This window comes from Malaclemys terrapin (assembly GCF_027887155.1).
Source record: "Malaclemys terrapin pileata isolate rMalTer1 chromosome 20 unlocalized genomic scaffold, rMalTer1.hap1 SUPER_20_unloc_1, whole genome shotgun sequence".
Classification (NCBI taxonomy): domain Eukaryota; kingdom Metazoa; phylum Chordata; order Testudines; family Emydidae; genus Malaclemys; species Malaclemys terrapin.
In genome coordinates, this window is record NW_026530188.1 from 326,932 (window position 1) to 464,375 (window position 137,444).

The 137,444-nt window shown below is 64.3% G+C and overlaps 7 protein-coding genes across 13 annotated transcripts in view; 1 reads left to right on the forward strand and 6 right to left on the reverse strand.

Moving 5' to 3' along the window:
* ATP2B3 (ATPase plasma membrane Ca2+ transporting 3) overlaps nt 1-3,242 on the reverse strand; it is a 51,348-nt gene extending 48,106 nt beyond the window's left edge. For all 4 annotated transcript variants that reach the window (XM_054014867.1, XM_054014865.1, XM_054014870.1 and 1 more), the window contains exon 1: nt 3,196-3,242. The gene's annotated coding sequence lies outside the window, so the exon portion shown is untranslated. The remainder of the gene's footprint in view (nt 1-3,195) is intronic.
* Nucleotides 3,243-14,554: 11,312 nt separating this feature from the next.
* Nucleotides 14,555-53,320, reverse strand: BGN (biglycan). 4 transcript variants are annotated; one of them, XM_054014873.1, is made up of 15 exons: nt 53,065-53,320; nt 50,174-50,395; nt 44,752-44,867; nt 44,244-44,376; nt 43,270-43,427; nt 42,818-42,957; nt 41,783-42,109; nt 35,103-35,258; nt 28,204-28,451; nt 27,473-27,585; nt 22,292-22,505; nt 20,797-20,907; nt 16,422-16,515; nt 15,414-15,552; nt 14,555-14,756 (listed from the first exon to the last, which is right to left on the reverse strand). In XM_054014873.1, exons 1-15 carry the CDS (start codon nt 53,288-53,290, stop codon nt 14,559-14,561), a joined length of 2,595 nt encoding a protein of 864 aa, XP_053870848.1. In that variant the 5' UTR covers nt 53,291-53,320; the 3' UTR covers nt 14,555-14,558. The 4 variants fall into 4 exon arrangements, with proteins under 4 accessions (XP_053870848.1, XP_053870847.1, XP_053870849.1 ...); XM_054014872.1 differs by having other exon boundaries at nt 43,270-43,445; XM_054014874.1 differs by lacking the exons at nt 44,244-44,376; nt 53,065-53,320 and having other exon boundaries at nt 50,174-50,494.
* A 3,302-nt stretch (nt 53,321-56,622) lies between these two features.
* On the reverse strand, nt 56,623-65,725 carry LOC128829437 (protein bicaudal D homolog 2-like). Its single transcript, XM_054014853.1, has 9 exons — nt 65,676-65,725; nt 63,933-64,196; nt 63,167-63,379; nt 61,316-61,468; nt 60,315-60,725; nt 58,535-59,227; nt 58,000-58,151; nt 57,630-57,819; nt 56,623-57,152 (listed from the first exon to the last, which is right to left on the reverse strand). Exons 2-9 carry the CDS (start codon nt 64,143-64,145, stop codon nt 57,147-57,149), a joined length of 2,031 nt encoding a protein of 676 aa, XP_053870828.1. The 5' UTR covers nt 64,146-64,196; nt 65,676-65,725; the 3' UTR covers nt 56,623-57,146.
* A 1,649-nt stretch (nt 65,726-67,374) lies between these two features.
* Nucleotides 67,375-77,253, reverse strand: TKTL1 (transketolase like 1). Its single transcript, XM_054014949.1, has 14 exons — nt 77,110-77,253; nt 75,439-75,556; nt 74,979-75,092; nt 74,638-74,735; nt 74,039-74,230; nt 73,836-73,963; nt 73,328-73,521; nt 72,652-72,816; nt 72,425-72,581; nt 72,055-72,185; nt 71,285-71,368; nt 69,086-69,182; nt 68,881-69,000; nt 67,375-68,267 (listed from the first exon to the last, which is right to left on the reverse strand). Exons 1-14 carry the CDS (start codon nt 77,217-77,219, stop codon nt 68,095-68,097), a joined length of 1,881 nt encoding a protein of 626 aa, XP_053870924.1. The 5' UTR covers nt 77,220-77,253; the 3' UTR covers nt 67,375-68,094.
* A 25,852-nt stretch (nt 77,254-103,105) lies between these two features.
* On the reverse strand, nt 103,106-117,461 carry LOC128829501 (red-sensitive opsin). Its single transcript, XM_054014960.1, has 6 exons — nt 117,353-117,461; nt 115,825-116,121; nt 114,522-114,690; nt 113,251-113,416; nt 111,814-112,053; nt 103,106-104,135 (listed from the first exon to the last, which is right to left on the reverse strand). The coding sequence occupies exons 1-6, from the start codon at nt 117,459-117,461 to the stop codon at nt 104,019-104,021; spliced, it is 1,098 nt and encodes a 365-aa protein (XP_053870935.1). The 3' UTR covers nt 103,106-104,018.
* A 7,610-nt stretch (nt 117,462-125,071) lies between these two features.
* Nucleotides 125,072-130,192, reverse strand: LOC128829493 (blue-sensitive opsin-like). The gene is made up of 5 exons (XM_054014945.1): nt 129,540-130,192; nt 129,162-129,330; nt 127,219-127,384; nt 125,407-125,646; nt 125,072-125,207 (listed from the first exon to the last, which is right to left on the reverse strand). The coding sequence occupies exons 1-5, from the start codon at nt 129,922-129,924 to the stop codon at nt 125,079-125,081; spliced, it is 1,089 nt and encodes a 362-aa protein (XP_053870920.1). The 5' UTR covers nt 129,925-130,192; the 3' UTR covers nt 125,072-125,078.
* Nucleotides 130,193-136,299: 6,107 nt separating this feature from the next.
* The window catches only part of MECP2 (methyl-CpG binding protein 2), a 28,283-nt gene continuing 27,138 nt past the window's right edge, over nt 136,300-137,444 (forward strand). Inside the window, 1 exon segment of the mRNA XM_054014890.1 lies at nt 136,300-136,354. Coding sequence (XP_053870865.1) covers nt 136,320-136,354 — 35 coding nt within the window. The 5' untranslated portion in view covers nt 136,300-136,319.

The window sequence follows — 137,444 nt, forward strand, 5'->3', positions numbered from 1 at the left end:
ATCCATCCATCCATCTACCCCATACCTCTCTATCCCTCCCTCCATCCACCCCATACCTCTCTATTCCTCCCTCCATCCATCCATCCACCCCCATACCTCTCTATCCCTCCATCCAGCCAGCCAGCCACCCCCATACCTCTCTATCCATCCATCCAACCCTATACCTCTCTATCCCTCCAGCCAGCCAGCCAGCCACCCCCATACCTCTCTATCCATCCATCCAACCCTATACCTCTCTATCCCACCCTCCATCCATCCATCCATCCAGCCACCACCATACCTCTCTATCCCTCCATCCATCCAGTCACCCCCATACCTCTCTATCCCTCCATCCATCCATCCAGCCACCCCCATACCTCTCTATCCATCCATCCAACCCTATACCTCTCTATCCCACCCTCCATCCATCCATCCATCCAGCCACCACCATACCTCTCTATCCCTCCATCCATCCAGTCACCCCCATACCTCTCTATCCATCCATCCATTCACCCCATACCTCTCCATCCATCCACCCCCCCATACCTCTATCCATTAATAAATCCCAATATACCATATTTCCCCTCCCTCCCTTCCTCCCTCCCTCCCTCCCTCCCTCCATCCATCATCTGTGTACCCTCATACTTAACTCCACATCCATCCATCCCCCCATACCTCTATCCATCCATCCCCCCATCCCCCATCCATCCATCCATCCATCCACCCCCATGCCTCTCTATCCCTCTATCCCTCCATCCATCCATCCATCCATCCCCATACCTCTCTATCCATCCATCCATCCACCCCCATACCTCTCCATCCATCCATCCATCCCCATACCTCTCCATCCATCCATCCATCCATCCATCCACTTCCATGCCTCTCCATCCATCCATCCATCCATCCATCCACCCCCATGCCTCTCTATTCCTCTATCCCTCCCTCCATCCATCCATCCCCATACCTCTCTATCCATCCATCCATCCATCCATCCACCCCCATACCTCTCTATCCATCCATCCATCCATCACCCCCATACCTCTCTATCCATCCATCCATCCACCCCCATACCTCTCCATCCATCCATCCATCCATCCATCCAAGCCCATAAATTCCTATCTATTCATCCACTCATCCATCTTTTCCCATCTACCCTCCTGCATCCATCCATCCATCCATCTACCCCCATATCCATCCATCCATCAACTATGGATCTAACCGCTAAGTCCTGCTCCCTCCATCCACTGCCACCAAGCTTACCCATCCATCCCGCCAAAGCACACCCTATTTACCCATCCGTCCCGCCATCTCCACCTCTCTCCCCACCCAATATACCACTCTGTATTCATTCCTCCAGCCATCCCAGCCCACAGTTCCCAACTCATCCATCCACCCCCACACCTCTATCCATCCATCAATCTAAATATACCATATTTACCCCTCCCTCCCTCTCTCCCTCCCTCATCTGTGTACCCTCATACTTAACTCCCCATCCATCCACCCGCCATACCTCTATCCATCCATCCATCAATCCCCCATACCTCTATCCATCCATCCCCCCATTCCCCCATCCATCCATCCATCCATCCCCCATACCTCTATCCATCCATCCCCCCATTCCCCCATCCATCCATCCATCCATCCATCCCCCCACACCTATATCTAACCATCCATTAATCAATCCCCCCACACCTCTATGCATCCATCAATCCATCCATCCCCATTCCCCCATCCATCCATCCCCCCATACCTCTATCCATCCATAAATCCCAATATACCATATTTCCCCTCCCTCCCTCCCTTCCTCCATCATCTGTGTACCCTCATACTTAACTCCACATCCATCCATCCTCCCATACCTCTATCCATCCATCCCCCATCCCCCATCCATCCATCCATCCATCCATCCATCCATCCATCCACCCCCATGCCTCTCTATCCCTCCATCCATCCATCCCCATACCTCTCTATCCATCCATCCATCCACCCCCATGCCTCTCTATCCCTCCATCCATCCATCCATCCATCCATCCACCCCCATGCCTCTCTATCCCTCTATCCCTCCATCCCTCCATCCATCCATCCCCATACCTCTCTATCCATCCATCCCCCATACCTCTATCCATCCATCCCCCCATTCCTCCATCCATCCATCCATCCCCCCATTCCCCCATACCTCTATCTATCCATTCATCCATCCATCCCCCATACCTCTATCCATCCATCCCCCCATTCCCCCATTCCCCCATCCATCCATCCATCCCCCCACACCTATATCTAACCATCCATTAATCAATCCCCCCACACCTCTATGCATCCATCAATCCATCCATCCCCATTCCCCCATCCATCCATTCCCCCATACCTCTATCTATCCATTCATCCATCCACCCACTACACCATATTCAGCCCTCCCTCCATCTAGTCCAGGGATTCTCTGAGCCCATTGGCCAGAAAACGGGGGGTCTCGCTTTGTGGCAGCTTCCAGAGCCCTCTCCCCGCTCAGTGCCTTGCACCGGGGGTGTCGGGATGAAGCCAGAGCCCAGCCCCCCCCCGCACTGACTGCAGGAGCGATTGTGCTGCAGTGGGGGGGGGGGGGGCTCGCTGGCTATGAAACACCGCTGCCCCCCCCCCCCAGGTCTCAGCAGCCCCCCCACCGCACGGGCCAGGTACGCCAGCTCCCCCCCACCCCCCCGGCGGGTGGCTCTGTCCCCTTGACAGCCCGGCCGGCTTTGCACGGGCTTTGCCAATAATGATCCGGTAACGACCCCACTGCGATGGGGGGAGGGGGGCGCTGGCAGACCGGGTGCTGCGGGAGGGTGCGTGACAGACCCGCCATGCCGGGGGGGGGAGAATGACATGCAATGGGAGGGGCAGGTTTGGAGAATTATGAACTGCGGGGGGGGGGGGTCGTTGCAACCTGCCGACCCTCGCAACAGGGGATTTTTGTCCGCCCCCCCCGCGCCTCCCCACTTTAATAATCGCCCCCCCCGCCCTGCCCCCCAGCCCCCTCCTTCAGGCAGCTCTGCAGTGAACAACCCATCCCCCCCCAGCATCTCTGCACCGGACACGGAATATGGGCGCTGCGTGGGGGGGGGTCTGCACCGGCCCCCCCAGCCCCTGCAGAGCCACCATCCTGCCGGGGGGGTCCCCAATCCGGGAGCCCCCCCCCCCCGAATTCGCCTCCCAGAGCGCAGTGCCGAGGCGGCGACTTACCAGGCCATGGTGCAGCCGGCGCGGGGCTGGGAGGGGCGGGGGGGCGGGGGAGACGCTCCCGGCTTCCCCACGGCCGTGGGGCGGGGAGGGGGCGGGGCGGGGGGGCTGTGTGGGGCTGAGGGCGCTGCGGGCTCCGGGATCCCCGCCTGGCTTCACATGCTGCATGGACGGTGCGTCCTCGGGCTGGTCCTGATGCTGAGGGGGGGGGGGGAGGAGCAGGTGACAGCGGCAGCGGAGGCCGAGGACAGGCCCGATGCTTCCGGCTCCCCCCGCCCCACCGCCAGGGGGTTCCCGTCGCACCCCCCCGGACCCCCCCCGGCACAGCCGGCGTGTGGGGGGGCAGCATGGGAGGATGGATGCTGAAGGAGGATGCATCGCCCCCCCCCCCGCCAGCAAAATAGCGTCCCCTAGTGTCAGGCAATGACCGCAAGGGCAGCCCCCCACCAGCCATGGACCCAGGGGCAGCCCCCCACCAGCCATGGGCCCAGGGGACCCCCCACCAGCCTGCGACCCAGGGGACCCCCCACCAGCCATGGGCCCAGGGGCAGCCCCCCACCAGCCATGGACCCAGGGGCAGCCCCCCACCAGCCATGGGCCCAGGGGACCCCCCACCAGCCTGGGACCCAGGGGCCGCCCCCCACCAGCCATGGACCCAGGGGACCGCCCACCAGCCATGGGCCCAGGGGCAGCCCCCCACCAGCCTGGGACCCAGGGGCAGCCCCCCACCAGCCTGGGACCCAGGGGACCCCCCACCAGCCATGGACCCAGGGGATGCCCCAGTAGACATGGACCCAGGGGATGCCCCCCACCAGCCTGGGACCCAGGGGACCCCCCACCAGCCATGGACCCAGGGGCCGCCCCCTAGCAGACATGGACCCAGGGGCAGCCCCCCACCAGCCATGGACCCAGGGGACCCCCCATCCCCATGTGAATTGCTGAAACTCCCCGCTCTGGAGGGGGAACTGGGCTGGGAGGGAGCAGAGGGGGTTGATCCCCGAAAGGGGGGACGGAGGGGAATGAAGGTGGGAGGAGGATAGAAACCGTGATGGGGAGCTATGGAGCGGGACAGATGTCGACGGACACACGGACCGACAGAGGGGGTCTTGGGGCGGGGATGGGGGGATGGATACAGGGCTGTGGGGGATGGGGAGAAGGATACAGGGCAGTGGGGGGGATGGGGGATGGATACAGGGCTGTGGGGGGGATGGGGGAAGGATACAGGGCAGTGTGGGGGATGGGGAGAAGGATACAGGGCAGTGGGGGGGATGGGGGATGGATACAGGGCTGTGGGGGGGATGGGGGAAGGATACAGGGCTGTGGGGGTGATGGGGGATGGATACGGGTCTGGGGCGGGGAGGGATGGATACAGGGCTCTAGGGGGGATGGAGGGAAGGATACAGGGCTCTGGGGGAGATGGGGGATGGATACAGGGCTGTGGAGGATGGGGGAAGGATACAGGGCTGTAGGGGGGATGGGGGGATGGATACAGGGCTGTGGGGAGATGGAGGGAAGGATACAGGGCTGTGTGGGGATGGGGAGAAGGATACAGGTCTGTGGGGGGTGGGGGATGGATACAGGGCTGTGGGGAGATGGAGGGAAGGATACAGGGCTGTGTGGGGATGGGGAGAAGGATACAGGGCTGTGGGGGATAGGGGATGGATATAGGGCTGTGGGGGAGATGGAGGGAAGGATACAGGGCTGTGTGGGGATGGGGAGAAGGATACAGGTCTGTGGGGGGTGGGGGATGGATACAGGGCTGTGGGGAGATGGAGGGAAGGATACAGGGCTGTGTGGGGATGGGGAGAAGGATACAGGGCTGTGGGGGGATAGGGGATGGATATAGGGCTGTGGGGGAGATGGAGGGAAGGATACAGGGTTCTGGGGGGATGGGGGAAGGATACAGGGCTGTAGGGGGATGGGGGAAGGGTACAGGGCTGTGGGGGGATGGGGGAAGGGTACAGGGCTGCGGGAGGATGGATACAGGGCTGTGTGGGGGTGGGGGATGGATACAGGGCTGTGGGGATGAATACAGGGCAGTGGGGGATGGGGGAAGGATACAGGGCTGTGGGGGGGATGGGGGATGGATACAGGGCTCTGGGGGTATGGGGGAAGGATGGATGGGGGATGGATACAGGGCTGGGGCGGGGTGGATGTATACAGGGCTGTTGGGGGATGGGGGAAGGATACAGGGCTGTGCGGGGATGGATACAGGGCTGTGCGGGGATGGGGGATGGATACAGGGCTGTGGGGGGATGGGGGAAGGATACAGGTCTGTGGGGGGGATGGAGGGATGGATACAGGGCTCTGGGGGGAATGGGGGATGGATACAGGGCTCTGGGGGGATGGGAGATGGATACAGGGCTCTGGGTGGGATGGGGGATGGATACAGGGCTCTGGGGGGATGGGAGATGGATACAGGGCTCTGGGTGGGATGGGGGATGGATACAGGGCTCTGGGTGGGATGGGGGATGGGAAAAGGATACACAGGGGATGGGGAATGGATACAGGGCTGTAGGGGGATGGGGAGAAGGATACAGGGCTGTGGGGGGATGGATACAGGGCTGTGGGGGGATAGGGGAAGGATACAGGGCTGTGGGGGGATGGGGATGGATACAGGGGGGATGGGGGATGGATACAGGGCTGTGGGGGGATGGGGAGAAGGATACAGGTCTGTGGGGGGGATGGAGGGATGGATACAGGGCTCTGGGGGAATGGGGGATGGATACAGGGCTCTGGGGGATGGGGGATGATACAGGGCTCTGGGTGGGATGGGGGATGGATACAGGGCTGTAGGGGGATGGGGAAAAGGATACAGGGCTGTGGGGGGATGGATACAGGGCTGTGGGGGGATGGGGAAGGATACAGGGCTGTGGGGGGATAGGGGAAGGATACAGGGCTGTGCGGGGGATGCATACAGGGTTCTGGGTGGGATGGGGGATGGATACAGGGCTGTGGGGGAATGGGGGATGGATACAGGGCTCTGGGTGGGATGGGGGATGGGAAAAGGATACACAGGGGATGGGGGATGGATACAGGGCTGTAGGGGGATGGGGAGAAGGATACAGGGCTGTGGGGGGATGGATACAGGGCTATGGGGGGATGGATACAGGGCTGTGTGGGGATGGGGAGAAGGATACAGGTCTGTGGGGGGTGGGGGATGGATACAGGGCTGTGGGGGGATGGGGGGATGGATACAGGGCTGTGGGGAGATGGAGGGAAGGATACAGGGCTGTGTGGGGATGGGGAGAAGGATACAGGGCTGTGGGGGGATAGGGGATGGATATAGGGCTGTGGGGGAGATGGAGGGAAGGATACAGGGCTGTGTGGGGATGGGGGATGGATACAGGGCTCTGGGTGGGATGGGGGATGGATACAGGGCTGTGCGGGGGATGGGGGATGGATACAGGGCTCTGGGTGGGATGGGGGATGGGAAAAGAATACACAGGGGATGGGGGATGGATACAGGGCTGTAGGGGGATGGGGAGAAGGATACAGGGCTGTGGGGGGATGGATACAGGGCTGTGGGGGGATGGGGAGAAGGATACAGGTCTGTGGGGGGGATGGAGGGATGGATACAGGGCTCTGGGGGAATGGGGGATGGATACAGGGCTCTGGGTGGGATGGGGGATGGATACAGGGCTGTGCGGGGGATGGGGGATGGGAAAAGGATACACAGGGGATGGGGGATGGATACAGGGCTGTGGGGGGATAGGGGAAGGATACAGGGCTGTGCGGGGGATGGGGGATGCATACAGAGCTCTGGGTGGGATGGGGGATGGATACAGGGCTCTGGGTGGGATGGGGGAAGGATACAGGGCTGTGGGGGAATGGGGGATGGATACAGGGCTCTGGGTGGGATGGGGGATGGGAAAAGGATACACAGGGGATGGGGGATGGATACAGGGCTGTAGGGGGATGGGGAGAAGGATACAGGGCTGTGGGGGATGGAAACAGGGCTGTGGGGGGATGGGGGAAGGATACAGGGCTCTGGGGGGATAGGAGATGGATACAGGGGGGATGGGGGATGGATACAAGGCTGTAGGGGGATGGGGAGAAGGATACAGGGCTGTGGGGAGATGGAGGGAAGGATACAGGGCTGTGTGGGGATGGGGAGAAGGATACAGGGCTGTGGGGGATAGGGGATGGATATAGGGCTGTGGGGGAGATGGAGGGAAGGATACAGGGCTGTGTGGGGATGGGGAGAAGGATACAGGTCTGTGGGGGGTGGGGGATGGATACAGGGCTGTGGGGAGATGGAGGGAAGGATACAGGGCTGTGTGGGGATGGGGAGAAGGATACAGGGCTGTGGGGGGATAGGGGATGGATATAGGGCTGTGGGGGAGATGGAGGGAAGGATACAGGGCTGTGTGGGGATGGGGGATGGATACAGGGCTGTGGGGGGGATGGAGGGAAGGATACAGGGTTCTGGGGGGATGGGGGAAGGATACAGGGCTGTAGGGGGATGGGGGAAGGGTACAGGGCTGTGGGGGGAGGGGGGAAGGGTACAGGGCTGCGGGAGGATGGATACAGGGCTGTGTGGGGGTGGGGGATGGATACAGGGCTGTGGGGATGAATACAGGGCAGTGGGGGGATGGGGGAAGGATACAGGGCTGTGGGGGGGATGGGGGATGGATACAGGGCTCTGGGGGTATGGGGGAAGGATGGATGGGGGATGGATACAGGGCTGGGGCGGGGTGGATGTATACAGGGCTGTTGGGGGATGGGGGAAGGATACAGGGCTGTGCGGGGATGGATACAGGGCTGTGCGGGGATGGGGGATGGATACAGGGCTGTGGGGGGATGGGGGAAGGATACAGGTCTGTGGGGGGGATGGAGGGATGGATACAGGGCTCTGGGGGGAATGGGGGATGGATACAGGGCTCTGGGGGGATGGGAGATGGATACAGGGCTCTGGGTGGGATGGGGGATGGATACAGGGCTCTGGGGGGATGGGAGATGGATACAGGGCTCTGGGTGGGATGGGGGATGGATACAGGGCTCTGGGTGGGATGGGGGATGGGAAAAGGATACACAGGGGATGGGGAATGGATACAGGGCTGTAGGGGGATGGGGAGAAGGATACAGGGCTGTGGGGGGATGGATACAGGGCTGTGGGGGGATAGGGGAAGGATACAGGGCTGTGGGGGGATGGCGATGGATACAGGGGGGATGGGGGATGGATACAGGGCTGTGGGGGGATGGGGAGAAGGATACAGGTCTGTGGGGGGGATGGAGGGATGGATACAGGGCTCTGGGGGAATGGGGGATGGATACAGGGCTCTGGGGGATGGGGGATGATACAGGGCTCTGGGTGGGATGGGGGATGGATACAGGGCTGTAGGGGGATGGGGAAAAGGATACAGGGCTGTGGGGGGATGGATACAGGGCTGTGGGGGGATGGGGAAGGATACAGGGCTGTGGGGGGATAGGGGAAGGATACAGGGCTGTGCGGGGGATGCATACAGGGTTCTGGGTGGGATGGGGGATGGATACAGGGCTGTGGGGGAATGGGGGATGGATACAGGGCTCTGGGTGGGATGGGGGATGGGAAAAGGATACACAGGGGATGGGGGATGGATACAGGGCTGTAGGGGGATGGGGAGAAGGATACAGGGCTGTGGGGGGATGGATACAGGGCTATGGGGGGATGGATACAGGGCTGTGTGGGGATGGGGAGAAGGATACAGGTCTGTGGGGGGTGGGGGATGGATACAGGGCTGTGGGGGGATGGGGGGATGGATACAGGGCTGTGGGGAGATGGAGGGAAGGATACAGGGCTGTGTGGGGATGGGGAGAAGGATACAGGGCTGTGGGGGGATAGGGGATGGATATAGGGCTGTGGGGGAGATGGAGGAAAGGATACAGGGCTGTGTGGGGATGGGGGATGGATACAGGGCTCTGGGTGGGATGGGGGATGGATACAGGGCTGTGCGGGGGATGGGGGATGGATACAGGGCTCTGGGTGGGATGGGGGATGGGAAAAGAATACACAGGGGATGGGGGATGGATACAGGGCTGTAGGGGGATGGGGAGAAGGATACAGGGCTGTGGGGGGATGGATACAGGGCTGTGGGGGGATGGGGAGAAGGATACAGGTCTGTGGGGGGATGGAGGGATGGATACAGGGCTCTGGGGGAATGGGGGATGGATACAGGGCTCTGGGTGGGATGGGGGATGGATACAGGGCTGTGCGGGGGATGGGGGATGGGAAAAGGATACACAGGGGATGGGGGATGGATACAGGGCTGTGGGGGGATAGGGGAAGGATACAGGGCTGTGCGGGGGATGGGGGATGCATACAGAGCTCTGGGTGGGATGGGGGATGGATACAGGGCTCTGGGTGGGATGGGGGAAGGATACAGGGCTGTGGGGGAATGGGGGATGGATACAGGGCTCTGGGTGGGATGGGGGATGGGAAAAGGATACACAGGGGATGGGGGATGGATACAGGGCTGTAGGGGGATGGGGAGAAGGATACAGGGCTGTGGGGGATGGAAACAGGGCTGTGGGGGGATGGGGGAAGGATACAGGGCTCTGGGGGGATAGGAGATGGATACAGGGGGGATGGGGGATGGATACAAGGCTGTAGGGGGATGGGGAGAAGGATACAGGGCTGTGGGGAGATGGAGGGAAGGATACAGGGCTGTGGGGGGATGGGGGATAGATACAGGGGGGATGGATACAGGGTTGGGGGTGGAGGGGATGGATACAGGGCTGTAGGGGGGATAGGGGAAGGATACAGGGCTGTGGGGGATGGGGGATGGATACAGGGGGGCTGGGGGATGGATACAGGGCTGGGGGTGGGGGGATGGATACAGGGCTGTAGGGGGGATGGGGAGAAGGATACAGGGCTGTGGGGGGATGGGGGATGGATACAGGGCTGTGGGGGGATGGATACAGGGCTGTGGGGGGATGGGGGATGGATACAGGGGACATGGGGGATGGATACAGGGGACATGGGGGATGGATACAGGGCTGGGGGCGGGGTGGATGGATACAAGGCTGTAGGGGGGATGGGGAGAAGGATACAGGGCTGTGGGGGATAGTAGATGGATACAGGGGGGATGGGGGATGGATACAGGGCCAGGGGGGATGGATACAGGGCTGTAGGGGGGATGGGGAGAAGGATACAGGGCTGTGGGGGGATAGGGGAAGGATACAGGAGGGATGGGGGATGGATACAGGGCTGTGGGGGGATAGGGGATGGATACAGGAGGGATGGGGGATGGATATAGGGCTGGGGGGGATGGATACAGGGCTGTGAGGGGGATGGAGGGAAGGATACAGGTCTGGGGCCGGGTGGAAGGATACAGGTCTGGGGCTGGGGGGATGGATACAAGGCTGTAGGGGGATGGGGAGAAGGATACAGGGCTGTGGGGAGATGGAGGGAAGGATACAGGGCTGTGGGGGGATGGGGGATGGATACAGGGCTGTGGGGGGATGGGGGATGGATACAGGGGGGATGGGGGATGGATACAGGGCTGGGGGCGGGGGGATGGATACAGGGCTGTAGGGGGGATAGGGGAAGGATACAGGGCTGTGGGGGGATAGGGGAAGGATACAGGGCTGTGGGGGGATGGGGGATGGATACAGGGGGGATGGGGGATGGATACAGGGCTGGGGGCGGGGGGATGGATACAGGGCTGTAGGGGGGATGGGGAGAAGGATACAGGGCTGTGGGGGGATAGGGGATGGATATAGGGCTGTGGGGGGGATGGAGGAAAGGATACAGGGCTGTGGGGGGATGGGGGATGGATACAGGGCTGTGGGGGATGGATACAGGGCTGTGGGGGGATGGGGGATGGATACAGGGGGGATGGGGGATGGATACAGGGCTGGGGGCGGGGGGGATGGATACAGGGCTTTAGGGGGTATGGGGAGAAGGATACAGGGCTGTGGGGGGATGGATACAGGGCTGTGGGGGGATGGGGGATGGATACAGGGGGGATGGGGGATGGATACAGGGCTGGGGGCGGGGGGGATGGATACAGGGCTGTGGGGGGATGGGGAGAAGGATACAGGGCTGTGGGGGGATGGATACAGGGCTGTGGGGGGATGGGGGATGGATACAGGGGGCATGGGGGATGGATACAGGGCTGGGGGCGGGGGAGATGGATACAAGGCTGTAGGGGGGATGGGGAGAAGGATACAGGGCTGTGGGGGATAGGGGAAGGATACAGGGCTGTGGGGGGATGGATACAGGGCTGTGGGAGGATGGGGGATGGATACAGGGCTGGGGGCGGGACGGAGGGATGGACGGAGGGAGGGATGGATACCGGAATCGGGTAGAGCTGTCCATGGCTCCTGGCCGTCTCCTGGCACCGGGCTGGGTCCGGGCCGGGTGCCAGGGGCCCGAGGAGCCGAACCAGCTGACGGTATTGAGGGGGCCGCCGGCTAATGGGGGCTGGGGCCCGGCTCGGCTGGCGCCGGCCACGCAGCCTAGAAATGGAGCCTGGTTTTGCCAGGCTGGGAGCGCAGGGCGGGGCCCGGGGCCCTAGAGACGTCTGGCTGGGCAGCTGGGGGGCTGGGCAGGGAGGGCTGGGGGGCTCAATGGGGGCACTGTGGAGCGGAGGGCTGTGGCGATTTCTCTGTCTCTCTTCTGGGCCAGAGCCCCTGCCCCCGGCTCCGTCTGCCCTTCGTGCTGGTTCCCACATCCCAGCACCCCGGGGCCCCCATACTGGAAAAGCTGGGGACTGGATGCCATCCACGGAGATGTGCCCCAGCCAGCCAGTCCCTGCCCTGGGGCCCGATGGGAGCTGGCGCCCCCCAGAGGGGACAGGCCCCTGCCCCATTCCCTGCCCCCCTGAGCCAGCCAGTCCCCGCCCTGGGGGGAGCTGGCGCCCCTGAGAGGCGACAGGCCCCTGCCCCCCTCCCACAGCCCCACACACACCATGCAGGGGACGCAGCTGAACCCGACGCTAACTTTTATTAGCCGCCATTCTCGGCGTTTCTATTGCACACGACGTTACACAGTCACACCCGCGGGGGGGCGGGGGGGGTCGGCTCGCAGCTCGGGTTGCCTGGGGGTCCTGTTCCCAGGCCCACCTGCCCAGCCCCGGGGCGCGGTGGAAATCCAGGGCTTGGGGGTTGGGCACTAAGGGGATGGGGTGAACTCTGAGGGTGGTGGGGAGCCTCTGGGCACCCCATCCTACACGTACCCAGCAGGATTGTCCCTGGCCCTCTAGCCCCCCGCCCTGGAGGGTGCACTCTCCCCATTGCCTGGCAGGGTCCTGGCCCACCTGTGCCCTCGTCCCACCAAATCGTGGCTGCCGCGGGAGAGAATCGGGCCTTCAAGCACCGGCTCATGTCAAGGAGCAGGGCTGGAGCAGGCCGCGCCCATGCATTTTGGGAACAAGAAGAAGGAAAAACCCATGAGGCAGCAAATGTGTGCAAAGCGGGAAATTTCACACCCACGCCCCCCGAGGGTCTTCAAAGCAGCAGGGTTGCAAACCCTGCCCCCCACAGGCACCAGCGAGTCCCACTCCGAGTTCTTGGCCCTACCGCTGAGCGCTACCTTCCCTTCGCCCGGGCTGCGGGCACCAGGACCGGGCGGCTCACACGCGTGTGGGGAGCAGAAACCGTCAGCTGGTGCTTTGGTTTCCCGGGGGAGATGTCCAGTGGCTTGAGAGATTGGTACATTGCCAGGGAGTTGTGCACACGCGTGTCGGAGAATTTAGCAGGAAATATTGGCACTAATTAGTGAAGAATGGAGCGTGCTTTGTATGCAAAATGTTTGCCACTTGGGGGTGGGATATTTCTGCAACAGTTTTGCACGATTTCGTCATGTCTTTTCCACGTTTTTGCCTTTGCAAAATTTTCACAAGTCGTTATGCACATTTTGCACGATCTTCGGCCACATGTTTTGCAATGTTTTCAGCGACTGTTGGCAAATTTTGTCCAGAATTTTCATGATGACTTTCTCGTAAATTGTTACAGATTGTGTTTTATATTTCTTTTTCAAAATGTTTTCAGTTTTCTTCTTGACTTTTGGGGAGTGCCATTTTGTGCATATCTTTGAGTTTTCATGCAAATTTCCAAATATATTTAAAATAATGTTTGCAATTTTCTCTGTGACTTTCTTGCGTTTTATCGCCAATTTAATAACTGTTTTTGCAAAAGTGTCATGCATTTTCATACAAATGTATTAAAGATTTTTTCAAAATATTTGCCATTTTCTGCATGACAGCATTAGCAATTTTTTCCTTTCTCATGCAAATTTATACATTTTCTTTTGCAATTTTCCCAATGACTTTTTTGCAAAATACTTTTGTACTTGAATGCAAAATTAAATTTTTTGGGGATAAAATACTCTTGGATTTTCATTCAAAATTATGGGGTGATTTTGTTGTTGTTGTTGTTGCAAAGCTCATGCATGTGTATGCAAATGTATTACAAATTGCCTTGCAACATTTTTTGCACTTTTCTTCATGACTTCCCTTTTTTTCAATCTTTTCTTACATTTTCATGCAAATGTGGCAAGAACTTTCTTGCAAAATTTTTACAATTTTTCCATGACGCTTTTAGGGCAAAACATTCATGCAAATGTGTTTAAAAAAAATGTTCAATATTCTCCATGGCTTTGGGCTGCCAATCTCCATGGCTTTGAGTTCCAATCTCCATGGCTTTGGGCTGCCAATCTCCATGGCTTTGGGCTGCCAATCTCCATGGCTTTGAGTTCCAATCTCCATGGCTTTGGGCTGCCAATCTCTATGGCTTTGGGTTCTAATCTCTTTGCCGTTTCTCGCCAATTTGCAAAGAAGTCAGCCAGCAAAATTCTCCTGCACACTCATGCAAGCTTGCGAAGATTTTTTGGGTTTTGTTGCCACAATTGTTACAAATTTTCTCCATTTCCCCGCCCCCCAACATTTTCTCCCTGATGGTTTCAAGATTTTCTTTGTCAATTTGTTTGCAATTCTCTTGTGAGATTTTGTCACCTTTGGGGGCCTTCCCCCCCCCAAGTTGCAAAATTCTAACCTGTTTGGGGCCGAGCCCTCAACCTTTCCACCCTGTTTTCATGATTTGGGGGGCAAACGGTCCCGGGGGTAGTTGTGGGGGGAGGGTTGGTAAACTTTCCAAGGATTGGCAGTAAGATCCCAGTGGCCCCGATCCTGCTGACACTGGCACATGTGCTTTGAAGCTACATGGCACGGCCCCCATCTGCCCCCCGACCCTCTGTGGGTTACCGAGTCGATGCTAGAGCTGCCCCCCGGCCTGGCAGGTAATGGGGCCTCAGCGCTGGACCCAATGGGCCTCTGGTTTCCCCACTCCCTGCACTCCCAGACCCCCTGCTGCCCCCTTCTAGTCCCCCTACACTTCCCCCAGCTCCCCACCCACTGCACCCCCTCCCCCCCTCCCCGGCCCCCTTATTTCTTGTAGTTGCCGAACTGGATGGCCAGGCGGTCGGTGACGCAGCGGAAGGTGGCCGGCTGCACCTCCCAGTAGGGGACCGGGTTCCCGAAGAGACTGATTCCGTTGTAATAGGCTCGCTTCACCCCGAACCCCACGGGGCAGAAATCGTTCACTCCCACCTGCGTGATGTCATTGGCGTGGAGGTACACCACCTGGGGGGAGGGGGAGGTCAGCTAGCACCCCCAGGCCCCCCACCCATCGCATCCCCTCATCACAGTCCCCCAGCACACCCAACCCAACTCCCCAGAACCCCCCAGCCCCCTCAACCCCTCAGATTCCCCCAAAAGCACAGATCCCCCCATTAACCCCCTAATGCCCACCTGGGGGAAGGGAGAGTGGGGGCTGAACAGGAGAGTTTAGACAGCCCCCCACAGAGCCCCCAAGCCCCCCCATCAGAGGGAGGCAAGAAAGGGGTTCATGGGGGGGCTCCCCCAGTCTTGTGGGAAGGGAGGGGGCGATTTTCCAATAAGCCCCTCTGCCCAGGGCTGCCCAGAGGGGGGTGAAAGAGGGGCAATTTGCCCCAGGCCCCACAGGGGCCCTGCGAGCCATGGCCGAGAATCCCTTTCCTGGCTAGAGACGCCTTTTTACTCACCGGGCGGCGCTCCGGGTCTCCGGCAGCATTTCGGCGGCGGGTCCTTCAGTGCTGCCGAGGACGCGGAGCGGCTGAAGGGCCCCCCACCACTGAAATGCCGCAGCTCGCCCGCTTTGCCCCAGGCCCCCTGAATCCTCTGGGCGGCCCAGAGAGGAGATCCCGCCACCGGGGGGCGCCCCAGCCCTGGGGCGGGAGGGCCCAGGCCCCCCTGCCTCACCTGCAGGAAGCGGAGGCCGGGCAGCCCGGAGGGCACGCGGGAGAGCCGGTTGTGGTCGAGGTGCAGCTCCCGGAGCGCTGGGACGAAGGCCAAGCTCCCGTTCTCGATCATCCGGATGGCGTTGTGCCCCAGCCCCAGCCTGCGCGGAGAGCGGGGGATGGATGGACGGATGGACGGAGGGGTGGGGTAGCTATGGGGGCTGGGCAGCGGGGGTGGGGTACCTGGGATGTTTGGAGGATGGGTGGACGCAGGCGAGTCACCCCACTTCACGCCGTGGGGCTCTGTGGTTCCCTCCAGTGGCTGGACCATGTGAAGCTATTTATGGGGGCCTGGTGGCGGGGGGGGGGGGAGCTGTTACCTGGACAACTTCCTGTAACGGATTGGGGGGGCTGGGGGGCAGTTGGGGGGCCGGGGGCAGTCAGGGGGCAGTCGGGGGGCCGGGGGCAGCTGGGGGGCAGGTGGGGGGCAGTTGGGGGGCAGCTGGGGGCAGGCGGGGGGCAGTTGGGGGGCAGTTGGGGGCAGGCGGGGGGCAGGCGGGGGGCCGGGGGCAGTCGGGGGGCAGGTGGGGGGCAGGCGGGGGGCAGTTGGGGGGCAGTTGGGGGGCCGGGGGCAGTCGGGGGGCAGTCGGGGGGCCGGGGGCAGTCGGGGGGCAGGTGGGGGACAGCTGGGGGCAGGTGGGGGGCAGCTGGGGGCAGGCGGGGGGCAGTTGGGGGGCGGGGGGCAGGCGGGGGGCAGGCGGGGGGCCGGGGGCAGTTGGGGGGCAGGTGGGGGGCAGCTGGGGGCAGGCGGGGGGCAGGCGGGGGGCCGGGGGTAGTTGGGGGGCAGCTGGGGGCAGTTGGGGGGTAGGTGGGGGGCAGTTGGGGGGCCAGGGGCAGGCGGGGGGCAGTCGGGGGGCCGGGGGCAGTTGGGGGGCAGCTGGGGTCAGGCGGGGGGCAGGCGGGGGGCCAGGGGCAGTTGGGGGGCAGCTGGGGGCAGGTGGGGGGCAGGCGGGGGGCCGCGCACACTCACCTGGCCAGCTTGCCGTAGCGGATCAGATCTTCCAGTTCAATGGCTTGGATTTTGTTGTGATCCAGGTGCAGCTCGTTCAGGGTCTCAGGCAGGTCTGGGGGGCAGAGAAGGGGGGTCAGGGGGCCCCCCAGGGGGCTGGGAGCCGGGGGCAGGTTACATGCAGGAGGATCCCAGGGGTGGGGTTGGGGGAGCTGGGTTTGATCGGGGGCGGGTATTGTGTGGGGGGAGCGGGGTGCAGTAGGGGCTCTGATGCCCTGACTTGAGTGCTGGGGGTCCCAGCCAGAGGGGGCAGGATCTGGGGGGACCTGAGGAGCAGGGTGGGGAGGGGTCCCAGACACGGGAGGGGGGCAGTACTGGGGGTCCCAGGACACCACAGGGTCAGCCAGCGGGCTGGGGTGGGCAACAGCGGGGGGGTTAGGGGGCAGGCCAGGGGGGCGGGAGGGGGTTGGGGGAATAGCAGGGGGGCAGGCCGGGGCGCTGGGGGAGGTTGGGGGGCAGGCCGGGGGGGGCTGGGGAAGGTTGGGGGAATAGCTGGGGGGCAGGTTGGGGCACTGGGGGAAGAGCAGGGGGGCGGGGGGGTTGGGGGCAGGCTGGGGCGCTGGGGGAAGAGCAGGGGCGCTGGGGCGGGTTGGGGGGCAGGCCGGGGGGGTAAGAGGGGGTTGGGGGAATAGCAGGGGGGCAGGCCGGGGCGCTGGGGGAAGAGCAGGGGGGCTGGGGGAGGTTGGGGGAATAGCAGGGGGGGGCAGGTCGGGGCGCTGGGGGAAGAGCAGGGGCGCTGGGGGAGGTTGGGGGGCAGGCCGGGGGCGGGAGGGGGTTGGGGGAATAGCAGGGGGGCAGGCCGGGGCGCTGGGGGAGGTTGGGGGGCAGGCCGGGGGGCGGGAGGGGGTTGGGGGAATAGCAGGGTGTGACGAAGTGGGACTGTTCTTAATGTTTCCTCTAAATACTGTGTGGGTGCCTCAGTTTCCCCTATGCATTTCTTAAGTCTCTACGTGGTGGGGAAAGGCCAGTGCGCATAAATCACTGACACTCTGTCTCCCTGGCAACAAATGGCCGGGGCCCCTTCGCCCCCTGCAAGGAAACAGCTAAAGGTGAACAAAGAGATCAGGTGACCTCCTGGCCCAGGAAAGAGACAAAGCCGGGAGAAGGAGGGGCTGGAGAGGGTTTCAGAGTTGGAGCTACCTGGGGACTAGTATCAGGGGGTAGCCGTGTTAGTCTGTATCTACAAAAACAACAAGGAGTCTGGTGGCACCTTAAAGACTAACAGAACTGGGGACTAGGAGTGAGGGCAGACGCGGGTGTCTGGCTCTCTGAACCCCATAATGGACCCGGCCGAGGGGTCCCGTTCGCCGCTGTACCTACAAGCTCTGTGTTAGACTGTGTTCCTGTCATCTAATAAAGCTCTGTTTTACTGGCTGGCTGAGAGTCACGTCTGACTGCGAAGTGGGGGTGCAGGACCCTCTGGCTTCCCCAGGACCCCGCCTGGGCGGACTCGCTGTGGGAAGCGCACGGAGGGGCATATGCTGAATGCTCCCAGGAGAGACCCAGGAGGTGAAGCCGTGTGAGCTTCTTGCACTGGAGACAGTCTGTTCCGAGGGAGAGGAGGCTCCCCAAAGTCCTGACTGGCTTTGTGGGGAGCAGTTCCAGAGCATCGCCTGGGGACTCCGTGACAACTGGTGGCAGCGGTGGGATGTACGGCACCCCGTGAATGGCGCTTCTTGCAGTAAGTGACTGGGGAGCAGTAAAACAGAGGGGGGGGGCTGTGACCCCAGGCCCAGCCAGCGAGAGGGAGCAGGTCCCACTCCCTTCCCCAGCAGCTGATTTCCAGACCGAGCTGCAGAGGGATCCCTCCTTGGAGAAGCTGAGGGAATTTGCTGGCCACAGCGCTGCAAACCCCCTTGGGGACGGCTGCAGGGACAGAGTCCGGTGGGAGAAGGGATTCCTGTACCGGGAATGGGCTCCCCAAGGGGAAGTAGAACTGGGGGGAATCGGGAGGCAGCTGGTGATGCCCCAGGAATCCACAGGGTTCTTCCCGTTCGAGCTGCTGTAGGGAGGAGAGTGAGGGGACCCCCGGACCCGGAAGGGGAGGATTGGGAGGAGAAGGGGGAAGACCCCTGGGTGGATCTCTTCCCTGAGGTGGGAGCCAATCTCCCCATCAGGTGTTTCCCGTTCAGAGTCACTGGGAAAGGAGCCCAGAACCTGGAGAGAGAGGTCAAGGACATACTGGCTTTAGATGTGATCCAGCCGTTCAACAGCCCCTGGGCCTCACCCGTGGGGCTGGTCCCCAAGGGAGACAGGATGATCTGGTTCTGCAGGGACTATCGGAAGCTTAAAGCCATCACCGTGTCCGATGCCAACCCCACGCCTAGGCCTGGGGAGATTCTAGACAAGCTGAGGGGGATGGAGAACTTGGCCCTGGCGTACGTCGATGACGTGTGTCTTTAGCCAGACCGGGGAGGAACAGGTGTCCCAGGTGAAGAGGGGGCTGGGCTGCCTCAAGGAGGCAGGACTGACGGTAAAAGCTGAAAAGTGCAAGGTGGAGATGATCAGAGATTGGCCCGTTCCCCAGACCAAGAAACAAGTCCAGGCCTTTATCAGGATGGCGGGGTGCTACCGGAGGTTTGTACTTCACATTAGCCCCCTAGCTGCCCCCATCCCTGAGCTAGGTGAGAGGGGTAAGCCAGACGAGGGGGTCTGGACCGACCAGGGCCAGAGGGCTCTCTGTGCACTGAAGGAGGCTCTAATCCAGGGCCCGGTAGATCTGGTAAACCCAGACTTTGCCAAGCCTTTTGCAGTGTTCACCGACGCCTCAGACGCAGGGCTGGGCACGGTGCTAATGCAAGCCGATGCTAAGGGCGGGAGACACCCCACCGGGTACCTGAGCAAGAAACTGCTGCCCTGGGAGCAGAACTATGCGGCCTCAGAGAGGAAATGCCCGGCCATGGGGCAGGCCCTTAGAAAGCTGCAGCTGTATTGTTTTGGGCGGCGTCACATGCAAGGGGCTGAGGCCGAGCTGCTGGGGACAGAGACACCTGGTCAGAGGGTGGCAAAGGTCCAGATGGGGGCTCTTAACCGAGAGCTCGAATTGCAGCCCTCCAAACTGGAGCGCTGTGAAAAGACCCAATCTCAGTTTAGACCCCAGGGGTATTGGGCTGGCAAAAGGGTACAGGCCGCATAAACCTTCCCACATGCAGCCTGCAAGCGCCATCAACCACAACAGACCCACGGGAGGATGTGAATCTGGAAGGGCCTGGTGTAACTCCCACCAAGGAATGGGAGATGATGGGGCATCCATGGGAATGTTGGTGGGTTCGAACTTCCCTGGGTCACTGGCTAAAGTGACCTCGCTCAGTTCGGTCTCGAAGGGGGGAGAGATGTGACGAAGTGGGACTGTTCTTAATGTTTCCTCTAAATACTGTGTGGGTGCCTCAGTTTCCCCTATGCATTTCTTAAGTCTCTACGTGGTGGGGAAAGGCCAGTGCGCATAAATCACTGACACTCTGTCTCCCTGGCAACAAATGGCCAGGGCCCCTTCGCCCCCTGCAAGGAAATAGCTAAAGGTGAACAAAGTGATCAGGTGACCTCCTGGCCCAGGAAAGAGACAAAGCCGAGAGAAGGAGGGGCTGGAGGGGGTTTCAGAGTTGGAGCTACCTGGGGACTAGGAGTGAGGGCAGAAGTGGGTGTCTGGCTCTCTGAACCCCAGAATGGACCCGGCCGAGGGGTCCAGTTTGCTGGACCTACAAGCTCTGTTTTAGACCGTGTTCCTGTCATCTAATAAACCTCTGTGTTACCGGCTGGCTGAGAGTCACGTCTGACTGCAAAGTGGGGGTGCAGGACCCTCTGGCTTCCCCAGGACCCCGCCTGGGCGGACTCGCTGTGGGAAGCGCACGGAGGGGCATATGCTGAATGCTCCCAGGAGAGACCCAGGAGGTGAAGCCGTGTGAGCTTCTTGCCCTGAAGACAGTCTGCTCCGAGGGAGAGGAGGCTCCCCAAAGTCCTGACTGGCTTTGTGGGGAGCAGTTCCAGAGCATCGCCCGGCGACTCCGTGACACAGGGGGGCAGGCCGGGGAGGTTGGGGGAATAGCAGGGGGGCAGGTCGGGGCGCTGGGGGAAGAGCATGGGGGCTGGGGGGGGTTGGGGGGCAGGCCGGGGGGTGGGAGGGGGTTGGGGGAATTGCAGGGGGGCAGGCCGGGGCGCTGGGGGAGGTTGGGGGGCAAGCCGGGGGGCGGCAGGGGGTTGGGGGAATATCAGGGGGGCAGGCGGGGGGGCGGGGGGGTTGGGGGGCAGGCCGGGGGGCAGCAGAGGCTTGGGGGAATAGCAGGGGGGCAGGCCGGGGGGCGGGGGGGTTGGGGGGCAGGCCGGGGGGCAGGGCGCTTACCTTTGGGGACACCTGTCAGTTTGGCCTCTGAGATGCGCAGATAATTCAGCTTCAGGCCGTCAAAGGCGCCGGGTTCGAATCCGCTGTTCTCCAAGGGGTTGCCCCCCATCTCTGGGGGCAGAGAGACCAGAGTGACCCACAGCTCATCCACCCCAGAACTCTCCCCAGTGCTCAGGGCCAGGTGCTGGGGAGCACCGAGGGATGGGCAGCGGGGCAGGGGGCAGGGGGCGCTGGTGATCAGGGTTGGGTCCCTGGGGGAATGCCGGGGTAGATGGGCTGGTAGGCGGGATACCGGGGCGATGGGCCCCTGGCAGGCGGGAGGCCGGGGCGATGGGCCCCTGGCAGGCGGGAGGCCGGGGCGATGGGCTGGCAGGCGAGATGCCGGGGTAGATGGGCTGGCAGGCGGGAGGCCGGGGCGATGGGCCCCTGGCAGGCGAGATGCCGGGGTAGATGGGCTGGCAGGCGGGAGGCCGGGGCGATGGGCCCCTGGCAGGCGGGAGGCCAGGGCGATGGGCTGGCAGGCGAGATGCCGGGGTAGATGGGCCCCTGGCAGGTGGGAGGCCGGGGCGATGGGCTGGCAGGCGGGAGGCTGGGGTGATGGGCTGGCAGGCGATGGGCCCCTGGCAGGTGGGATGCCGGGGTAGATGGGCTGGCAGGCGGGAGGCCGGGGCGATGGGCCCCTGGCAGGCGGGAGGCCGGGGCGATGGGCCTCTGGCAGGCGGGAGGCTGGGGCGATGGGCCTCTGGCAGGCGGGATGCCGGGGCGATGGGCCTCTGGCAGGCGGGAGGCTGGGGCGATGGGCCTCTGGCAGGCGGGATGCCGGGGCGATGGCCTGGCAGGCGGGAGGCCGGGGCGATGGGCCCCTGGCAGGCGGGATGCCAGGGCGATGGGCTGGCAGGCGGGAGGCCGGGGCGATGGGTCCCTGGCAGGCGGGATGCTGGGGCGATGGGCTGGCAGGCGGGAGGCCGGGGTGATGGGCTGGCAGGTGGGAGGCCGGGGCGATGGGCCCCTGGCAGGCAGGATGCCGGGGTAGATGGGCTGGCAGGCGGGAGGCCGGGGCGATGGGCTGGCAGGCGGGAGGCCGGGCCGATGGGCCCCTGGCAGGCGGGAGGCCGGGCCGATGGGCCTCTGGCAGGCGGGAGGCCGGGGCGATGGGCTGGCAGGCAGGAGGCCGGGGCGATGGGCCCCTGGCAGGCGGGATGCCAGGGCGATGGGCTGGCAGGCGGGATGCCGGGGCGATGGGCCTCTGGCAGGCGGGAGGCCGGGGCGATGGGCCTCTGGCAGGCGGGATGCTGGGGTGATGGGCTGGCAGGCGGGAGGCCGGGGCGATGGGCTGGCAGGCGGGAGGCCGGGGCGATGGGCTGGCAGGTGGGAGGCCGGGGCGATGGGCCCCTGGCAGGCGGGAGGCTGGGGCGATGGGCTGGCAGGCGGGAGGCCGGGGCAATGGGCTGGCAGGCGGGAGGCCGGGGCAATAGTCCCGGCGTCCCTGTCTCACCGATGCAGTTCATGTTGGCGAGCCCCTTGAAGACGTCCTTGGGCACCTTGCGGATCTTGTTGTCGTGGATGCGCAGCTCGACCAGGGAGGGCGGCAGGTTGGGCGGGATCTCGGCCAGCAGGTTCTTGGAGATGTAGAGTTTCTGCAGGCGGTGCAGGGGGCTGAAGGCCTTCTCGTGCACCCGCGAGATCTTGTTGTTCACCAGCACCAGGGCCTGCGGGCGGAGACGCACAGGGGTTACAAAGGCAGCAGGGGGCTGCAATACCGGCGTCTACCCGCAGGGGGCGCTGTGAGGGTCAGGGAGTGCTGCGGGGGGGCAGGGGACACTGTGGGGCATAGTGGAGGCAGGACAGGGATGCAGGGGGTTAGGGGGCACCGTGGATGGCAGGATGTGGGCACAGGGGGTGCTGTGGGGCTGGGCTGTGAGGAAGGCAAGGGGCGCTGTGGGGGGCAGGGCAGGGCCGTGGGGGAGGCAGGGGGCTCTGTCCATGGCAGGGGGCGCTGTGGGGCAGGGCCGTGGGGCAGGGCAGAGGGTGCTGTGGAGGCCAGGGGGCGCTGTGGGGCAGGGCCATGGGAGAGGCAGGGGGCGCTGTCCATGCCAGGGGGAACTGTGGGGCAGGGCCGTGGGGCAGGGCAGGGCTGTGGGAGAGGCAGGGGGTGCTGTGAGGCAGGGCCGTGGGGCAGGGCAGAGGGTGCTGTGATGCAGGGCCGTGGGAGAGGCAGGGAGCGCTGTGGGGCAGGGCCGTGGGGCAGGTCAGAGTGTGGCACTGTGGAGGCAGGGGGCGCTGTCCATGGCAGGAGGCGCTGTGGGGCAGGGCCGTGGGGCAGGGCAGAGGGTGCTGTGGGACAGGGTTGTGGGCGAGGCAGGGGGTGCTGTGGGGCAGGGTTGTGGGGGAGGCAGGGGCGCTGTGGGGCAGGGCCGTGGGAGAGGCAGGGGGCGCTGTGGGGCAGGGCCGTGGGGCAGGGCAGAGGGTGCTGTGGGGCAGGTTTGTGGGCGAGGCAGGGGGTGCTGTGGGGCAGGGCCGTGGGGCAGGTCAGAGGGTGCTGTGGGGCAGGGCTGTGGGAGAGGCAGGGGGCGCTGTGGGGCAGGGCCGTGGGGCAGGGCAGAGGGTGCTGTTGGGTAGGGCCATGGGAGAGGGGGGGCGCTGTGGGGCAGGGCCGTGGGGCAGGGCAGAGGGTGCTGTGGGGCAGGGCCGTGGAAGAGGCAGGGGGCGCCGTGGGGCAGGGCCGTGGGGCAGGTCAGAGGGTGCTGTGTTGCAGGGTTGTGGGGGAGGCAGGGGGCACTGTGGGGCAGGGCCGTGGGGCAGGTCAGAGGGTGCTGTGGGGCAGGGCCGTGGGGCAGGGTAGAGGGTGCTGTGGGGCAGGGTTGTGGAGGAGGCAGGGGGCACTGTGGAGGCAGGGGGCGCTGTCCATGGCAGGGGGTGCTGTGGGGCAGGGCAGAGGGCGCTGTGGAGGCCAGAGGGTGCTGTGGGGCAGGGCCGTGGGGCAGGGCGGAGGGTGCTGTGGGGCAGGGCCGTGGGAGAGGCAGGGGGCGCTGTGGGGCAGGGCCGTGGGGCAGGGCAGAGGGTGCTGTGGGGCAGGGCCATGGGAGAGGCAGGGGGCGCTGTGGGGCAGAGCCGTGGGGCAGGGCAGTGGGTGCTGTGGGGCAGGGTTGTGGAGCAGGGCAGAGGGTGCTGTGGGGCAGGGTTGTCGGGGAGGCAGGGGGCACTGTGGAGGCTGGGGGCGCTGTCCATGGCAGGGGGCGCTGTGGGGCAGGGCTGTGGGGCAGGGCCGTGGGGCAGGGCAGAGGGTGCTGTGGGGCAGGGTTGTAGGGGAGGCAGGGGGCGCTGTGGGGCAGGACCGTGGGAGAGGCTGAGGGCGCTGTGGGGCAGGGTTTAGGGGGAGGCAGGGGGCGCTGTGGGGCAGGGTTGTGGGGGAGGCAGGGGGCGCTGTGGGGCAGGGCCGTGGGGCAGTCAGGGGGCGCTGTGGGGCAGCATTGTGGGGGAGGCAGGGGGTGCTGTGGGGCAGGGTTGTGGGGGAGGCAGGGGCGCTGTGGGGCAGGGCCGTGGGAGAGGCAGGGGGCGCTGTGGGGCAGGGCCGTGGGGCAGGGCAGAGGGTGCTGTGGGGCAGAGTTGTGGGGAGACAGGGGGCGTTGTGAAGGCAGGGGGCGCTGTCCATGGCAGAGGGTGCTGTGGAGGCCAGAGGGTGCTGTGGGGCAGGGCCGTGGGAGAGGCAGGGGTCGCTGTGGGGCAGGGCCGTGGGGCAGGGCAGAGGGTGCTGTGGGGCAGGTTTGTGGGCGAGGCAGGGGGTGCTGTGGGGCAGGGCCGTGGGGCAGGTCAAAGGGTGCTGTGGGGCAGGGCCATGGGGCAGGTCAGAGGGTGCTGTGGGGCAGGGCTGTGGGAGAGGCAGGGGGCGCTGTGGGGCAGGGCCGTGGGGCAGGGCAGAGGGTGCTGTTGGGTAGGGCCATGGGAGAGGGGGGGCGCTGTGGGGCAGGGCCGTGGGGCAGGGCAGAGGGTGCTGTGGGGCAGGGCCGTGGAAGAGGCAGGGGGCGCCGTGGGGCAGGTCAGAGGGTGCTGTGTTGCAGGGTTGTGGGGGAGGCAGGGGGCACTGTGGGGCAGGGCCGTGGGGCAGGTCAGAGGGTGCTGTGGGGCAGGGCCGTGGGGCAGGGTAGAGGGTGCTGTGGGGCAGGGTTGTGGAGGAGGCAGGGGGCACTGTGGAGGCAGGGGGCGCTGTCCATGGCAGGGGGTGCTGTGGGGCAGGGCAGAGGGCGCTGTGGAGGCCAGAGGGTGCTGTGGGGCAGGGCCGTGGGGCAGGGCGGAGGGTGCTGTGGGGCAGGGCCGTGGGAGAGGCAGGGGGCGCTGTGGGGCAGGGCCGTGGGGCAGGGCAGAGGGTGCTGTGGGGCAGGGCCATGGGAGAGGCAGGGGGCGCTGTGGGGCAGAGCCGTGGGGCAGGGCAGTGGGTGCTGTGGGGCAGGGTTGTGGAGCAGGGCAGAGGGTGCTGTGGGGCAGGGTTGTCGGGGAGGCAGGGGGCACTGTGGAGGCTGGGGGCGCTGTCCATGGCAGGGGGCGCTGTGGGGCAGGGCTGTGGGGCAGGGCCGTGGGGCAGGGCAGAGGGTGCTGTGGGGCAGGGTTGTAGGGGAGGCAGGGGGCGCTGTGGGGCAGGACCGTGGGAGAGGCAGAGGGCGCTGTGGGGCAGGGTTTTGGGGGAGGCAGGGGGCGCTGTGGGGCAGGGTTGTGGGGGAGGCAGGGGGCGCTGTGGGGCAGGGCCGTGGGGCAGGGCAGGGGGCGCTGTGTTGCAGGGTTGTGGGGGAGGCAGGGGGCGCTGTGGGGCAGGGCCGTGGGGCAGTCAGGGGGCGCTGTGGGGCAGCATTGTGGGGGAGGCAGGGGGTGCTGTGGGGCAGGGCCGTGGGGCAGGGCAGAGGGTGCTGTGGGGCAGGGTTGTAGGGGAGGCAGGGGGCGCTGTGGGGCAGGACCGTGGGAGAGGCAGAGGGCGCTGTGGGGCAGGGTTTTGGGGGAGGCAGGGGGCGCTGTGGGGCAGGGCCGTGAGGCAGGGCAGAGGGTGCTGTGGGGTAGGGCCGTGGGAGAGGGGGGGCGCTGTGGGGCAGGGCCGTGGAAGAGGCAGGGGGCGCCGTGGGGCAGGGCCGTGGGGCAGGTCAGAGGGTGCTGTGGGGCAGGGCCGTGGGGCAGGGTAGAGGGTGCTGTGGGGCAGGGTTGTGGAGGAGGCAGGGGGCACTGTGGAGGCAGGGGCGCTCTCCATGGCAGGGGGTGCTGTGGGGCAGGGCAGAGGGCGCTGTGGAGGCCAGAGGGTGCTGTGGGGCAGGGCCGTGGGGCAGGGCAGAGGGTGCTGTGGGGCAGGGCCGTGGGAGAGGCAGGGGGCGCTGTGGGGCAGGGCCGTGGGGCAGGGCAGAGGGTGCTGTGGGGCAGGGCCGTGGGAGAGGCAGGGGGCGCTGTGGGGCAGGGCCGTGGGGCAGGGCAGAGGGTGCTGTGGGGCAGGGCCGTGGGGCAGGGCAGAGGGTGCTGTGGGGCAGGGCCATGGGAGAGGCAGGGGGCGCTGTGGGGCAGAGCCGTGAGGCAGGGCAGTGGGTGCTGTGGGGCAGGGTTGTGGAGCAGGGCAGAGGGTGCTGTGGGGCAGGGTTGTCGGGGAGGCAGGGGGCACTGTGGAGGCTGGGGGCGCTGTCCATGGCAGGGGGCGCTGTGGGGCAGGGCTGTGGGGCAGGGCCATGGGGCAGGGCAGAGGGTGCTGTGGGGCAGGGTTGTAGGGGAGGCAGGGGGCGCTGTGGGGCAAGACCGTGGGAGAGGCAGAGGGCGCTGTGGGGCAGGGTTTTGGGGCAGTCAGGGGGCGCTGTGGGGCAGGGTTGTGGGGGAGGCAGGGGGCGCTGTGGGGCAGGGCCGTGGGGCAGTCAGGGGGCGCTGTGGGGCAGCATTGTGGGGGAGGCAGGGGGTGCTGTGGGGCAGGGCCGTGGGGCAGGGCCGTGGGGCAGGGCAGAGGGTGCTGTGGGGCAGGGTTGTAGGGGAGGCAGGGGGCGCTGTGGGGCAGGTCCGTGGGGCAGTCAGGGGGCACTGTGGGGCAGGGTTTTGGGGCAGTCAGGGGGCGCTGTGGGGCAGGGTTGTGGGGGAGGCAGGGGGCGCTGTGGGGCAGGGCCGTGGGGCAGTCAGGGGGCGCTGTGGGGCAGCATTGTGGGGGAGGCAGGGGGTGCTGTGGGGCAGGGCCGTGGGGCAGGGCCGTGGGGCAGGGCAGAGGGTGCTGTGGGGCAGGGTTGTAGGGGAGGCAGGGGGCGCTGTGGGGCAGGACCGTGGGAGAGGCAGAGGGCGCTGTGGGGCAGGGTTTTGGGGGAGGCAGGGGGCGCTGTGGGGCAGGGCCGTGGGGCAGTCAGGGGGCGCTGTGGGGCAGGGTTGTGGGGGAGGCAGGGGGCGCTGTGGGGCAGGGCCGTGGGGCAGGGCAGGGGGCACTGTGTTGCAGGGTTGTGGGGGAGGCAGGGGGCGCTGTGGGGCAGGTCCGTGGGGCAGTCAGGGGGCACTGTGGGGCAGGGTTGTGGGGGAGGCAGGGGGTGCTGTGGGGCAGGGCCGTGGGGCAGGGCAGGGGGCGCTGTGTTGCAGGGTTGTGGGGGAGGCAGGGGGCGCTGTGTTGCAGGGTTGTGCGGGAGGCAGGGGGCGCTGTGGGGCAGGGCCGTGGGGCAGGCCAGGGGGCCCCCAGGGGACGCACGTAGAGGTGATGCAGCCCCTTGAAGTCGTCGCGCCGCAGCTCCGTGATCTGGTTGTTCTGCAGATCCAGCAGCTTCGTGTCAGGGGCGATTTCCTTGGGCACCGTCCTCAGGCCTGGGGGAGATATGGGGGGGGTGAGGGGGGGCGGTGAGACGGGGCATCGGGAAACCCAAATTCCCCCCCAAAACTGGGACTCAGAGACACCCCTGCATGGGAGAGACCCACAGTCCATATAATGACCCCACTCCCCTCCTGGAGCCAGGAGAGAACCCAGGAGTCCTGGCTCCCACCCCCACTGCTCTAACCCACCAGCCCCCACTCCCCTCCCAGAGCTGGGGAGAGAACCCAGGAGTCCTGGCTCCCAGCCCCACTGCTCTGACCCACCAGCCCCCACTCCCCTCCCAGAGCTGGGGAGAGAACCCAGGAGTCCTGGCTCCCAGCCTCCCCTGCTCTAACCCACCAGCCCCCACTCCCCTCCCAGAGCCAGGAGAGAACCCAGGAGTCCTGGCTCCCAGCCCCCCCTGTTCTAACCCACCAGCCCCCACTCCCCTCCTGGAGCCAGGAGAGAACCCAGGAGTCCTGGCTCCCGGCCCCCCCTGCTCTAACCACTAGCTCCCACTCCCCTCCCAGAGCCGGGGAGAGAACCCAGGAGTCCTGGCCCCCAGGACCCCCTGCTCTAACCACCAGACACCACCCCACTGCTGGGACAGGAACCCCGGCGTCCGGGCATACCCAGGTCAGAGCACTGCACCACCCGCAAGTGGCAGTGGCAGCCGAACGGGCACAGGCCCCCGTAGGTGGTGACGACGTCCTCGAAGTCAGGGACCCCCGAGGTGGGGAAGATGCCCGAGGCCTCTTCGTCGTTCTGCAGGGCCGGGCCGTCGTCCATGGAGAAATCCCAGAAGGCCGTCTGCTCGAAGGGCAGCGCCCCCGCCAGGCCCAGCAGGGCCACCAGGAGCAGCACACGCAGCATGGTGGGGCTGGGGGCCAAAGGGGAGAACGGGGTTAGGGGGAGCATGGGGGAGGGGCCGGTTATACGGGGACCCCTCGCCCGGGGCCGGGCTGCAGCTGGCTCTGGGGTGGGGCAGGGGGGCCGGTTATACGGGGACCCCTCGCCCGGGGCCGGGCTGCAGCTGGCTCTGGGGTGGGGCAGGGGGCCGGTTATACGGGGACCCCTCGCCCGGGGCCGGGCTGCAGCTGGCTCTGGGGTGGGGCAGGGGGCCGGTTATACGGGGACCCCTCGCCCGGGGCCGGGCTGCAGCTGGCTCTGGGGTGGGGCAGGGGGCCGGTTATACGGGGACCCCTCGCCCGGGGCCGGGCTGCAGCTGGCTCTGGGGTGGGGCAGGGGGCCGGTTATACGGGGACCCCTCGCCCGGGGCCGGGCTGCAGCTGGCTCTGGGGTGGGGCAGGGGGCCGGTTATACGGGGACCCCTCGCCCGGGGCCGGGCTGCAGCTGGCTCTGGGGTGGGGCAGGGGGGCCGGTTATACGGGGACCCCTCGCCCGGGGCCGGGCTGCAGCTGGCTCTGGGGTGGGGCAGGGGGCCGGTTATACGGGGACCCCTCGCCCGGGGCCGGGCTGCAGCTGGCTCTGGGGTGGGGCAGGGGGCCGGTTATACGGGGACCCCTCGCCCGGGGCCGGGCTGCAGCTGGCTCTGGGGTGGGGCAGGGGGGCCGGTTATACGGGGACCCCTCGCCCGGGGCCGGGCTGCAGCTGGCTCTGGGGTGGGGCAGGGGGCCGGTTATACGGGGACCCCTCGCCCGGGGCCGGGCTGCAGCTGGCTCTGGGGTGGGGCAGGGGGCCGGTTATACGGGGACCCCTCGCCCGGGGCCGGGCTGCAGCTGGCTCTGGAGTGGGGCAGGGGGCCGGTTATACGGGGACCCCTCGCCCGGGGCCGGGCTGCAGCTGGCTCTGGAGTGGGGCAGGGGGCCGGTTATATGGCGACCCCTTGCCCGGCGCCGGGCTGTGACCCCCTGAGGCGGGGGGGGCAGCTCCATGGGGCCCTGCGCCCGGCACGTGAAGGGTCTGTGGGGTGAGCCAGGGCTCAGGGCCGGGCCGTGACCCCACCACAGCGGCCAGGATAAAATAAGGTCAACAATGACAGGCTGGGCTGGGCCCACAATTAGAGACTCGAGCGCCTGAGCCGGGGGTGGGGGGGAGCGGGGTTTGGGATTGCTCTAAACAGCCAGGGGGAGGGGCAGGGGAGACAGCTGGCTAGAGGGGGTGCAGAGACCAGAGCCCCCCCCCAAAAAAATCTTTGCCAGCGTCTCCAGCGCAAGTCCCCCATCCCAGTAGCCCAGCCAGCTCTGGGAGGGGAGGGGGTCTGGTGGGTCAGAGCAGGGGGGTTGGGAGCCCGGACGCCTGGGTTCTGTCCTGAGGAGTGGGGCTCATTCCCCCACCATTCTGTGCCTCAGTTTCCCCCGTGACAAAGTGGGAAAGTTCTTAATGTTTTCTCTGAATACTGTGTGGGTGCCTCAGTTTCCCCTATGCCGTTCTTAAGGCTCCAGGTGGCGAGAGAAGGGAGAGAGGCAGAGGCCGGAGGAGGGGCTGGAGGCTTGGCCGGTCGGGGACTCAGGGCTCCAGGGTCCCCCCCAAGATGGGCTTTGCTGAAAGTCGCTGATTCCTGTGCTGTGTCCCCGTCGGCTGAGAAACCTTCTGTGTTACCGGCTGACTGAGGGGCAGGAAGTGGGGTGCAGGGCCCCGACTCCCCCACACTCCGTGACCCCCCCGTCTGGGAGCAAGCGGGGGCTGTGTCTGGGCCGAGGGGAGGGGGCCACCGGCCGGGCAGACGCCTGCGGGGAGCGGTTACCTTGGGCAGGGAGCTGGGCACGATGCCACCTGCCCATTACACTGCTTTTTCCATGCCCCCCCCCGGGCACCGGGCCCCCCTCCCCCCGCAGCACAGAGCCCCCCCCCGGACCCCCCGCCGAGCCCCCCCGCCCCCCGCAGCACAGAGCCCCCCCCGGACCCCCCGCCGAGCCCCCCGCCCCCCCGCAGCACAGAGCCCTCCCTGGACCCCCCCGCCGAGCCCCCCGCCCCCCGCAGCACAGAGCCCCCCCCCGGACCCCCCGCTGAGCCAACCGCCCCCCGCAGCACAGAGCCCCCCCCGGACCCCCCGCTGAGCCCCCCGCCCCCCCGCAGCACAGAGCCCTCCCTGGACCCCCCGCCGAGCCCCCCGCCCCCCGCAGCACAGAGCCCCCCCCTGGACCCCTCGCCGAGCCCCACGCAGCACAGAGCCCCCCCCGGACCCTCCGCCGAGCCCCCCACCCCCCTCAGCACAGAGCCCCCCCTGGACCCCCCGCCGAGCCCCCCGCCCCCCGCAGCACAGAGCCCCCCCCGGACCCCCCGCCGAGCCCCCCGCCCCCCGCAGCACAGAGCCCCCCCCGGACCCCCCGCCGAGCCCCCCGCCCCCCGCAGCACAGAGCCCCCCCCCGGACCCCCCGCCGAGTCCCCCGCCCCCCGCAGCACAGAGCCCCCCCCGGACCCCCCGCCGAGCCCCCCGCCCCCCGCAGCACAGAGCCCTCCCTGGACCCCCCGCCGAGCCCCCCCGCCCCCCGCAGCACAGAGCCCCCCCTGGACCCCCCGCCGAGCCCCCCCGCCCCCCCGCAGCACAGAGCCCCCCCCCGGACCCCCCGCTGAGCCCCCCGCAGCACAGAGCCCTCCCTGGACCCTCCGCCGAGCCCCCCGCAGCACAGAGCCCCCCCTGGACCCCCCGCCGAGCCCCCCCGCCCCCCGCAGCACAGAGCCCCCCCTGGACCCCCCGCCGAGGCCCCCGACCCCCGCAGCACAGAGCCCCCCCTGGACTCCCCGCCGAGCCCCCCGCCCCGCGCAGCACAGAGCCCCCCCCTGGACCCCCCGCCGAGCCCCCCGCAGCACAGAGCCCCCCCCGGACCCTCCGCCGAGCCCCCCACCCCCCTCAGCACAGAGCCCCCCCTGGACCCCCCGCCGAGCCCCCCGCCCCCCGCAGCACGGCGCCCCCCCAGTGCCCAGCCCTGGCTCCCTTCTTCCCGCTGAGCTCCCGGCGGCTCTGGGCTGTTTGTTTACTGGCTTTGACTCGGTGCCGGGGAGGGGGAGACTCAGCTCATGTTCCATGGGGCGCGGGGGGGGGGTGCAGCTGGAGGCACTATTCAGGCTCAGCCCCACAGCGCAGCCATGGGGGCAGGGCTGGGTTCTGAGCTCAGCTCCCCCAGAGTCAAACCGGAGTCACTCCTGATTGCAATGGGGGCAGGGCTGGGTTCTGAGCTCAGCTCCCCCAGAGTCAAACTGGAGTCACTCTTGATTGCAATGGGGGCAGGGTTGGGTTCTGAGCTCAGCTCCCCCAGAGTCAAACCGGAGTCACTCCTGATTGCAATGGGGGCAGGGCTGGGTTCTGAGCTCAGCTCCCCCAGAGTCAAACCGGAGTCACTCCTGATTGCAATGGGAGCAGGGTTGGGTTCTGATCTCAGCTCCCCCAGAGTCAAACTGGAGTCACTCCTGATTGCGCCGGGTCAGGGCGGTTCTGCTCCTCTGTACATCTAGATGATCCTATCCCAGTCCAGCAGCTCCAGCCAGGAGTCAGCCCCGGCCCCAGCTCCTGCTCCGGGGATGCAGCCAACAATTACAGCCGGCTGCTGTCCCCGGCCAAACCCACGCGGCCCCCCCCCTGCCCCAGCCCCATGGCCCCCCCGGTGCCCACAATAGAGTCTTTGTCCCCGCAGCCGGGCGTGTTTGCGCTCAGCGGCCGGGTCACGCCTTGGGGTTTGGAGCCGGCGTGGGGCTGGGGCCGGGCCAGGCGCTGGGCTGGGCCCGCGGGGCAGACCACAGAGTTACTGCCACATCCTCGCCGGGCTAACGGGGCCTGTGCCCACGAGGGGGGGACGGCTCCCATCTGGCCCCGGGGGGGGTCACTCAACTGACTGCAGGGGGTCAAGGGTGATCCTGATTTCAATAGCAGAACCCAGGAGCCCGGCCTCCCAGCCCCACCCCTGCTCTCACCCACCAGACCCCCCCCCCCCCCTCCCAGAGCCAGGGGAGAACCCAGGTGTCCTAGCTCCCAGCCTCACCCCCTCGCTTTAACCCACCAGCCCCGCCACCCCTCCCAGAGCCAGGGGAGAACCCAGGTGTCCTGGCTCCCAGCCTCACCCCCTCGCTTTAACCCACCAGCCCCCACTCCCCTCCCAGAGCCGGGGAGAGAACCCAGGAGTCCTGGCTCCCAGCCCCCCCTCGCTTTAACCCACCAGCCCCCACTCCCCTCCCAGAGCCGGGGAGAGAACCCAGGAGTCCTGGCTCCCAGCCCCCCCTCGCTTTAACCCACCAGACCCCCCACCCCTCCCAGAGCTGGGGAGAGAACCCAGGAGTCCTGAATGCAGAGCACTAGCCCTCCTCAGTCCCCTTCTCTTCCCCCACCCCCATATCCAGGGAACAGCTGGACCATTGAAAACCCCGTCTACGGTTCACCGCGTCGGGCGCTGCTCAGACCCACCCCCCCGCCTGAGATCAGGGCCCCGTCGAGAGCTGAACGGACAAACGAGGGGTCACTGTCCACAATTCCCAGCTGCAAGCACCATGTGACTGGGCCAAGGAGCCTGGGATGGTGCCGGCAAGGGAACCCAGGCGTCCCGAGAGCCAGAGAAAGACCCCATGAGTCCGGAGCGCTGGGACAGCCCTGGGAAGGGAACCCAGGCGTCCTGGGTCGGGAGCGGAGAGCTCCGGGCACAGGGCCAGGGCTGACGGCCCAACAGATGCCACCTCACCAGCCCTTCTTCCACGGGATGACCTATCCGCCCAGGGTGGGGGCGGGTCTCCTGGGGGTGTCCCCAGAGTGGGGCTCCGTAGGCTTGTCTATAGCAGTTGAGAAAGGGATGGAGCAGCAGGGAACCCAGGAATCCGGGAGTGCCCAGCACACGGGCTGCCTAGGAACACTCCTCAGCACAAGCCCGCCCGGACGCCTGGGTTCCCTCCCTGGCCCTGGGAGGAGAGTGGGGGCTGGTGGGTTAGAGCAGGGGGGGCTGGGAGCCAGGACTCCTGGGTTCTCTCCCCAGCCCTGGGAGGGGAGTGGGGACTGGTGGGTTAGAGCAGTCGGGACTGGGAGCCAGGACTCCTGGGTTCTCTCCCCGGCTCTGGGAGGGGCAGTAGAGTCTGGTGGGGTACAGCAGGGGGACTGGGAGCCAGGACTCCTGGGTTCTCTCCTCACCTCTAAGATCTGGGAAGGGGGCTGACTCAGACACACACTGAGATCCTGTGCCTGGATTTGTGGATCACTGTTTGAAGCCAACTAAAGGGCTGCAAATGGAACCCAGGAGTCCTGGCTCCCAGCCTCCCTGCTCTGACCCACCAGCCCCCCTCCCCTCCCAGAGCTGGGCAGAGAACCCAGGAATCCTGGCTCCCAGCCCCCCTGCTCTGACCCACCAGCCCCACTCCCCTCCCAGAGCTGGGCAGAGAACTCAGGAGTCCTGGCTCCCAGCCCCCCTGCTCTGACCCGCCAGCCCCCCTCCCCTTCCAGAGTTGGGCAGAGAACCCAGGAGTCCTGTGATTAAACCTTCCTTGCTGCCCCCCTGCAATGTCCCCTTGGGTGCCCCCCAGCTCCATGGGCCGCAGGGACACTTTCATCACAACCTGCACCATGCGTAGCCTCAGAACTCGCCGCTCGCGTCACCCGGACCAGCCCGACCCTCTCCGCTCCCCCTGGGCTCTGCCAGCCATGAGGGGGGAGTCCCACTTGGCACCATACCCTGATGCACTGGATGGTGGGTGGCCCAGACAGTCCCTCTCCCCAGTATTCAGGACTCCTGGGTTCTCTCCCGGTTCTGGGAGGGGAGTGGGGGCTGGTGGTTAGAGGGGGGGGACTGGGAGCCAGGACTCCTGGGTTCTCTCCCCGGCTCTGGGAGGGGAGTGGGGGCTGGTGGTTAGAGCAGGGGGGGCTGGGAGCCAGGACTCCTGGGTTCTCTCCCTGGCTCTGGGAGGGGAGTGGAGACTGGTGGTTAGAGCAGGGGGGGGCTGGGAGCCCGGACGCCTGGGTTCTGTGCTGCAGGGGGTGACTCTGGATGTACAGCGGTGCATCTGGGATGCTATCCACCCCGTGCGGTCCAGAAAGCATCAGTCCAAGACAGCTTGTTCGCCGGCTGGGAATCCATTCCCTGGAGCGCCAGGGACAGAGGAAAAACTGACAGATCCTGTTTTCCATCCCCGCAGCATCTGCCAAGCCGGGGGCGCAGAACATGGGGCGCAGAGGGGAACATACCACCCCAAGGCAACAGTGCAAGAACCCAGGAGTCCGGGGAGCTGCTATGTGAGGAAATCACCCCCCTGCACTGAGGCTACAGCCCCCCGCCCACCAAAAAAACCCAGAACCCAGGAAACCAACACCAGGGAATTTCCCCCCAGGAATGGGGGCTGACCCCCAGAAAAATAGAACCCAGGAGTCCTGGGTCCTGATGCTGGAAGAATCTTGCCCACTGGATTGAGGCTGCCCCCCCCCCCCAATAAAACAGAACCCAGGAGTCCTGGAAGCTGATGCAGGGGGAATTCCGCCCCCACCCCAGCATGGGAGATGTGCCCCCCCAGAACCCAGGAGTCCGGTGAGCTGATGGGGGGGGTCTATCTGCCTGGGGAGTGCTCAGTGCCCCGAAGTCCCCCCCCAGTGCCAGAGCCCTACCTGTGGGAGTTCGGGGGCAATGCGCACGCTGAAGCAGCACAGGTCCGTCCGGGCGGCGCTGTGGGTCTGGCTGGGTGGATTCCCTCGCTGGGAGCTGGATGCCGGACGCACACGCACACACACAAGCCAGGCCCACATCTGGATCCCATCAGACACCTGCCAAAAAGCCAGAGGCCGGGAAAGTCAAACCCGCCCGGAGATCGGGGGGGGGGGGGGGTGAGGAGCTTGGGGGGAAACCTGGTATAGATGTAGCTAGGGTGTGGGGGGGTGGATGGAGGGGGGTGGCGATGGACAGACAGATGGGGGGCAGGGGATGGACAGATGGATGGATGGAGGGGGGGATGGACAGACAGATGTGGGGGGTGGAGAGACGGATGGACAGATGGATGGAGGGGGGCATGGACCGACGGACAGAGGGGCGGGGGATGGACAGACAGATGGACAGTGGGGGATGGACAGACTGATGGAGGAGGGGGATGGAGAGACGGATGGACGGATGGATGGAGGGGCGGGGGATGGAGAGACGGATGGATGGAGGGGGGATGGACGGACGGATGGTCAGACAGATGGAGGGGGGATGGACAGATGGATGGAGGGGGGGATGGACAGACGGATGGCGGGGGGATGGTCGGAGGGATGGAGGGAGGGATGGGGTGGGTGTGAGGAAGTGGGGGGTTCTCTGGGGTTTGTCACTGGTTTGCACGCCGCGGGGGTGGGACTCAGTGTCCCTGGTTTAACGAGGGGAGGGGAGAGGGAGTTCGGCCGATGGCCTGGAGAACGGAGACCCCAGCGACTGGTGACCGGGTGACCCGGAGTCGCAGCCGGCTCTGGCCAGTGGGGGGACAATGGGCTGCGGGGAGAGGACCCCAGTGACCGGACCAGCCGGTTCCAGCCCGAGGGGCCAGAGGACAGAAGAGGGGAGAGGGGCCCAGGCGACCCTGTTTCCCTGGAGAGAAGACAATGGACAGAGGGGGGCTTGGGGCCGGGGGTATCAGATGCCCAGCTGGGGAGCAGGGGGGTCGGGGCTGGAGAGGGGGAGCAGGCAGAGCCCCCCTGAATGCAGAGAGACTGGGATGTGCTGGACTGAGGGGGGCCAGGCCTGAGGCCGGAGAGTTTCCTGTGCTGGGGTCAGACACTCGATAACCCTCCTGTGTGATGCTGGCTGAGAGACAAGGGGCTTCTCCCAGGGACTGCACGGGGCCAAGAGTGGCCCCGACCTGGGAGCCCGTGACAGTGGGGGATGGACAGACAGATGGAGGGGGTGGGCCCAGGAGCAGAGGGGGGTCTGCTGGGTTATAGCAGGGGGCTGGGAGCCAGGACTCCTGGGTTCTCTCCCCGGCTCTGGGGGGGGGGAGGGGGGCTGGTGGGTTAGAGCAGAGTGGGGCTGGGAGCCAGGACTCCTGGGTTCTCTCCTGGCTCGGGGAGGGGAGTGGGGGCTGGTGGTTAGAGCAGGGGGGGGGGCTGGGAGCCCGGACTCCTGGGTTCTCTCCCCGGCTCTGGAAGGGGAGGGGGGCTGGTGGTTAGAGCAGGGGGGGCTGGGAGCCCGGACTCCTGGGTTCTCTCCCTGGCGGGGGTTGAGGGCTGTTTTGCTCCTGCCTAGTCCCGTGTCTGGGCCCGTGTCGCGCTCTCCCATGTGCCGGGCCCGTCTTCGGCTCCGGTCGCTGGGGGGCCGCAGGCTCTGCTGGCAGGGGCAGGAATGCAGCGGGAGAGGATGTGAGGCCGGGGGAGAAAATTCCTGCGCTGATCTCTGGCCCGAGCCGGCGCCTGGCCTCAGGGGATGTGTCCAGCCCCAGAGCATCAGCCCCCGGCTCCAGGAGGGGAGTGGGGCCTAGTGGTTAGAGCGGGGGGGGGCGGGGCTGGCAGCCTGGACTCCTGGGTTCTTTCCCCAGCTCTGGGATGGGGCGGGGGGCAGTGATACGGGGACCCCTCCCCCGGCGCTGAGATGCGGCCCCTCTGGGGTGGGGCAGGGGTCAGTGATACGGGGACCCCTCCCCCGGCGCTGAGATGCGGCCCCTCTGGGGTGGGGCAGGGGTCAGTGATACGGGGACCCCTCCCCCGGCGCTGAGATGCGGCCCCTCTGGGGTGGGGTGGGGGCCGGTGATACAGGGACTCCCTGGAGTGCAGCCCCCTGCCGCTGATTGTGCCCCTTCCCAGGCCCCCAGTCCTCTGTGGGGAGCACGTTCCCCCTTCCCATGCTGCCCCCCCACTTTCTGCTGATGGGGCCAGAGCCGGGGGGGCCCTGGATCCCCCAGCCTTATGTAACTGCCATGGGGGGGGAGCTGAGCCCTGGACCCCCCCTCGATCTGGGGGGGTCCGGCCAAGGAGGGGGCGCAGAGGGGAGACCGCTCCTTGTGGGGCTCCCCCCACCTCTCCAGCAATCTGCTTTGCCCCTCCCCCCAGCCCTGGGCTCCCCCCCCCCCGCCCCCCCATCGGGACCCAGGCCGGCCGTGTTTTCACAGCTGCAGCCGGTACATGCCTTCGCCATCACATCAGCCCCCCACGCTCTCCCCCCTTCGTCCTCGCCCGGAGCGGGGGCTGGCAGCGCCCCCAGGCAGGACCCCTTTGTCTCAGCCCAGCTCCCGGCTTGACCCCAGAGGGGCCGCGTCTCCACACCCGCACCCCACAGAGCAGGCCCTGGCCCCCCAGCAGCCCGGCAGGGAGCTGATGTGTGCATGGGCCCAGAGCCCAGCCCGGCTATATATAGCCCTGGGCACGGCCTGCCAGGCAGCCGCCGCATAGCCCCACCCGCCTGCCGGGACGCTGACAGAGCTGGGGCCGGGCGGGGCCCATTACCGGGGTGGGACAGGGGGCCAGGACGTGGCCCTCTGGGGTGGGGCAGGGAGCTGGTTATCCGGAGACCCCTCGCCCCGTGTTAACATGCGGCTGGCTCTGGGGTGGGTCAGGGGCTGGTTATCCGGGGACCCCTTGCCCCGTGTTAACATGCGGCTGGCTCTAGGGTGGGGCAGGGGGCTGGTTATCCGGGGACCCCTCGCCCCGTGTCGATGTGGCTGGCTCTAGGGTGGGGCAGGAGCTGGTTATCCGGAGACCCCTCGCCCCGTGTTAACATGCGGCTGGCTCTGGGGTGGGTCAGGGGCTGGTTATCCGGGGACCCCTTGCCCCGTGTTAACATGCGGCTGGCTCTAGGGTGGGGCAGGGGGCTGGTTATCCGGGGACCCCTCGCCCCGTGTCGATGCGGCTGGCTCTGGGGTGGGTCAGGGGCTGGTTATCTGGAGACCCCTCGCCCCGTGTCGATGTGGCTGGCTCTAGGGTGGGGCAGGAGCTGGTTATCCGGAGACCCCTCGCCCCGTGTTAACATGCGGCTGGCTCTAGGGTGGGGCAGGGGGCTGGTTATCCGGGGACCCCTCGCCCCGTGTCGATGCGGCTGGCTCTGGGGTGGGTCAGGGGCTGGTTATCTGGAGACCCCTCGCCCCGTGTTAACATGCGGCTGGCTCTAGGGTGGGGCAGGGGGCTGGTTATCCGGGGACCCCTCGCCCCGTGTCGATGCGGCTGGCTCTAGGGTGGGGCAGGGGCTGGTTATCCGGAGACCCCTCGCCCCGTGTTAACATGCGGCTGGCTCTGGGGTGGGTCAGGGGCTGGTTATCCGGAGACCCCTCGCCCCGTGTTAACATGCGGCTGGCTCTAGGGTGGGGCAGGGGGCTGGTTATCCGGGGACCCCTCGCCCCGTGTCGATGCGGCTGGCTCTAGGGTGGGGCAGGGGCTGGTTATCCGGAGACCCCTCGCCCCGTGTTAACATGCGGCTGGCTCTAGGGTGGGGCAGGGGCTGGTTATCTGGGGACCCCTCGCCCCGTGTCGATGCGGCTGGCTCTGGGGTGGGTCAGGGGCTGGTTACTGGGGACCCCTCACCCTGTGCTGACATGGGGCTGGCTCTGGGGTGGGGGGCTGGTTATCCGGGACCCCTTGGCTGTCCCTGACTGCGAGGGGACAGCGCCCCCGCCCCCGCCCAACCCTGCTCCCCAGCACCTCCTGTGCCCCCGGGCAGGCAGTGGTGAGGGCACCAGCCATCCTGGCTCTAACTTGCCTTGACTAGTCCCAGCAGCTGGTGGTGCGGCCATCCCGGGGGGTCCTGGGGGCCAGGTGCAGGCGGGTGGTGCTAATGGGGGCGGACGGGGCGGGGCCCAGGGAGGGGGGATGTGAGAGCCCTGGCCATGGGGAGAGGTGGGCGAGACCCTCAGCAGTGGGGGTGGAAAGGGAGTGTAAGCCCCCCCTCCACCCCCACAGCTCCTCCCATCCCCCCTCCATCCCCCCTGCTCCACCCATCCCCCTGTCCACCCCCCAGCTCCACCCATCCCCCGTCCATCCAATGCTTCCCAGTTCCCATTATTGGGCCATGAGGAGCTGGGGGGCCTGGGAGGGGCCGGAGGGCTCAGGGGGGCCTGGCAGGGGACGGGGGGCGGAGGGGCCTGGCAGGAGCTAGGGGAGGGGACAGTGCTTAGGGGGCAGGACCCTGGATTCCGTCTTTGGAGCGCCGTGGGGCTGCGCAGGGTGGGGGGCACTCTCAGGCACTTCCTGCTGTGGGGCGGCGGGGCGGGGGGGGCAGCTGTTGTGCTTGGCCGGCCCAGGGGCCGCTGGAGCCGGACGCCGTGTTTATCTAACCCCGGCCGGCTGCAAATTGGAACCAGGCAGGACGCGGAGCGACACTGAGACGGGGGGCTGCTGAACACCACCGGCAGCTGGCTCTGGGGTGGGGCGGGGGCTGGTTACCTGGGGACCCCTCGCCCAGCACTGAGACGCAGCTGCCTCTGGAGGGGGGCGCAGGGGCTGTTGACCAGCCCCACAGCAACATTTGGACCCTCCCCATAGAGCTGCGCCCATCCCTCCAGGCCCCTGCCCCCCAGCTGCCCCCCAAGTGGCGGATAAAGCCGAGCATGCCCTCGGCCGCAGGTGGGGCAGACAGAAAACGGGGAGGGAGCCGGTGCCTTGTGCCTGGGCACACTCGAATGCCGGCTCACCCAGAGATGTGGCGGGCACAGCGGGGGGTAGGGGAGAGGGAGCCCCTGGCTGGCCGGCCAAGTCCCCAACTTGTAGGGAAAAGCCTGGTGCTCGACCGGGACACCCCCCCCAGCGGGATAACGGCAGCGCTGGCCGGACAAATCCCCCAGGCTGGGAAACTGAGTCCTGGTGCCGCACTCGGAACCCAGGCGTCCGGGGGCCCAGCCCAGCCTGCGAGCCCCCCCTCGCCCACACGGCACAAATCCACACATCGAGGCTTGGCTGCCGCGCCCGGCAGGCCCGTTTATCAGCCAAGGAGGGGACAGCACCAGGGGTCCCCCATTGTATTCCCAGCCCGAGCGGGGCGGGCCTGGGGAAGGGAGGCTCCAGAGACCCCCGCCTGAGTGACAGACAGACGGATGGCGGGGGGGCAGACAGCTGGACAAGGGGCATGGATGGGACAGCAGCAACTCGGCCAGCTCACCGAGCAGGGCCTTGTGGAGCCCCCAGCCCGGGGTCCCGGCGCCCCTAGGCCCAGCCGCGCTGTGACAGGCCCGGGGTCCTGGCGCCCCTAGGCCCAGCTGCCCTGTGACAGCCCCGGGGTCCCGGCACCCCTAGGCCCGGCTGCCCTGTGACAGCCCCGGGGTCCCGGCGCCCCTAGGCCCGGCCACGCTGCGGGTGCAGCACCACGCTGTGGTAGGCCCGGATGCAGGAGAAGGCTGTGGGCGGGATGCGCCGCGGGTCGATCAGGTTCTGCTCCAGGCGCATGGAGACCAGGCTGGAGTCCTCGGCCAGGCGCGTGTCACACAGCGCGTTCAGTGGCACCTGCCTGCAGGGGAGACGGGGTGAGGGGCTGGCTCCCAGCGCTGGGGCACGCGGCTACAGCGCCGGCTGGGCTCCAGGACGCCTGGGTTCCCTGCCCGGCTCTGGGTGCGCAGTGGGGCTGGTGGGTTAGAGCGCGGGTGGTGGGGGCCGGACGCCTGGGTTCTCTGCCCGGCTCTGGGTGCGCAGTGGGGCTGGTGGGTTAGAGCAGGGGTGGCGCGGGCCGGACGCCTGGGTTCTCTGCCCGGCTCTGGGTGCGCAGTGGGGCTGGTGGGTTAGAGCGGGGGTGGCGGGGACCGGACGCCGGGGTTCTCTGCCTGGCTCTGGGTGCGCAGTGGGGGCTGGTGGGTTAGAGCGGGGTTGGTGGGGCCCGGACGCCGGGGTTCTCTGCCCGGCTCTGGGTGCGCAGTGGGGCTGGTGGGTTAGAGCGGGGCTGGCGGATGCCGGACGCCGGGGTTCTCTGCCCGGCTCTGGGTGCGCAGTGGGGCTGGTGGGTTTGAGCGGGGGTGGCGCGGGCTGGACGCCGGGGTTCTCTGCCCGGCTCTGGGTGCGCAGTGGGGCTGGTGGGTTAGAGCGGGGGTGGCGCGGGCCGGACGCCGGGGTTCTCTGCCCGGCTCTGGGTGCGCAGTGGGGCTGGTGGGTTAGAACGGGGGTGGCGGGGACCGGACGCCGGGGTTCTGCCCGGCTCTGGGTACCCAGTGGGGGCTGGTGGGTTAGAACGGGGGTGGCGGGGGCCGGACGCCGGGGTTCTCTGCCCGGCTCTGGGTGCGCAGTGGGGGCTGGTGGGTTAGAACGGGGGTGGCGGGGCCCGGACGCCGGGGTTCTCTGCCCGGCTCTGGGTGCGCAGTGGGGGCTGGTGGGTTAGAACGGGGGTGGCGGGGCCCGGACGCCGGGGTTCTCTGCCCTACCTGATGAGGTTGTGACTCAGCCGCAGGACCTGCAGCCCCTTGAGGCCCAGCAGCCCGCGGGGCACGGCCTGCAGCCGGTTGTGGTCCAGGAGCAGCTCGGCCAGCGAGCGGCCCAGCCCGGCGAAGGAGGTGGCATGGACGCCCTCAGCCCGCAGGCGGTTGTGAGAGAGGTGCAGGAACTCCAGCCCCGGGCGCAGGTGGGCGAAGACATAGCCCGGGATGCGCTCGATGCGGTTGTGGTGCAGCGTCAGTTGGCGCAGCCGGCGCGGCAGGAAGGACGGCACGTGCACCAGTCGGTTGTAGGAGAGGTCCAGGGACTCCAGCTTCCTGCAGGGGAGGGGGGCTGGGATTAGGACGCCGGGGTTCTCTCCCAGGCTCTGGGAGGGGAGGGGGCTGGGAGCCCAGACGCCGGGGTTCTCTCCCCAGCTCTGGGAGGGGAGGGGGGCTGGGAGCCGGACGCCTGGGTTCTCTCCCCGGCTCGGGGAGGGGAGCGGGGCTGGAAGCCCAGACGCCGGGGTTCTCTCCCGTGCTCTGGGAGAGGAGGGGGGCTGGGAGCCGGACGCCTGGGTTCTCCCCCCGGCTCTGGGAGGGGAGGGGGGCTGGGAGCCAGACGCCGGGGTTCTCGCCCGTGCTAGGGGAGGGGGGCTGGGAGCTGGACGCCAGTGTTCTCTCCCGGCTCGGGGAGGGGGCTGGGAGCCCGGACGCCGGGGTTCTCTCCCGTGCTCTGGGAGGGGAGGGGGCTGGGAGCCCAGATGCCGGGGTTCTCTCCCCGGCTCAGGGAGGGGACGGGGGCTGGGAGCCGGACGCCGGGGTTCTCTCCCGGCTCGGGGAGGGGAGGGGGGCTGGGAGCCGGACGTCGGGGTTCTCTCCCATGCTCTGGGAGGGGAGGGGGGCTGGGAGCCGGACACCTGGGTTCTCTCCCTGGCTCGGGGAGGGGGCTGGGAGCCCAGACACCGAGGTTCTCTGCCCGGCTCTGGGAGGGGAGGGGGGTGGGAGCCGGAAGCCGGGGTTCTCCAGCACCGCAGGGTGACTCACGGGAGGTCGATCCAAGCCCGTGGCGCAATCCCATCCTCCTGGAGCCTGTTGTTGCTCAGAACCAGGACGCTGAGGTTCAGGGTCTTGTTGAGCAGCCCCTCCCGCACCTCCTCAATGTGATTGGAGTCGAGATGCAGCTCCTGGGGAAAGCTCGGGGTTACGGCCCCCCCTCTCTTCACCTTAACTCTGCCCGCCAGAAACTCCCAGCACTTTCACCTTGACTCTGCCTCTCAGAAAACCCCTGCAGCTTCACCTTGACTCTGTCCCACAGAGGCCCACAGTACCTTAAATCCACCCCAGAGACACCCCTTCCTGTCATCTTAACACTGCCCCATAAACACTCTGACACCTTCACTTTAACTCCACCCCAGAGAGCCCCCCAGCACTTGACGGCTGCCACATGGAGACCCGGGATGGGGCAGGGGGCCGTGGCCCTGGGTTCCCAGGCTGACCTGCAGGGTGGAGGGCAGGCCTGAGGGGATGGCCCGGAACCGGTTCCGATCCAGCCGCAGGTACATGAGTCCGTGCAAGGCTGCGAAGGACGTTGGGATCACGTTCCCGTCATGCAGGTCGTTTCCTTCCAGCTCCAGGGTCAACAGCCTATCGAGCCCTGCCGAGAGACGGGGGCCTTGGGGTGAACCCCCGAACACCCCCTGAGCTGGGAGAGAACCCAGGAGTCCTGGCTCCCACTCCCCCTGCTCTAACCACCAGCCCCCACTGCCCTCCCAGAGCCAGGAGAGAACCCAGGAGTCCTGGCTCCCAGCCCCCCAGCTCTAACCACCAGCCCCCACTGCCCTCCCAGAGCCAGGAGAGAACCCAGGAGTCCTGGCTCCCAGCCCCCCCTGCTCTAACCACCAGCCCCCACTCCCCTCCCAGAGCCAGGAGAGAACCCAGGAGTCCTGGCTCCCACTCCCCCTGCTCTAACCACCAGCCCCCACTGCCCTCCCAGAGCCAGGAGAGAACCCAGGAGTCCTGGCTCCCAGCCCCCCAGCTCTAACCACCAGCCCCCACTGCCCTCCCAGAGCCAGGAGAGAACCCAGGAGTCCTGGCTCCCAGACCCCTGCTCTAACCACCAGCCCCCCCTCCCCTCCCAGAGCTGGGGAGAGAACACAGGAGTCCTGACTCCCAGCCCCCCCTGCTCTAACCCACCAGCCCCCACTCCCCTCCCAGAGCTGGGGAGAGAACCCAGGAGTCCTGGCTCCCAGCCCCCCCTGCTCTAACCCACCAGCCCCCACTCCCCTCCCAGAGCCGGGGAGAGAACCCAGGAGTCCTGGTTCCCAGCCCCCCCCTGCTCTAACCTCCAGCCCCCACTCCCCTCCCAGAGCCGGGGAGAGAACCCAGGAGTCCTGGCTCCCAGACCCCCTTGCGCCGGGGAGACCCCAGGCATTGGCTTATTCCCAGGGAGGGTCCCCGGGGCCCGTCTCACCTCGGAAGGTGTCTCTCTGCAGGCCCTGGAGCCTGTTGTCGTTCACTTTGAGCTCCAGCAGGGACGGGGGCAGCACCGGGATCCTCCTGAGACGGTTCCCATCCAGATTCAGCCGCTTCAGCTGGGTCAGGTTCTGGTGTGTGTGGGGGGGGAGTGTATGGGGAGGGGGTCCGGTGGTTAGAGCAGGGGGGCTGGGAGCCCGGACTCCTGGGTTCTCTCCCCAGCTCTGGGCGGTGAGTGGGGGCTGGTGGCGTAGAGCGGGGGGGGCTGGGAGCCAGGACTCCTGGGTTCTCTCCCCGGCTAGGGGAGGGGAGTGGGGGCTGGTGGTTAGAGCAGGGGGGCTGGGAGCCAGGACTCCTGGGTTCTCTCCCCGACTCTGGGAGGGGAGTGGGGACTGGTGGCGTAGAGCGGGGGGGGCTGGGAGCCAGGACTCCTGGGTTCTCTCCCCAGGGTGCCGTGTGGGTGAGAAGCCATGGGGAGTGGGGGGCCAGTGCTGCTGTTCACCCACCTGGAAGGCCTTGGGGTGCAGGCCCTTGGAGTCCAGCTGGTTCTTGCTGAGATCCACCCACTGCAGGTTGGGGAGCCCCGCAAAGGCCCCGCGTGGCAGCCGGGAGATCTCGTTGTCTGGGGATGCGGATGGGCGATTAGCTTCCCGCCCAGCCCTGGAGCTGAGGGTGTCTGGGGATGGAGCCCGGATCCCATGGCCAGGCGGGAGTGTTGCCATGATCAGGCTTGACCCCAGTCCAGCAGGCCAGAGACCGCCCCCCCCCCCCCCGGATCCCTAGCACATCAGCTGGAGACGTGGCCACGCCCCTTGGGGAACTGTCTGGGGTGAATGCACCTCACTGCTACAAATGGACCCCTTGTCCCCGGCCCCTCGCCCCCAGCCCTCGTCCCTTGTCCCCAGCCCCGGCCCTGGAATCTCGCCCCCAGCCCTCGCCTCTCGCCACCAACCCTCGTCCCTTGTCCCTGGCCCCTCGCCCCCAGCCCTGGCCTCTCACCCCGGACCCTCGTCCCTTGTCCCCGGCCCCTCGCCCCCAGCACCAGCCCCTCGCCCCTTGCCCCCAACCCTCGCCCCCTGCCACAGCCCCGGCCTCTCGTCTCCAACCCTGGGGGACGTGTGGACGGGTTCATGAGGAGTGATGGATGGACGGACAGATGGACGGAGGCTGGACGTGGCTGGGGATGGACGGACGGAGGGTGGACGTGGCTGGGGATGGACGGACGGATGGACGGAAGGTGGACGTGGCTGGGGATGGATAGATGGACGGAGGCTGGACATGGCTGGGGATGGACGGACGGAAGCTGGACGTGGCTGGGGATGGACGGATAGATGGACGGAGGGTGGACGTGGCTGGGGATGGACAGAGGCTGGACGTGGCTGGGGATGGATGGACGGACGGAAGGTGGACGTGGCTGGGGACGGATGGAGGGGTTCATGGGGGGTGATGGATGGATGGATGGACGGACGGAAGCTGGACGTGGCTGGGGATGGACGGACGGATGGACGGAAGGTGGACGTGGCTGGGGATGGATAGATGGACGGAGGCTGGACATGGCTGGGGATGGACGGACGGAAGCTGGACGTGGCTGGGGATGGACGGATAGATGGATGGAGGATGGACGTGGCTGGGGATGGATGGATGGACGGAAGGTGGACGTGGCTGGGGACGGATGGAGGGGTTCATGGGGGTGATGGATGGATGGACGGATGGAGGCTGGACGTGGCTGGGGATGGACGGACGGATGGACGGAAGGTGGACGTGGCTGGGGACGGATGGAGGGGTTCATGGGGATGATGGATGGATGGACGGACGGAGGCTGGACGTGGCTGGGGATGGATGGAGGCTGGACATGGCTGGGGATGGATGGATGGACGGACGGAAGGTGGACGTGGCTGGGGACGGATGGAGGGGTTCATGGGGGTGATGGATGGATGGACGGATGGAGGCTGGACGTGGCTGGGGATGGACGGACGGATGGACGGAAGGTGGACGTGGCTGGGGACGGATGGAGGGGTTCATGGGGGTGATGGATGGATGGACAGACGGAGGCTGGACGTGGCTGGGGATGGATGGAAGGTGGACGTGGCTGGGGATGGACGGAGGCTGGACATGGCTGGGGATGGATGGACGGACGGAAGGTGGACGTGGCTGGGGACGGATGGAGGGGTTCATGGGGGTGATGGATGGATGGACGGATGGAGGCTGGACGTGGCTGGGGATGGACGGAAGGTGGACGTGGCTGGGGATGGACGGAGGCTGGACATGGCTGGGGATGGATGGACGGACGGACGGAAGGTGGACGTGGCTGGGGACGGATGGAGGGGTTCATGGGGGTGATGGATGGATGGACGGATGGAGGCTGGACGTGGCTGGGGATGGACGGATGGACGGAAGGTGGATGTGGCTGGGGATGGACGGAGGCTGGACATGGCTGGGGATGGATGGACGGACGGACGGAAGGTGGACGTGGCTGGGGACGGATGGAGGGGTTCATGGGGGTGATGGATGGATGGACGGATGGAGGCTGGACGTGGCTGGGGATGGACAGATGGACGGAAGGTGGACGTGGCTGGGGACGGATGGAGGGGTTCATGGGGGTGATGGATGGATGGACGGACGGAGGCTGGACATGGCCGGGGATGGACGGATGGATGGATGGACGGAGGGTGGACGTGGCTGGGGATGGACGGAGGCTGGACGTGGCTGGGGATGGATGGACGGACGGACGGAAGGTGGACGTGGCTGGGGACGGATGGAGGGGTTCATGGGGGTGATGGATGGATGGATGGACAGATGGAAGGTGGACGTGGCTGGGGATGGACGGACAGACGGAAGGTGGACGTGGCTGGGGACAGATGGAGGGGTTCATGGGGGTGATGGATGGATGGACGGACGGAGGCTGGACGTGGCTGGGGATGGACGGATGGATGGAAGGTGGACGTGGCTGTTGATGGACGGAGGGTGGACGTGGCTGGGGATGGACGGACAGACGGAAGGTGGACGTGGCTGGGGACGGATGGAGGGGTTCATGGGGGTGATGGATGGATGGACGGATGGAGGCTGGACGTGGCTGGGGATGGACGGATGGATGGATGGATGGAAGGTGGACGTGGCTGGGGATGGACGGAGGCTGGACATGGCTGGGGATGGATGGATGGACGGACGGAAGGTGGACGTGGCTGGGGACGGATGGAGGGGTTCATGGGGGTGATGGATGGATGGATGGACGGAGGCTGGACGTGGCTGGGGATGAACGGATGGATGGATGGAAGGTGGACGTGGCTGGGGATGGACGGAGGCTGGACATGGCTGGGGATGGATGGATGGACGGACGGACGGAAGGTGGACGTGGCTGGGGACGGATGGAGGGGTTCATGGGGGTGATGGATGGATGGATGGACGGAGGCTGGACGTGGCTGGGGATGAACGGATGGATGGATGGAAGGTGGACGTGGCTGGGGATGGACGGAGGCTGGACATGGCTGGGGATGGATGGATGGACGGACAGAAGGTGGACGTGGCTGGGGACGGATGGAGGGGTTCATGGGGGTGATGGATGGATGGACGGATGGAGGCTGGACGTGGCTGGGGATGGACGGACGGATGGACGGAAGGTGGACGTGGCTGGGGACGGATGGAGGGGTTAATGGGGATGATGGATGGATGGACGGACGGAGGCTGGACGTGGCTGGGGATGGATGGAGGCTGGACATGGCTGGGGATGGACGGATGGACGGAAGGTGGACGTGGCTGGGGACGGATGGAGGGGTTCATGGGGGTGATGGATGGATGGACGGACGGAGGCTGGACATGGCTGGGGATGGACGGATGGATGGATGGACGGAGGGTGGACGTGGCTGGGGATGGACGGAGGCTGGACGTGGCTGGGGATGGATGGACGGACGGAAGGTGGACGTGGCTGGAGACGGATGGAGGGGTTCATGGGGGTGATGGATGGATGGACAGATGGAAGGTGGACGTGGCTGGGGACAGATGGAGGGGTTCATGGGGGTGATGGATGGATGGACGGACGGAGGCTGGACGTGGCTGGGGATGGACGGATGGATGGATGGATGGAAGGTGGACGTGGCTGGGGATGGACGGAGGGTGGACGTGGCTGGGGATGGACGGACAGACGGAAGGTGGACGTGGCTGGGGACGGATGGAGGGGTTCATGGGGGTGATGGATGGATGGACGGATGGAGGCTGGACGTGGCTGGGGATGGACGGATGGATGGATGGATGGATGGAAGGTGGACGTGGCTGGGGATGGACGGAGGCTGGACATGGCTGGGGATGGATGGATGGACGGACGGAAGGTGGACGTGGCTGGGGACGGATGGAGGGGTTCATGGGGGTGATGGATGGATGGACGGACGGAGGCTGGACGTGGCTGGGCATGAACGGATGGGTGGATGGATGGATGGAAGGTGGACGTGGCTGGGGATGGACGGAGGCTGGACATAGCTGGGGATGGATGGATGGACGGACAGAAGGTGGACGTGGCTGGGGACGGATGGAAGGGTTCATGGGGGTGATGGATGGATGGACGGATGGAGGCTGGACGTGGCTGGGGATGGATGGATGGATGGATGGATGGATGGAAGGTGGACGTGGCTGGGGATGGATGGATGGACGGACAGAAGGTGGACGTGGCTGGGGACGGATGGAGGGGTTCATGGGGGTGATGGATGGATGGACGGATGGAGGCTGGACGTGGCTGGGGATGGACGGATGGATGGATGGATGGATGGAAGGTGGACGTGGCTGGGGATGGACGGAGGCTGGACATGGCTGGGGATGGATGGATGGACGGACGGAAGGTGGACATGGCTGGGGACGGATGGAGGGGTTCATGGGGGTGATGGATGGATGGACAGATGGAAGGTGGACGTGGCTGGGGACGGATGGAGGGGTTCATGGGGGTGATGGATGGATGGACGGACGGAGGCTGGACGTGGCTGGGCATGAACGGATGGGTGGATGGAAGGTGGACGTGGCTGGGGATGGACGGAGGCTGGACATGGCTGGGGATGGATGGATGGACGGACGGAAGGTGGACGTGGCTGGGGACGGATGGAGGGGTTCATGGGGGTGATGGATGGATGGACAGATGGAAGGTGGACGTGGCTGGGGACGGATGGAGGGGTTCATGGGGGTGATGGATGGATGGACGGACGGAGGCTGGACGTGGCTGGGCATGAACGGATGGGTGGATGGAAGGTGGACGTGGCTGGGGATGGACGGAGGCTGGACATGGCTGGGGATGGATGGATGGACGGACAGAAGGTGGACGTGGCTGGGGACGGATGGAAGGGTTCATGGGGGTGATGGATGGATGGACGGATGGAGGCTGGACGTGGCTGGGGATGGATGGATGGATGGATGGATGGATGGATGGAAGGTGGACGTGGCTGGGGATGGATGGACGGACGGAAGGTGGACGTGGCTGGGGACGGATGGAGGGGTTCATGGGGGTGATGGATGAATGGACGGACGGAGGCTGGACGTGGCTGGGGATGGATGGTGGCTGGACATGGCTGGGGATGGATGGATGGACGGACGGAAGGTGGACGTGGCTGGGGACGGATGGAGGGGTTCATGGGGGGTGATGGATGGACGGATGGAGGCTGGACGTGGCTGGGGATGGATGGACGGACGGAAGGTGGACGTGGCTGGGGACGGATGGAGGGGTTCATGGGGCTGATGGATGGATGGACGGATGGAGGCTGGACGTGGCTGGGGATGGACGGACGGAAGGTGGATGTGGCTGGGGACGGATGGAGGGGGGGACAGACATGGACGGGGGGATGGATCGAGGGGCGGGGTGAGCGTACAGGAGATGGACTGGCTCTGCCCCCCATACCCAGCTGCTCCCCACTCCCCGCCCGCCCAGTCCCCGTCCCCCCAGCCGTGGGGTCTCACCTGCCAGGTAGAGCATTTTCAGCCCAGGGTCGCTCAGCGCTGGCACCTGCTTCATGTGGACGTTGCTGCAGGCGATGGCCGACTCGGAGAGGAGGCAGGTGGTGGGCAGTGAGGGCATGATGGGTCCCCCCTCGAGCTGCGCGCCTGGCCGGGCTCTGCCCCTCTGCAGCCGGGGGGCATTGCTCCGCCAGGGGGGTGGCCCCTTCCCCAGCACCAGCTGCCCTGTGGAGCAAGACAGAGTCATCCATGGGGACAGGACCCCCGAGAGGCAGCACCCTGAGGGACGGGACCCCCAAGAGGGGGATATTCTGGGGGGACAGAACCCCAGAGAGGCGGTGTGACGAACTGGGCCTGTTCTGACTGTGGTCTGTGAATGCTGACAGGGGAGTGTGGCTGGGATAGTCTGCATCGGGGGATGGGAGTCTGCCCGAAGGCGAATACCTGAGCGTGTAACATGAGAACCCAGGAAGGGGTTGGAGGCCAGGTGACACCTTTGCCCGGGAACTGAACAAAGGCTGTGGGAGGGGTCGCTGAAGGGAGAGTTTTCCAGGGCTGGCTGGTGATATGGCTGGGAGGCAGACCGGGCTCTGACCTCCCGAGGGGGCTGGGGTGCCCTGGGACTACAAGATGGACCTAACTTGGGGGGGGATCCTGTTGTCTGTGCCTGCAAGACCTGTCTTGGACTGTGTTCTTGTCGTCTAAATAAACCTTCTGCTTTACTGGCTGGCTGAGAGTCATGGTGAATCGCAGGAAGCCGGGGGTGCAGGGCCCTGAGTCCCCCACACTCCGTGACAGGCGGCACCCTGGGGGATGGGAACCCCGAGAGGGGGTATTTTGTGGGGACAGAACCCCGGGGGGGGCACCCTGGGCAGAGCTGATTTTTGGGGTGGTGGCACTTCCAAAAAGTTGATTAAAATATCGTTTTGGCCGCCATCGGAAAGCTGGGGAATGTCAGGAAATGGGAGCATGGACGCATGGGGGGCTGAGGTCAGTGTTTCCGGTGCAGGGGGTGGGGGACTGGCCTGGCCCCTAGGGTTACCATATTATAATACAACAAAAAGAGGACACTCCACAGGGCCCCGGCCCCGCCCCAACTCTGCCCCCTCCCCTGAACGCCCCACCCCCTGCTCCTCCTAGGCAAGCAGCAGGTAAGCCGGGGCGGGGGGGGAGCGGTAGGAGGCGCTGCCCAGTCTGCCTCCCCCCCCGCCAAGCAGCTCCCTCCGGCGACCGGCCCTGGCCGAGCGGCTCCAGCCCGCCCCAGCCCCGGCGGCCCCGGCCCTAGCGACTCCAGCTCGGCTCAGGCCCCGGGGCACTGGCCCCCGGCCTTGGCCGAGCACCCCTAGCCCTGGTCCTAGCGGCTCCAGCCTGGCTCGGGCCCCGGTTCTGACCGAGCGGCTCCGGACGGGCCCCGACCCTGGGCGAGTGGCGCCGGCCGGCGGCCGAGCACCCCCAGCCCCGGTCCCAGTGGCTCCAGCCCAGACCCAAACCCCACGACCCCTCCCTATTTTCCCGGACATGTCCGGCTTTCTGGAATTTCCTCCCGGACGGGGATTTGAGGACCAAAAAGCCGGACATGTCCGGGAAAATCCGGACATATGGTAACCCTACTGGCCCCTGGCGAGGCGCATGGAAGGAAGTGAGAAGGTGGCTGGTGCGTGTGTTTGAACTGTTCTAACGCTTCCGCTTCTCCCCCACCCGCTTGACACCCCCGTTCTCCCCCCAAGAGTTGAAATCGGCAGCAGCCCCGATCTCCACGGGATGAAGCGGGACAGACCAAGGTACTAGTTCATTGTCAGCCATTTGAATGATGTCAATGCAGAGGGGAGGGGGGGTCCCACTCCGGTGTCGAACCCCCCCGAGCCGGCTCTGCCTGGCTGGCCATGTCCCCGCTCCACGGCGCCGGTCATGATCACAAACCAGCCTTCCCGGCCCGGGCCCTGCCCCGGCCATCCACCCAAAGGGGCTGCCCAGAAATGACTACCAGAGGTTTTGGGGAGATTTTCCAGCCACCCCCTTGTAACACAAATGCAGGAGCCGCGTCGAGGGCGGACCCCAGTGGGGCCGGGGGGGGGGGAGCAGTGGTTACCGCACACACACACCCCCAGCGGCCACTCTGGGTCTCTCTCCCCCTAGAACGGTGCCAGCCAGCAGCAGGGGGGTTCGAACCTGCACCCCAGCCAGAGTCCTCAGCGCCAGGCAGGGGGAGGCTGCGTTTTGCCCACCTCCAACTCCGGTCAACAGGGCCAGGGCCATTGTAGGTAGCAGGACCCCATCTCCCACCGATGCCAGCCTCCCTCCCTGCTTCCCCCCACCTTTCCCGGCTCTCCTGGGGACCCCGGTGTCCTGCCCCACGCCAGCACTGGGGCTGTTGTTCCTGGCAGTGGCAGGGAGCCCTGTCTCCTTGCCAGGCAGGGACCCCCCGCTGGGTCCCTAGGACCTTGGCCCCATCCTGCCGTGCCTCCAGGGCCACCTTCCCTCACTCCGGCGCCCCACAAGGCGCCTCCACCTTCCCCCGGCTGGGGCCTGGAAAGGGAAGGGGGTCAGTGAGGGGGGGACAGAGGTGGCTGGGGGGTGTCAAGTCCCTCAGCCCTCCCCCTGCGTCAAGGGGTGAGATATGGCATAGGGCAGGGACAGCCAACCGTCCCTCCCCACCCGCCTCTCCCCCTCCATCCCTCCCCATCTGCCTGCTCCCCTCCGACCCCCCCTATCTGCCCCCTCTGACCATCCCCACCCGCCTCTCCCCACCCACCTGCTCCCCTCCGTCCCTCTCCACCCACCTGCCCCCTCATCCCCACCCCGCCACATCCCCCTTCTATCCCTCCATCTACCCCTACCCCTTCTCTCTGCCTCCCTAACCCCCCCCATCTCCCCATTCCCACCCCCAGACTCACCCTCCATGGGGCTCAGTTGTGGGGCTGGATCCTGGGCGCTCAGCTTCTCTGGGGGGCCGCTTGTGAGGGCTGGGTCCTCAGGGAGGGGAGCAGATGGGGAGCTATGGTTTTTGGGACCCAGAGCAGATGGGGGGCTCAGCTCCTTGGAGGGCATCTTGGGGGCCCCCCTGCTAGCCCCCCCGGCCTGAACCCAGAGGATGAGGGCCAGCAACAGCACCAGTTTCATGGCTGCAGCCGGCCAACTCCCCTGCCAGCAGCTGACTGCTGGATGGCCCAGCCCAGGGGCCCCGTGTCCGGCCTCCCCCCATGCTCCCCCTTAGCCGCACGCCTTAGCCCATAAGCAAACACCCCCCAGCCGGATTCCCCCACGCCCGGTGTAAATTGGCCTTGGCTCCTCCCCAGGCCCAGCCGCCACGTGCGCTGCAGGCTGGCAGGGATCTGGCCCCGGAGAGACAGGGCCCTTTTGTCCAGAGCCTGGGAGCAGCCCACTAGCCTTGGCCAGGCCCAGGCGCTGGGGAATTGGGATGAATGGGCCCCTGTCTGTCCGCACACAGCCAGCTCCTGTCAGGGAACGGGGGGCTGGGCCGGAGGGAGCCCCCAATACACCCTGGCCCCCTCACGGCCAGGCCAGGAACAGATCCCGGACTGTGGTAAGCCGGCATTGGCCCCACAATCGGCTAGTCCGGAAATGCCACGGAGCGGGAAAGACCCCCACTTGGTTACAGACCAGCCCCTGCTCTAACCCACTAGGCCCCACTCCCCTCCTAGAGCCAGGGAGAGAACCCAGGAGTCCTGGCTCCCAGCCCCCCCTGTTCTAACCCACCAGCTCCCCACCCCCCTCCCAGAGCCGGGAGAGAACCCAGGAGTCCTGGCTCCCAGCCCCCCCTGCTCTAACCCACTAGGCCCCAGCCCCGTCCCAGAGCCAGGGAGAGAACCCAGGAGTTCTGGCCCCCAGCCCCCCCTGCTCTAACCACCAGCCCCCACTCCTCTCCCAGAGCCGTGGAGAGAACCCAGGCGTCCTGCAGGTGGAGCAGACAGACTGATCCCGTGCATTTACAGGATTTCTACTCTCAGGAGCGAAGTGCTGTTAAATAAATATGACCAACAGACGCTGCCGCGCGCCGGAGCCACCCGCCACAAAAGCGGGGAGCTGCCCACAGTGTGAGCACCACAAATGAGATGTGGCCATCTCTGGGGTGGGGCAGGGGCTGGTTATAGGGGGACCCCTTGCCCCATACCGGGACACAGACCCTCCAGCTGGGGGCAGTACAGGGAGCCCTCCCCTGACTCCGGGACATGGCCCCCTCGGCTGGGGCTGGTTATAGGGGTCCCTCACCTGGCACCAGGACATGGCCCCCCTGGCTGGGGCTGGTTGTAGGGGCCCCTCGCCTGGCACCAGGACATGGCCCTCCTCGGCTGGGGCTGGTTGTAGGGGCCCCTCGCCTGGCACCAGGACATGGCCCCCCTCGGCTGGGGCTGGTTGTAGGGGCCCCTCGCCTGGCACCAGGACATGGCCCCCCTGGCTGGGGCTGGTTATAGGGGCCCCTCCCCGACGCCAGGACATGGCCCCCCTCGGCTGGGGCTGGTTATAGGGGCCCCTCGCCTGGCACCAGGACATGGCCCCCCTGGCTGGGGCTGGTTATAGGGGCCCCTCGCCTGGCACCAGGACATGGCCCCCCTGGCTGGGGCTGGTTGTAGGGGCCCCTCGCCTGGCACCAGGACATGGCCCTCCTCGGCTGGGGCTGGTTGTAGGGGCCCCTCGCCTGGCACCAGGACATGGCCCCCCTGGCTGGGGCTGGTTATAGGGGCCCCTCCCCGACGCCAGGACATGGCCCCCCTCGGCTGGGGCTGGTTATAGGGGCCCCTCCCCGACGCCAGGACATGGCCCCCCTCGGCTGGGGCTGGTTATAGGGCCCCCTCGCACGAGGCTGGGGCAGGCCAGCTGGTGAGCAGGTTTATGTAAGACAGGAAGTGCAGACATTCAGTCCCTCTGCCCCGGGGTTGGTGGTTAGAGTCGGGGGAGGGGTGTGCACAGGACTCCTGGGTTCTGGCTCTGGGAGAGGAACGGGGGCTGGGAGCCAGGCCTCCTGGGTTCTGGGTCAGAGCTGCTGTGGATCCTTGGGGGAAGTCACCCCCTTGTGCCTCGGTTTCCCTGCTCACCCTTATGATTCCGATGCAGAGGGCCAGTTCAAGGGGAGCTGTGCAGCACCCGCCCCATAGCCCCCCCAGTTGGGATCTGCACAGCAGCCAGCCTGCCCCCCCCCCTTATTCATATTCCCAGCCAGGCTTGAGTCACTGCTGCCCCTGCCAAGGGCCCGTCTAGACCGAGCCAGCCCCAGGCGCCTCAGATTGTCATTTCCTCTGCGGTAAGTCAGGGGCACAGGCAGAGGGTGGAGCGCAAAGGCTGGGAGCCAGGACGCCTGGGTTCTATCCCCCCCTGCCACACACCTGCTCTGTGAGCGAGGGGCAAGGACAGCCTTGCTTGGGCCTTAGTTTCCCCCTTTGTCTACTCCAGGCCAGGAGCTGCTGCAGGCAGGGACTCTGCCGTGCCCAGCTCACACAGGGACCCCCAGCTCAGGCAGGGGTGAGTGCAGCACCCTACACAATAGGGGCCCTGGGGTGGTCACTACAGGGGGGATCCCACTATTGTGGGCAGGGGCTCTGTGAAGCTCCTGGCAGGTCAGGTGGGAGCCCGAAGCAAAGACCCCCCCAGGCCCTGCTAAAGGCAGCCTTGCCCCAAGCTCGCCGCAGCCCATCCGTGACAAAGTGGGGGAGTGGCTTGTTTTTCCAGTGGTTTGCACGCCGAGGGGGTGGGACTCAGCGTCCCTGGGTGTTACTGGTTTAACGAGGGGAGAGGGAGTTCGTTGGGACAGACCCGGAGAAGGAACTTGGGACCCCGGCCGACGGCCTGGAGAACGGAGACCCCAGCAACTGGTGACCCGGAGTCGCAGCCGGCTCTGGCCAGTGGGGGGACAATGGGCTGCGGGGAGAGGACCCCGGTGACCGGAGCAGGCGGTTCCAGCCAGAGGGGCCAGAGGACAGAAGAGGGGAGAGGGGCCCAGGCGACCCTGTTTCCCTGGAGAGAAGACAATGGACAGAGGGGGGGTTAGGGGTATCAGATGCCCGGCTAGGAAGCAGGGAGACTGGGATGTGCTGGGCTGAGGGGGGCCGGGCCAGGCCTGAGGCCGGAGAGTTTCCCGTGCTGTGTTCAGCTCTCAATAACCCTCCTCTGTGATGCTGGCTGAGAGTCACTCCAGGCTAGAGAACAGGGGGCATCGTCCCCTTTGGGGGGTCCAGAGTGAGGGGACTCCCTGAGGGAGTGCACAGCAGAGACAGACGTGCTGTGGCTCAGAAACGGGGAGGGGCTGGACCCCCCAGAGAGAGTGGACCCCGAGAAGGGCTGTCACACTGAAGGAGGTTCCCCCAATGGACTGCACGGGGCCAGGAGTGGGCATGATCTGTGAGCCTGTGACACCATCCTCTCTGATCCAGCCACGCGGCGCCTTCGCCCACCCCGGGCTGCGGCAGGCCCACGGACCAGAGCTCCACGCCCAACAGGAGACCAAAGCCCTTTAATTGGAGGCAAAGTAAACAGGCCCCGGTCACTTGTCTGAGCCCAGGGGATACACACAGCAGTTCATACAGCACAGCCCCCCGCTCCCACCACACCCCGTGTACCCCCATAGCCACTCCCCTGAGATCGGCAGTTCTTAGTGCAAAATGGATCAGTGACAAAAGGCGATAGTGCCTCAAAGATGCCTCTGAGCGCCAGGCCCAGACCCGGCCCATGCCCCGTAAGTGTGGGGATCCTGAGCCAACCCCATGAAGGCAGGAAGAGAAGGTTTCACTCAGCAAGACAGAGACAGGGGCCAGTGCTCCGCCCACAGGGGGCCGGCTGGCCACGCCCTACCTAGCCCTGAGCAGTTAAGGCACAGTGGCCGCCCGCTGGCGGGGGCGGCTGTGGCAGAGGTCGGGGTCTGTTGGCTGTTTGCAGCACTGAAGGCACGGGCAGTGCTGGGCCCGGCGCTGGCTCTGCTTGGCGCCGATCCCACGGGTTTCTCTGCAAGGCCGCGCCCACGGTGTCAGTGCTGTGTGGGAAGAGCCCAGTTACCCTCGGAGCAGAGCCAAGGGGATACCCCCACGGCACCGATCCCCACCCCCAGGCTGGGACTGATATCACAGCTCAGCCCCACTGCCCCCTCCCTGCCTGGGGGGCAGAGACTAGCCAGGGTGCAGGCCCCATGGCTGGACAACAAGCAGCCAGGGAGAGGTGCCTGAGCCCTTCACTCAGAGCAGGAGAAAGACACCTCCAGGCACCTCAACTCCCAACCCAGCAAAGGACTTGGGGGGGGGGGGGGTCAGTAGCACAGCAGCCCGTGCCCCCCAACCGCTGGGGATCCAGGCTGCCACCCCTGGGGGCAGGAGATGAGGGACCCCCTCTGGCCCCAAGGTCTGGGACAGGACCGTGGCTGTGAGGTACAGCCAGGGCCTCCAGAGGCCCGTCCTGGTTCTGTGCCACCTGGTTCTGGGGCCGGGTAAGAGGCTGGGGCTGGCCTGTGCCGTACCGCGGTGCTCCTGGTGCTGCGGGGTCTGGCCCTGGTGCGGGCCGGGCTCTCCAGGCTCTCCAGGCGCTGGGTGAGCGCCAGCTTCTGCTGGATGGCCATGCGCAGCAGGGAGCTCAGTGTCTTCTTCTCGTCCTCCGCCACAGCCAGCTGCCGCTGCATCTCGTCCAGCTGGGACACGTACTGGTCACACCTAGGGGATGCAGGGGGTCAGGGGGGCTGGCTGGGGGCTCCGCCCGCCCTGGCTTCGTCCCCTATGGCTAGCCCCACGCCAATGGGACAGCCCCGCCCCCAAGTAGCCCCATCCCTGCCCAGCAGCCCTGCTTCCTGGTGGGCAGTTCCAGCGCTGTGCCCGTCCGGGGGCACCCCTCACCTGCTGGCAAACATGGCGCGCAGGGAGGAGAAGGTGGTGGCGTCCTCCTTCAGGGCTTTCAGCTCACGGCGCAACTTGAGCATGGTGTCGGACACCAGGGCCTTCTCCCCCTCGTACTGCCCCTTCAGGTTGGAGAGTGCTGCCTCCGCCGTCTGGGGGGAGATGGGGGGTGAGTGCAGGATGGGCCCCCACCCCCACCACACCCCCAGACACCCCCCCACCCCCCGCCGTCTGGGGGGAGATGGGGATGAGAGACGGATGGGGCCACCCCCCCTCCCCTCCATGCACCCAGACACACCCTGTGAGAGCTGGTTGGGCCCGCCCCCCCTGCACCCAGACACACCCTCCCAAACACAGCCTCTGCGGTTAGAGGAGATGGGGGGTGAAAGCTGGACGGGCCCATGCCCCCCAGGTACCTGGACATACCACCCCCACCCTCCGCATCTGGGGGGAGTCGGTTGGGCCTGCGTGCCCCATGCACACAGCTCCCACCTGCAGCCACAGGGGCCCAGCGAGCCCCCCGCAGCGCACCCACCTGCTTGTTGGCCTTGAGCACGGTGCGCAGCGTGGCGATCTGCTCCCGCTTGGTGCTGAGCAAGGAGCGGAGCTTCAGCACCTCCTCAGCCAGCGCCTCCTTGTCCCGCTCCAGCTCGGCCGCTGGCGGGCCCTGCCTGGGGGGCTGCTGCCGCCACAGGACCAGCGCCCCCTGCAGGTGCCCCAGCTGCTCCCGCAGCACCACCGCCAGGTTGGAGACGTTGAGGGGCTCCCCGGGTGAGCCGGGGGGCGACTGGTCCCCGCAGGGCCCTGCCCCTGGCTCCGGCTGGAGACGGGGCTTGCCCGCCGGCTCCCTCCTGCCCGCCGGCCTCCTAGTGCCGCGCCCGTCCCGGTAATAATCCAGCACCACCCGCTGCGGTGTCAGGCCACGCCAAGCGCAGACCTGGTGGTAGAGGGTGGCCAGTTCCTCCGTCAGCCCCAGCAGCTCCTCCTGGGCCTGGGCCAGCCGGGCCTGCAGCTCCCCTGCCAGCTTCCGGGAGGCCCGCAGCTGCCCCTCCAGCTGCGCCACCAGGTCCTGCCAGGGCCGGGGCTCCGGGGACGCCGGCCTGGCCTTGAGCTGCTCCAGGAGGAGGCCATTGCGCTGCTGCTGTTCCGTCAAGGCCTCCCTGGCGCTGTCCAGCTGCCGCCGGGCCTCCTGCACATCAGCCGCCAGGGAGGTTTTCTCCCGGTCCACCTGCCGGGGAGAGGTGCAGGCCTGTGAGCATGGGGTCAGGACACCTGGGTTCTAGGCGGGCTCTGGGCGGGGAGTGGGGGCTAGTGCTTGCGGGGGAAGAGGGGGTTGGGAGCCAGGACTCCTGGGTTCAATCCCCAACTTGCCACAGATCGGCTGTGACCTTTGGCACATCCTTCTCCCCTCCCCCCGTTGTCTGTTCAGGGACCCACTCTTGGGGTGTCTGTGCAGCGCACGGCGCCAGTCTCCGTGGGGGTGGGAAGGGGGCACATGGCACCCAGTCCCGGGGGGGGGCAGGGGGCTCCCACGCCGTGTCGCCGAGTGCTTTTTAGGTTCGACAGGAAGCCAGAACAGCAGCTTTGTGGAAAGCCCCAGGAGGCTGGATGGTTACAGCACCTGCTCGCTGGGTGCCAGAGACAGCCTGGGGGAGCAGACGCCGAGCGAGACACGATGCGCTCGGCGGGGGCCTGCTGCTGCAGGATGTGGGGTGCATCCGCGGCTTCCTGCCATGCTCCACCCCCTCAGCGAGGGCGACGCAGCGCAGGCGAGAGCCGGCTGCGGGCGACGCTGGGCCGGTGCGAGGGATCACCTCAGTTGGAAGCCAGTCTCACTGAGCTGTGTCTGACATTCCAGGGGCAAAATGGGTGGGGGCAGGGAAGGCGTTAAGGGCCCCATTGATGTGCAGAGAAGGGGCGGTCGGCAATGAAGGGGTTAATTGAGGACACGTCCCCTCCAGCTGCTCCTGCCAATCAGGCTCCCCATTGCTAGCGGCCGGGCCCCTCTTTACCCAGGGAACAGGCTCAGCCCTTGGACCTGAACCGGGGTTGGGTGCCGGGGGAGCAGGCCCCCAAGGCAGACATGGGGCACCCCCAGGGCTGGGAGTTCCCCACCGCGAGGTGCTCTGCCCCCCCATTCCTGCCTGGAGCCTCCAGGCCCCCTCCCCCTAACATGAGATGCTCTGGGGTCTGCCCTGACCTGGAGCAGCTGGAATCCCCCGGGCCCCGCCCCGGAGTCCCCAGGCCCCGCCCCTGACCTGGAGCAGCTGGAATCCCCCAGCCCCGCCCCGGAGTCCCCCGGCCCCGCCCCTGACCTGGAGCAGCTGCTGCCGCAGCTTGTGCACCTCTACCAGGCTGAGCTCACTGAAGAGGTCGGCGACAAGGCCGGGCGCAGGGCGGGCGTGGGGGGTGGACACCCGCTCCCCAAAGTCCCCCACGCTGGCGCTGCCATTGGCGAAGCCACTGTCCAGCTCCTCATCCTGGCTCAGCTCCTCCAGGCCGGCCTGCAGGCTGCCCAGCGAGCTGGGACGGCCCCCGGTGCAGGCCACCAGCTCCCGCCGCAGCTCCCGCTGCTGCTCCCGCTCTACCGCCAGCGTCTCCAGCGCCTCCTCCAGCTGCCGCTCCGCCAGCTCCCGCAGCCGCCCCAGCTCCTCCACCTGGGCTCCGGCCAGTGCCGCCTCCTCCTCCCGGCACCGTAGCTCGTGCTTCAGGGCCTCAAACTCCACCTGTCGGGGGGGGTCAGGACTGCTGGGTTCTCCCCGGCTCTGGGAGGGGAGTGGGGGCTGGTGGGTTAGAGCAGGGGGGGCTCAGGACTCCTGGGTTCTCTCCCCGGCTCTGGGAGGGGAGTGGGGGCTGGTGGGTTAGAGCAGGGGGGGCTCAGGACTCGTGGGTTCTCTCCCCGGCGCTGGGAGGGGAGTGGGGGCTGGTGGGGTAGAGCAGGGGGGGCTGGGAGCCAGGACTCCTGGGTTCTCTCCCTGGCTCTGGGAGGGGAGGGAGGCTGGTGGGGTAGAGCAGGGGGGGCTGGGAGCCAGGACTCCTGGGTTCTCTCCCTGGCTCTGGGAGGGGAGGGAGGCTGGTGGGGTAGAGCAGGGGGGGCTGGGAGCCAGGACTCCTGGGTTCTCTCCCCAGACACCCTCAGAAGGTTGAGGAGGGGAGCAAGAGTCAGCACTGGCCACACAAGCGGTTTCCTCGCCCTCTCATCCCCTGGGCCACTCCTTGTCCCAAGTGAGGGGCAATCAGCCCCTCCAGCACAGGGACCCCAGGAAATCTTCCCGCCACAGGGTCCCCGCAGCGTGAGGGGCTGGGGGCGAGGTACCTGGTTGCCCTTGAGCACGGACACCTGCTTCTGCAGGGAGATGTTCTCCTCCTCCAGCTCGGCGCAGTCCTGCAGCTGCCGCAGCTCCCGACTCTTGTGCTGCTTCAGCTCCTCCCGCAGCTGGGCCCTCTCTGCGTCCAGGGCCTGGCACTCCTGGGCAAAGCGGCACCATTAGTGCCTCCGTGGGGCAGTAGGGGCTCACCCAGGATCCCTGGGGGAAAGGAGAGAGCCCGGGGACCCAAGCTATGGTACAGCCCACCACAGGGGCACCATGGGCCTCTACCAGGCACCGACCGCTCCTGGCTTTCCCGCTGCTCACTGGCAGAAGGGGTGAGTTTGGGGGGGTATGTGACAAAGTGGGGGACTGTCTTGTTTTTTCCTTGTTTTCCAATGGTTTGCACGCCGCGGGGGTGGGACTCAGTGTCCCTGGTTTAACGAGGGGAGGGGAGAGGGAGTTCGTTGGGACACAGGACCAGCGAGGGAACTTGGGACCCCAACCAACGGCCTGGAGAAGGGAGACCCAAACGACTGGTGACCGGGTGACCCGGAGTCGCAGCCGGCTCTGGCCAGTGGGGGGACAATGGGCTGCGGGGAGAGGACCCCGGTGACCGGACCAGCTGGTTCCAGCCTGAGGGGCCAGAGGACAGAAGAGGCGAGAGGAGGCCCAGGCGACCCTGTTTCCCTGGAGAGAAGACAATGGACAGAGGGGGGCTTGGGGCCGGGGGTATCAGATGCCCAGCTGGGGAGCAGGGGGCTCGGGGCTGGAGAGGGGGAGCAGGCAGAGCCCCCCTGGATGCAGGGGAGACTGGGATGTGCTGGGCTGAGGGGGGCCAGGCCTGAGAGTTTCCTGTGCTGGGGTCAGACACTTGATAACCCTCCTGTGCAACGCTGGCTGAGAGTCCCTCCGGGCTAGAGAAACGGGGGGGGGGGCATTATTCCCTCTGGGAGTGGAGGCCCCGGGGGCCCCAGAGCGAGGAGATTCCCTGGGGGGCCCATGGCAGAGACAGACGTTCTAAGGCTCAGAGGGGTGCGGCTCCAGGAGGTGGAATGGCCTGACCCCTGGGACAGAGGGGACCCCGAGAAGGGCTGTTGCCCTGAAGGGGGTTCACCCCAGGGACCGCACCGGGCCAGGAGTGGGCCCGACCTGGGAGTCCGTGACAGGGTAGGAGAGTGGGGCAGAGTAGGAACCTGCTGTAATACTTGGTACAAACCCCCCCCTTTCCCCATAGGGTAACCAGGCTGGGGGGGGAAGGCTGCTCACTCTAGGGAGGGGTGAATGGCACCTGCTGGTCCCAGGTCAACATGCAGACAATGGCAAATCCAATCCCCAGGCCATTTACTACCTAGCAACTAAGGACCACAGCCCCCCAGCCACTGCGAGCGCTGGGGAACCGAGAGCTGGGGGGCAGGTGGAACGGGACAGGAGAGAGGGACAAAGTGGGAGCCAAGGGGACACCCTTTGGCTGGGCTCCGGGTAACCAGGATGGGCCAGGCTGTAACTTCCTGTTCTCTGCGCCAACCAAGGAACGTCTACACTGGGTCAAGCCAACCGATAACCCCCCTGCTGAGAGGGGGGCAGCGCTCTCTCGGGGTACAAGCCTCCCGCAGGTGTCCCATTCAGGTGGGCTCGCTGCAGGGAACATACGGCATGACGCAGGGGTGCTGACGGCTCCGAGGTTCAGTTCCAGGAGGTCGAGGAAACCAAGGGGGAAGGAGGGAGACCCTAAGGGGTCCAGCCCACTGCGGGGTCCGTGACAGAGGGATCCTTGTTCTGATCCAGGCTGCGTGGGAAGGGGAGTGCTTGGCCCCAGACTGGCGGGGATGCCAGGAACGGGACCGAGGGGCACTCACCTGGCGCAGGTCCTGCAGGGCGGCGCTCAGCCGCTCGCTCTCGGCACCCGCGTTGCTCAGCTGGCACCGCAGCTGCCTCAGCTCCCCCTGCTGCTCCTCGAGGCGGGCGGCCAGCTGGGCCTCCTTGGCCGCAGCCTCGCGCACCAGGCTCTCCTCCCGGTTCTCCCCGGCCACCGCTGCCCGCTTGTGGCTGCTGTGACACTCAGCCAGGGCCTGCCAGCCAGAGGGCAGAAAGAGGTGATGGGTGAGGAGGTGTCAGCCATGCTACGTGTTTGGCAGAACGCCTGGTGCAATGGGCACACACACAGGGCTCCCCCGGCAGTGCCCAGGCTGACCCTGCTCTGGTACACACACACAGGGGGCAGGGGATGTGGGGGGCTCCCCCGGCAGTGCCCAGGCTGACCCCGATCTGGTACGCACACACAGGGCGCGGGGGCAGGGGATGTGGGAGGCCCCCCGGCAGTGCCCAGGCTGACCCCGCCCTGGACACACACACAGGGCGCAGGGGATGTGGGGGGCCCCCCGGCAGTGCCCAGGCTGACCCCGCCCTGGACACACACACAAGGCGCAGGGGATGTGGGAGGCCCCCCGGCAGTGCCCAGGCTGACCCCGATCTGGGTGCACACACAGGGCGCAGGGGATGTGGAGGGCCCCCTGGCAGTGCCCAGACTGACCCCGCCCTGGACACACACACAGGGCGCAGGGGATGTGGGGGGCCCCCTGGCAGTGCCCAGACTGACCCCGATCTGTGCCTGTCCCCTCTTACCTCCTTCATTTGGGTCAGCTCTGAGCTCAGCCTGTCCAACTGCCCCTCCAGCTCCCCACAGCGCTGCTTGAGCTCCCCGTTCTCCTCCAGCACTGCCAGCCCGTACTGGGCGGCCTGCACCTTCTCCTGCGTTGCCTCCTGCAGCTCGGCCGCCAGGCGCCCCACCTCCGCCTGCAGCTGGGCCAGGTCTGCGGGCGCTTGCGCCAGCTCCATGATGGGCACCAGGGGGCAGGTCTGGGGCCCGGCGGGGGGCAGCGGGCATGCCTGCGGGCAGGGAGAAGGAATAAAAGCAATAACCTCCTGCAGGCCCTACGCACCTGTACCCTCCCCCGGATGTGCACCTGAAGTGGGGGAGGGAAAGGAAGGGGGGAGATGCAGGGGGAGAAACAGAGGCCCCCCCAGGAGTGAGGGAGGGGGCAGAAGGAGGGGGGGCTCAGAGGCCCCCCCAGGAGTGAGGGGGCAGAAGGAGGGGGGGCTCAGAGGAGCCCCCAGGAGTGGGGGAGGGGGAGGGGCAGAAGGAGGGGGGCTCAGAGGCCCCCCCAGGAGTGAGGGAGGGGGAGGGGCAGAAGGAGGGGGGGCTCAGAGGCCCCCCAAGGAGTGAGGGAGGGGGAGGGGCAGAAGGAGGGGGGGCTCAGAGGCCCCCCCAGGAGTGAGGGAGGGGGCAGAAGGAGGGGGGGCTCAGAGGAGCCCCCAGGAGTGGGGGAGGGGGAGGGGCAGAAGGAGGGGGGCTCAGAGGCCCCCCCAGGAGTGAGGGAGGGGGAGGGGCAGGAGGGGGGGCTCAGAGGCCCCCCCAGGAGTGAGGGAGGGGCAGAAGGAGGGGGGGCTCAGAGGCCCCCCCAGGAGTGGGGGAGGGGGAGGGGCAGAAGGAGGGGGGGGCTCAGAGCCCCCCCCCAGGAGTGAGGGAGGGGGAGAAGGAGGGGGGGCTCAGAGGCCCCCCCAGGAGTGAGGGAGGGGGCAGAAGGAGGGGGGCTCAGAGGCCCCCCCAGGAGTGAGGGAGGGGGCAGAAGGAGGGGGGGCTCAGAGGCCCCCCCAGGAGTGAGGGAGGGGGAGGGGGCAGAAGGAGGGGGGGCTCAGAGGCCCCCCCAGGAGTGAGGGAGGGGGCAGAAGGAGGGGGGGCTCAGAGGCCCCCCCAGGAGTGAGGGAGGGGCAGGAGGGGGGGCTCAGAGGCCCCCCCAGGAGTGAGGGAGGGAGCAGAAGGAGGGGGGGCTCAGAGGCCCCCCCCAGGAGTGAGGGAGGGAGCAGAAGGAGGGGGGGCTCAGAGGCCCCCCCCAGGAGTGAGGGAGGGGGAGGGGCAGAAGAAGGGGGGGCTCAGAGGCCCCCCCCAGGAGTGGGGGAGGGGGAGAAGGAGGGGGGGCTCAGAGGCCCCCCCAGGAGTGGGGGAGGGGGAGGGGCTCAGAGTCCCCCCTCACGGGGCGGGGCAGGGGGAGGGGGAGGGGCAGAGGATGCTCCCTCAGGGGGCTCCTCCCTCACTGCGCCCGCCCGCCCCAGCATCCCAGCTCCGCCTCGTGCCGAGCCCAGGGCGGGGGCGGGGCCCGCCTCCTCCAATAGCAGCCGGGCCTGCTTCACTCGGGGCCGAGGGGGCGGGGCCTGCCCCTCAGCGCCCAGCCTCGCTGTGAGCCGCGCGCGGGCCGGGGGCGCGCGGGCCCCTCAAGGCGGTTGGCTTTGTGGGTCTCCTCCCACCCCGGCTCCCGAGAGCGGCGCGGCCGGGCGGGTCCCGGCCGCCTCCCGCCCCGGGGCGCTCACCCGGCCGCTACTCCGCGCTCGCCGCTGCTGTTGTCGCCGCCGCCACCAGGGCTGCCACGGCCCCGCCCCTTCCTTCTATATACGCCCCCGCCCCTCCCCGTTTGAAATTCCTCGCGCGCCTCACGGAGCGCACGCCCCGTCCCCCGTTGTGATTGGCCGGGCGGCACCTCATCCCGCCCCCTTCCCCCGTTTCCGATTGGTCGCTGCCTTTGTTTCTCTCAGCCGATAGGCCGAGCTGTTAGCCAGCTACGCCACGCCCCGTCCGCTGTCCTGTGCTCCGTCGCCTTGCAGCCTTCAGCAACGCCTCCTTCTCATCTGATTGGACGAGCTCGCTCTAGCCACGCCCTGCCTTTCTCCCGATTGTTCGCTTTCTCCCAGCCTTCCCGCCTTACCGACGAAGCGCGAGGCATCCCCAGGGCTTCGTCTCGTGATTGGCTGGCGCTTCCCTCCGCCCCTCGAGACCCGCCCAAGGGTGGGTGGAGGGCGGGAAGCCATTGACTGACAGGGCCAAAGCTCATGGGAACGAACCTCTTTGGGGGTGGTCCTCTCTCCCATTGGTTGCGATAATCAGAGGGGCCCGCCCTTCCCTCCCGCCTCTCTGAGGTGAGGGGCGGGGGAAATGCCCCCTATAATATTCCCCCCAGAGAACCCCCCCTGCCCCAGGGGCTCATGGGAGGGGCACTGACTGGTAGCCATGATGGCCCCCATTGGCATGAGTGATGCCAACCGACAGCCCTGCCCCAGGGGCTCATGGGAGGAGCACTGACTGGCAGCCATGATGGCTCCCATTGGCATGAGTGATGCCAACCGACAGCCCTGCCCCAGGGGCTCATGGGAGGAGCACTGACTGGCAGCCATGATGGCTCCCATTGGCATGAGTGATGCCAACCGACAGCCCTGCCCCAGGGGCTCATGGGAGGGCACTGACTGGTAGCCATGATGGCCCCCAGTGCTGTGAGTGACACCAACCAACAGTCCTGCCCCAGGGGCTCATGGGAGGGCACTGACTGGTAGCCATGATGGCCCCCAGTGCTGTGAGTGACACCAACTGACAGCCCTGCCCCAGGGGCTCATGGGAGGGCACTGACTGGCAGCCATGATGGCCCCCAGTGCTGTGAGTGACACCAACTGACAGCCCTGCCCCAGGGGCTCATGGGAGGGGCACTGACTGGCAGCCACAATGGCTCCCATTGGCATGAGTGATGCCAACAGACAGCCCTGCCTGCCCCAGGGGCTCATGGGAAGGGCACTGACTGGCAGCCATGATGGCTCCCATTGGCATGAGTGACACCAACCAACAGCCCTGCCTGCCCCAGGGGCTGATGGGAATGACAGAGGAGCACTGATGGCCCCCCTTGGCATAACCCCCAGCTGAACCACTTATGCACAGCTTGTGAGGGCCCTTAGCTGCAGCAGTGATGGCTGCCTCCTGCCTTCAGTCACGCCCAGGGGCAGCCTTTCTCTGAAGCAGCCCTGCTTCCAGCCCATGGCAACCAGCATGGCATCCCTGGACTGCTGGGAGTGAGGCACTGAGGGCCAGGCCCGATGGGTACCCTGGGACATTGGGCACAGGGAGGGCAGGCTGCCCTGGCCCAGGGATATAAACTGCTCTATTCATGCCACCCTGCCAGGGAGTCCAGTGGTCTGCTGAACAGTAGCCAAGCCCCTGCCCTGCTTCTCAGAGTCACACCACGCCAACTCCGTTTAACCCTTTTATTTGGAAGCGCAGGTGAAGGGAAGCCGTCCTGTTGGAGCGGCAGCAGTCGGCCCCGGAAGAGAGCTGGGTTTGGTCGTTTCTAACACTGACCGAGCCAGAGGCCTGGATCGCGCCAGGAATGTCCTGATAGATTAAGACGCTGCTGCTGCATTAATATTTGTCTCCTTCCCCTAGGAGCGGGGCCCCCCGAGCGCACAGCTATTGGACGAAGCCTGCACCACACCAGCTTTAGGTAAGACTAGTACAGATTGGTCCATAGCAGTGCCTGGAACACCTGCCCCCACACTATCTACCCCAGGGACAGAGGCCCCACTGGCCAGGGGAGGGGCAGCCTCTCCTTGCCCTGCAGAACCCCTGCCCCAGCAGATGATGGGAGCAGTGGCAGGCAGCGCTTGGTAAGCTACTCATGGGTTAGCAAGGAATGTCTACGGCCCAGGAGCTCAGCAGGGGAATGGGGTGGAAGTTGCTCAACCAGGGGAGGGAATGTTAGCCTGCTAGTGTGCAGAGAGAACCAGCTGAGCTTGGGCAAGTGGGTGAGTCATGTCCCAGGCCGGGGGGGAGGAGGGGGAATCACAAGCCCCAGATGTGCGAGCAGCAGTTTCGGTCACATTGAGCAGGAAGTTAGCAGAAAGAACAGGGCTGGGCTGGGGGTGGAGGACCGGAAAGCAGCTGGCTCTCCTCGCCCCGGACATGGCCAGAGTGTTAGTTGGCAAAGGTGCTCTTCACAGCTGCTAGGATGCTCTTGGCGCTGATCCCGAAGAGGTCCAGGAGTTCGGCCGGTTTGCCACTCCGGGGCACTCCTGACACAGCCAAACTCTGGAGCACCATACCAGGCTCCCCGGACACAGCCGCGGCCACTGCTTCCCCAATCCCACCTAGCATAGAGAGAAGGGTCAAGCTACACAGCCCTAGTTCTCCTTGCCAGAGAAGTGGCCGTTGCTTATGGTGTGCTAGTCACAGCCCCTCTGAGATGTGTCACGTGGGCAGGACAGGCTCGCAGGACACCTGGGTTCCATTCCAGCTCTGCCAGCAGGCCTGGCTTTTCACAAGCCAGCCCTGGGACCCAGGAGATCCCTTCTAGTTCTAGCCCAGAACTAGTTACAATCCAACTTCCCGGCAGGTTCCCCCACCCCCGTGATGGCTGGAAACCTTATTTCCAGCATCAGTCGATCCTTGGCCAGTTCACGCCCCTTTGTTCTTGGGCCAACATCCTCCTTTAGTTTCAACAGCTCTTCTCCCTTGGTGTCCAGCGAACGCCCGGACCTGCGATTTAGGCTACACAACACACGCTGTCAGTCCCCTCTGCCCCATCCCAGCTGAGATTCCTCGACACCCTAGTCCTGCCGGGGTTGCCCAGTGCTAAAATGGGAAATAACCCTCCTGCTCGGGATTTCCCAGCCATCCAAGGGATGGGAGTGAGCAGCCACCCTGCCATTGCTCCCCCCTCCCCCACAGGCATTTGGGAGCCCCCGGCCGCTAGCCTCCTACCCTCTCTGTAATGATCCTCCACGGTGATGATGCGCCCTCCGGTAGCCCTGGCACTGGCGACTATGGTGGCTGCATCCAAGGGCTTGATGGTGAAGGGGTCGATGACCCGGATGTGGGTGCCTGGAAGGGACAGAGGGTCAGAGGAGGAAAGGGTCAGAGGAGCATGGGGGAGCGAGCTCATGGCCATCCCCCGAGTGCTGGTTACCTTGCTTGGCGAGCTCGTCAGCAGCAGCCAGGGCCTCATGCAGCGTGACCCCGGCTCCGATCACCGTGACCCTGTCAGCGTCGCTCTTACGCACAACCTGGGGACAGAGACGGCAGGTTACTGACGCCAGAGGGCCAGACTCAGCCAGGCCCATTCCTGCAGCCAAGGGTCAGGCCTCCTGGCCCGGCCCTTCCCTTGGCAGGCAGGTCTCTGCACTCTCCCACCCCACTGGCTTAGCAGGCACCTTCCCTCTCCTCGCATTAAATCTTTCTTTGGATCTGATCACCAGACCCCCCCCATCCGCTCCCAGAGTTGTGGGGGAGAACCCCGGAGCTCTGGCTCCCAGCCCTACCCACTAGACCCCACTCCCCTCCCAGAGTTGTGGGGGAGAACCCCGGAGCGCTGGCTCCCAGCCCTACCCACTAGACCCCACTCCTCTCCCAGAGTTGTGGGGGAGAACCCCGGAGCGCTGGCTCCCAGCCCTACCCACTAGACCCCCCTCCTCCCCTCCCTAAGCTGTGGGGGAGAACCCCAGAGCTCTGGCTCCCAGCCCTACCAGTAGACCCCACTCTCCTCCCCTCCCCTCCCAGAGCGGTGGGGGAGAACCCCGGAGCTCTGGCTCCCAGCCCTACCCACTAGACCCCACTCCCCTCCCAGAGCTGGGGATTTCTGGCTGAGACTTTATGGAGTCTTCTGCCACCTAGTGGCAGATCCGGGGCTGGCACAGTCACCGGGTCTGGTCTATGCCCCAGCCTGTAGCCAGTCTCCCGGGAGTGACCCATTTAGCAGGCCGGGCCCCAAGACCCCACACAGTTGTACCGGGGAGGCCCATGTGTCTTTGGCACCAGCGCTCCCTGTCCCGCTCCGGAGTGAATCCAGCCCAGCCAGCCCCTTGTGGGAGGCTTTCCGAGTGTATGGACAACCACACTGGTCACCTTTGCCCAACAAGGAGCCATTGATAGGTCACCTGGCCAAGCTGCTGCCCTCAAGGGCCAGCCAAGCTGAGGCTGCTCCCGGCCTTGGCTCCCTCCTTCCCCCCCCTTGGGTGACAGGGGAGGGCTCCAAATCCCACCCAAGGGCAGCCCTTCTCCCTGTCACCCAACCCCTTCCCATGTCCTGCCCGGGCCTGCCCGCTGTTTCTGGCTGGAGTCCGCCTGGATTTTCAGCCTGGTCTGTAAAGGCCCAGTCAGCCGCTGACACCTGCCCCCACACAGCTCTTGTTCTGCCCTGGGAGCAGGCCTGGACTAGGTCTACACGGAACCCACTACAGCGACTCCCCACCACTGTGGTAAACCCCCCGCCAAGAGGCAGTGTCTGCATGGGGACATGGGGCAGCCCAGCTACAGAGAGCACGGGGAGGGACCAGCTGAGTTCTTTCCCCCCGCGGGGTCACCATGGAGGGTGAAGGAGAAAACCAAGGCAGGCACGGGAATCATATGTTACAGACGCTGCCCGAGACCCAACACCCCAGCAGGGACTGGCGCTTGGCAGGACTCTGGAGCCTGGGGGAGTCCAGCCAGATGCCACCGCCCCCTGGCACATTCACCCCCTCCTTTAAAGATTAACCACTTCACGCTCCCACCCCACGCAGGAGCAGCCCGGGAACAGGCTGGAGCCCCTTTCTGCTCTGGAATCTAGCACGCCTGGGCTCTCCGCCATTACCTTGTGCCTCAGTTTCCCACCCCACCTCTAGACTGTAAACTCCGGGTCTCTCACCGGCTCCCCTTGCCTCCGATCTCCCTCAGTCCTTGGCCAGGAAACCCTTTTCCCTGAGGCATTTGGGCGGTGCCGTCCCGCAGCCATGGAGCAAGATCGGTCGGCTCCGCCAGCGTCACCCCACAACTGGCCCGGGCAGAGAGGGGAGCGGGGCCTGCTCCAGAGTTGAGCCAGCGCTTCCCACGGCCATAGGATTGTGTAAGAGAAGCACCCAGAGGCTGGACTCTGCACTGCGCCAGGTGCTACCCAGATCCCGCCCAGCCACCACCCGACAGCTCCCGGCACACCAGGGCCCTGAGCTCCACAACCCCCCCTGCCCCTCTCCCAGCATTGGGTGAGGCCCATTATAATGCGCAGACCCATCCCCAAAGAGCCTCCAATCCAGACAGGGCAGGAGGAGAAACTGAGGCACAGAGTGAGGCCGCCATTGACCCAGGGTCACCCAACAACTCACCCCCACACACACTCTTCCCAGCCCCTTACCTTGGCCTGGCCAATCTCAAACTTCTCCTCCGGCGGGTAGATGACCGGGGTCTCTGGGCGGCTGGTCCGGATGAAGCAGATGCCCTAGGGAGCAGAGGTGGCGGCAGAGAAGCCAGGCAAGGCAGGTCACAGGCAGACTTAGAGCTTGATGCCAACAGGCAGCAGACCCCTAGCCACAGGTGGGGCTCTGTGATCCCACACACATCCGGGCAGGTCTCCCAGGACCCTGGGCTCACCCTGCTCCCATAGCTTAGAGGGCAGGGGGTAACAGACCTGGACTGGGTGACCCAGGAGAGCTTCCAGGCCGAGCTATCGACAGCTGCCCCCCCAAACACATGGGACACCTGCAGGATTCCCAGCTTACCACCACGCCGTCAAGTGACGCTACAAGCGGAGGAAATCCAAGGTTGCACGGGTCCGATGATAGAACCCAGGAGTCCTGGCTCCCAGCCCCCGCCTGCTCTGACCCACCAGACCCCCTCCCCTCCCCGAGCCAGGGAGAGAACCCAGGAGTCCTGGCTCTCAGCCCCCCCTGCTCTGACCCACCAGACCCCCTCCCCTCCCCGAGCCAGGGAGAGAACCCAGGAGTCTCTCTCAGGGGCAGGCGAATGGAGGATGCAGAGAACTGGCACGGCCAGGCCCTAGGACAAGGTGGAGTCCACCATCGGTGCCATCCAGACCTACAGCCAGATCCCATAGCTGGCCCCTGAGGACACCCCACAGACCCCACTCCTGAGGCAGCAGCACAAGGAGCCCCCCGGAGCGGTTACCTTGGTGTTGGCAGCCAGGCAGACAGCGCGCTCCGTGGAGACCGCGTCGCTGGGGTAGAAGACAGTGCAGCCGGGAATGGTTCGGAACATGGCTATGTCCTCCAGGGCCATCTGCGAGGGGCCGTCCTCCCCTGCGGGGAGCCACAAGAGGTGCCGGGCTAGACAGCAGGCTCGCTCGGCAGCGCGGGGGGCCAGCCGCACACCCCCCTGGCCACGCGGCCTCCAGGATCCCCGACGCCCGGGATCTGCTCTCAGCCCTGCCACCAATCTGCACGTGGCCCTCTGGCAACATGGCCAAGGCACCAGGGCCCGGGGGGGGGGGGGGGAGGAGAGTGTCACAGGGCAGCCCAGCGTCCCCCCCCGTGCCTACCGATGGAGACCCCGCAGTGGGAGCCGCACAGGTTGAGGTTGGTCCGGGAGATGGCGCCCATGCGGATGTGGTCGAAGGCCCGGGTGAAGAAAGCAGCAAAGGTGCTGGCGAAGACCACGGCCCGGTCCCTGGCGGCGCAGCCCAGAGCCACGCTGACCTAGGGGGAGAGTGCGTGAGAGCTGGCCCCAGAGAAGCCCCCAGCCCCACACACAGCCCCCAGCACTGACCATGTTCTGCTCGGCGATGTAGCACTCGATGTAGCGCTCGGGGTGCGCCCGCTTGAACAGCTCGGAAAAGGTGGAGTTCTTGGTGTCGCCGTCCAAGGCCACCACGCGCTCGTTGGCAGCGCCCAGCTTTGCCAGCGCCACACCATAGGCCTTCCGCGTGGCCACCTGCAGGGCAGGGGAGTGTCACGGTCCTGGCCCCACAGCCACCAGTCAGTCCAGACCCCCTTCCCCTAGCCCCCTGCCACCCCAGCCCTGGGCTCCTGTCATGGAGTGTGGGGGAGTCAGGGCCCTGCACCCCTCTTCCTGCGATTCCCCGGGACTCTCAGCCAGCCAGTAACACAGAAGATTTATTAGATGACAGGACCACAGTCCCAAGCCGAGCGTGTAGGTACAACCAGAACCCCTCAATCAAGTCCTTCTGGGGGGTTTAGGGAGCTTAGACCCCAGCTTGGGGTTCCCTGCGTTGCACCATCCAGCCCAAACTGAAACTACCCAAACCCCTCCAGCAGCTCTCCCCCCTCCCCTCTGCTCCTCCTCTCCTTTGTCCAGGTGTCACTTCTCCCAACCCCCCTCCTGGCTCAGGTAAATTCCTTCTCATCCCCAATGCAACCCCCCTGCAACATTCCCAGGTCAGTCCGCCCCGCTCCCTGCTCCGTCACAGCTCCCCTTTCCCCACCTTGTCCCCAATGGTGTATTCGGGCGGCGAGGGCATGCAGATGCCGGCGATGCTGATCTGTGGGACATCCTCAATGGGGGCCTGTGGCACCAGCACCTGGTGAGTCTGGATCCGGCTCTGGATGGCACCGATGATGGACTCCACCTTGTCCTTGGGCATGGGCTTGCCGTGCCAGTTCTCCATGTCCTCCACACCTGGCATCGAACCACCCCCAGGGAGCGAGCAGAAGTGAGACAGGATGCCTAGGTTCTCCCCCGGCTCGGGGAGGGGAGTGGGGGCTGGGAGCCAGGACTCCTGGGTTCTCTCCCCGGCTCTGGAAGGGGAGGCCTCACCCTCAGCTCTCCTGAGGTCCCTACTCTGTCGCACCCCACAATAGCTGTCAGAAGGGGAGAAAGAGCCACTGAACCCCCTCCCCACAAGCATGGCCCGCCCTCCCGCCAGGCCTCCCCAGCCGGGAGCCAGCCGTGGGGCCCCAGGCCATGGCCTGCAGCACTCAGAGCCCACTCACCAGGGATGCCTCGTCCCTTGTAGGTCTTGGCTACGATGGCCGTGGGCTTCCCCTTCCCCTGAGCCGCCTGCCGCAGGGCCTCGCCCAGCTCCTCCACGGCGTGGCCATTCACCACGTAGGTGTTCCACCTGCCGGGGAGGGAGCGGTTAGCCAGCCCCAGGGCTGCCCACCCCACCCAGGGCCCCGGCCCCCATGGCACTCACCCAAAAGCCTCACAGCGGCGGCGGTACACCTCCATGTCGTGGCACAGCGGCGTCGCCTCGCTCTGGCCTAGCCGGTTGACGTCCACGATGGCCACCAGGTTATCGAGCCGGTAGTGGGAGCCGAAAGCCAGAGCCTCCCAGACGGAGCCCTCCGATACCTCCCCGTCACCCAGCAGGCAGAACACCCGATAGCTGGCCAGAGGGGCAGGGTCATGGCCAGGCCACGCCTCCCTGAGCGCCCCCCCGGCCCAGAGCGGGTGGGCTCACGGCCAGGCCACGCCTCCCTGAGCGCCCCCCCGGCCCAGAGCGGGTGGGCTCACGGCCAGGCCACGCCTCCCTGAGCGCCCCCCCCCCCCCCCCCCGGCTCAGAGCGGGTGGGCTCACGGCCAGGCCACGCCTCCCTGAGCGCCCCCCCCAGAGCACGCGGGCTCACGGCCAGGCCACGCCTCCCCAGACCTCCACACAGCCCCAGAAAGGGGGGGGGTCACAATCAGGCCATGTCTCCCTCAGCTTCTGAACCCCAGTTCCCCCTCCCCACATTGCCACCCAGTTCTCCCCAACCACCTATCCCAGGCTGGGGGAGCCCCCCAGGCACTCACCTGGCCTTGTCGAAGTACTTGCCTACGTAGGCCATCCCGCAGGCTGCGCCCAGGCCCTGCCCCAGTGAGCCCGTGGCCACATCCACAAAGGGCAGCCTCTGGTGGAGAGAGGGGCCACGTGACAGCAGAGAGCACTGGGGGAGACCCCCACAGTCCCTGCCCCCCCCACTGCGGCACCCCTCAGGACAAGGTGCAGCAGTCCCCCAGCTGCTCTCATTCCCAATGGCGGGTCCCCAGCTCGGATGGGCCCTATGGCTTTCCACCCCACCGGGAGCAGAGAGAGGCGGCAGGCTGTCATTGGGGGGGGGGGGGGCTGGTATCCCAGGGACCCCCACACTCACCGGGGTGGGGTGTCCCTCCAGGTCACTGTCGATCTTGCGTAGATTCAGCAGCTCTGACTCCTTGAGGAAGCCGGCCTCAGCCCAGGCGGCATAGAGCAAGGGGGCAGCGTGGCCCTGTGGGCAGGGGGCAGGGTTAGACCCCCGTGGGGGCAGAGCATGGGCACCCCCAGCACCTCGAAGGTCCAGGCCAGGCCCCCAAATGGAACAAGAGAGGACATTGCAGAGGGGAAGCCTCATGCTGCCGCCAAGGGAACCCGCACCCGTGCCACCCCCCATAGCCCAGCCACAGGGACCCCCCACCAATTCCCCCATAGCCGAGCCAGGGGGACCCCTCCCCCTGGCCAAGATGGGACCCCCCACCGATCCCCCCATAGCCCAGCCACAGGGACCCCCCCCAATTTCCCCCATAGCCGAGCCAGGGAGACCCCTCCCCTGGCCAAGAGGGGACCCCACGCCCCACCTTGGAGAGGACAAATCGGTCATTGCTGGGGTGCGCCGGCTGGCTGGCCTGGTAGCGCATGGCCTGGAAGAACAGCACGGCCGCGATCTCAGCCGCACTACAGCAGGAAGTGGGGTGGCTGTGGGGGGAGATGGGGCAGAGTCAGCTGGTGTGGCCCCCCCCCGGGCCATAGTGGGATCCCAGCCAAGCCCTCTCCCCCCAGAGGGCACAACACCCCCCATTCTGGTCCCATGCAGCCCAGGCCCCGCCCCCAGCAGCCAAGCCCCACCCCTCCAGACCAGGGGCGGTGCCACAAGGCTTGAGCAGCCCCCCCATGGAATGACAGCTCAGCCCAGCCAATCAGAGCAGAGAGCACGCCTTACTCTCCTCACACCTTGCATAATGACAAGTTTCAGAGTAACAGCCGTGTTAGTCTGTATCCGCAAAAAGAAGAACAGGAGTACTTGTGGCACCTTAGAGACTAACAAATTTATTAGAGCATAAGCTTTCGTGGACTACAGCCCACTTCTTCGGATGCATATAGAATGGAACATATAATGAGGAGATATATATACACACATACAGAGAGCATAAACAGGTGGGAGTTGTCTTACTAACTCTGAGAGGCCAATTAATTAAGAGAAAAAAAAAAAACTTTTGAAGTGATAATCAAGCTAGCCGAGTACTACAATCCATCGGTGATCTTCCAGAAAACACCATCCTGGCCACTATGGACGTAGAAGCCCTCTACACCAATATTCCACACAAAGATGGACTACAAGCTATCAGGAACAGTATCCCTGATAATGTCACAGCCAACCTGGTGGCTGAACTTTGTGATTTTGTCCTCAAAAGTTTTTTTTTTTTTTTTTTTTTTTTTTTCTCTTAATTAATTGGCCTCTCAGAGTTGGTAAGACAACTCCCACCTGTTCATGCTCTCTGTATGTGTGTATATATATCTCCTCAATATATGTTCCATTCTATATGCATCCGAAGAAGTGGGCTGTAGTCCAAGAAAGCTTATGCTCTAATAAATTTGTTAGTCTCTAAGGTGCCACAAGTACTCCTGTTCTTCTTTCTCCTCACACCCTCCTCCAGCACGTGGGAGGGGGGCAGACCCGTCCTGCGGCCCCCCGCCCCGTGGCCTGCGGGGGTTAACCCTTGACATACCAGAGTCCCGCCCCCACCCCACGCAAGAGAAGGGCTCCGAGACCCTCCCCCCAGTATCCAGGCCACTTTGCTGCCCGCGGGGAGGGGCACGCACAGAGCCCCCCCGCCAGGCAATGGCGCCCCCCGGGAGGAGGGGACGCACAGAGCCCCCCCGCCAGGCAATGGCGCCCCCCCGGGGAGAGGGGCACACACAGAGCCCCCCCGCCAGGCAATGGCGCCCCCCCGGGGAGCGGGGCACACACAGAGCCCCCCCGCCTGGCAATGGCGCCCCCCCGGGGGGAGGGGCACGCACAGAGCCCCCCCGCCAGGCAATGGCGCCCCCCCGGGGGGAGGGGACGCAGAGAGCCCCCCCGCCAGGCAATGGCACCCCCCGGGGGGAGGGGCGCACAGAGCCCCCCCGCCAGGCAATGGCGCCCCCCCGGGGGGAGGGGCGCACAGAGCCCCCCCGCCTGGCAATGGCGCCCCCCCGGGAGGAGGGGACGCACAGAGCCCCCCCGCCAGGCAAAGCCCGGCTCCGCTCACCCCGAGCCCGCAGCGCACGTGGCCCGCAGCGCCCGCACCCGCAGGCGGTTCGCCGCATCGCGCAGGGCCTGCAGCGGGGGCTGGTCCGGCCGGGGCTCGCCACTGGCCATGCTGCGGCTGGCGGGACCCGCGCGGCGTCTGGCGGCTCCCGCGCCCCGCCCCGCCCCGGCAGGAAGTGAGATCACGGGGGGGCTGGGATTCCCCCAAGGATGCGGGACGATGGGGACCCCCCCCACACTCTAGTCTGCTCTTGCTGGCCAGTTGTCCATACGATCCCCATCCGGGCCTGGAGTGACTCCGGATTGACCCGGGGGAGCTGAGCTCAGAACCCAGCCCTGACCCCATTGCAATCTGGGGCGACTCCGGATTGACCCCTGCCGGAGCTGAGCTCAGAACCCAGCCCTGCCCCCATTGCAATCTGGGGCGACTCTGGATTGACCCCTGCCGGAGCTGAGCTCAAAACCCAGCCCTGCCCCCATTGCAATCTGGGGCGACTCCGGATTGACACGGGGGAGCTGAGCTCAGAACCCAGCCCTGCCCCCATTGCAATCTGGGGCGACTCCGGATTGACCCCTGCCGGAGCTGAGCTCAGAACCCAGCCCTGCCCCCATTGCAATCTGGGGCGACTCTGGATTGACCCCTGCCGGAGCTGAGCTCAGAACCCAGCCCTGCCCCCATTGCAATCTGGGGCGACTCCGGATTGACCCCTGCGGGAGCTGAGCTCAGAACCCAGTCCTGCCCCCATTGCAATCAGGGGTGACTCCGGATTGACACGGGGGAGCTGAGCTCAGAACCCAGCCCTGCCCCCATTGCAATCTGGGGTGACTCCAGATTGACCCCTGCCGGAGCTGAGCTCAAAACCCAGCCCTGCCCCCATTGCAATCTGGGGCGACTCCGGATTGACCCCTGCCGGAGCTGAGCTCAAAACCCAGCCCTGCCCCCATTGCAATCTGGGGCGACTCCGGATTGACCCCTGCGGGAGCTGAGCTCAGAACCCAGTCCTGCCCCCATTGCAATCTGGGGCGACTCCGGATTGACCCCTGCCGGAGCTGAGCTCAGAACCCAGCCCTGCCCCCATTGCAATCTGGGGCGACTCTGGATTGACCCCTGCCGGAGCTGAGCTCAGGACCCAGATGTGTGCAGACCGTGCACTCCCACGCATGTCTGGGAGCCCCACATGTGGCGGATGCCCTGGGCTCTGCAGGCTCCATGAGGCATGGGGGGTGGGCGTGCGGCGCTGGAGGGCTGGCATCATGCCCGAGGATGCGGCTGGCACCTGCTTGGTCCCTTGGCAGGGGAGACGCGCCTCAGAGCCTCTCCAGTGTTATACAGGGCCCGTGGGGGCTGGTTATCCGGGGACCCCTCCTCCGGGGCCGACATGCAGCCCCTCCGGGCTGGGGCAGGGGCTGGTTATCCGGGGATGCCTTTGGGGGTTCTGCCTGGGGTGCGTTCGGCATGTGCCTGACAGACCCATTCACTTCACCCAGGAACCAGGCCCCCACACTGCCCCAAGACCAGCATGACCCTTTTACCAGTGCGGGAAACTGAGGCACACACAGGCTTCGTACAGATGTTACACAAAATTCCCGGTGGATACAGCGCCCCACCCCAGAGGGGCTGTGTCCCTGCCCCGGGTGAGGGGTCCCCATATAACCAGCCCCCCGGAGGGCTGTGTCTCAGCTGAAGGCAGGTTTTCTGTGATGCCAGGCCGTTCTCCTGGCTACCAGTGGCGGTTCTGGTTCTGTTTGGGTCAGGGGCGCCAGGGAGGGGGGAGGGAAGGACTCCGCCCCTTTGGGCTGCCCAGCACCCATGCCAGCTAGGGGGGACTCTGCCAAGGCCCTCCACCACCCAGAGGGATATATGCCCGGGTCCTCATCCCCCGTGGGCAGCGGGCAGCGCCCGAAGGTCACGGCCGAAGCCCTGGTGGTGCCACCCTCCACGCCCTCATCTCGCTCACCAGGGAGGGCTGGGGGAGGAGGGGAGGCCCTCTGGGCGGCAGAGGGCCAGGACCGTGCCCTGGGGTGCATCCGCAAGCACCCCGTGCCCAGGAGAGGGTGAGCCGGGGGCAGGTGCAGGATGGGAAAGAGGAGGGCACTGACTGATCCACCTTGCCCAGCGCCAGGACGTGGCCCCTCTGGGGAGAGGTGCGGGGACGGGTTATATGGGGCCCCTTGCCTGGGGATGGGACTCGGCCCCTGGGGTGGGGCAGAGGCGGGCTATCCCAGGACCCCTTGCCCAGCACTGAGACACGGCCACTCTGGGGAGAGGTACGGGGGGCAGTGGGCGTTAGCCACGGCGGGGGGCCTCGCGGGACGGTGGGGGGGCGAAGCGGGCGTTAGCCACGGTGGGGGGCATCGCGGGACGGCGGGGGGTGAAGCGGGCGTTAGCCACGGTGGGGGGCATCGCGGGACGGCGGGGGGTGAAGCGGGCGTTAGCCACGGCGGGGGGCGTCGCGGGATGGCGGGGGACAGTGGGCGTTAGCCATGGTGGGGGGCGTCGCAGGACGGCGGGGGGTGAAGCGGGCGTTAGCCACGGCGGGGGGCGTCGCGGGATGGCGGGGGACAGTGGGCATTAGCCATGGTGGGGGGCGTCGCAGGACGGCGGGGGGTGAAGTGGGCGTTAGCCACGGTGGGGGCATTGTGGGACGGCGGGGGGCGAAGTGGGCGTTAGCCACGGCGGGGGGCAGTGGGCGTTAGCCACGGCGGGGGGCGTCGAGGGACGGCGGGGGAGGAAATATGGGGGATTTGCTCACTCCCCCCCGCCTGTCCCTCACTATCTCTGTCCCCCGACAGCTGGACGGGAACTTCCCCACACCAGCCGTGGAGCGCCCAGACGCCAGCCCCGCCCAGACGCCCCCTCCGGAGCTGGCCCGGGGGTCACACCCAGAGCCAGGCCAGGGGAGGCGGGGGAGAGGCTGGGGGTGATGCTGAAAGACGCCCAGCAGGCACTGGAAGGCCGGTGGCTGGCACTGCAGACGGGCTGGCGCCAGGGACAGCACCAGCTGCTGGAACAGCTGCGAGAGGAGGAGAGGGAGAGGTGAGGCGGGGAACCGGGGTCTGCCCTGCCCCCAGTGCCCCAGGCCTGGCACCGCCCTGCCCCCCAGTGCCCTAGGCCTGGCACCGCCCTGCCCTCCAGTGCCCCAGGCCCGGCACCCCTTGCCCCCCAGTGCCCCAGGCCCGGCACCCCTTGCCCCCCAGTGCCCCAGGCCTGGCACCGCCCTGCCCCCCAGTGCCCTAGGCTTGGCACCGCCCTGCCCCCCAGTGCCCCAGGCCTGGCACCGCCCTGCCCTCCAGTGCCCCAGGCCTGGCACCGCCCTGTCCCCCAGTGCCCCAGGCCTGGCACTGCCCTGCCCCCCAGTGCCCCAGGCCCGGCACCCCTTGCCCTCCAGTGCCCCAGGCATGGCACCGCCCTGTGCCCCACCATGTCGCACTCCTGGTATCTGTGCTTCCTGTGCATTTCCTTCCACCCCACCCCAGGGCCGTGTCAGATGAGGGAACGGAGCCAAATCTCCTGCAGTCCAATCAGCGGAGCCCCAGCCGTAATGGGATCAATGGGATGAGCCGGCTGGTGCCCCCGGGGCACAGGAGGGCAGGCACTGACCCGGGGCGTCCCCGCTGCAGACACCAGAACCTGGAGGAGCAGGTGAATGCCATGATACAGCTCAACGTGGCAGAGGTGGGCACGCTGCCCCACAACATAGCCTGCGTGGAGGAGAGGACAGCCTACAGCACCCACGAGAGAGCCACGGACGTGTGGGTAAGGGCCAGGCACCGGGGGCGGGGATGTGTGGGTCAGGGCTGGGCACTGGGGGGTGGGCACATATGGGTCAGGGTTGGGCACTGGGGGCGGGGACGTGTGGGTAAGGGCCGGGTACGGAGGGCGGGAACGTGTGGGTCAGGGCCGGGCACTGGGGCGGAGACGTATGGGTCAGGGCCAGGTACGGGGGGCAGGGACATGTGGGTAAGGGCTGGGCACCGGCAAGCGGGGACATGTGGGTCAGGGCCAGATATGGGGGGCAGGGATGTGTGGGTAAGGGCTGGGCACCGGGGGGCAGGGACGTGTGGGTCAGGGCTGGGCACCGGGGGGCGGGAAGGGTGCATAGTGGGAAGGTTCAGGGAACTGGGCGTTATCTGTGGCAGGGTGCATTGTGGGACTGCGGGGGAGTGGGCGTTAGGCGTGGCAGGGTGCATCGTGGGGCGGGGCGGGGGCAGGCGGCGTTAGCCGTGGCAGGGTGCATCGTGGGATGGTGCGGGGGCAGGCGGCATTAGCCGTGGCAGGATGCATCGCGGGACTGCGGGGGAGTGGGCGTTAGCCATGGCAGGGTGCATCGTGGGACTGCAGAGGAGTGGGCGTTAGCCGTGGCATGGTGCATTGTGGGACGGTGCGGGGGCAGTATCAGGGGGTAGCCGTGTTAGTCTGTATCTACAAAAACAACAAAGAGTCTTTCACTCTATGCATCCGAAGAAGTGAGGTTTTTACTCACGAAAGGTTATGCCCAAATAAATCTGTTAGTCTTTAAGGTGCCACCAGACTCCTTGTTGTTTTTGCGGGGGCAGGCGGCGTTAGGCGTGGCAGGGTGCATCGTGGGGCGGGGCGGGGGCAGGCGGCGTTAGCCGTGGCAGGGTGCATCGTGGGGCGGGGCGGGGGCAGGCGGCGTTAGCCGTGGCAGGGTGCATCGTGGGGCGGTGCGGGGGCAGGCGGCGTTAGCCGTGGCAGGGTGCATCGTGGGGCGGGGCGGGGGAAGGCGGCGTTAGGCGTGGCAGGGTGCATCGTGGGGCGGGGCGGGGGAAGGCGGCGTTAGGCGTGGCAGGGTGCATCGTGGGGCGGGGCGGGGGCAGGCGGCGTTAGGCGTGGCAGGGTGCATCGTGGGGCGGGGCGGGGGCAGGCGGCGTTAGCCGCGGCAGGGTGCATCGTGGGGCGGGGCGGGGGCAGGCGGCGTTAGCCGCGGCAGGGTGCATCGTGGGGCGGGGCGGGGGCAGGCGGCGTTAGCCGCGGCAGGGTGCATCGTGGGGCGGGACGGGGGCAGGCGGCGTTAGCCGCGGCAGGGTGCATCGTGGGGCGGGGCGGGGGTGTGACGGAGCAGGGAGCAGGGCAGATTTGACCTGGGAATGTTGCAGGGGGTTGCAGTGGGGATGTGGGACTTCCCTTGAAGGAAGCTACCTGAGCTGTAACCTGAGCCAGGAACGGGGGTGGGGAGAATTAACACCTTCTGCCCGGGAGACTGAACAAAGGAGAGGTGCAGCGGGAGGAGTTCTGAGTTTAGTTTCGGTTGGGGCTGGGTGGTGCTGTTAGGTAAAAAGCAAGTCCTCACTCACCTCTCCAGCACCCGAGTTCGTGCGGAGTTGGTATGGGGCTCACAATCTGTCAGAGACCAGACACCAATTCGTTGATCAACAGGCTCACACTATCCTTAGCTTGAAAAGCTTCAGAGTAAGTGTGGCAAGTTTATTAGGGGTGAGCATCAATATTTATACACAGAAGTAAACAAAGTGATTAACAGATCATAATGGTCATGTATAATCAATCAAGATTCTACAGGATAAAACAGGTTAAAATGTAAATTCAGAAAGAGAAAAGGGGAGATGACTACTTATGGGGAGGGGGGTGTCATGAGTAGTTCGCAGGTCAGAGCTTTGATTAAAAGTTCAGACAGAGACATCAAGTCTGGGTTAAGTTTAAGCTCATCAAAAGTTCAGACTCAACATTCCTCCATTTGTAGCTTTGGGATAACTATTTACCAAAAGCTACACCCCATTTTAAGGAGCCAAGGGCCGCTTGGCAATTTCAGCCTGGGCCAACTCGAAGAGAGTAAGGCCCTTGGCTGAAGTAGGAAAAGAATAAACTGACCCACATGAGTCTATGAGGGAGGGGACACACTGAATACAGCAACACAGTATTATAAGGATTACTATGGCCTCAACAATACCCACCAAGAGTTTTTTTAACCCACCCAAATCCAGGCAGCCAATTTCATAAGGCTCCCCACCAATTATAAGGTGGCTGGCCAGAGGAGTAGTTCTTAGCCATTTCCCTTAGATGTTTGGTACATTGAAAAGTGTCAGAGTAGGTGTCATTTACAAAAACACAGCATTCTTCATTTATGAGGGCACAAGTTCCTCCCTGGGCTGCTAACATTATGTCTAAAGCCATGTGGTTTTGCAAAGCTAACTGGCGCAGCTGGGACATTTCCCCGGCCTGATTCTCAAATAGGGTCGCAGTTTCATTGGTTAAAGATTCTAGTAGTTCCTGTTCTGCATTTACTGGAAATTGAGTACATACCCAGCAATTACTTCTATTTCCTAAAATACGAGTTTTAACCTCGTGGGAATATCTAATAAAAGCATTATCTTCATAAGTAGAAAATAAACTAAAAAGGCATAATAAAAAACATACAGTTGTCAGAATAAAAGGTCCTCTCATTTTTGCCGAGTCAATTTAAGTCTGATGTCTGAAAGAGGTAAGCTGGTCCACTGGTCGGAGGCAGTGTCCTCAGTGGTGGCAAGAGCTGCTGGTCCGTCACTGTGGTCCACTACGGCTGGCTTGACGTGGGAGTGGTGGATCCAGGATTTGCGTCCTTCCAGGAACACTGCAGTCTGGGTTGTTAAAAGAACCTGGTGGGGTCCAGTAAACCTCGGCTGGAGGGTGTCGCCACGAACGAACTTTTTGGCCCAGACGAAGTCCCCTGGTTGGAACGGGTGGATCTGTTCTTCCAGCGGCACGGTCTGGGAAAACTGCGAGGCTTTCCAAAGGGTACGGAGGCGAGCCTGTAGGGAGAGAAACTGGCACGGGATCATATGTTCTTCTTCGAGTGCTTGCTCATATCCATTCCATTAGGTGTGTGCGCGCCGCGTGCACGATTGTCGGAAGATTTTCTACCCTAGCAACACCGGCGGGTCAGCTGTGGAGCCCCCTAGAGTGGCGCCTTCATGGCGCTGAATATATACCCCAGCCGACCCGGCGCCCCCTCAGTTCCTTCTTACCGCCCCTGACGGTCGTTGGAACTGTGGAGCGCGGCATAGCTGTCCTCCACTCTCCCTAGCTTAGTTAGTTATTCGCAGTTGTAGTTATAGTTATAGTTCTAGTGTTTGTAGTTAAATAGTTAAATAGTTTTAAAGTTGTTATAGTTGTTATAGTAGTCCAGGGGACTAAGGGGGTCGTCTCCCCCTTTCTCCCCCGGCCGCGGGCCCGGGCTCATGCCCAAAGCTCCCGGCTTCAAGCAGTGCGCCTCCTGCGCTAAGCCTATGCCCACGAGCGACCCGCACGACTCCTGTCTGAAGTGCCTGGGAGAGTCCCACCAAACAGATAAGTGCAAGATCTGTAAGGCCTTCAGACCAAGGACCAAGAAAGAGCGGGACTTTCGGCTCCGGCAACTCCTGATGGAGGCGGCACTTAGTCCGGACACTCCCTCTACGAGCCAAGCCACGGCACCTAGTGCCTCGGTGCGCAGTGCCCCAGCAGCACCGGCAATGCCGACCGCGCGGGTGGTGTCGGACAAGCCTCCCCGGCACCGGACCTCATCGGCACCGCAGCAAGTACCTCGACGCCGGTCATTATCCCCGGGGCATAAAAAAGCCCATAAGATGGGGCCCTCCGTGCTGAAGGCGCCGGCTCCCCCAGTGCCGGGGGTAGAGCCGAGTCCGCCGGTGGAGCACCGGAAACAGGTGCCTCCAGCACTGTCGACTCCGGCACCGAGGCCGTTGAGTCCGGTGCAGATAGCGTCTCCACCGAGACCGGCGATAATACAACTCCCGTCGACTCCGGAGACCTTCGTGGCGGCGAGAGACTTGATAGCTCTCACAGAGCCGGCACCGCCTCAACCACTGGCACCGACGGCACCGTTGACTCGCCCGGTCCAGTCAAGGGGGAAACCTGCCCTGATGCGCCCTCCATCGCAAGGGCTGGAACCTCGGCACCAGTCCAGGTCCCGAAGCAGGTCCCCACGCCGCTCGCAGTCCCGGCACCGAATATCACCTCGGCACCGGTCGTACTCGCGGCCAAGATCTTCGTCGCGGCACCGTTCTACGTCTCGGCACCGCTATGATCGTCGGCACCGATCAACGTCGAGACGTAGTTCTCGGCACCGCTACGGTCGACGCTCGACGTCGAGAGGCCGCTCCCGGCACCGGGCATACTCCAGGTCCTCGTCGAGGTCCAGATCCGGCTCCCGACACCGACGAGATCATCAGCACCGATCGCGGTCCAGGCACCGTTCGCCGGCACCGCGCAGAGATAGATCATCTCCGGACCGGCACCGTGCGGCACCGCAGCCCACGGGAATCGTCTCGTCTCTCTCGGCACCGCCATGGCCATCAAGATCGGTGTCTCGCTCCTCGGAGGACCTGTCGAGATCGGCATACCCCCCTCAAGGGCAAGCCGAGGAACGGAACTTGGGCCATTGGCAGGAGATGGCAGAGGACCACTCTCATGGCCCATCTCACTGGTCGTTTTGGACCCCGTGGGCGTACCACCAGGAGCAAGGGGCTCCAATACCATCGACCTCTCGCTCGGGTCACTCAGTTAGAAGGGTCCCGGAATCCACCATCTCTCGGCCTCCGCCAGGGGGCATGGAGGCTTCCGTGTCCACGCCACCCGACACCATAGATCCAAGTACAGGTGATGCTCCGGCCCAGGAGCAGGGGGATCAGGACCCTCCATTGGATCCAGTACCACCGGAGGCATCTTCCTCTTCCTCTCCGGATGAGGCAGTGGCGGGCACGTCATGTACAGGTCCCCCTCCGATAGATCTTCGGGCTCACCAGGATCTCCTGCGTAGGATGGCCCGTAATATGGACCTGCAGGCGGAGGAGATAGTGGAAGTGCAGGACCCTATCGTTAACATCCTTGGAGCGGATGCCCCATCGAGGGTGGCGTTACCCCTGATCCGCACGATACAAACCAATGCGGATACGATATGGCAAACTCCTGCCTCTATCCCACCCACAGCGAGAGGGGTGGAAAGGAAATACTTTGTCCCGTCTAAGGACTATGGGTACTTGTACACCCACCCCCAACCGTGTTCACTGGTGGTGGCATCAGTGAACGCAAGAGAGCGCCACGGTCAGCAGGCTGCAGCGCCTAAATCAAAGGAGGCTAAGCGGCTCGATTTGTTTGGCCGTAAGGTTTACTCAGCCGGAGGGCTGCAACTTAGAGCGGCGAACCAGCAGGCGCTCCTGAGCCGCTACAACTTTAACTCCTGGAACTCTATGGGGAAGTTTAAGGAGTTGATTCCCCAAGAGTCCAGGGAGGAGTTTGGAGCCATGGTAGAGGAGGGTAAGAAGGTGGCTCGGACCTCCTTGCAAGCCTCCTTGGACATAGCGGACTCGGCTGCGAGAACCATGGCTTCGGGTACCGCTATGCGGAGGATCTCCTGGCTTCAGGTTTCGGGGTTGCCCCCGGAGCTGCAGCAAACCCTACAGGATCTGCCCTTTGAGGGACATGGATTGTTCTCGGACAAGACGGACTCTCGCCTGCAGAGCCTCAAGGACTCGAGAACAATCATGCGCTCCCTGGGGATGCATGTTGCGGGCCCTCAGCGCAGACCATTTAGGCCGCAGCCTCAGCGCTTCTACCCCCCCCCCCGCCTCGTCAGAGACAGGACTCGACCCGGAGGCGAGGGCAAGGTGGTAGAAGAAGGTGGACCGGGCCTCAACCCGGCCAGAACCAGGGGCCACCTAGACCACCTTCAGGCCCCAGGCAGAACTTTTGAAGGTGCGGTCGAGGACGGCGCCCCAGTCATCCCCCAGGATCCAGCCCCCTCCTTCCGGGATCGCCTCTCCCACTTCCACCGTGCTTGGTCCCTTATAACTTCGGACCGCTGGGTCCTCCGCACGGTGGAGAAGGGATACGCTATCCAGTTTTCTTCTATCCCCCCCTCCCACCCCCCTTCCCCGTCCCTCTTCAGGGACCCTTCTCACGAGCAACTTCTTATACAGGAGGTTTCTACGCTCCTGGCCATGGGGGCCATAGAGGAGGTTCCGATAGAGTTAAGGGGCAGGGGATTTTATTCCCGTTACTTCCTGATCCCCAAGTCCAAAGGAGGTCTGCGGCCCATCTTGGACTTGCGCAGACTCAACAAATTCGTAGTAAAGTTGAAGTTCCGCATGGTCTCTTTGGGGGCCATTATCCCTTCCCTCGATCCTGGAGACTGGTTCGCCGCCCTCGACATGAAAGACGCATACTTTCACATCTCAATTTACCCACCTCACAGACGCTTCCTGCGATTCGTGGTAAACACGGTGCACTACCAATTTGCAGTCCTTCCCTTCGGCCTATCCTCGGCCCCAAGAGTGTTCACGAAATGTATGGCTGTCGTGGCAGCGTACCTTCGTCGGCAGGAGATACAGGTGTTCCCGTACCTAGACGACTGGCTGGTACGCGGTCGCACCAAAGAGCAAGTTCAAGCTCACGTCCACAGAATAGTGCACACATTCAACGAGTTGGGCATCCTACTCAACAAGGACAAATCCACTCTAGAACCTACCCAGAGAATAGATTTCATCGGCGCAGTTCTAGACTCCAGACGTGCACAAGCCATCCTGCCAGACAACCGCTTTGGCACCATCACGAGCCTCATTCAAGGGCTCAAGGCCTTCCCAACTACCACGGTGAGGTCGTGCCTTACCCTGCTGGGTCACATGGCTTCCTGCACGTACGTAACCAGGCATGCCAGACTTCGGCTTCGCCCACTCCAGACCTGGGTGTCGTCAATATACCGTCCACATCGGGACAGCCTGAACATGGTGGTCACGGTCCCGAACTCGGTCCTGACCTCCCTCACCTGGTGGCTAGATCACAATGTGGTCTGCGAGGGGATGCCATTTCACGCCCCACAACCCTCTCTGCACCTGGTTACAGACGCTTCATCTGTGGGTTGGGGCGCCCATCTCAACGAACACCATACCCAGGGCCTGTGGACTGCACCCCAGTTAGCCCTGCACATCAATGTTCGGGAACTGATGGCGGTGCGCCTGGCGTGCCAGGCATTTCTCAATCTCCTACGTGGCCGCTGTGTGTTAGTTCTCATCGACAACACCACGGCCATGTTTTACATCAACAAGCAAGGAGGAGCACGTTCGTCAATTCTATGCCAAGAGGCCATTCGCCTGTGGGACTTCTGCATCGCCCACTCAATCCATCTCACGGCATCGTTCCTCCCTGGAGTCCAGAACACTCTAGCGGACCGACTCAGCAGGTCCTTCCAGACGCACGAGTGGTCTATCCGTCCGGACATCATACATTCCGTTTTCCAGAAGTGGGGGTTTCCCCAGATAGACCTGTTTGCATCGCGAGACAACAGGAAGTGCCACGTGTTCTGCTCCCTACAAGGTCGAGCTCCGGGCTCCCTCTCGGATGCATTTCTCCTTCCCTGGAAAGACCACCTGTTTTATGCCTTCCCTCCGTTTCCTCTGGTCCACAAGGTACTGCTCAAATTGTGCAGAGACCAGGCACAGGTAATTCTGGTCGCTCCAGCGTGGCCGAGACAACATTGGTACACCACACTGTTGGAACTCTCGGTTCAGACACCGATCCCGCTTCCATTATGTCCGGATCTCATCTCTCAGGACCACGGCCGGCTGCGTCACCCCGACCTGCAATCACTCCACCTCACAGCGTGGCTGCTCCATGGTTCACCCAGGCAGAGCGGCAATGCTCGCACTCTGTCCGACAGATTCTGCTGAGCAGTAGGAAGCCCTCAACACGAGCCACGTATTTGGCCAAGTGGAAGCGGTTCTCCTGTTGGTGCGAACAACGAGCCACGTCCCCGTTACAGGCACCTATTCCTCTCATATTGGAATATCTCCTCTCCCTAAAACAGCAAGGGTTGGCGATATCTTCAATTAGAGTTCACCTGGCCGCTATATCAGCCTTTCACCCAGGGGAACTCACGTCCTCGGTATTCTCTAACCCGATGGTCGTTAGATTCCTCAAGGGCTTAGACCGGACGTACCCACAACAGCGTCATCCCGTCCCGACGTGGGACCTCAATCTGGTTCTCTCCAAACTCACAGGTCCTCCATTCGAACCACTAGCCACCTGTTCACTTTTGTACCTATCCTGGAAGACAGCCTTCCTCGTAGCCATCACCTCAGCAAGGCGCGTTTCTGAACTCAGGGCGCTTACATCCGAGCCCCCTTATACAGTTTTCCATAAGGATAAAGTGCAGCTTCGTCCACATCCTGCCTTTCTCCCTAAGGTGGTTTCTCCATTTCATATCAACCAGGACATATTTCTTCCGGTTTTTCACCCTAAACCACATGCTACTCGCCAGGATCAACGTTTGCATTCTCTGGACGTACGCAGGGCCCTGGCCTTCTATATTGACCGCACAAAGCACTTTAGAAAGACGACGCAACTCTTCGTTGCAGTGGCCGACCGAATGAAAGGCTCACCGGTCTCCTCACAACGCCTATCCTCCTGGATTACGTCTTGCATTCGGACTTGCTATGACCTGGCAGGTGTCTCAGCACCGCACCTCACCGCTCACTCCACGAGGGCCCAAGCTTCCTCGACTGCTTTCCTGGCACATGTTCCGATCCAGGACATTTGTAGAGCGGCGGTTTGGTCATCAGTCCACACGTTTACAGCTCACTATGCACTAGTGCAGCAGTCCAGAGACGATGCTGCTTTCGGATCAGCGGTTTTGCACACAGCAATGTCTCACTCCGACCCCACCACCTAAGTTGGGCTTGGGAGTCACCTAATGGAATGGATATGAGCAAGCACTCGAAGAAGAAAAGACGGTTACTCACCGTTGTAACTGTTGTTCTTCGAGATGTGTTGCTCATATCCATTCCAAACCCGCCCCCCGTCCCCACTGTCGGAGTAGCCGGTAAGAAGGAACTGAGGGGGCGCCGGGTCGGCTGGGGTATATATTCAGCGCCATGAAGGCGCCACTCTAGGGGGCTCCACAGCCGACCCGCCGGTGTTGCTAGGGTAGAAAATTCTCCGACGATCGTGCACGCGGCGCGCGCACACCTAATGGAATGGATATGAGCAACACATCTCGAAGAACAACCGTTACAACGGTGAGTAACCGTCTTATCCCCTCCCAATAGTGAAACATCAGCACGTGGTAGCGCCCCGCCTTTGAAAGAGGGGTGTCCATAGAGCAGTTCAAAGGGGGATAATCCCAATACACGGGTTGGGAGAGTACGAAGGTGAAACAGGACCAAGGGAAGTACCTGAGGCCACTTTAACCCTGTTTCCTGACAGTATTTAGCCAATGTAAACTTAAGCTCCCTATTCATACGCTCAACTTTCCCGCTAGACTGGGGGTGGTAGGGTGTATGAAAGGAGTGTGAAATGCCCAGTCCTTGTTCTAAACGGCCAAGGACATGACCAGTAAAGTGAGGTCCGCGATCTGAGTCAAGCACGAGAGGGATGCCAAAACGGGGTACAATGTCTCTAAGGAGAATCTTCGCCACTGTGGCAGCAGTACAATTAGCAGTAGGAAAAGCTTCAACCCAGGAAGTCAGAGGGCAAACCAAAACAAGGAGGTGCTTTTTCCCAAAAGCCTTTGGCATATCTGCAAAGTCAATTTGAAGATGTTGAAATGGAGCAGCAGGCGGAGGTCTTCCACCCTTAATTTTGTTAAGAGGCGGAGCAGGTCCATTACGCTGACATGTGCTGCATGCTTTCGCTATTGACAGGCAGTAGGGTTGAATGCCTGGAGCATACCAAAAGCGAGCGATGGTGTCCACGAGGGCGTGCGTGCCGTAGTGATCCCCCTTATCATGGTGCCAGTGAACTGCCACGGGGTATGTGGAGCGAGGGAGGCAGGCTCAGCCATCCGGCATAAGCCAGGTCCCTTATTTGTAAGATGCTATAAACTACTTCCAAACAGTCGTGCTGATCCTGGAGGACTGGCAGGTCAGGAAGCAAGGTAGCTGGATTAAGGGGCCCACACCTTTCAAAAATTAGGTTAGTGTCTTTTAAGAGTTCGGCCTCTAGCTGTTGCTGACGATGGGCCGAAAAGACTTGAGTTGTGCCCCTACGCAGAAGGGCTGACAAGGCATGAGAGGTCCAAACTGTGGTAAAATAACCCAGGGTCAGGCTCTTTGCCTTTGTGATCAGCAGGGCAGCTGCTGCCAGAGTCCGGGTGCAGGATGGGGTTCCCTGAGCGACAGGGTCGATCTGCTGAGAGTAAAGAGCAAGCGGGAAATGGTGGGGCCCGCTCAGCTGGGTAAGGACGCCGCTAGCAATTCCGCCCCTCTCGTGGACAAAAAGGTGAAAGGGTTGCTGTAATTGGGGGGGGCGGAGAGACATGGAGGAGGCCACACTGTCCTTGAGTAACTGAAAGGCTTGGATTGTGTCCGGGGACCACTGCAAAGGGTCAGGAGCAAGGTTAGCAGTGAGTCGGTGGAGCGGTTTGCTTAACTCCCCGCAGGACGGCAACCAGGGGCGACAGACGCCAATTAATCCTAAGAAACCTCGAAGTTGTTTCTTGGTGTTTGGCAGAGGGCAGTTTTGGATAGTCTTTATGCGGACTGGGTCCATTTGTCTCCCCTCTGGGGTTAACAGGAAGCCCAGATATCGGACCTTCTGTGAGACCCACTGAATCTTGTTAGGGTCTATCTTGTGGCCTCTGGTGTGTAGGTATAATAAAAGTGCCTTACCATCGATGCGGAGGGCAGCTTCTTCGCGGTTACCTAATAGGATGTCATCTACGTATAGGACTAACGTGGATCCCTGCGGACTGGTGAAGCCTTCCAAGTAGTGGCGGAGGCATTGGCTGAAAATCATGGGGCTGTCTCTGTAGCCTTGAGGAAGTCGTTGCCAGACATAACTTTGTCCCTCCCAGGTGAAACCAAAGAGATACTGAGGGTCTGGGTGCACAGGAATGCTGAAAAAGGCTGATTTTAAGTCAATAACAGTGAACCACTTAGCATCCCAGGGGATTTGGCTGATGATAGTAGCTGGATCAGGAACTACTGCATGAAGAGGGACCACCTACTGATTAACAACCCGTAGATCCTGTACAAAGCGCCAACGAATAGGGTCTCCGTCCTTTTTAGGAGGCTTTTTGACAGGCAGTATAGGGGTGTTACAGGGAGTGCGCTGAGGGCGGACTAGCTTTTGTGCAATGAATCCCTCGATAATGGGGCGGATGCCCTCCCAGGCTTCCAGCGACAGGGGGTATTGAGGGACTGACGGGGGGGTTAAGGAGGGCTTCACTTGAATCCTTACTGGCTCTGCCGAAAGGAGCAGGCCAACATCAGTGTCAGAAATTCCCCAGAGGGTTAAAGGCAAGTCAGTGAGGTCAGGGGAGAGAGGGGGGGGTTCCCAATTACCCTGAGTTGGGGCCGAATTTCCTAACACTGTCATCAATAATCCTACCCCTTCAGGAGTGCAGGTTAAAGTAGCCTCAAGCTTACAGAGTAAATCCCGGCCCATCAAAGGGATCAGACAAGCTGGGGAAAAAAGAAAACGGTGAGAAAAACATTTATCAGCATAAATAACATTTAGAGGCAAAGTGAGTCCCAGAGACTGTGGGTTGCCCTCCACCCCAGTTGCAGTTTTAACCTCAGAGGATAGCCAGGGAGAGGGGGCATGATTTAAAAGAGAGAAAGTAGCTCCAGTATCAATGAGGAAGGAGACAGGCAGTCCCTGGACTGAAAGGGTTAGACGAGGCTCTTTGCTGGGAGGGGAGAAAGTGAGGAAGGAGCCGGCTAAAGACATTAAGGAAATAAGACCATCACATTGTTTGCCTTTGCCCCCGGGGTACCGTCATTGAGGAGGCTGAGTTTGCTGCAGCTGCTGCTGTTGCCCGTAGTTGATCCAGGCCTGGGGAATGGTCTGAGCTGGTGGTGCAGGGGTGTATTCGTCCCTGGTGTAAGTATCTGCAGATGCGACCGGACCCTCTGGGCGTCCCCAGGGGAGGGGTATGCAACCTGCTGCATCTGCTTGATCTTTTGCCTAGTAATTACTCCTCCCGAGGTGTGCCCTTCCATTTCCCCCTTCTCCCTCTGCAGAGATTCCGATCTGGAGTCCTGCAGATTCCCCTCTGCGCCCTGGAGAGAGTCCCCCTGCGGAGGAATAGGGGCAGGTGCAGTGGGGACCAACTGACGAGTCAAAACACGCCGTGGTTTACACCCTTCATCGAAATAACATGGAGGGGGGTTCACTCTCGGGAGAATACCTGACTGCCATCATTTTAAAAGATTTCCACAGCTCTGCTGCCGTGTCCCAACAAAAGCAGTAACATAACTGTCCCGGATGGTCTTTTTCGATCTGGCTCCTTACTCCTCTTAAGGCAGCCTGTTCGAAAGAGCCATACGAAGGCCACCTCATCTCCGGGTCGGCCAATACCGCGGTATACCCAGTCCAATTCCTTACACACAGTGTGTACAACTTCCTCCTAGACATTCCTGTCTGTACTGGGAGTTTCCCTTCGTTCCATAACTTATTTACAATCCCCAACGGACTCTCAAGAGGCACGCTAGTCCCTTGACCCATGGTGTCTGACAGGAGCCCTCCAACTGGCGTTTACCCTGCTGTCCAGTACACGACTCCTCAATATTGAATTGGCTGGGAGAAATCTCCCGTGGCGCCTGCCAATTCGTATATGAGTGGTCTGACCACTGGACAGAGGCACCGCACCAGAAGGAAATCCCGGACGAGCCCCCAAATTGTTAGGTAAAAAAGCAAGTCCTCACTCACCTCTCCAGCACCCGAGTTCGTGCGGAGTTGGTATGGGGCTCACAATCTGTCAGAGACCAGACACCAATTCGTTGATCAACGGGCTCACACTATCCTTAGCTTGAAAAGCTTCAGAGTAAGTGTGGCAAGTTTATTAGGGGTGAGCATCAATATTTATACACAGAAGTAAACAAAGTGATTAACAGATCATAATGGTCATGTATAATCAATCAAGATTCTACAGGATAAAACAGGTTAAAATGTAAATTCAGAAAGAGAAAAGGGGAGATGGCTACTTAAGGGGAGGGGGGTGTCATGAGTAGTTCGCAGGTCAGAGCTTTGATTAAAAGTTCAGACAGAGACATCAAGTCTGGGTTAAGTTTAAGCTCATCAAAAGTTCAGACTCAACAGTGCAACGCAGGGAACCCCAAGCTGGGGTCTAAGCTCCCTGAACCTCCCAGAGGGACCTAATTGAGGGGGTCTGGTCGTACCTACACGCTCTGCTTGAGACTGTGTTCCTGTCCTTAAATAAACCTTCTGCTTTACTGGCTGGTTGAGAGTCTGTGACGAACTGGGCCTGTTCTCACTGTGGTCTGTGAATGCTGACAGGGAAGTGTGGCTGAATAGTCTGCATTGGGGGATGGGAGACAGCCCGAGGGCGCATACCTAAGTGTGTAACACGAGAACCCAGGGAGGGGTTGAAGGCCAGGTGACTCCTTAGCCCGGGAAACTGAACAAAGGCTGTGGGAGGGGTGGCTGAAGCCAGGGTGTGGGAAGCAGGCTGGAGAGATGGCTGGGGGGCAGAGATGGCTCTGACCTCCCAAGGGGGGCTGGGACCCCAAGATGGACCAAACTGAGGGGGTCCCTGTTGTCTGTGCCTGCAAGACCTGTCTTGGACTGTATTCCTGTCATCCAAATAAACCTTCTGCTTTACTGGCTGGCTGAGAGTCATGGTGAATCGCAGGAAGCCGGGGGTGCAGGGCCCTGAGTCCCCCAATACTCCGCGACAGAGTCGCAGTGAATCTCGGGAAGAGGGGTGCAGGGCCCTAACTCCCCCACAATCTGCAACAACTGGTGGCAGCGGCGGGATCTACTGCACCCCGTGGACGGCGCTTCCTGCAGTAAGTGACTGGGGAACAGTAAAACGAAGGGGGATTGACGGGGACCAGGCCTGCTGAAGAGTGGGAGAGAGACGGTTATTATCCCTGGGAGTGTGTGACCAGCGAGAAGGACTTTTGCAGTAACAGGGTCCCCCGGGGGGATCGCAGCGAGTGGTCCCAGGGGCGGAGGAGTCTGCAGCTCGACCCTGGCAGAGAGGCGGTGACCTCGAGAAGGGCTGGCACACTAGGGGTCCCCCTGGGAACTGTGGGGAGCTGTGAGCACACAGGCCGGTGAGTGGCCAGCAGGAAGATGTATGCCAAGCGGCTTAAGAGCGACCTGGTGGAGCTGTGCAAGCAGAGGGGGCTGTGCATTGGGAGGCTCACCAAAGAACAGCTCATTGCCCGGCTGGAGGCGGAAGATCGCGCGAATGAACTGATCCCTGTGTCTCAGGGGAGCAGCCTGGCAAATGCAGCGCAGGCACCAGTGTTTGTCCCAGCTGGGAGTGGTCAGCCGGCTGCTGAGGGCTTCCCGAGACCCCTCCTTCCTATGCCTAGGGGAAGGGTGGGGAGGAGCCCAGCAAATACCGAAGGCGCCGTGACCCCCCCGGCCAGCAGGGGATCCCCCGGGCGAAGCCCGCCGGCCAGCAGAGGATCCTCCCGGCGACGTTCGGCATCCGTGGAGCGGAATTGGCTGGAATGGGAGAAAGAGCTAAAACTGAGAGAGCTGGAGGATCGTGAACGACAGAGACAGCATGAACGGGAGGAGAAAGAGAGACAGAGACAGCATGAACGGGAGGAGAAAGAGAGACAGCATCAGCGTGAAGAGAGACAGAGACAGCATGAACGGGAGGAGAATGAGAGACAGCGTCAGCATGACCTGGAACTGGCGAGACTGAAGGGCAGCGAACCCCCGGCTGCGGTGAGTGAGGGGGGACCCAGGACTGCACGGAGCTTTGATAAGTGCATCATGGCCCCATACAAGGAGGGGGAGGACATGGATGACTTCCTGGAGGCCTTTGAGACGGCCTGCGAGCTGCACCTGGTTGATCCCGCGGACAGACTCCGGGTCCTTACCCCCTTACTGGACCCCAAAGCCGTGGCATTGTACCGCCAACTGGGAGAGGCAGGGAAAGGGGACTACGAACTATTCAAAAAGGCCCTGCTACGAGAGTTTGGGCTGACTCCTGAGATGTACCGGGAAAGGTTCCGGAGTCAAGATAAAACCCCTGAGATCTCATATCTGCAACTAGCCGTCCGCATGGAAAGATACGCCAGCAAGTGGGCTGGTGGGGCCCAGACGAAGGAGGACCTGATTAAACTGCTGGTACTGGAGCAACTGTATGAGCAGTGCCCATCCGACCTGAGGCTGTGGTTGGTGGACAGAAAGCCAGAGAACCCGCGACACGCCGGGCAGCTGGCTGATGAGTTTGTAAAGAGCCGGTCAGGGGGTGGCAGGGAGGAGCCCCAAAGGAACAGGCCCGCCGCGATGCAGAGAGAGAGTCACCCTGGGACCTCCCAAAGGGGGAATATGGGGAATCCCCTCCCACGGGGAATGCCCAGCATCAGGGACAACCGACCGGCTCGAGGGGACCCACGGGACCTGAGCTGCTATTACTGCGGCCGAAGAGGCCACGTTCGGGCCCAGTGCCCCAAGCTCAAGGACAGACTGAGCAGACCGAACCCGCACCGGGTTAACTTGGTAGAGGCCCAGACGGACGAGGGGCAGGCTTCCCACGCAAGAGGGGCTGGCAGCTTATCAACTGCTCAAGAGAGAGAAGGGCCCCCGGCCAGCTTCTCTAGGGGGCCAGATGCTCCGGATTCAAAGTTCTCCGTTTACAGGGTTGGCGCGGGGCTGTCCCTGCGGAGCGAGTGCCTTGTTCCCCTGGAGGTGGATGGGAAGAAAGTTTATGGATACTGGGACACGGGCGCAGAGGTGACACTGGCCCGGCCCGAGGTGGTGGCCCCAGATCGGGTGGTGCCCAACACCTTCCTGACCCTGACCGGGGTGGGCGGGACCCCATTCAAGGTTCCCGTAGCGAGGGTACACTTGAAATGGGGGGCCAAGGAGGGCCCCAAGGACGTGGGAGTGCACCACCATTTGCCCACTGAGGTGTTGATGGGGGGGGACCTAGAGGACTGGCCAAGCAGCCCCCAGACCGCCTTAGTCGTGACCCGTAGCCAGAGCCGGCGAGGGGCACTACGCCCTGACCTTGGGAAGGATGTCCCACCGGAGGCACCGAACCCTTCCCGGGTGGGGAGGGAACACCCAAGGACAGGCCGCGGGGTGGCTGGGGCTTCCGACCCAGCCGACGAGAGGGAGCAGGTCCCCATCCCTTCCCCAGCCGCCGAGTTCCAGGCCGAGTTGCAGAAGGACCCCTCCCTGCGGAAGCTAAGGGGCCTGGCTGACCTCAGTGTGGTACAGACCATGAGGAGAGGATGCAAGGAGAGGTTCCTGTGGGAGAAGGGGTTCCTGTACCGAGAGTGGGCTCCCCCGGGGGAAGTGGAGTCGTGGGGGATCAGGAGGCAGCTGGTGGTTCCCCAGAAGTTTCGCCACAAGCTACTGTACCTGGCCCATGACATCCCTCTCGCAGGGCACCAGGGGATCCGGCGCACCAGGCAGAGGCTGCTACAGAACTTTTACTGGCCCGGGGTCTTCACCAACGTCCGGCAGTACTGCCGATCCTGTGACCCCTGCCAGAGGGTGGGGAAGGCCCGGGACAAGGGGAAGGCAGCATTGAGACCTTTGCCCATCATAGAGGAGCCTTTCCAGAAGGTGGCCATGGACATAGTGGGACCTCTCAGCAAGACGACCCGGTCTGGGAAGAAATACATCCTGGTGGTGGTAGATTTCGCCACCCGCTACCCCGAGGCAGTGCCCTTATCGTCCATTGAAGCAGACACTGTGGCGGATGCGCTGCTGACCATTTTCAGCCGAGTGGGGTTCCCCAAGGAAGTCTTGACGGACCAAGGGTCCAACTTCATGTCGGCCCTACTCCGGTGCTTGTGGGAGAGATGTGGGGTCCGGCACAACTGGGCCTCAGCATATCACCCCCAATCCAACGGGCTGGTGGAGAGGTTCAATGGGACGCTAAAAATGATGCTGAAAACATTTATGAATCAGCACCCGCAGGACTGGGACAAGTACTTACCTCACCTGCTGTTTGCGTACAGGGAGGTACCCCAGGAGTCTACCGGGTTTTCGCCTTTCGAACTGCTATATGGAAGGCGGGTAAGGGGGCCCCTGGACCTGATGAGAGACGAATGGGAGGGGAAGGCCACTCCTGACGGAGAGTCGGTGGTGGAGTATGTCCTGACCTTCCGGGAACGACTTGCCGAGCTCATGGGCCTGGCCAGGGAGAATCTGGCCAGAGCCCAGAGGAAGCAGAAGGTCTGGTATGACCGCACAGCACGGGCCCGCGCCTTCGCCACTGGGGATCAGGTGATGGTCCTCATCCCCGTGAGGAAAAACAAATTCCAGGCCGCCTGGGAAGGGCCCTTCAAGGTTGTCAAGCAACTAAACGAGGTAAACTATGTGATGGAGCTGTCGAACCGGGCACACCACCACCGGGTGTACCATGTGAATATGATGAAGCCATATTATGACAGGGGGAATATGGTGTTGGCCGTGTGTGGACAGTGGGAGGGGCAGGGAGATGACCCTTTAGTAGATCTATTCCCTGGGACAAGAGTTGGCTTCCCCCTGGAAGCAATTCCCCTCTCTGATCGGCTAACCCCTGCCCAGCGGGCTGAGATCGGAGGGGTGCTGCATCTGTACCAACAGCTGTTTTCCAACCAGCCTGGACGCACTAATCTGACTGTCCACCGGGTGCAGACAGGATCGCACCCGCCTATAAAATGCTCCCCCTTCCGAGCCACAGGGAAAACTGCTCAGGACCTGGAAAGAGAGGTCAATGACATGCTGGCTTTGGGGGTGATCCAGCCGTCTTCCAGCCCTTGGGCCTCGCCGGTGGTGCTGGTCCCCAAAAAGGACGGGTCAATCCGGTTCTGTGTGGACTATCGGAAGCTCAATGCCATCACTGTAGCCGATGCCTACCCCATGCCCAGGCCGGACGAGCTCCTAGACAAGCTGGGAGGTGCTCGGTACCTTACCACCATGGATCTTACAAAGGGCTATTGGCAAGTGCCGCTGGATGCAGATGCCAGGCTGAAATCGGCCTTTGTCACCCCTCTGGGGCTCTATGAGTTCCTGACCCTGCCCTTCGGCCTCAAGGGAGCGCCGGCCACCTTCCAGCGCCTGGTGGATCAGCTACTGAGGGGGATGGAGAGTTTTGCCGTGGCGTATATCGATGACATCTGTGTCTTTAGCCAGACCTGGGAGGACCACATATCCCAGGTTAGACAAGTGCTGGACCGACTCCAGAAGGCTGGGCTGACCGTAAAACCGGAGAAGTGCAAGGTGGGGATGGCTGAGGTATCCTACCTAGGCCACCGGGTGGGAAGCGGCTGCCTAAAGCCGGAACCAGCCAAAGTGGAGGTGATCAGAGACTGGCCCGCTCCTCAAACCAAAAAGCAGGTCCAAGCCTTTATTGGGATGGCAGGGTACTATCGGAGGTTCGTGCCCCACTTTAGCGCCATAGCCGCCCCCATCACTGAGCTGTGCAAGAAGGGGAAGCCAGACAAAGTGGTCTGGACCGAGGAGTGCCAGGAGGCTCTCCGGGCGCTGAAGGAGGCTCTGGTCAGTGGCCCAGTTCTGGCAAACCCAGACTTTGACAAGCCCTTTATGGTGTTCACCGACGCCTCAGACACAGGACTGGGGGCGGTGTTAATGCAGGAGGATGAAAAGGGGGAGAGACACCCCATCGTGTACCTGAGCAAGAAGTTGCTACCCCGGGAGCAGAACTACGCGGCCATCGAGAAGGAATGCCTGGCCATGGTGTGGGCCCTCAAGAAACTAGAGCCATATCTCTTTGGGCGTCACTTCACCGTGCACACCGACCACTCTCCCCTGACCTGGCTGCACCAGATGAAAGGAGCCAACGCCAAGCTCCTGAGGTGGAGCCTGCTCCTGCAGGATTATGACATGGACGTGGTCCATGTGAAGGGACGTGACAACCTGATAGCGGACGCGTTGTCCCGGAGAGGGAGCCCTGAACTTCCCCAGGTCACTGGTCAGAGTGACCCCGCTCAGTTCAGTCTCGAAGGGGGGAGAGATGTGACGGAGCAGGGAGCAGGGCAGATTTGACCTGGGAATGTTGCAGGGGGGTTGCAGTGGGGATGTGGGACTTCCCTTGAAGGAAGCTACCTGAGCTGTAACCTGAGCCAGGAACGGGGGTGGGGAGAATTAACACCTTCTGCCCGGGAGACTGAACAAAGGAGAGGAGCAGCGGGAGGAGTTGGGAGTTTAGTTTCGGTTGGGGCTGGGTGGTGCAACGCAGGGAACCCCAAGCTGGGGTCTAAGCTCCCTGAACCTCCCAGAGGGACCTAATTGAGGGGGTCTGGTCGTACCTACACGCTCTGCTTGAGACTGTGTTCCTGTCCTTAAATAAACCTTCTGCTTTACTGGCTGGTTGAGAGTCGCAGTGAATCTCGGGAAGAGGGGTGCAGGGCCCTAACTCCCCCACAATCTGCAACAGGGGGCAGGCGGCGTTAGCCATGGCAGGGTGCATCGTGGGGCGGGGGCAGGCGGCGTTAGGCGTGGCAGGGTGCATCGTGGGACCGTGTGGGGGCAGGCGGCGTTAGCCGCGGCAGGGTGCATCGTGGGGCGGGGCGGGGGCAGGCGGCGTTAGGCGTGGCAGGGTGCATCGTGGGGCGGGGTGGGGGCAGGCGGCGTTAGCCGTGGCAGGGTGCATCGTGGGGCGGGGCGGGGGCAGGCGGCGTTAGGCATGGCAGGGTGCATCGTGGGGCGGGGCGGGGGCAGGCGGCGTTAGCCGTGGCAGGGTGCATCGTGGGACCGTGTGGGGGCAGGCGGCGTTAGCCGTGGCAGGGTGCATCGTGGGGCGGGGCGGGGGCAGGCGGCGTTAGGCGTGGCAGGGTGCATCGTGGGACGGTGTGGGGGCAGGCGGCGTTAGGCGTGGCAGGGTGCATCGTGGGACCGTGTGGGGGCAGGCGGCGTTAGGCGCGGCAGGGTGCATCGTGGGGCGGGGCGGGGGCAGGCGGCGTTAGGCGTGGCAGGGTGCATCGTGGGGCGGGGTGGGGGCAGGCGGCGTTAGCCGTGGCAGGGTGCATCGTGGGGCGGGGCGGGGGCAGGCGGCGTTAGGCGTGGCAGGGTGCATCGTGGGGCGGGGCGGGGGCAGGCGGCGTTAGCCGTGGCAGGGTGCATCGTGGGACCGTGTGGGGGCAGGCGGCGTTAGCCGTGGCAGGGTGCATCGTGGGGCGGGGCGGGGGCAGGCGGCGTTAGGCGTGGCAGGGTGCATCGTGGGGCGGGGGCAGGCGGCGTTAGGCGTGGCAGGGTGCATCGTGGGGCGGGGCGGGGGCAGGCGGCGTTAGGCGTGGCAGGGTGCATCGTGGGACGGTGTGGGGGCAGGCGGCGTTAGGCGTGGCAGGGTGCATCGTGGGGCGGGGGCAGGCGGCGTTAGCCGTGGCAGGGTGCATCGTGGGGCGGGGCGGGGGCAGGCGGCGTTAGGCGTGGCAGGGTGCATCGTGGGACGGTGTGGGGGCAGGCGGCGTTAGGCGTGGCAGGGTGCATCGTGGGACCGTGTGGGGGCAGGCGGCGTTAGGCGCGGCAGGGTGCATCGTGGGGCGGGGCGGGGGCAGGCGGCGTTAGGCGTGGCAGGGTGCATCGTGGGGCGGGGTGGGGGCAGGCGGCGTTAGCCGTGGCAGGGTGCATCGTGGGGCGGGGCGGGGGCAGGCGGCGTTAGGCGTGGCAGGGTGCATCGTGGGGCGGGGCGGGGGCAGGCGGCGTTAGCCGTGGCAGGGTGCATCGTGGGACCGTGTGGGGGCAGGCGGCGTTAGCCGTGGCAGGGTGCATCGTGGGGCGGGGCGGGGGCAGGCGGCGTTAGGCGTGGCAGGGTGCATCGTGGGGCGGGGGCAGGCGGCGTTAGGCGTGGCAGGGTGCATCGTGGGGCGGGGCGGGGGCAGGCGGCGTTAGGCGTGGCAGGGTGCATCGTGGGGCGGGGCGGGGGCAGGCGGCGTTAGCCGTGGCAGGGTGCATCGTGGGGCGGGGCGGGGGCAGGCGGCGTTAGGCGTGGCAGGGTGCATCGTGGGGCGGGGCGGGGGCAGGCGGCGTTAGCCGTGGCAGGGTGCATCGTGGGGCGGGGCGGGGGCAGGCGGCGTTAGGCGTGGCAGGGTGCATCGTGGGGCGGGGCGGGGGCAGGCGGCGTTAGCCGTGGCAGGGTGCATCGTGGGGCGGGGCGGGGGCAGGCGGCGTTAGCCGTGGCAGGGTGCATCGTGGGGCGGGGCGGGGGCAGGCGGCGTTAGCCGTGGCAGGGTGCATCGTGGGACCGTGTGGGGGCAGGCGGCGTTAGCCGTGGCAGGGTGCATCGTGGGGCGGGGCGGGGGCAGGCGGCGTTAGCCGTGGCAGGGTGCATCGTGGGGCGGGGCGGGGGCAGGCGGCGTTAGGCGTGGCAGGGTGCATCGTGGGGCGGGGCGGGGGCAGGCGGCGTTAGGCGTGGCAGGGTGCATCGTGGGGCGGGGCGGGGGCAGGCGGCGTTAGCCGTGGCAGGGTGCATCGTGGGGCGGGGCGGGGGCAGGCGGCGTTAGCCGTGGCAGGGTGCATCGTGGGGCGGGGCGGGGGCAGGCGGCGTTAGCCGTGGCAGGGTGCATCGTGGGGCGGGGCGGGGGCAGGCGGCGTTAGCCGTGGCAGGGTGCATCGTGGGGCGGGGCGGGGGCAGGCGGCGTTAGGCGTGGCAGGGTGCATCGTGGGGCGGGGCGGGGGCAGGCGGCGTTAGCCGTGGCAGGGTGCATCGTGGGGCGGGGCGGGGGCAGGCGGCGTTAGCCGTGGCAGGGTGCATCGTGGGGCGGGGCGGGGGCAGGCGGCGTTAGGCGTGGCAGGGTGCATCGTGGGGCGGGGCGGGGGCAGGCGGCGTTAGGCGTGGCAGGGTGCATCGTGGGACCGTGTGGGGGCAGGCGGCGATAGCCGTGGCAGTGGCAATCTTAGCTCCCCATGTGGTGTGAAAGGGCTACCCCCCCCACCTCATGGGCGCTCCATCCACCCCCAGAATCCCACTGCTGCCCCTACTGAAGACAGACCCCCCCCGATTCCCGGACCCCCGCCCCACCCTTGGGGGCTGGTAGGAGAAAGCTGGAGAGCTGGGTACAGAAGTTACAAACCTTTATTGGCTACGGTACAGGCCGGCCGCGGCGCAGCCCCGGGGCACCGAGGGGGCGGCGCCTGGCTTGGCGTTTGTGCTGGTCTCTGTCCCTGCGTTCCTAGCTAGGCTCCTTATCAAACACTATTTACAGGGGGGCGGCCGGGGCCGGGGCCCGGCCAGCCTGGGGGTGGAACATGAGAGGGGCTGATTCTCCATCGCTCCGCTCAGGTGCAGCCACCTCTGGGGCAGAGCAGCAGCACGCCACACGCCTGGCCCTGTTGAGATGCAGCCACCTCGGGCGGAGGGGCCTGTCCCCACACACCCGACCCCACTGGGATGCAGCCACCTCCGGGGCAAAGCGTCCTCTCCCCACACACCCGACCCCACTGGGATGCAGCCACCTCCGGGGCAAAGCATCCTCTCCCCACACACCCGACCCCACTGAGATGCAGCCACCTCTGGGATGGACCCAACACTCCCAGGACAGCTCACGTGCCCTTTCCAGTAGAGCAGGCCTCGGGCTCGAGGGGCGGAGCGACAGAGAATCGGGCTAGGGGCGGAGCCCAGGCGGCTCGTGTGGGGAGATGGAGCTGTTGCTTTACAAAAGCTAAACTCTCCTGGCCCCTGCTGGACGGAAAGGGGCCTCGTTCCCTGGGGGGGGCGGAGCCAACCATTGGTGGGGTGGAGTCTCCAGAGGAGGCGTGGCCAAGTGGGGGAGAAAAGACAGTACTTCATATGCTCAGGAGGGATCCATACTGCGGGGGGGGCAGGTAGGGTGACCAGATGTCCCGATTTCATAGGGACAGTCCCGATTTTGGGGGCTTTTTCTTATCTAGGCTCCTATTACCCCCCACCCCCTGTCCCAATTTTTCACACTTGCTGTCTGGTCACCCTAGGGGCAGGCAGGGAGTGGGGGAGAGTCCCGTCCGTCCGTCCGTCCGCCCGCCCGTCGGGGTCCCTCCTATGCCGGCGACACAGAGGAGTTGGAGACGGAGGAGACCTCAGTGCGGGAGGTGGAGGAGAGCTCCGAGCCGTCGTCCACCTTCTTCCCAAACAGCTGCATTATGCAGTTACGGAACTGGGGGGAGAGAGGCGGGGTTAGAGGGGGTGGGGCACGGCGCTCGGGGGCCCCCCAGAGGATTCCGGGGGCCTGGGGCAAAGCGGGGGAGCTGCGGCCAGGGCCGGCTTTAGGCACTGCGGGGCCCGATTCGAAGGAGCTGCTGCTGAAGTCCCGCCGCTGTCTTCGGCGGCAACTCAATCGCTGCCGTGGAAGAAGGACTGTGACGTTGTGCTGTCTATATGGTCTTATAAAAATACAGTGACTGTAATGTAACTGGGATATGCTTCATGCAAAAGGTCTCTTGTAAGGTATCATTACAAAGCTCATAATCTACTGAGTGTGATTATCCGATTTGTAGAAACGTACCACTCTTGTATCTAAAGCTAGAAATATAAAACATAACTCTGAGGGCCTATTGTCATTATGTAAAGGGTGGGCCATTAAGGAGGGTTTGGAATCTTGATGATTCCCATTGTCTGCAGATGGCTGTATTTAAATTTGTTAGTCTCTAAGGTGCCACAAGTACTCCTGTTCTTTTTGTGTATTTACCTGTGAGTCTTCCTGTATGTGTGTGTGCTGGGAAGTGAGTGATGAAGTCTTGCAGTGACATGTGATCATGTCACCTGAACTGGAATCCATCTTTAACCTGGTGCTTTTCCAGTGAGGGGGGGTGGAAACCCAGAGGGACAAAGGGTTCCCGCCTTATGCAAAAGATATATAAAGGGGTGGAAGAGAACAAGGGGGGAGGAGCCATCATGAAGAATCCCCTAGCTACCACCTGAGCTGCAACAAGAGCTGTACCAGGGGCAAGAATTGTGCCCAGGCCTGGAAGGTGTCCAGTCTGAGAAAAACTTACTGAAGCATCTCTGAGGGTGAGATTACCTGTATTCAGTTTGATTAGACATAGATTTGCGCATTTTATTTTAATTTTGCTTGGTGACTTACTTTGTTCTGTCTGTTACTACTTGGAACCACTTAAATCCTACTGTCCGTATTTAATAAAATCACTTTTTATTTAGTAATTTACTCAGTATGTATTAATACCTGGGGGAGCAAACAGCTGTGCATCTCTCTCTATCAGTGTTATAGAGGGGGAACAATTTCTGAGTTTGCCCTACATAAGCTTTATGCAGGGTAAAGCGGATTTATCGGGGTTTAGACCCCATTGGGAGTTGGGCAGCTGAGTGCTAAAGACAAGCACGCTACTGGGAGCTGTTTTCAGGTAAACCTGCAGCTTTGGGACGAGTGATTCAGACCCCGGGTCTGTGTTGGAGCAGACGGGAGTGTCTGGCTCAGCGAGACAGGGGGCTGGGGCTCCGAGCTGGCAGGGAAAGCAGGAGCCGGGGTAGTCTTTGCACATCGGGTGGCAGCTCCCAAGGGGGTTTCTGTGATCCAACCCGTCACAGGACCCTCCGCCGAAATGCCGCCGAAGACAGCAGCAACGATTGAGCTGCCACCGAAGACAGTGCCGGGACTTGGGCGGCAGTTCCTTCGGGACGTTGCGGGGCCCTCGTAGGAGCGTGGGGCCCGATTCCGGCCCTGGCTCCGGCGCTGGTACTCACCTGGCGGCGGTCCGGGTCTTCGGCAGCATTTCAGTGGGGGGGGGCCCTTCGGTTGCTCTCTGTCTTCGGCAGCTCTGAAGGGCCATCCGCCGAGGACCCGGAGCGACTGAAGGACCCCCCGCCGTCAAAATGCCGCCGAAGACCCGGACCACCGCTGGGCCAGGGCTCGCAGGGCCCCTGCAGGGCCCAGGGCAAATTGCCCCACTTGCCCCACCCCGGGCGGCCTTTCCCCAGAGGGCCAGGCAGGCAGCTGCTCCTGTCGTAAACCAGGCTCCCCATCTACTTCCCCCTCCATCCCTTCACCCACCCACCTGCACCTTCACCCGTCTGTCCGTCCACCCATACATCTACTACTCCTTTATCCATCCACCAACCCTTCATTCATCTTCTATCCCTTCATCCATCTATCCAGCTACCCACTATCCCTCCATCCCTTCACCCACCCACTTGCACCTTCACCCGTCTGTCCGTCCACCCATACATCTACTACTCCTTTATCCATCCACCAACCCTTCATTCATCTTCTATCCCTTCATCCATCTATCCAGCTACCCACTATCCCTCCATCCCTTCACCCACCCACCTGCACCTTCACCCGTCTGTCCGTCCACCCATACATCTACTACTCCTTTATCCATCCACCAACCCTTCATTCATCTTCTATCCCTTCATCCATCTATCCAGCTACCCACTATCCCTCCATCCCTTCACCCACCCACCTGCACCTTCACCCGTCTGTCCGTCCACCCATACATCTACTACTCCTTTATCCATCCACCAACCCTTCATTCATCTTCTATCCCTTCATCCATCTATCCAGCTACCCACTATCCCTCCATCCCTTCACCCACCCACCTGCACCTTCACCCGTCTGTCCGTCCACCCATACATCTACTACTCCTTTATCCATCCACCAACCCTTCATTCATCTTCTATCCCTTCATCCATCTATCCAGCTACCCACTATCCCTCCATCCCTTCACCCACCTGCACCTTCACCCGTCTGTCCGTCCACCCATACATCTACTACTCCTTTATCCATCCACCAACCCTTCATTCATCTTCTATCCCTTCATCCATCTATCCAGCTACCCACTATCCCTCCATCCCTTCACCCACCTGCACCTTCACCCGTCTGTCCGTCCACCCATACATCTACTACTCCTTTATCCATCCACCAACCCTTCATTCATCTTCTATCCCTTCATCCATCCATCCAGCTACCCACTATCCCTCCATCCCTTCACCCACCCACCTGCACCTTCACCCGTCTGTCCGTCCACCCATACATCTACTACTCCTTTATCCATCCACCAACCCTTCATTCATCTTCTATCCCTTCATCCATCTATCCAGCTACCCACTATCCCTCCATCCCTTCACCCACCCACCTGCACCTTCACCCGTCTGTCCGTCCACCCATACATCTACTACTCCTTTATCCATCCACCAACCCTTCATTCATCTTCTATCCCTTCATCCATCCCTCCAGCTACCCACTATCCCTCCATCCATTCATCCACCCACCTGCACCTTCACCCGTCTGTCCGTCCACCCATACATCTACTACTCCTTTATCCATCCACCAACCCTTCATTCATCTTCTATCCCTTCATCCATCTATCCAGCTACCCACTATCCCTCCATCCCTTCACCCACCCACCTGCACCTTCACCCGTCTGTCCGTCCACCCATACATCTACTACTCCTTTATCCATCCACCAACCCTTCATTCATCTTCTATCCCTTCATCCATCTATCCAGCTACCCACTATCCCTCCATCCCTTCACCCACCCACCTGCACCTTCACCCGTCTGTCCGTCCACCCATACATCTACTACTCCTTTATTCATCCACCAACCCTTCATTCATCTTCTATCCCTTCATCCATCTATCCAGCTACCCACTATCCCTCCATCCCTTCACCCACCCACCTGCACCTTCACCCGTCTGTCCGTCCACCCATACATCTACTACTCCTTTATCCATCCACCAACCCTTCATTCATCTTCTATCCCTTCATCCATCCCTCCATCTACCCACTATCCCTCCATCCCTTCACCCACCCACCTGCACCTTCACCCGTCTGTCCGTCCACCCATACATCTACTACTCCTTTATCCATCCACCAACCCTTCATTCATCTTCTATCCCTTCATCCATCCCTCCATCTACCCACTATCCCTCCATCCCTTCACCCACCCACCTGCACCTTCACCCGTCTGTCCGTCCACCCATACATCTACTACTCCTTTATCCATCCACCAACCCTTCATTCATCTTCTATCCCTTCATCCATCTATCCAGCTACCCACTATCCCTCCATCCCTTCACCCACCCACCTGCACCTTCACCCGTCTGTCCGTCCACCCATACATCTACTACTCCTTTATCCATCCACCAACCCTTCATTCATCTTCTATCCCTTCATCCATCTATCCAGCTACCCACTATCCCTCCATCCCTTCACCCACCCACCTGCACCTTCACCCGTCTGTCCGTCCACCCATACATCTACTACTCCTTTATCCATCCACCAACCCTTCATTCATCTTCTATCCCTTCATCCATCTATCCAGCTACCCACTATCCCTCCATCCCTTCACCCACCTGCACCTTCACCCGTCTGTCCGTCCACCCATACATCTACTACTCCTTTATCCATCCACCAACCCTTCATTCATCTTCTATCCCTTCATCCATCTATCCAGCTACCCACTATCCCTCCATCCCTTCACCCACCCACCTGCACCTTCACCCGTCTGTCCGTCCACCCATACATCTACTACTCCTTTATCCATCCACCAACCCTTCATTCATCTTCTATCCCTTCATCCATCTATCCAGCTACCCACTATCCCTCCCTCCATTCATCCACCCACCTGTCTACTATCCCTTCATCCATCCAGCCATCTACCCACTATCCCTCCCTCCATTCATCCACCCACCTGTCTACTATCCCTTCATCCATCCAGCCATCTAACCACTATCCCTCCATCCATTCATCCACCCACCTGTCTACTATCCCTTCATCCATCCAGCCATCTACCCACTATCCCTCCATCCATTCATCCACCCACCTGTCTACTATCCCTTCATCCATCCCTCCATCTACCCACTATCCCGCATCCATTCATCCACCCACCTGTCTACTATCCCTTCATCCATCCAGCCATCTACCCACTATCCCTCCATCCATTCATCCACCCACCTGTCTACTATCCCTTCATCCATCCAGCCATCTACCCACTATCCCTCCATCCATTCATCCACCCACCTGTCTACTATCCCTTCATCCATCCAGCCATCTACCCACTATCCCTCCATCCATTCATCCACCCACCTGTCTACTATCCCTTCATCCATCCAGCCATCTACCCACTATCCCTCCATCCATTCATCCACCCACCCACCCATCCATCCACCTACCTACCTGTCTACTATCTCTTCATCCCATCCATCCATCTAACCACTATCCCTCCATCCATCCATCCACCTACCTGTCTACTATCCCTTCCTCCACCCAGCCATCTACCCACTATCCCTCCATCCATTCATCCACCCACCTGTCTACTATCCCTTCATCCATCCATCCATCTAACCACTATCCCTCCATCCATCCATCCACCCATCTAACCACTATCCCTCCATCCATCCATCCACCCATCTGTCTACTATCCCTTCATCCATCCAGCCATCTACCCATTATCCCTCCATCCATCCATCCACCCACTTGTCTACTATCCCTCCATCCATTCATCCACCCACCCATCCATCCACCTACCTACCTCTCTACTATCTCTTCATCCATCCATCTACCCACTATCCCTCCATCCATCCATCCATCCACCCACCTGTCTACTATCCCTTCATCCATCCATCCCTCCATCTACCCACTATCCCGCATCCATCCATCCACCCACCTGTCTACTATCCCTTCATCCATCCCTCCATCTACCCACTATCCCGCATCCAGTCATCCACCCACCTGTCTACTATCCCTTCATCCATCCATCCCTCCATCTACCCACTATCCCGCATCCATTCATCCACCCACCTGTCTACTATCCCTTCATCCATCCAGCCATCTAACCACTATCCCGCATCCAGTCATCCACCCACCTGTCTACTATCCCTTCATCCATCCATCCATCTACCCACTATCCCGCATCCATTCATCCACCCACCTGTCTACTATCCCTTCATCCATCCAGCCATCTAACCACTATCCCGCATCCAGTCATCCACCCACCTGTCTACTATCCCTTCATCCATCCAGCCATCTACCCACTATCCCTCCATCCACCCACCTGTCTACTATCCCTTCATCCATCCAGCCATCTAACCACTATCTCTCCATCCATTCATCCACCCACCTGTCTACTATCCCTTCATCCATCCAGCCATCTACCCACTATCCCTCCATCCATTCATCCACCCACCTGTCTACTATCCCTTCATCCATCCAGCCATCTAACCACTATCCCTCCATCCATCCATCCATCCACCCACCTGTCTACTATCCCTTCATCCATCCAGCCATCTACCCACTATCCCTCCATCCATTCATCCACCCACCTGTCTACTATCCCTTCATCCATCCAGCCATCTACCCACTATCCCTCCATCCATTCATCCACCCACCTGTCTACTATCCCTTCATCCATCCAGCCATCTAACCACTATCCCTCCATCCATTCATCCACCCACCTGTCTACTATCCCTTCATCCATCCAGCCATCTAACCACTATCCCGCATCCAGTCATCCACCCACCTGACTACTATCCCTTCATCCATCCAGCCATCTACCCACTATCCCTCCATCCATTCATCCACCCACCTGTCTACTATCCCTTCATCCATCCAGCCATCTAACCACTATCCCGCATCCATTCATCCACCCACCTGTCTACTATCCCTTCATCCATCCATCCCTCCATCTACCCACTATCCTGCATCCATTCATCCACCCACCTGTCTACTATCCCTTCATCCATCCAGCCATCTAACCACTATCCCTCCATCCATCCATCCACCCACCTGTCTACTATCCCTTCATCCATCCAGCCATCTACCCACTATCCCTCCATCCATTCATCCACCCACCTGTCTACTATCCCTTCATCATCCAGCCATCTAACCACTATCCCTCCATCCATCCATCCACCCACCTGTCTACTATCCCTTCATCATCCAGCCATCTACCCACTATCCCTCCATCCATTCATCCACCCACCTGACTACTATCCCTTCATCCATCCAGCCATCTAACCACTATCCCGCATCCAGTCATCCACCCACCTGACTACTATCCCTTCATCCATCCATCCCTCCATCTACCCACTATCCCGCATCCATCCATCCACCCACCTGTCTACTATCCCTTCATCCATCCAGCCATCTAACCACTATCCCTCCATCCATTCATCCACCCACCTGTCTACTATCCCTTCATCCATCCAGCCATCTAACCACTATCCCTCCATCCATCCATCCACCCACCTGTCTACTATCCCTTCATCCATCCAGCCATCTACCCACTATCCCTCCATCCATTCATCCACCCACCTGTCTACTATCCCTTCATCCATCCAGCCATCTAACCACTATCCCGCATCCAGTCATCCACCCACCTGACTACTATCCCTTCATCCATCCAGCCATCCATCTACCCACTATCCCGCATCCATTCATCCACCCATCCATCCACCTGTCTATCTCTTCATCCATCCATCTATCTACTCACCATCCCTCCATTCACCCACCTGCACTTTCATCTGTCTGACTGTCCACCCATCCAACTACCACCCCTTCATCCATCCATCCATCTGTTTTCTACCCTTTCATGCACTCACTGACCCTCTACTATCCCTCCCTTCATCCATCCATCCATCCACTCACCTACCAATCCGTCCATCCCTCCATCTATCCACCCCATCCATCCATCCCTCCTCCATCCACCTATCCCTCCACCCCTACCCACTGCTTCCCATAGACACCCATCCCTCCATCCATCCATCCCCTCTATACCTCCCCATACACCCCCTGGTCTGTCTATGGACCTGAGAGCCCAGGTGGCGGGACTGGACCCCTGGCCATTTCCCAGAATGCCACGAGCCGTGAGCAACTCACCTGCCTGTTCATGAAGACGTAGATGATGGGGTTGTAGATGGTGGCGCTCTTGGCGAAGTAGGCAGGCAGAGCAGCTGCCAGTGGGTGGAAGGCGTAGCCGGGGTTGGCAGCAGCGAAGCAGGCGAAGAAGGTGTAGGGGCCCCAGCAGAAGATGTAGGCAATGATCATGACCACTACCATGCGTGACACTTCCTTCTCCGCCTTTTGGGTGGACTCTGATTCCTTCTGCTGGGCTGCCACCTGCGGGGGAGAGGAAGCCAGGCTTAGAGCACGGCCTGGGGGTTGCCAGCTGCCAACCTAGCTGTTAACCAGCCAACCAACCATGGCAAGCTGGGCCTGTCGTTGGGCCTCATGGGCTGAGGCACGTTGGCTAGGCCAGTGGAATGCTCTAAACTGACACTAAACTGGGAGGCGTGGTAGATACACTAGAGGGTAGGGATCGGATACAGAGGGACCTAGACAAATTGGAGGATTGGGCCAAAAGAAATCGGATGAGGTTCAACAAGGACAAGAGCAGAGTCCTGTAATTAGGACGGAAGAATCCCACACACTGCTACAGGCTGGGGACCGAGTGGCTAAGCGGCAGTTCTGCAGAAAAGGACCTGGGGGTCACAGTGGACGAGAAGCTGGATATGAGTCAATAGTGTGCTCTTGTTGCCAAGAAAGCTAACGGCATTTTGGGCTGTATAAGTAGGGGCATTACCAGCAGATCAAGGGACGTGATCGTTCCCCTCTATTCGACATTGGTGAGGCCTCATCTGGAGTAGTGTGTCCCATTTTGGGCCCCACACTACAGAAGGATGTGGACAAATTGGAGAGAGTCCAGCGGAGGGCAACGAAAATGTTTAGGGAGCTGGAGCACATGAGTTATGAGGAGAGGCTGAGGGAACTGGGCTTGTTTAGTCTGCAGAAGAGAAGAATGAGGAGGGATTTGATAGCGGCTTTCAACTACCTGAGGGGGGTTCCAAAGAGGATGGAGCTCGGCTGCTCTCAGTGGTGGGAGATGACAGAACAAGGAGCGATGGTCTCACGCTGCAGTGGGGGAGGTCTAGGTTGGTTCACTAGGAGGGTGGTGAAGCACTGGAATGGGTTCCCTAGGGAGGCGGTGGAGTCTTCTTTCTTGGAGGTGTTTAAGGCCCGGCTTGATGCAGCCCTGGCTGGGATGATTTAGTTGGGGTTGGTCCTGCCTTGAGCAGGGGGTGGGACTAGAACCTCCTGAGGTCCCTTCCCACCCTGAGATTCTGTGAACTGTTGACAAGCTGCGCACTGCACTGGGTTGTCTGGGGCATGTCAACCTGGCCCACGGGAGGCTCTTGGCCAAGCAGAGGCACCCTGGGCCCCTTGCTGGGCCCCAGGAGTCGGCATAGGGTTACTAGGCCGGTGGGAAGGCCCTTGGCCAATGTTGGGGTCCCCTGTGGAGGGTCTGGGGGAGCTCACCGTGCGGATGGCCATCCACACTTGCAGGTAGCAGAGGAGGATGACGGCGAGTGGGATGAAGCAGCAGGTGATCATCAGCACAATCATGTAGGACTGGACCCCAGGGTCTGAGCTGCCACTGAACACATCTGGGCCACAGGAGGTCTTCAAGCCATGGGGCCAGTACCTGCGGGGGGGGGGCAGTCAGGGGAGGGGGCACAGGTTCCCTCACCCCAACACAACTTACAGTCACTCTTCCCCCTACCTATACTTCTCCTCCCACAATGCACTTCTCTTGCTCCACACATCTGCCCCCGACTCCTTCCCAAAGATACACCCAGACCCCTCCCTCCACAGCCCCCCCAATTCCCCAACCCCAATTTGGAGAGACCTCCCCCCTACAACTCCACCCCATAGACCCTACCTGCACACTCCTTCCCTCCACTCAGACTCCTTCCCCCTCACACCCGTCCCCCTCCATTCGTCCCCTCCCTCCTCCTATCTATCTATCCCATACACACACCCCACTCTATCTACCCCAGACACCCCATCTATCTACCTATCTATCCCCATACACCCCATCTATCTATCCCCATACACCCCCCCTCTCTCTATCTACCCCATACACCTCCTCCCTCTCTCTCTCTCTCCCCATCCGCCCCTTCTATCTATCTAATCTATCTATTTATCCCCATACACCCCCCCATCTACCCCCAGACACCCCATCTATCTAGCTATCTATCCCCATACACCCCATCTATCTATCTACCCCCAGACACCTCCTCTCTCTCTCTCTCTCTCTCTCTATTCCCATCCTCCCCTTCTATCTATCTATCTACCCCCATACACCCCATCTATCTATCCCCATACACCCCATCTATCTACCCCCATACACCCCATCTATCTATCTATCTACCCCATACACCCCCCCATCTATCTCTCTATTCCCATCCACCCCTTCTATCTATCTGCCCCCATACACCCTCTCTCTCTATCTATCCCCATCCACCCCCTCTATCTACCCCCATACACCCCTCTATCTACCCCCATACACCCCCCCATCTATCTATCTATCCCCATCTGACCCTTCAATCTATCTATGCCCATCCACCCCTTCTATCTATCTATCTGCCCCCATACACCCTCTCTCTCTCTCTCTCTATCCCCATCCACCCCCTCTATCAATCTATCTATCCCCATCCACCCCCTCTATCTACCCCATCCACCCCCTCTATCTCTCTCTCTCTCTTTCCCCCTCACCCCCCCCCCGCTGCGATTCTGCCTGCGCCCACCTGCTCCAGCCGAAGATGGGGGGCGCAGTCCAGGCGGCAGACCAGACCCAGGAGAAGATGATGCCGCCTATGGCCAGCTTCCCGTCAAACTTGATGTTGCCAAAGGGTTTGCACACCACGAACCAGCGCTCCCAGGAGATGATCGCCAGCGACCACAGTGCCGTGATACCTGCAGGGGTCACTGGGGTCACTGGGGGGCCCAGGCCATGTCCCTCCGCTGGGGCCCAGGGGCCAAAGGGGGGGGAGTCGTGTCTCTGGAGCCATAGATTTTTATTTTTTAGATCATGCAAGATCTCGTGGTTAAGCCAAGGAGGTCTTTTGTCACATTTTCTATCTTTCCTACCCAGCGGAATAGCTTGCTTTTGGGCCCTTAATAGTGTCCTTTTGAAAAACTGCCAACTCTCCTCCGTTGTTTTTCCCCTCAGTCTCGATCCCCATGGCCGGCGAGGGCGCCTGCGGCTGGAGGACAAGGGCAGTGGGGTTTGGTTGGAATCAGGGCTTAAGTTGATCCGGACGTGGAAATATTTCCCCTTGCCTCCAGCCTCCACGGGTGGGGCTGGGGGCGGGTGGGGCTGTGGCTGCCCCCGGCAGGGCGGAGCCGTCGCTTTCTGTGGGCGGGGCCGTGGCTCCCTGCGGTGGGGCGGAGCCGAGGCTCTCTGTGGGTGGCTCCCTGTGGGTGGGGCGGAGCCGAGGCTCCCTGTGGGCAGCTCCCTGTGGGCGGGGCCGTGGCTCCCTGTGGGCGGCTCCCGTGGGCGGGGCAGGGCCGGGGCTCCCTGTGGGCGGCTCCCTGTGGACAGGGCCGTGGCTCCCTGTGGGTGGGACTCCCTGTGGGTGGGGCCGTGGCTCCCTGTGGGCGGCTCCCATGGGCGGGGCAGGGCCGGGGCTCCCTGTGGGTGGGGCTCCCTGTGGGCGGGGCCGTGGCTCCCTGTGGGTGGCTCCCTTGGGCGGGGCAGGGCCGGGGCTCCCTGTGGGCGGCTCCCTGTGGGCGGGGCCGTGGCTCCCTGTGGGCGGGGCGGGGCCGTGGCTCCCTGTGGGCATCTCCCTGTGGGCGGGGCCGTGGCTCCCTGTGGGGGGGCGGGGCCGTGGCTCTGTGGGCGGGGCGGAGCTGTGGCTCTCTGTGGGGGGGGCCGTGGCTCTCTGTGGGCGGGGCAGAGCCGAGGCTCCCTGTGGGGGGGCGGGGCCGTGGCTCCCTGTGGCGGGGCGGGGCAGAGCCGAGGCTCCCTGTGGGGGGGCGGGGCCGTGGCTCCCTGCGGCGGGCCAGGCCGTGGTCTCCTGAGCAGTCCCCGCGGGCGGGCGCACTCACCGCAGGTGGACACGGTGTACCCCTCGAGGACACAGAGTGGGTGGCCCAGGATGAAGTAGCCGAAGATCTGGTTGACGACGCTGATGGTGCTGGCGATGACGGTCTCGCCCAGGTCGGCAATCGCCAGGTTCACCAGGATCCAGTTCAGCGGGTGCCGCAGCTTCTTGAACTTCCAGGTGGCCACGAGCACCAGCCCGTTGGTGAAGATGGAGGCGATGACCACGAAGACCATCCAGAGCGACACCACGTTGTAGACCCAGCGCGGCGCAATGTGGTAATTGGGGCCTTCGAAGGGGCCTGGCGCGGAGGGCAGGAGTGAGGGGGGCCTCGCTCGCCCCACAGCCTGGCACCTCTGCACCCCAGAACCCAACTCACCCCCCTGCGGTGCCCGGTGCCCAGCCCCCTGCACCCCAACTCTGCTCCCCACAGTATCCAGCCCCCCACACCCCAACTCCTCTCCCCAATCCCCCAGCCCCCCACACCCCAACACTTCTCCCCTGCGGTGCCCAGCCCCCTGCACCCCAACTCCTCTCCCCAATCCCCCAGCCCCCCACACCCCAACTCTTCTCCCCCAGCCCCCCACATCCCAACTCTTCTCCTCTGCGGTATTCAGCCCCCCGCACCCCAACTTTTCTCCCCTGCGGTGCCCAGCCCCCTGCACCCCAACTCCTCTCCCCAATCCCCCAGCCCCCCGCACCCCAACTCTGCTCCCCCAGCCCCCTGCACCCCAACTCTGCTCCCCACAGTATCCAGCCCCCCACACCCCAACTCCTCTCCCCAATCCCCCAGCCCCCCACATCCCAACTCTTCTCCCCTGCGGTACCCAGCCCCCCGCACCCCAACTCTTCTCCCCTGTGGTACCCAGCCCCCTGCACCCCAACTCTTCTCCCCTATGGTACCCAGCCCCCTGCACCCCAACTCCACTCCCCTGCAGTACCCCAGCCCCCCACAACCCAACTCGTCTCCCCCAGCCTCCCGCACCCCAACTCCTCTCCCTAATCCCCCAACCCCCCCACACCCCAACTCTTCTCCCCTGCGGTACCCAGCCCCCCGCACCCCAACTCTGCTCCCCCAGCCCCCTGCACCCCAACTCTGCTCCCCACGGTCCCCAGCCCCCCACACCCCAACTCCTCTCCCCAATCCCCCAGCCCCCCACACCCCAACTCTTCTCCCCTGCGGTGCCCAGCCCCCTGCACTCCAACTCCTCTCCCCAATCCCCCAGCCCCCCACACCCCAACTCTTCTCCCCCAGCCCCCCACACCCCAACTCTGCTCCCCACAGCACCCACCCCCTGAACCCCAACTCTGCTCCCCCAGCCCCCTGCACCCCAACTTCTCTCCCCCAGCCCCCTGCACCTCAACTCCTCTCCTCGTGGTACCCAGCCCCCCACAACCTAACTCCTCTCCCCCAGCCCCCCGCACCCCAACTCGTCCCCCAGTGCCCTGCACCCCAACTCTTCTCCCCTGTGGTACCCGGTCCCCCGACCACAACTCCTCTCCCCACGGTACCCAGCCCCTTCTGCGCTCACCTCGCGTGTTGTTGCTGTTGGTGTAGACGAACATGCTGTCCCGGGTTGTATCGTCGTCATCGTTGCGCCGCCGGGCGGCAAAAACTGCCCCGTCCCAGGCCTGCGTCATGGTGCCCCCGTCCCACTGCAGCCCCCCGCCGAGCCCCGCTGCGCTCCCCCTTCCCCGCCCTGCCCACGTCGGTCTCGCCCTCGTCACCGCCTGCCGCCGCCTGTCGCTCTAGCGTCCCCCTCTCCCAGGCGCCCGCTCTGCGCCCGCTTCCCGGGCAGTGCCCGCTTTATAGCCACCCCCCCGGGGCGGATTACACCCCAGCCCCGCAGCCAGATCCCCCGAAAGCTCTTGATCCGTTAATTGGGCTCCAGGTTTAGCCCCCCCCCAACCCTATCTCCCAGGCAGCCCCTCGCACGGCGGCTCCCGGGCGCCATGCGTCACGCGCGGTGACTTTGCCGGACACTTCAGGTGAGAGCTCAGGGGGGCTGATTAGAGGGAGCCCAGAGCTAATCCCCTTTCAGCACAGCCCAGCCCTGCAATTTCCTAATGGCCCATTTTCCTAACTAGGCCAGAGACACCTGCCAGCCCATTTCCTGCACAGCCGGAGCGACTGTTTGTCAACAGGCGAGGGAGGTGGGGAAAGCAGCTTCTCGACGCACCCCGTCACCCGCACCCCATCACATCCCGTCACCCTCACACACCCCGTCACCTGCACCTCATCACACCCCATCATCCTCACACACCCTGTCACCCCATCCCTTCCTGTCACCCTCATACACCCTATCATATCCCATCATCCTCATCACACCCCATCACCCTCACACACCGTCACCCCATCCCATCCCGTCACCCTCACACACCCTGTCACCTGCACCTCATCATCCTCACACACCCTGTCACCCCATCCCATCACCTCACACACCCCATCACCCGCACCTCATCACACCCCATCACCCTCACACACCCTGTCACCCCATCACATCCCGTCACCCTCACACACCCCGTCACCTGCATCTCATCACACCCCATCATCCTCACACACCCTGTCACCCCATCCCTTCCTGTCACCCTCATACACCCTATCATATCCCATCATCCTCATCACACCCCATCACCCTCACACACCGTCACCCCATCCCATCCCGTCACCCTCACACACCCTGTCACCTGCACCTCATCATCCTCACACACCCTGTCACCCCATCCCATCACCTCACACACCCCATCACCCGCACCTCATCACACCCCATCACCCTCACACACCCTGTCACCCCATCCCATCCCGTCACCCTCACATACCCCGTCACCCGCACCTCATCATCCTCACACACCCTGTCACCCCATCCCATCACCTCACACACCCCATCACCCGCACCTCAACACACCCCATCACCCTCACACACCCTGTCACCCCATCCCATCCCATCACCCTCACATACCCCGTCACCCGCACCTCATATCCTCACACACCCTGTCACCCCATCCCATCACCCTCACACACCCCATCACCCACACCTCATCACACCCCATCATTCTCACGCACCCTGTCACCCCATCCCATCCCCCTCACACACACCGTCATCTGCACACACATCCCATCACCTTCACACACATCCCGTCACCCCATCACATCCCATCACCCCCCATCATCCTCACACACCCTGTCACCCCATCCCGTCACCCTCACAGACCCCATCACCCGCACCCCATCATCCTCACACACCCCGTCACCTGCATTCATCCCGTCACCTGCACACACATCCCGTCACCTTCACACACATCCCATCACCCCATCACATCACCCTCATACACCCTATCACATCCCATCATCCTCATCACACCCCATCACCTGCACACAACCTGTCACCTACATTCACCCCGGCACCTGTACACACACCCCGTTACTCGCACCTCATCACATCCTGTCACCTTCACACACCCCATCAGCTGCACCTCATCACATCCCCATCACTCTCACACATCACGTCACCCGCATTCACTCCGTCACCCACACCTTGTCACACCCCATGGTCCGCACACACCCTGTCACCCACATTCACCCTGACACCTGTACAAACACCCTGTCACCCGCACCCCATCACATCACCTTCACACACCCCGTCACCTGTACTCCATCGCATCCTGTCACTTGCATTCACCCCATCACCCGCATCCCATCACACCGTCATCCACACCTCATCATACCCCATCACCCTCATAAACCCCATCACCCGCATTCAGCCCGTCACTTGTGCACACATCCTGCTACCCACACCCCATCACCCTCACACACCCCGTCACCTGCACCTTATCACATCCCGTCACCCGCACTCTGTCACCTGCATCTCAGCACATCCTGTTACCCTCGCACATCCCATCACCTGCACTCTATCACACTCAACACCTGCACTCATTCCATCACCCGCACACACCCCATCACCCATACCTCATCACACCCCGTCACTCACACATACACCATCACCCGCAGCCTATCGTCTACACCATGTCACACAGCCACACTGTCACCCATAGTCTGTTGCCTACACTGCATCACCCACACCTGATTAACTACACCCTGTCACCTACACTGCATCACCTACAGTGTCACACCCACACTGTCACCTACACTACATCACACACACCGTCACTTACACTGCATCACTCGCACACACTGTCACCCACACCCTATTGCCTACACAGCGTCACCTATACAACCTCCCACTATTACCTACAAAAAATCAACTACACCATGTCACACACACACCTGCACCCTGTCACCTACACTGTGTTAGCTACACAGCTTCTCGCACACCATCAGCCACACCCTATTTCCTACACCATGTCACCAACACCCTATCGCTACACTCTGTTACTCCATCCCATGCACACACATATCACCTACACCCAACACCTATACCATGTCACCTGCACCACATCCCACACATCTACACTGCGCCCTGTCGCTCTGCCCCATCATATGCAGCTATCATGCGCACAGGTACAGGATCACCCGCACCCTCGCACTTACACCATATCCCCGACACTCAATCACCCACACGCCATCACACTCACCCCATATCACCTCCACTGCACCATGCCACCCCCCGTCTCACCCGCACTGTATCACCGTCACCTACCCTCTTATTGCAGACACAACCATAGACCAACAGCGACATTCCTCACTTGTGCCATATCACCTTCACCAACAGTACCCCCTGTCCTGCACCCCAACTCCTCCATCCCATCACACGCACCCCAACGGCTACCCAATGTCGCACGCACTGTCGACTACACCCCATCCCTTACCCCTCACTACACACATCACCTACACCATACCACACACCCCGACAGTGACATCTACAGACCAACAGCTACACCTCATCCCATCTACACACGTTGACATTTATGTACCAACACCCCCATACACCCCATCATGCCCTGACACGATGTCCCATCAGCTATACACACTAACACTGACACCACATCATGGACATGTTGACAGCATCTCCACGCTGACAGCTATACCCGATCACACTCTGACCTGACACCTATGCCTCATGGCATGCACACATCTACACCCCCTTACCCCAACACCTACGCAGACTGACACAACCCCATTGCCCTGACAAAAACACCCTGCCACACACACAACAACCCAGTGCCAACACCTACCCTGCAACAAATCTTCACATACCCTGATACAATCCCAACAGTTACACTCCAACACCCACTCAGACACAACAGCTGCACCCCATCAGACAGACACCTGCACCCACAGCACACTGTCACTGACCCCCAGTGCAACCCCAGCACCTACACACTGACATGCTTACATCCCTTCACACACACAACCCAACAGCTACAGTCCAACAGCCCCTCGGACACACAGACACAATGGATACACTCCAAAACGCGCCCACAGACTCCCACAACCCCAAGACACCACAACGTACACACCCAGCAACAGTGCACCCACACACATGAACCCCACAACACAATACTGAGTCCCCTCTGAGTACCACCAAGACCTACACCTCATAACACAACCGCGCCCCTAACAGAAACCCAACCCCTGGCCTCCAACACATCCGCTGCCTGTGCACCATCAAACTGCCCTCGCTCCCAGATTGGCACACACATTCACCTTGCTAACACCCCAAATCCACCTTGCAACACCCCGCACCCCAAACTAGCCCCAGGGCGGGAACTGGCTGGCTCAGGGGGGCGACGAATGGGGCTGAGCCGGCTCCCATCTGGCCTCAGGACAGGGACTGGCTGGCTCAGGGGGGTAGGGAATGGGGCAGGGGCCTCTCCCCTCTGAGGGGTGCCAGCTCCCCCCCGGCCCCGGGGGGAGCTGGCTGGCTCGGGGGGTGAAGAAGGGGGAGGGGCAGAGCCCGGTTAGGATGAGGTGCGAATTGGGTCAGGCCTGGACCTGGCTGTTATATCACTGGGGCAGGCGCGGGGTCCGCTGTAGGTCAGGGCTTGGCGCCAACTAGGGCACTCAGCTGGGCGGGGGGGGCAGGCTCAAGGCTGGCGCTGGGAGTGGGGGGCACATCCTTTACCCCCATGTTGACCCCTCGCGCCCCACATCACCCAGGTCCCCCACTCGGTTACCCCCAGGGGTGTGGTACGTGGTGGGGGAGGGAAGCCCCATTGTCCAGGGCTGGGGGAGCTGCCCCCATCCCGGTCCCGTATAAATAGCCCCAATGGAGCCTTAATTGCTAATTAGGGCTAACGGAGGGATCAGGGAGGATTAAGAAGGGACCGGTACCGCTAGGCACCCCCTCGGAGCGGGGGAGGGAGCGAGGACTGGACCCCTATATACCCCCAACACAGGCATGGGGTGGGCATTGTTGGGCCCCCTCAGAGGGCAATGCCCCCCCGGTGCCCCTCTGCCCCATCCTCTGCCGCCCAGTGCCCCCTACCACCTCCCCATGGGGCATACTGAGAACTGCGGTCCCCAATGGCCCTTCGCTAGGGGGGCTCTGGGTTCCGCCCCTCCCCCGCTGCCCCCTCCTCTCCCCCCAGCTCTTCCCCCTCCCTCCTGCACTAATCCCCCCAGGTGCTCTGTGTGCTGAGCTGATGGGAGGTGACACCCCCCCGCCCCCCTAATCCCAGGATTTTCGGGTCGCTCCGGGGGAGTCTGATTAAAGGAAACTGGAAAGTTTAATCTCCTGGGTGCGGAAAAGGGGCCGTGCTGGGCAGGGAGCAGAGCTGGGGCACTGAGCGGAGCTGGGACCGGGACCCCAGTGCCCCCCGGGCACCACCCAGGGCTGGCGCTGCGGGACCCAAGTGCACACGCGTGAGTCCTCGGGCACAGGGAAGCCAGGGGGCTCGGGCGGGGGGCTGGGATATTCGTGCCATGCACCGGGGGGAGCCGCTGGGATGCTCGTGCCACGCACCGGGGGGGCGGCAGCTCTGGGATATTCGTGCCACACACTAGGGGAGTCGGCTCTGGGAAGGTCGTGCCACGCACCGGGGGGTGGCAGCTCTGGGATGGTTGTGCCATGTACTGGGGGGTGGGGGCTCTGGGACACTCATGCGCAATGTCTGTGGGTTGGGTCCTGGGTCCCAGACACGCATGTGATGATCCGGGGGGGGTGGTGGTCAGGGGGACTCTGGGGGGACGAGGGGTCAGGGCGCTGGTGGGGGGCAGGGTTGGCAGGTGGGGGGGGCTCTGTCCCCTCTTGCCATGCCAAGGGGCCATGGTGGTGACTGAACGGGGTCTCCCCTCTTCTCTCTCCCCTTTCCCATGAAGGAGTCGGGGGGGCAGGCCAGGAGCCCCCCCAGCGCCGGGGGGCTGGAGCCATGCCCTGCGCAGACGGAGCACGAGGCAGATAAGTACCCAGGGAAGGGAGCTCCAGGGGGCTGGGGCAGGCATTGGCGGTCTCAAGTGGGTGGAGTGGATTGGGGTGGTGAGGTGCTGGGGGCTGCGTGAGGAGTGCAGGGTGCATGGGGGGATTTGGGGGGCTGGTGCCTTGTCCCCCATCTCTGGGGCGTTCACCAGGAATTCCGCTAGTTCTGAACTATTTACACTTGAAAAAAGTTCACTACTAGCAGAACTCGGGTGCGCGCCCCCCAACATCGCAGTGGGGCAGGGCACCGGAGGGACAGAGGACCATGGGGGGCAGGGCACTGGGGGGATTGCAGAGGGGCAGGACACCAGGGAGGAAATGTGGGACCCCGGGAGGGGCAGGACACCAGGGGTCCATGGGGGGCAGGGCACGGGAGGATGAGGGCCATGGGGGGGGCAGGGCACTGGGGACAATGGAGGCCATGGGGGGGCAGGATACCAGGGGTCCGTGGGGGGCAGGGGGACCGTGGAGCCGGGGGAGGGGCACTACAGTAGAGCACTGGGCAAGGTGGGGGAGTTTCAAGGTGCCAAGTGCCCCCCCTTGTCTCCAGCGCCTCCCCCCGGTCCTTGGGGCTCACATCAAGGCCCTGTGGTGGGGCTGCTGCTGCCCCCCCGGGCAGGACCCCCCCCCGGCTCCCGCGCTGCCCCCCCCGGCTAATAAAGAGCCTGGACGCTGGGAACTGAAGGTGCATTTCCAGTATGTGTATTTATTTACCTGAGTGATGCAGCGGGGGGGGGGGGGGGGGGTTAAATTACAGCCCCGGGGGCTGTAATTAGCGCAGGGGGTAATTAATTACAGCCATGGGGGGTAATTAGAGCAGGGGGGGAAATAGTCAGGCTCATATTTACAATATACAACAGTCATGTGGCCCCCTGTCGGGTCTGTCACTGGGGGGCCAGGAGGGACCAAGGGAGTGGGATCGGGGGGGCTCGGTCTCTTGGGGGCCGGGGTCGAGGGACCCGGGTTCAACTGGGTGGGGGCACTGCTAGCGAGGGGGGGCTGCGAGTGGCCCAGAGCCCCACCCACCCAGCTTATAGCCCCTGCCCCGGCCGAGCCCAGCGCGCCTGGGGTCCCACAGGGCATGCTGGGATATCTCGTCTCGTCCCCCCCGAGCAGGGCATGCTGGGATATCTCAGACACCCCCCGCTCCCCCCAGAGCAGGGCATGCTGGAATATCTCAGACACCCCCCTCCCAGAGCAGGGCATGCTGGGATATCTCAGACACCCCCCCCGAGCAGGGCATGCTGGGATATCTCAGACACCCCCCCCCGAGCAGGGCATGCTGGGATATCTCAGAAACCCCCTGCCCCCCCCAGAGCAGGGCATGCTGGAATATCTCAGACACCCCCCTCCCAGAGCAGGGCATGCTGGGATATCTCAGACACCCCTCCCGAGCAGGGCATGCTGGGATATCTCGGGGCCCCCCAGAGCAGGGCATGCTGGGATATCTCAGACACACCCCCCCAGAGCAGGGCCTGCTGGGATATCTCGGGGCCCCCCAGAGCAGGGCATGCTGGGATATCTCAGACACCCCCCCCGCCCCCGAACAGAGCATGCTGGGATATCTCGGGGCCCCCCAGAGCAGAGCATGCTGGGATATCTCAGACACCCCCCAACCAGAGCAGGGCATGCTAGAATATCTCAAACACCCCCCCGCCCCCGAACAGAGCATGCTGGGATATCTCAGGTCCCCCCAGAGCAGAGCATGCTGTGATATACCAAGGCCCTCCCAGAGCAGAGCATTCTGGGATATCTCAGACACCCCCCCCCCCCGAGCAGTGCATGCTGGGATATCTCAGACACCCCCCTCCCAGAGCAGGGCATGCTGGGATATCTCAGACACCCCCCCCCACCCGAGCAGGGCATGCTGGGGTGTCCAGGGCTACGCCGGGGACACCTGGCTGGAGGAGACGGAGGAGACCTGGGTGGCCTGCGAGGACCCCGAGACGTCGTCGTCCTCCCCGAAGGGGCTGCGGCCGCAGAACACCAGCTTCAGCATGCAGGAGCGGAACTGCAAGAGAGGGGGGTGAGCGTGGGGGGCGCCCCACAGCTCGGGCAGGGGGCAGAGCCCCAACTAACTCCACCCCTCTCTTTTCTGCCAGCTCACTTCCTGGCGCGTCCCTGATCCCAGCCCCCTCTGCCCCTCATTGCCCTTCAGCCTGCTCCCCACACCCCATCCCGGCCCGGCCCCATCCCGGCCCGGCGCCGACCTGCTTGTTCATGAAGACGTAGATGACGGGGTTGTAGACGGTGGAGGCCTTGGAGAAGACGGAGGGCACGGAGGCCAGGCGCACGTCAAAGGGCTCCCCACGGTGCGTCACGACCCACAGCGCGAAGGAGGCGTAGGGCAGCCAGCACACCAGGAACCCGGCCACCATCACCACCACCATCTTGGTCACCTCCCGCTCGGCCTTCTGCGTCGTGGCCGACTGCTCCTGCTGCTTGGCCACCTGCGGGGGCAGAGGGGATTGGGTGGGGCGCGCCCTCCTCCGTGGGGCACAGCAGCCACTGCCTGGGGCCTGCACTCATCCGTGGGGCACAGCTGTGCCCCACCCGAATCGGCGTGGGAGATGGCCGGCCACTGCAGTAGGACCCACTCTAGCCACAGCACAGGGACCCACCCTCAGTCATGTTGGGTGGCCATATCAGTAGGACCTACCCTAATCCACATGTGGCAGCCGTATTGTCGGGATCCTCTCTAACCTACACGGGACACAGACGGGGCAGGGCAGCCATTTTTGTGGCACCCACCTTACAGTCCACTGGGCGGCATGGAACTCACGGGCTGTACATATTGGTAGGACCCACCCTAATCCCTGTGGGAACACAGCCAGGGGGTGCCCGTGCAGGTGGCACCCGCCCTCACCACACCGGCATGCGGATGGTGCAAGGTGGCCATATTGGTGGGACTCACACAAACCCACACAGTTTTGGGGTGGCCAGGGAGGCAAATCATTCTGTGCCATGCGGGGGAACGCCATATTGGGGGGACCCCCCTTATCTTTTGACACCTTGGGGACAGCTCGGGGGGGCAGAGGTTCAGAATACTGGTGGTACCCACCCAAGCCCATATGGAAGGGAGTCCGAGGGGGGGGAAGGGGCGTGTCCCGGCTCTGTGTGTCCCCCCCCACTGTATAAAGCTCCAATAAAGCCGACTCCCCCCAAAGTCGCCCTGTCCCTGTCCGTGTCACACCAGTTTGGTCCTCCCCATAGCCCCCAGCTGGGGAGCCACTGCCCCACGCGCTGCCTGCCCCAGGGGCGCCCAATGGCTTTCCCAGCACTGTGACCCCCCGCAGGTTCCCCGTGGCTGCAGGGCAATGTGGAGGGTCCCCGTGGAAGGGAAGGGGCCAGGGCGGTCCCCATGGTGGGGAGGTTGGGGGGTCCCCATACTGGTGGGAGGAAGGGGGTGAGGGTGTCCCTATGCCGGGGGTCCCTGCAGAGACAGAGGGACAGGTACTGGTGGGTGGGCAGGGATGGAGGGGGGACCCTACGCCAGTGGGGTGCAGAAAGGGTCTCTGGGCTGGCAGGAGTCAGGTGTCCCCTTGGTGGCAGGAGGGAGTTGGGGTTCCCCATTGGCAGTGGGGTGCTCATGGCAGCGGGATGTGACTAGTGGCGGGGGCAGTCGAGGAGTATCTGTGCTGGCAGGAGTTGGGGGGCCCTGTGGCAAGAGGGCAGTCGGGGGGGGCCCGTGGCGGCAGGAGGGGACTCAGGGAGCCCTGTGCCAGCAGGAGGGATGTTGGGGGCCCCAGGACAGCAGGAGGGGATGAGGCAGCAGGAGGGAAGTCAGGGACTCAGGGGGGCCCTGTGCTGGCAGAAAGGGAGTCGGGCGGACCATGGCAGCGGGAGGGGATGGGGGGCCCGGGGCAGCGGGAGGGGAGTTGGGGGGGTCCCAGGGCAGCGGGAGGGGATGGGGGGCCCGGGGCAGCGGGAGGGGAGTTGGGGGGGGTCCCAGGGCAGCGGGAGGGGATGGGGGGCCCGGGGCAGCGGGAGGGGAGTCGGGGGGCCCGTGCAGGGGCACTCACAGCGCGCAGCGTCAGCAGCAGGCGGCCGTAGGAGAAGACGATGACGCTGAGGGGGACCCCGAAGCAGAAGCAGAAGAGGAAGATCACGTAGGACTCGTTGTTCCACTTGTTGCTGGTCGTGTACCAGTCGGGGCCGCACGAGCACTGGAGCCCCTCGGGGATGTACCTGGGGGGGATGCAGACCCCTGCTAGCCCAGCCCCGCCGGCGCCCCTCACTCCCGACCCACAGCCCCTGCTAGCCCAGCCCAGCCCCCCAGCCCCGCCGGCGCCCTTCACTCCCGACCCGCAGCCCCTGCTAGCCCAGCCCCGCCGGCGCCCCTCACTCCCGACCCGCAGCCCCCTGCTAGCCCAGCCCCGCCGGCGCCCCTCACTCCCAACCCACAGCCCCTGCTAGCCCAGCCCCACCGGCGCCCCACACTCCCGACCCGCAGCCCCCTGCTAGCCCAGCCCCGCCGGCGCCCCTCACTCCCGACCCACAGCCCCTGCTAGCCCAGCCCAGCCCCCCGGCCCCGCCGGCGCCCTTCACTCCCGACCCGCAGCCCCTGCTAGCCCAGCCCCGCCGGCGCCCCTCACTCCCGACCCGCAGCCCCTGCTAGCCCAGCCCCGCCGGCGCCCCTCACTCCCGACCCGCAGCCCCTGCTAGCCCAGCCCTGCCCCCCAGCCCCGCCGGTGCCCCTCACTCCCGACCCGCAGCCCCTGCTAGCCCAGCCCTGCCCCCCAGCGCCCCTCACTCCCGACCCGCAGCCCCTGCTAGCCCAGCCCAGCCCCGCCGGTGCCCCTCACTCCCGATCCACAGCCCCTGCTAGCCCAGCCCTGCCCCGCCAGTGCCCCTCACTCCCGATCCACAGCCCCTGCTAGCCCAGTCCTGCCCCCCAGCCCCGCCAGCGCCCCTCACTTCCGACCCGCAGCCCCTGCTAGCCCAGCCCTGCCCCCCAGCCCCGCCGGCACCCCTCACTCCCGACCCGCAGCCTCTGCTAGCCCAGCCCTGCCGGCACCCCTCACTCCTGACCCACAGCCCCCTGCTAGCCTAGCCCTGCCCCCCAGCCCTGACGGTGCCCCTCACTCCCGACCCGCAGCCCCCTGCTAGCCCAGCCCCGCCGGCGCCCTTCACTCCCGACCCGCAGCCCCTGCTAGCCCAGCCCTGCCCCCCAGCGCCCCTCACTCCCGACCCGCAGCCCCTGCTAGCCCAGCCCAGCCCCGCCGGTGCCCCTCACTCCCGATCCACAGCCCCTGCTAGCCCAGCCCTGCCCCGCCGGCGCCCCTCACTCCCGACCCGCAGCCCCTGCTAGCCCAGCCCTGCCCCCCAGCCCCGCCGGTGCCCCTCACTCCCGACCCGCAGCCCCTGCTAGCCCAGCCCTGCCCCCCAGCGCCCCTCACTCCCGACCCGCAGCCCCTGCTAGCCCAGCCCAGCCCCGCCGGTGCCCCTCACTCCGGATCCACAGCCCCTGCTAGCCCAGCCCTGCCCCGCCAGTGCCCCTCACTCCCGATCCACAGCCCCTGCTAGCCCAGTCCTGCCCCCCAGCCCCGCCAGCGCCCCTCACTCCTGACACGCAACCCCCTGCTAGCCCCGCCCTGCCGGCGCCCCTCACTCCCGACCCGCAGCCCCCTGCTAGCCCAGCCCTGCCCCCCAGCCCCGCCGGCGCCCCTCACTTCCGACCCGCAGCCCCTGCTAGTCCAGCCCTGCCCCCCAGCCCCGCCGGCACCCCTCACTCCCGACCCGCAGCCTCTGCTAGCCCAGCCCTGCCGGCACCCCTCACTCCTGACCCACAGCCCCCTGCTAGCCTAGCCCTGCCCCCCAGCCCTGACGGTGCCCCTCACTCCCGACCCACAGACCCTGCTAGCCCGGCCCTGCCCCCCACACTCCTCTCAGCTCTGCCGGTGCCCCTCACTCCCGACCCGCAGTCCCTGCCAGCCCAGCCTGGGCTCCCCCCGCTGACCCCTACCGGCTCCATCCAAAGAGGGGGGGTGCAGAAGCCACGAGGCCGAAGACCCAGGTGAGGAGGCAGCCGATGATGGCGTGGGTGCCGCGGAACGTGAAGTTCCCCAGGGGTTTGCAGATCACCAGAAATCGCTCGAAGGCCACGACGGCCAGAGACCAGAGACTCACCATGCCTGAGGTGGAGAGGCTGAGACCAGCGGGGCAGCAGGGATCCCATCCACCCCCAACCCCCTGCCTTCGACCCACAGCCCCCTGCCAGCCTGGCCCTGCCCCCAGTCCTACTGGTGCCCCTCACTCCTGACCTGCAGCCTCCTGCTAGCCCAGCCCTGCCCCCCCCCCAGCTCTGCCGGTGCCCCTTACTCCCGACCGCAGCCCCACTCACCCCCCAGTGTGGCGGCGAACCCCTCGATCTTGCAGGCCATCGGGCCCAGGGCGAAGTACATCTGGGAGAAGCTATAGAAGGCCGTGGTGGTGCCCACGGAGATCACCAGCAGGTTGGCCACGGCCAGGTTGACCAGGATGTAGTTGAGGTGGGAGCGCAGCTTCTTGTACTTGGCAGTGCAGAAGACGGTGAGGACGTTGATGGGCACGCCCAGCACAATGAGCAGGAACATGAAGGCCGACATGCCCATGAAGATGACTGGGCTGCCCAGGTGTGTCTGCGGCACCAGGAACGGGCTCAGCGCCGTCAGATTGTTTGTGTCCAGAGGCACCGGGATGAAAAAATCCTCCGGGAGGTCATCCCGCAAGTCGCGGGTCTTGTGCATGGCTGGCGGGAAGGGGTGGCCGAGACGGGCAGGGAGCAGTGACGGAAGGCGTGTTTGTGGGGATGGATGCGGGGCAGTGGGTGGATGGAGAGGCTACAGGATGTATGGAGGCGTGTTAAGGGAAAGAGAGACAGTGGATGGGGATGGATAGATAGATGGATGGGATGGATGGGGATAGATAGATAGAGGGGGTGTCTGAGGGTAGAGAGATAGATAGATAGAGAGGATGTCTGGGGATAGATAGATAGATAGATAGATAGATAGATAGATAGATAGATAGATGGGTGCGTGGGGATAGATTAGATAGATAGATAGATAGATAGATAGATAGATAGATAGGGTATCTGGGGGTAGAGAGATAGAGAGATGTGGTCTCGGGATAGATAGACGGATGGATGGACAGACACACAACCAGCTAGCAGCTGGGGCACCGGCGGGAAGGAAGGAACTCAGTGGCTGCGGACGGAGAGGTAGCGTCCCTGCGCCCACGCGCTGCCCAGCCCTGTGTCACTGTGGCACCAGTGGGCCCCAGGGCACTCAGACGGGCGGGGGGGCCATGACGGGCGGCGGCGAATGGTGGAGGGGCTGAGAGAGGGGTCTTTTATACCCTAGGGAGTCAGGGGGTGCCCTGGGCTGCGTGGGGAGGGGCAGTGGGATCTGTCTTTGCCCCAGTTAACACTGGCTCCTTCCTTAATCGCCCCTAAAACTGGAAAGCTCAGCTGAGCCCGGCTCATCCCCTGGCAGCGCTGTGCCCAGCACAGCCCAAGGGCTGCAAAGACGGGCTTAGCCGCCGAGCCAAGCAGCTTTGCCAAAGACTAATCACGCCCAAGCCCCGATTAAGCCCTGGCTTTGCAGGGGAGGGAACATGGGGGGTGAGTCAGAGACCCACCAGGGCCGAACTCCTACTAACAGGGCCCTGGAGGAGAAAGGGTTAATGGGAGACCCTCCAGGACCCCCCAAACCTCCACTCCCCAACCCTGCCCCATCCCTCAGCTCTGCCGGTGCCCCTCACTCCCGACCCGCAGCTCCCTGCCCTCCCAGCCCTGCCGGTGCCCCTCACTCCCGACCCACAGCCCCTGCCAGCCCACCCTGCCGGTGCCCCTCACTCCCGACCCGCAGCCCCATCCCCTCAGCTCTGCCGGTGCCCCTCACTCCCAACCCACAGCCCCTGCCAGCCCACCCTGCCGGTGCCCCTCACTCCCGACCCGCAGCCCCTGCTAGCCGGGCCCTGGCATGTATCTGCCTGGTCCTGTTGCCAGGGCTATGGCTCTGTGGGTCCCAGGCTATGAGACACGGTAGGGGGTGGAGAGGCCTAGCTGCCCAAGGTCCCCAGCATGAACTCACAGGGACGGACGATAAATGGGATGGACGTCCCCCTTCGCAGAGCCATCTGGCCGTCCCTCATCCTCGACAGCAACCCGCCAGCCCCTTGGCAAAGCGAGCGCGGGCATCCTGCGACTGCGCCCAGCGCTGGAGCCTCAGGGGAGCGAACAGAACACACCCAGCTCCCCCCAGCTCCTGGCTGTCAGAGGCTGGGGTCACCCCGGGCAGCGGGCTGTGCCTGGCCATTGTGGCTATGGGCAGCACTGGGCCTGTTCCCCAGGCAGGTCGCTATTCCTTCTGCCCAGCCACACCTGCACAATGTCTTGTGGCGGGGAGTTCCGCAGGCTGACCGTGCACGGGGTGGGCAAGTGTTTCCTGCTGTTCACATTCTCGGGCGAGCCTGGTGCACCCGCGTCCCGCCTCGGGGCTGGTAACTGCTCGCCCCATCCCAGGGGTCTTCTGCAACGTGCCGGAGCCCCCTGTGCTGAACAGTCAGCCCCGCCGTGCAATGGGCCCTGCCCCACCACCTGACCCACACTGCCATCTGTCCGCCCGCCCCGCGATCCGCCCCGCCCCACACTGCGGTCTGCCCGCCCGCCCCACGATCTGCCCCGCCCCACACTGTGGTCTGCCCGCCCGTCCCGCGATCCGCCCCGCCCCACACTGCCGTCTGCCCGCCTGTCCTGCGATCCGCCCCGCCCACACTGTCGTCTCCCCGCCCGCCCCGCGATCCGCCCCGCACTCCCATCTGGCCGCCCCACCCACACTGCGGTCTGCCCGCCCGCCCCGCGATCCGCCCCGCCCCACACTGCCGTCTGCCCGCCTGTCCTGCGATCCGCCCCGCCCCACACTGCCGTCTCCCCGCCTGCCCCATGATCCACCCTGCCCCGCACTGCTGTCTGCCCGCCCTCCCTGCGATCCGCCCCGCACTGCCATCTGGCCGCCCAGCCCACACTGCCGTCTGACCGCCCGTCCCGCGATCCTCCCCGCCCCGCACTGCCATCTGCCCACCCGCCCCACCCACATTGCTGTCTGCCGGCCCGCCCCGTGATCCGCCCCGCCCACACTACCGTCTGCCCGCCCGCCCCGCGATCCGCCCTGCACTGCCGTCTGCCCGCCCGCCCCATGATCCACCCCGCCCCGCACTGCTGTCTGTCCGCCCCGCAATCCGCCCCACACTGCCATCTGCCCGCCCGCCCCGCGATCCGCCCCGCCTCAAACTGCCGTCTGCCCGCCCACCCTGCGATCCGCCCCGCCCCACACTGCCGTCTGCCCGCCCGCCCCGCCTCAAACTGACGTCTGCCCGCCCACCCCGCGATCCGCCCCGCCCCACACTGCTGTCTGCCCACCAGTCCCGCAATCCGCCCCGTCCCGCACTGCCGTCTGCCCGCCCGCCCCATGATCCACCCTGCCCCGCACTGCCGTCTGCCCGCTCGCCCCGCACACACTGCCGTCTGCCCGCCCGCCCCATGATCCACCCCGCCCCGCACTGCCGTCTGCCCGCCCACCCCATGATCCACCCCGCCCCACACTGCTGTCTGCCAACCCGTCCAACAATCCGCCTGGTCCTGCACTGCCGTCTGTCCGCTCCGCAATCCGCCCCACACTGCCATCTGCCCGCCCGCCCTGCGATCCGCCCTGCCCCACACTGCCATCTGCCCGCCCGCCCCCCCCACGATCTGCCCCACACTGCCGTCTCCCGCCCGCCCCACAATCTGCCCCGCATTGCCACCAACCCACCCCACGATCTGCCCTGCCCCACACTGCCATCTGCCCACCCGTCCCACAATCCGCTCCGCCCCACCCTGCCATCTGCCCGTCCGCTCCATGATCCGCCCCGCCCCAAACTGCCATCTGCTTGCCTGCTCCGCCCCACACTGCCATCTGCCCGCCCGCCCCGCGATCCACCCCGCCCCACACTGCCGTCTGCCCGCCCGCCCAGCGATCCGGCCCACCCCACACTGCCGTCTGCCCGCCCGCCCGCCCCGCGATCTGCCCTGCCTGAACTGCCGGCCCGCCCCACGATCCGTCCCATCCATGATCCGTCCCTCCCCACACTGCCACCTTCCCGCCCCACAATCCGATCTGCCCCACATTGCTGTCTGCCCGCCCCGCCCCGCGATCAGTCCCTCCTCGCCATCCAACCTGTGATTAATGTGCCACCAAGCCCGTGCCCCCCTCACACCTTTTCTGCTGTTCTGGGCTCTGCACAGCTGGCAACGTGCCACTAGATGGCACCACGACACCACGAATCCTGGTGCCACAGAAGTGGGGGGTGGGATGGGACTACATCTCCCAGGAGCCTTTGCAGGGGGGTAATTTGGAGCTGCAATCAGCACTTACACCCCTTCCCCCTCTGACAACGTGCCCAGGCCCTGCTGCCCCACAGGAGAGCCATGGGCCAAATCCCCATAGAAGCTGGGGGGGATCACCTCAAGGAGCCGGGATTAGGGCTAAATCGGGAGTTTCTGCTGATAGGGATTAGCGGCAGTGCGTGGGGCACAGAGTGGGCTGAGCTCCCTGCCACGAGCCCCAGCCTACCCAGAGCTGGGGGAGCCCAGCGCCAAGCTAGCAGGGGCTGCAGGTTGGGAGTGAGGGGCACTGGCAGAGCTGTGGGGGGGCAGAGCTGGGCTAGCAGGGGCTGCGGGTCGGGAGTGAGGGGAATCGGCAGGGTTGGGCTAGCAGGGGGCTGTGGGTCAGGAGTGAGGGGCATCGGCAGAGCTGGTGGGAGCAGGGCTGGGCTAGCAGGGGGCTGCAGGTCGGGAGTGAGGGGCACTGGCAGAGCTGGTGGGGGCAGGGTTGGGCTGGGCTTGTAGGGGGCTGTAGGTCAGGGAGTTGGGACTGAGTCTATTTGGGGTCACCACCCTTCCGTCCCTGCTGCACCATCCCCCATGGCATGGTGACCCCATGCCCCACATTCCCAGGCTCTGGATGAAGGGGTAGGATGCCACTTTTAGCAGCTTTCGTCAGCCCGGGGGGGGGGGGAGAGGGGCTGGGCAGGGATCCAACGAAATCAGGGCAGGATGCATCCCCCTCCAAACTGAGGGGGGTGTAAATCCAGGCAGCCCCGCCTTACGGGCCCCTGGGCCAATCCTGAAGCTGGCCACCCCGGCCAGGCCCTGACACCCAGGCACCAGGATGGGGAGATGTGAGTGAGGGGGGGTTATAATCCCTGTGTTCCCCCTGCCGTGGGGACAGAGAGCACAGGCAGAAATTAAAGTCGGGGGGGATTAGCTCGCAACAGCTGTTGTGAGGCCAATTAAAGCTCAGCTCATCTTGCCAAGCGCTTCCGGGGGGGGGGGGGGAGAGTGGGCAGCCCCCCCCCCATCCACCTGGGACAGGGACGGGGGCTGGCCGGCTGAGGGGGACAGGCAATGGGACACGGGGCCTTTCCTCTCTGGGGGGTGTTGGTTGGGGGATACATTGGGGTGTGGGGCTAAAGGCATCTGGGGCAGCTGCACTGTCTGAGGACACGGATGGTTGCCCCCACTCCCGTCCCGGAGCCAGGGACAGAGCCCAGGAGTCCTGGCTCCCAGTCCCCCCTGTCATTCTCCCCCTTTGCCCCAACTCCTCACGCCTTAGCCAAGCATGGCCCATATACCCGCTTAGGGCCCATGTTCCGATTGGGACAGCGGAGCCCTCTGCTGGTGGGCTTGGGTTATTACCGACCAGGACGGGCACCTCCTGGAGGTTGGCGTCTCTGAGCTAGACAAGGTGGCACGTTGAGGTGTCTGTACAGGTGTTGGCATCCCTGATAGTCCAATCAGCGGGTGCCACAGCTGGGGGGCTGGGTTTCTCCTGCATTGGCAGGATGGCCTCAGCCCCCCATAACCACAGGTGGCACAAAGTGGTGTCCGAGGCCCACCCTCTGAGGTTGGGGCAGTTGGGGGCGGGGGGCAGCCTTGGCAGGACTATGAGGCCTTGAGCCAGGGCTGATGGAAGGGATGGGGCAGAGCTATCGTGGCTGTGAGGCCAGGGCAGGGTGTGCAGGGGTGGTCTGGGTGTGACCCGAGAGTCATGGGGAACTTGCAGAGTACTGGGGAGGAGGGGACGTGGTGGATTGAGTGGGTGGCTCTGGCTGGGGGGGTGGTTGTGGGAGAGCAGCCTTGATATGACTGCAGCTATGTTGGGGGGCTGGGGACTGCATTGCCCTGATGGGGTGGCCATGTTCGATAGCCTGGGGCGGCCCTGGCGTAACAGGGCAGCCATGTTGGGGGGAGCCGGGGTGGCCTTGGTGTGACACGGCAGCCATGTTGGGGGGAGCTGGGGTGGCCTTGGTGTGACTGGGTGACCTTATTGGAGGGACCCAGGGTGGCCTTGGCGTGACGGGGCGGCCACTTTGGAGGGCCCGGGGTAGCCTTGGTGGCCATGTTGGGGGGAGCCAGGACTGCCTGAGCATGCTGCGGTGGCCTGGACATGATGGGACAGCCATGTTGGGGGAAGCCAGGGCAGCCTTGGTGTGACTGGGGGGGCGATGTTAGGGGCCCAGGGCGGCCATGTTGGGGGGCCCAGGGCAGCCTTCTCTGACTGGGTGGCCACGGAGTGGGTGTGGCAATAGCCACACAGGAGTTGGTGACTGAGGAGGAGCGGCAGGGAGGTGCTGTGGGTGAGGCAGTGGCCCCGCCTGCGCCGCGAAAAGCCGCTGGAAGGAGGGGGTTGTGGTGACGGTTAAAGGGAAAAACCGTTAAAACCGTTAAATTTCAAACCTCCGTAGTCTGAGGCCGCTCCCCGCCCCTTTGGAAAGTGACCGATGGGCCCCTGGACCAATGGGCGAGAAGAGGGGCAGCCGGGGCCCAATCAGGATCCGCGCGCGCTTCCTCAGCCCCGCCCTCTTTAGAACGTTGTAACTGACAGCGCTTCGCGCCAATTCCAACGGCCGCCGGGAGCGCGCCGGCCCCGCCCGTCGGGTCCAACGGCACAGGCCAATGAGCGAGCGGCGGCGCTGTGAGCGACAGCATTGTCGTCCAATGGCAGTGGAGGGGCGGGTCCCGTCGCTCCGGGTTTCCTCTCCGGCTCGGTCTATTCCCCCCCCGCCCCCCCTCATTCCCCGCGGGTTCTTCGCTGCGAAGAAAATGGCGGCGGCGCCGAGCGGAGACGAGGAGAGATTGTGAGTGGCCGGGGGCGGGAGGGGAGAGGCGGAGACGGGACCATTCGCCCCCCTTCCGCGGGGGGGAGTGGGACGGGCCCATCCCGCGGGCCCCGCGCCAGGAGAGGAGGGGGAGCGCGCGCGCGGGGGGCTGCGGCTGTTGGTTCCTTCCCGCTCGCGGTGGCCCCTCCTCCCCCTCCCCTTCGCGCGCGCCCGGGGGGTCCCGAGTGCGTCACAGCGGCCCCCTCTGCCCGGGGCGGGGCCGCCCCTCACCTGGGGGCTGGGGGGAGGGAGGTCAAAGAGCAGTTCGCGCCAACCTGACCCCCTCGCGCTAACCTAGTCCCCCCAGTGCCAACGGCCCGGCTCGCGCCAACCCCTCACCCAGAGCTGACCCCCCCCCGCCTACGGGCCGGCTCGCGCCAACTCCCCCCCCCCCACCCCCACCCCCGACCTGCCAGGCTCCCGCCAGACAACACCCCCCAGGCCCGACTCGCGCCAACCCCCTCAGTGCCGCCCGGTCCGGCCCGACTCGCGCCAACCCCCTCAGTGCCGCCCGGTCCGGCCCGACTCGCGCCAACCCCCTCAGTGCCGCCCGGTCCGGCCCGACTCGCGCCAACCCCCTCAGTGCCGCCCGGTCCGGCCCGACTCGCGCCAACCCCCTCAGTGCCGCCCGGTCCGGCCCGACTCGCGCCAACCCCCTCAGTGCCGCCCGGTCCGGCCCGACTCGCGCCAACCCCCTCAGTGCCGCCCGGCCCGACTCGCGCCAACCCCCTCAGTGCCGCCCGGCCCGACTCGCGCCAACCCCCTCAGTGCCGCCCGGCCCGACTCGCGCCAACCCCCTCAGTGCCGCCCGGTCCGGCCCGACTCGCGCCAACCCCCTCAGTGCCGCCCGGTCCGGCCCGACTCGCGCCAACCCCCTCAGTGCCGCCCGGTCCGGCCCGACTCGCGCCAACCCCCTCAGTGCCGCCCGGTCCGGCCCGACTCGCGCCAACCCCCTCAGTGCCGCCCGGCCCGACTCGCGCCAACCCCCTCAGTGCCGCCCGGCCCGACTCGCGCCAACCCCCTCAGTGCCGCCCGGCCCGACTCGCGCCAACCCCCTCAGTGCCGCCCG

Excerpts from the sequence above, each read along its gene's own strand:
- TKTL1 (XM_054014949.1), bottom strand. The coding sequence starts at position 77,219 with ATGGCCAGTGGCGAGCCCCGGCCGGACCAGCCCCCGCTGCAGGCCCTG. Across the intron at positions 75,093-75,438 it reads ACCGATTTGTCCTCTCCAAG|GGCCACGCTGCCCCCTTGCT; the intron begins GTGGGGCGTGGG and ends CCCTGCCCACAG. Across the intron at positions 72,186-72,424 it reads CCACTGCGGGGTCTCCATCG|GGGAGGACGGCCCCTCGCAG; the intron begins GTAGGCACGGGG and ends GGCTCCCCGCAG.
- LOC128829437 (XM_054014853.1), bottom strand. The coding sequence starts at position 64,145 with ATGGAGCTGGCGCAAGCGCCCGCAGACCTGGCCCAGCTGCAGGCGGAG. Across the intron at positions 59,228-60,314 it reads TGCGGCAGCAGCTGCTCCAG|GTGGACCGGGAGAAAACCTC; the intron begins GTCAGGGGCGGG and ends TCTCCCCGGCAG. Across the intron at positions 57,820-57,999 it reads CGCGCCATGTTTGCCAGCAG|GTGTGACCAGTACGTGTCCC; the intron begins GTGAGGGGTGCC and ends TGCATCCCCTAG.
- BGN (XM_054014872.1), bottom strand. The coding sequence starts at position 53,290 with ATGAAACTGGTGCTGTTGCTGGCCCTCATCCTCTGGGTTCAGGCCGGG. Across the intron at positions 44,868-50,173 it reads GAAAATGCTCTACCTGGCAG|ACAACGAGATCTCCCGGCTG; the intron begins GTGAGACCCCAC and ends CCGCATCCCCAG. Across the intron at positions 16,516-20,796 it reads ACTGACAGGTGTCCCCAAAG|ACCTGCCTGAGACCCTGAAC; the intron begins GTAAGCGCCCTG and ends TCTGCCCCCCAG.
- LOC128829493 (XM_054014945.1), bottom strand. The coding sequence starts at position 129,924 with ATGCACAAGACCCGCGACTTGCGGGATGACCTCCCGGAGGATTTTTTC. Across the intron at positions 129,331-129,539 it reads GTTCGCCGCCACACTGGGGG|GCATGGTGAGTCTCTGGTCT; the intron begins GTGAGTGGGGCT and ends TCTCCACCTCAG. Across the intron at positions 127,385-129,161 it reads CCCCTCTTTGGATGGAGCCG|GTACATCCCCGAGGGGCTCC; the intron begins GTAGGGGTCAGC and ends CATCCCCCCCAG.
- LOC128829501 (XM_054014960.1), bottom strand. The coding sequence starts at position 117,461 with ATGACGCAGGCCTGGGACGGGGCAGTTTTTGCCGCCCGGCGGCGCAAC. Across the intron at positions 116,122-117,352 it reads CAACAGCAACAACACGCGAG|GCCCCTTCGAAGGCCCCAAT; the intron begins GTGAGCGCAGAA and ends CCTCCGCGCCAG. Across the intron at positions 104,136-111,813 it reads ACGTCTTCATGAACAGGCAG|TTCCGTAACTGCATAATGCA; the intron begins GTGAGTTGCTCA and ends CTCTCCCCCCAG.